Source organism: Pempheris klunzingeri, chromosome 20 (genome assembly GCF_042242105.1).
Source record: "Pempheris klunzingeri isolate RE-2024b chromosome 20, fPemKlu1.hap1, whole genome shotgun sequence".
Classification (NCBI taxonomy): Eukaryota; Metazoa; Chordata; class Actinopteri; order Acropomatiformes; family Pempheridae; genus Pempheris; species Pempheris klunzingeri.
The window spans coordinates 3,858,073-3,977,050 of record NC_092031.1 but is presented as its reverse complement, the minus strand read 5'-3'; the positions used below and the strand labels follow the sequence as shown (position 1 = coordinate 3,977,050).

At 42.2% G+C, this 118,978-nt stretch overlaps 1 protein-coding gene and 1 long non-coding RNA gene across 2 annotated transcripts; both read right to left on the bottom strand.

Moving 5' to 3' along the window:
• Positions 1 to 20,247: 20,247 nt before the first annotated feature.
• On the bottom strand, positions 20,248 to 48,002 carry LOC139219902 (thyroid hormone receptor alpha-B). Its single transcript, XM_070851910.1, has 8 exons — positions 47,874 to 48,002; positions 36,325 to 36,386; positions 33,188 to 33,288; positions 32,129 to 32,276; positions 30,727 to 30,932; positions 24,120 to 24,266; positions 22,316 to 22,574; positions 20,248 to 21,122 (listed from the first exon to the last, which is right to left on the bottom strand). The coding sequence occupies exons 1-8, from the start codon at positions 47,927 to 47,929 to the stop codon at positions 20,872 to 20,874; spliced, it is 1,230 nt and encodes a 409-aa protein (XP_070708011.1). The 5' UTR covers positions 47,930 to 48,002; the 3' UTR covers positions 20,248 to 20,871.
• Positions 48,003 to 48,099: 97 nt separating this feature from the next.
• On the bottom strand, positions 48,100 to 114,905 carry LOC139220409 (uncharacterized). The gene is made up of 3 exons (XR_011585768.1): positions 114,822 to 114,905; positions 85,576 to 85,654; positions 48,100 to 48,290 (listed from the first exon to the last, which is right to left on the bottom strand). It is a non-coding gene; the product is annotated as an uncharacterized lncRNA (long non-coding RNA).
• Positions 114,906 to 118,978: the final 4,073 nt, after the last annotated feature.

Here is a 118,978-nt window from a genome sequence, read left to right as displayed (position 1 = left end):
TATATGATTGTGTGCAACATCTTCTACAATTGTGTGCAAAAACATGCACATTATAATTCATTCAATGGTTTATGTTCTATAGGCATACAGATCTAGGGCGTGTACCAAGAGAGACACTATATATAGCAAAGCATTTCTGCAAAAAAAATGTTACAATGCAAATAATTTATAAACGCTGATGGATTTGAGATATTTAGATGCAGAAAAATCATGTTGCTCAACACATTTTGTTGAGCCAAGTGAACCTCACTCACTGTAAGGCCATCATCAGTGTCTTATTTCATGTTGTGCAGGGTGGTTATTGCAATGGGAATAAATGATTTTTTATAGATGTTTTTGGGGGCCAGTGGGACTTTGTAACGTCTGCCTGATGGAAGTAGCTGGAAGGAGTGATGGAGGGGGTGAGAGGGGAGGGGTCCTCTGTGATCAGGGTGGCTTTCCATGGTTTGGGCAAGTTCCAATTGAGCAAAATCTTAATGCTACAGCATACAATTTATATTTCAAACAATAGAGGGCCTCCACTTTTTTAGGGAGACCCTTTCCTCTCTCAACATGACAACCACAAAACAAAATAAAGACGTGGTTTTCCCAGTTTGACTGGCCAAACAAAAAGAATGAGATGTTCAACAATCGCATATGGATGTAATTTGCAGGAGTCTACATACTTGTCATGTAGTATATATCAAATTCTTACCAGGAGTGAACAGAAACAAAATGTTGAGCAAAATAGATCATTTCAATAATGACACATGACATATGAGCTCTTGCTTTTACTATGCACAGTTTATAGCAACGACTCACCCCATTCACTTAGCTGAGGCTTTCACTGCGACTTTATCTCTGTTTTTATCTTGGCCAGTACACAAAGTGTCATTACGTACAGTCATGATTCATGGTTTTGTACTCAGTAGCAGGTTTTTGACTCATGGAGTCTTGGAAGTGTTTTACTGAGGGAGAAGTGTGAACTAGTAAATCAAGCCTACACATGTTATCACTTTGTATGTGCTGTCAGGGTCACCATAATGTATTATATAAAGTGTATGGTGTTGATGGCGGGAATATATGCTCGTATATGTAAGACATTAGCGGTATCCTTCCTCTTACGTCCCGGGATAACCTTCTATATATGCTACCTCCCAGCACATCCTCAACACACACACACACACACACACACACTGCCCTCTGTCTGTTTACTCCATGTGTTTCCCTCTGTTAGTGCCTAGTTGGCTGTCTCCTCTCGGACCCCCTACCTCTAATCTCCTTATTAAATTTAATCCCCATTACCCGTCCATAAACATACCCCCTATTTAACAGACTGCTGCCTAATTCCTGATCAAGAAATCTTACGTAAGTTCTTTCATCATTCTCATGGTCACACAACCGAGAGGGAGGTAGTCCATGAGATTATGTCTGCATGTATCTTGCTACAGTATGTTACACTGGATGAGCACAGATCCCCTGTAATCTTTGGTAATTATTTTTGCTTCACTTGCCATTTCTCATATTCCCACTCTCGCTTCTTTAAAAGCATTACATTTCATATTTTCACGTCTTCCTATGTTGACTTAGGCAGTAATGGATTCTCTTGTAGAGGCGTCCGTCCCAGGAGGTCGCTTTGTTCGAAAATTCCACCTGATCTTTTCCAAGTCAATACATTTTTATGTTCAAAGTATTTATTCCCCCTGTACTGTTAAACATACAGTGTGGAATTTAATGTCTTAGTAAATAAAAATGGGTTTTTACTATAATTTATGAAGCAACTCTCGCACTAATAAACATATCAACACAATCCTTTTGCAGCTAAGATTAATATAAAAGTACAGAGCCTATACACTACATGGGCAAAAGTGTGTAGCCACTTAAACGTTACATCCACATGTGATTGTTGAACATCTTGTTGAGAGACCATTAGCATTAACATGCTGCCAAAGCAGTCTCTATTCTCTATTCTTTCCACCGGCATCAGTGAGATAACCCACTGTGTCAACTATAAATCCAGCTTCAGAGGTGCAACACAGTAGATATATTTTTGAAAAAGCAGAGTCAAACTGTTTCCCGCTGCTCTCTCGCTTTATGCTAAACTAAGCCGATCCTTAGCACTAGCCTCATGTGTATTTCATAGTCCACATACTATTGGCCATGAAGTGTATTTTAAAGAAAACAAAACGCTTCTTTAAAACAACGCTGGGTAATCAACACCAGCAGAAACACCATACTGAAAGAGGGAGCACCATGCTGCTACTGCTACATTCATACAGGATCTATTTCTTTTCTCTCTCTGTCCAGGTACACACATTGCTCTGGATCCAGCCAATCTTGTTCTTCAACAACCCCTTTAACTTTCCTTTTGCTTCCTGTGTGGTGTAGGCTTACGATATCAGTTATACGTTTTCAATGCAGCTCTCTCACTCCGCCGTCCTCACCTGACCTGATTTGAGAGGAAGCAGGGAGATGAATGTGCAACGGGGAGGGGAGGAGGGGTTGGCTCACACTTACATAAGAGGCCTGCAATGTATACAGAACACATACTACATGTACATAGCCGTCCTTGATGTTCTCAAGGGTTAATAAATGATTTCTATGGCGAGTTGTGATGGTGCGAAGGAGGGAGCGACCGTGAGGATGTGACGGACTAAGAGATAGAGACAAGGAGAGAAAAAAGAGAGCTACTGTTGGAGCTTATCCATGAAAGATTCTTTAGAAGGAGAGAATGTGTAGAGAGTGTAGAGAGTAAAAGAGACAGAGAGGGAATGGGGGAGAGGTATTAGTAGGCCATCCTGTCTCTCCTGGGTCCCAATACTTGGATTTGAATTCTTCTGCTCCACTGTCCTGGTAAAGACCCCATGTGTGCAGTTTTGCTGCTGGCTAACATGCATGGACCATGCTCAGTACACCATGTACTTTGTGTAGCTGTGGGTTTCTGCATGTGTGTAGTTATGCACACGAGGAAAAGCCCAGAAAAACCAGGTTGGAAGAAAAATGGTGTCTGCAAACAGTCTTTGAGATCCAACCATATAGTGCAATTGACAGCGCAGCTGGCTGCAATGTTCCTCTGCTGCTGAGTGGAAAATTCCTGCTATGACGGAGCATGAAGTGTGTGCATGTGAGACAGAGTGAGAGGGTGTGTGTGCATGAAGCACACACATGAGGGAGAGGGAGGGAGAGAGAGGAAAGGAGGAGGGCGATCAGTGGGGGCTGGGCTATCGTCTAAACAGCTAGAGAGGGATTGGTTGGCGGAAAAGCTGCCTTTGTGAGATCACAGCCCCCACAACAGCTTCCACCCACATGGCGGACTTCATGTGAAAAGATCCACTCTGCCCACTCCAAATTCATCCAAAACAAAAAAGCAAACAAAAAAAACCTGGTGTTCTTAAGGAAGTGCAAACTTCTTATCATTCACATGACCTGCTACACACTAACAGACTCAGTGACACACTTCTCTGGGTGAGTCAGGATTGAGCTGGTATGGACCTATTGAACTACAGCAAATCTCCTGTCGCATTAATCACTGATTTCCTTTACGTGCAGTTACTTCCACTAAAAGTGAAGAACGCAATGACAAATTTCCATTGATTTGCAGCTCATCTGTAACACGAAGGGAATCACAAGAGTGGAAGAAGAACGGAATCACACGGCTTTTATCCTGAAACCTCAAAATGGAGCAGAAAAGTTAAACAAAAATCCTAAACGCTCACATTTTCATCTGTGAACTATTTGAACATATCTGAACTAATCAATATTTCCATGTCAACAATGGTTCAAAAGACAACATACTATGAGAAAAGGGTCACTCGTAACGACAAACCCACAGATAATTATATAGCAATGCCCTGCTGGTGCGTTTTAGCATCTTTTAGCTCATTGTTTTTGTTTTGTGCTCCACCACTTAGCTAATATGATTCTCTCTCAGCGCTCTCATCAACCTCAGGGGCCCTCTGAGCCCTTGGCCCCTGGGCCTGAGGGCCAGTAGGTCTGTTCAGTCATCTTCCTATGACCATGTATCCTCCCCAACAGGTTGGGGATGAGGTCATCTTTTATTGTATTTACTTAAATTACACCCATCATGCATGTTTCTACACTGTTGCCCATAAAGTTGGAATAATTGTTCAATACCCCCAATTTTGCTGAAGCCTGGATACACAGTTTGCAAAGGTTCATTGTGGTTTAAGTTTCACTGTGATATGTTTGGAAGAGTTTGATCAATAAAGTTGAGAAGATATAAACTTTATTTATCGAGAATAAATCACATTGTCACAATCATTTCATAAGAAGAGGTAAAAAACATTTTATTCCAACTTTATGGGCAACAGTGTGTTAGTATTTTGCACATGCAGTTTGTTCAGGTATTTCTTAATGTTCTTATGCTCTTTATCATTTGACCACCAGATGGTGATACACTGTCTGAGTGGATATGTCACCCTCAAGTGACCCCTCACAAGCTGGCCTGTCACTTAACCTTAACTCACATCATCATATATGTTTTCCTACTGTCACAGCTCTGACTCCAACCTGGATCCAGGATCCTGGATTAGAAACCAACACCTGATCAACCATAAATCCCAAATTTATATGGTAGACTTTTAATTCACAAAGTTTTTGGAGGGACATATCGCTCCATATTTGTACTGAATGGGTGAAAGTTATCACAAGGGACCTGATGACAGGCTTTCCACAATTTGCTGAGCTGCTGGGCTGCAAACTCTAATCCAAGTTCTCCCAACTTGCAGTAAAAGCATGTATCATAAAGTCATGACATGGGGATTTACAAGGTAGATGTCATAATGTGGATGTTTTTCAGCGTTTTACTTGAACAGAACAGGCTGGAGCTCTCTGAGGGGCAATAACACTTCATCATCAGAGATCCACTGCTTTTTTGACTACGCGTGCCGCCCTCCAGCCTTTCCATCTGTGACGACGACTCACCCTGGGTTTAAGAATTAGCAGTCATAGCCGTGTGACCAGCTGTCTCTCACTGGGAAACCTCACAGCACTCTGAGAGACATCTGATTTGATCTGTCAATAAGTCAGAAGGATGTGCTGTGACGTGCTAATGAACTGAGCAGTGCTGCCAGCGTCCGTCTCTCCACTCAGACACTGATTTGACCAGACAAACCTTGTTTACTCCTCATTTAGCCATTACTTCAGCCCACCGACTTTACAGCCTTTTGGTGCATGCAGCCGTTAAGAACATTGTTTTTCAATTATGCAAATATTTTTTCACAAAGGGGAGGTGCTTGCACACTGCTAGCAAACATAGCCGCCCTTAATCTACACTGGAGTGAGTGCTCATCTTGGATTATGGTACCCAGGGACTGAAATCTCCATCAAGACTGCAGAGGATGTTTGAGTGAAGTTTTTAAGTGTTGATGCAACGATAATGTACTTTTCATCTCTTATATTGGCCAAGTTATCCCATATGTAAAGTCAGTAAACATCTCTATGATGTCAGGAGCCAGGATTATACACTGAGAATATATCCAGCTATAATCTTCAGTTTCACCACTCTGGATTGCAGAACATGATACAATCATAATAGAGGAATGACACTTTTAATTTATTCTCATGTACAGTGACTTGATCGGTCAACAAACAGTCTACACACAACTGCATATAAAGAGACAATGAGATGATAACAAGAAAAGGTTTTTGTGGGTTTAATTTATTAGTCCATTAATGAAAACACCCCAGCACATGACGGAGCTGGCTGGAGAACTGAGAGCCAAAAAGAGCCAGTGAGATGTAAATTTAGTCACATATTTATTACATAAATATATAGTAAAATAGACCAGCGACAATTACCATAAAAATATCTTCCTTTAAAACCCTGACCATAAACAAAGATTTGAAAATTACACATTGACATTTACAAACACGCTGATTGTCTGGACCTGTCATAAGCAGCCCACCACAAAAACCTGACATCACACCACCCACTGGACTCTAGTTGGGAGGAGGAGAGGGAGGTAAAAAGGGGGGGGGTGGTGGGTGCTCAGGAACAACAGGGGATTGGGTGATCGTGGGGAGGACAGGTCCAGGTGAGAGGGGGTTCGGTGTGATGAAGGAGTGGGTGGTGTGATAGGAGATCACAGTAGATATTCGGAGGTTTCCTGCGCATGTGTGTGTTTGCGTTTATTGAGAGACAAGACAGTGTGTGTTTATTTAGCCCATAGTGTCGCCTAAAGTCTAACTGTATGTCTTCACATGTTTGTTTACCCCTGTGCTTCATGAAAATGGATCCTAAATATTGTTCCTTTGCTTTGCATGCCTGTGACAGTGGCGTCATCTGAGGGTTAAACCATAATGATGATTACAATATAATAAAAATATAATAATAATATATTTTCAGATACTTTTTATTGTCTGGTTCAAACGGCACCAGATACCAGAAGGCTGTGGCTTGTAGTATCAGGGTGATTTACATCGTATCCTGTAAGTTGTCTAAGTAAACTGAATAAACTTTTAAATACTGTTTACTACTCTTATTATAACCTTGAAAAAATATGACTATCTGGCACCTTGGGATAGAGACATAAGGAGAGCTCTACTCTACGTACAGTGAATGGCCATATCTTTCCCTGTGCACTCTGTCCTCTGTCCACTGACTCTGTTAAAACCCTGCAAGTGCAATGATTGACTTTCCCACTTTTTTATGGATTCTTATGCTCTGCAGAAATGTCTCTTTAGCTGGTCCTGATCCAGCCGTGATTCACATAAACCTGGACATTTCAGTCACTCGACGTCTCACAAAATTTAGCACAGGAAGCATGTGTGAGATACAAACTCTCTGGATGGGAAGCAAACTTCTTAATGACTTATAACAAGGTATGAAAAGTCTTAGTCAAGTACAAAGCTATGTTTCTTTTTTAAATTCTTATAGACCTGTTTCATTGCAGTACTGCAAAGTGGCTACAAAGCCGAGTGGCAGCTCTGTATCCAGCTCTCTAAATGCATCCATGGTTAATATAAAGCACATAAAATGAGATATGGAAGCGTGCTGCCACGGATGGCTAGAAGAAATACAATAGTACTGAATAAATCCATAGTCTTCTGCCACCAGTGGTCGCACTGAGCTTATTGCTGCTCAACAGCACTCAGGATAGTGAGTGAGGAAGAAATCTTGTACCATCACTGATTTTATTTGGCGTGTACTGACTTTAGAGACCCTTCATGGTCATTCTGTTGTTACTTGGCACTTGCCAAACACAACATCACATTGCATTTATTGATTTCAATGGAGGAGACATTTCTCAAAGAAATTCTTGATTTTTTTTTTTTTACTTTAACATAATTTTGTTTCCCATCATCAACATTCTTCCCATACTGAATTTCATGAGCCAATAAATTGCTAAAATGTCCAAGTTTCAGGAGATGCCAGTCAAAGACCATACGACGACTATATCATGACAGTCCTGGCTTCAGGCTCTTGCACTTTGTTGTTCCCACTTATCTCTGGAGATCATATGACTTGCCTGGATTATAGTTTGCACGATTAGCTGTGGCAACAGGTTGCCACACTTTCAACAGAGCTGACAAACACACCTCGCATCCCGTCTTTGGCACCTACAGACTAACCCTGATCCTGACCGGACAGGTCGTGACCCCTGAGTGTCTGCAGAACACATCATAGTTTTCCCAGCAGCTTCTCAGTCACAGTGAAGCAAGGAACTCTTGAAGGAGTGATACAAAAATAAGAAAAGTAGTTGTATTAGCTGTTGTAGGGAAGGTTTTTATAGCTCATTTGCATGTTTAGTTTTTGTCTGTTTTGTAAAACATCTACTGCTGGTTTGAAGTCATTGAATTATAGTATTATAGTGTTTCCATAGTCACAAATATACTGAGTGGGAGAAAGAATAAAAGACAACAGAAATAAGATTTAAAAAAAACAAGACATCAAAACTTAACCCAGAGAGATCTCCAACTCTGCAGATTTTGAGGTTGCTTCTATTGGTTGAATTTGCTGAAATATCACACAAATAATATACAAGGTTTGAAATAAGGTATTGTGTTTAAATGCACTGTCCAGACCTTGAAACTGGCATCTTTATTTTAAATCAAGACAAAGTAAACTCCTGCACACTGTAAAAGCTTACGGCCCACTCATTTAGATCTACATAAAGCTCTCTTGACCATCATTGTTTACTTTTTCTTGATTTATGATATGACCTCTGACGGATCTGTTTTTTTCTATACAGGTGTGTAAAAAAATCGTTCTCATTTTGAGTCTCTGGTGTCCAACAGGACAGTAGATTGTAAAATACAGACACTTAGACAGTTCATAGACATTTATATAACATAAACCCATTGAGAAATAAAGTCGGACATGGAAACATCCACCAGCACCAACTACTGCATACAAGATGTAGAACTTGCTGCGTCCACCAGGTTTCAGCTTTTTAGTGAAACATTGGTTCTGCTCTTGAAGATACCACTTTGATAGCGTCGTGTGTTTTTGCTAGAAGTTTCAAAGAACATACTATAAGCATGCTAAGCTTCCTGTACATGCAACACTGAGTCCTTTCTGTTGTAAACACTGTGAGCAAAAAGATGGTACAGCAAAGAAAACGTTACCAGTGGACACGAAGCCTTAAAGAGGTGGTTGTTGGTGATTTGCTGGTGCTGTATAAAGTGGCTTGGACCTGCTACAGAGTGGAAAATGGTTTCTTTAGGTTTTCAACCTAAGAGAGCAGAGAGCTTTTCCTCTGGTTTTGCATACAACAGTGGACATGTGTAGTGTATGTGCCGAGAGAGCCGATAGTGTATATGCTCCGAGGATGTTTGACAGAACAGAGGACAAGGGAGACACGTTGGACCAAGAGCACAGGGAGGAGAGAGGACGGAAAGCACCCTTTGAGGCCGGTTTATCAAACCTGAGCAGTTCTGAACCAATTCAAAACCTCAAAACGTTCAACCTGACAAACATTGCATATTTTTCTCATAAGTACAGATCTTCCCAAACTACAATACAGTTCACATAATTTATCTAATCTCTGATCTCTATCTATTATAATCTCTGATCTGATTGATATACTATTAATAGATGAGCTAATTTGTGTACATTCTTAGCTGTCTAGGCATGTGGTTTCCCACCCGTTTAAAAAAATAGCCCCATGACTATAAATCTCCTTGCAGATAGTCCAATCAGCTGACGCCACTATACCGCCTATAAGTGCTCTTTGTTCAGTCTTGGGTTTTGGTGTACTAGGCAAAACAGGTCAACAACAATATCCACTCAAAGTTATTCGTAATGTCTAATGGCCAGATCATAGTGCTGAGCAGTGGATGGAGCACCGTGTGCCATTGGACGAGGGAAAAGGTCGGGGTGGTGTATGTTATCTCATGATCAAGGAATTTCTCTATTTACATAACCACTCTTTCTCAACCATTAACACACAAGTAGTTGCTGCCAAACAGTGTATGAACAGTCACAATTAAGAAATTAAACTGAACCCATGACGTAATCTTTCAAAAAATTTGATGAAAACGGTGTTGATGCTTCCAATAAGCAGATTTGGCACTTTATCTAAAATATTACTCCACTGATGTTTTGTTGTGCTAATGTGTCTTGATTTAGATGCAGTCAATGAAAACTACGTGTGCTGCCCCATAACCTAAAAATCACTCCTGGGAGTCCTAAACTGCTACCCCCCAGCACACTAATTCACCCTTTACCAGAGATTCAACTACAGAGAATGCAAGTGCAAGCCCTCATAATAAATCCTCTAGTGCCCTATGAAACACGCTGTAAGACAATACCACAGAAGAGGAGGGATACAAAAGCAATCAATAAGGCCATTATTTGGAAAGAGAAACAAAACTGCAAAGCCTTGAACTGCAGGCAGCAGTAATCTACTCTCCTCTGCAAGCAACAGTCTGGCTTTTGTTAATGGGAATACTTGCAGCTTTTCTTTTGAAATATTACCCACTCTTGCAATTCAGTTTTAATCTCCTACCACCCCTCCACCTTCACAAGAAGTGGCTCCCAAGATCCCCTGCTTTCTTACGCTCTGTTAGCATGCTGAACACATTATTAGTTACATTCTTCAAAGGAAAAAATACAAGTCTACGACAGGACTCTGTTTTACAGACTTCTGTCATGTACCGTGGCCTAAAAAGGTGCTTCAGGGGGTTCGGGAGGGAAAGGGAACAGCGGCGCCAGAATGAATTTTGAAGTGGGGAGGTGTCCGATTTTGGATGACGTAATGAACTCTTTGATGTTGACTTCCTTTCAGTCTCAGCCTATCATTTTTGTACAAGTGAAATATGGTAAGAAATGCATTCCCTCTACTTCCAGATCAAAATGGCAGCTTTTTTCTTTTTTCTTTGCACAGTGGTCTGTCAACAAGCAGTGAGTGTGCAAGGCCTTCTGAGAAGAGCTTCTGCTGTTAGAAGTTAAGGACAAGTGGTTGCCGACTCGAAAGGAGCATCCTGGCTTCTATTGATAGACTAATATGTTTTGATTTGTTGCTCTTTACCCAATCAACCCACTAAGAAGTCAATATGTTCTTTTTTTTTAAACAAGATGTTAAAGAGAATCAAAATTCATGGCCTATTAAAATGGAGCCTTTACATCCAATATGCTTCTAACATGCAAATTGTCTAATAAATGAAAGAAACAGAGAAATAGGAGTGTAAAAATGTGGCTGCTTCTTTCAGAATTATTTTGGGACGCATTTCATAATCAGATTTTACTGGATGTCTGGTCACTTTGAATTACACAGTGGTTGATCATGATTAGATTTAAAGATCATGCCGATAGGTTAACACACCATCACCACTGTTCTCTGACCGCAGTTACCTGGCTTAGACATTATTACCACTTAATTACCACATCAACTGGAAGTGGGGGGACAAAATGTCTCACTATCCCCCTATTCTGGCGCCAGGGTGAGAGAAACGGGTCGATATGATAGCGGCACCACAGACGTTCATAGCAAAGCGTTCGCACACTTACACACCCAAAACACAGTTCCCTCACATGAACATGGACGCAGACACTGGCATGCACACACCTATATACATGCACAGCCTCGATTTGAGCGACTTTTCAGTACATCACAAAGTTAAACAGTAAGTACACTGAAATAGAACAGGACTGTGGACGGAGGAAGCAGCTCCTCTGCCCCCCCACCCCCCCCTAAAGGGTGGATGGAGCCCGGCTTGGATGGGAGCCATGTACTGCTGTATCTACACCATTAGCCAACTGGGTGAGGGAGAGTTGGATATTGCTGCTGGCACTTTGCCCGTAAAGGGAGAAAGTGTAAGGACTAGACTATTACTGACAGTCAGGGTATCATTTGCGTTTGCACACCGACACAAATTTATGACAAAAGTCAAAATGTGATTTATTTAGGATCACATGATCAAGCTGGACTTTTGAAATAAAAGTGGCCTGGCCCATATAAAAAAAGACAAATAAATCTTGTGTATATTCACTGTCCTATGGAAGCCAATTTTCGCCAGGAAAAAAAGACCAAACATAAATATTTATAATAATAATCAAACACTTATACACAATAAATCATAATTACATCATTAAATGTAATTCATGATTTAGAAATGTCAAAAAAAACAGTATGTGATAGCATGTAATGATTTTAAGATAGTAAGCCCTAATTGTGAGGTAATAACTTTAAATTTTAACTTGATGAGTCAAATTGTGAGCTTCTAAGTTCAAATTCTGCCTTCAGTATCTCATTATTTTGATAAACCAGGAGTCATTTGTTCTCAACAGCGCTTGCCATGATGCATAGTGTGATTTGTGTGAGATTGACAATGACGGTCTACTCTTTCTCCTTCCTCTGTTTTAATGTCTTCACTCCTCTACTCTGTCACTCTCTTTGTACATGTCCATGTCATATTAACAACCAACAGCTTACGCAGCCTCGTTTAATGTGCAACACTCACCAATCATTCCGCCTTGTGGTACTCCATGGACCACCTGGCGCTTATTCACAATTTCTAGAAGAATTTGGAGACTTTATCTCTGACCTTGTTACTCAGTCCGATGAGATTTCACTTATTGGTGATTTTAATAAACACTTGATTAAGGCCATACTTTTGGTTTCACTCAGTTTGAGCATGAACCTACTCGGTACAGTGGCAACACCCTTGACTCGATTCTATCATGTGGAAAAGAGGTTTCTGTCCAGACTGATTTCAGATCCCTTTTTTTTTATTAAACTTGAACCAACACTAGCTTGTCCTTTTACGGATGGTGACGTATTTACCGCTCACCACCTTTGTTCATCAAATCTAACTGCACTTGATGATTAATCGTCTATGCTCCTGACTCCTTTCGTCTCTCATTCTCTTGGATCAGGGCTTTAAGTGCTTCTCATGAATTATTGCAAGTGGGCACATCCCTTCATACCTTAAACTCGACTTAAACTTTGCACTCCACCCCATGCTCTCCAGTATTTCCTTTCCCCTGTCTGTGTGTGAAGAATGTGTTTAAGTTTGCGTCTGGTGTGCCATCTGATCCACATTCTTCGTATATGCTTACAACCTATCAAGAATTCTGTCAACCTGATTGTCCATACTGTAATATACTATGTGGGTGTCCTGGAAAAGGGATTCCTGCACTGTTGTTCTTCCTGAGGTTCTTCCTTTCCTGTTAAACTGAGTTTTTTTCATATCCAAAATGAGGGTCTAAAGACAGAGGATGTACCAATTGTAAAGCCCCTTGAGGCAAATTTGACATTTGTGATATTGGACAACATAAATAAAATCTACTTGACTTTCTTCTCCTGGCGGGAATGGGCTTCCATACCAAACAAATCAACCAAACAAAACCAACACTCTCCCATCTCCACACATGAAGAAATATGTTTTCATTTAGGGTCAAGAAAGCAATGAGGGCATGATGATTCTTTGTGGCTGAGGTAGACTCAGGATCCAAATCCTTGAAACCTTGACGTCTACACCTTTTCAATTTGACATTTGTCCAGGACCGAACACAGAACAGAAAAAAGGTACATTGCTGACTATGAATTGAGAAGACAAAAAAGATGAGCTAACAATGGTTTTTCATCTAAGATTCATCATCATTTATTAGAAAACGTTCTTTTACCTGAGAGAATCCTTCAATAGCTTCCTTTACCCATTCACAAAAAGTGGTCTGTGTTTTTGTGTGTACGTGTGTGTGTATGTGTGTGTGTGTGTGTGTGTGTGTGTGTGTGTGTGTGTATGTTTGTTTGTGTGTGTGTGTGTGTCTGGAGCGGGCCTCGCTGATGCTCTCATGGGTGGGTGCATTTTAAAAGCAATCAAGAGATTATTATTACTTCCCCACAACTATATAAATAAGATCTGATGAGATGAGAAATACGCCAAAAGGCTTACTCACTCATTTATTGCACTTCATTAAAATATAATTGTAAACTTTATAATTAGTCATTAACTGGCTTTGCCTAAAGGCTGCAGCTGTTTATTTTCGGGTAAAACTAATTTAAAAAACATTACATGGTGGAAAAAAGGCAATTGGCTTGGGTGCAATATTTTATTTTTTTTTTTTTATTTAGTCACAATTATTACCACCAAAGATTCTTCTACTAATCATGGGGTTGGTTTGGGCCATTCAAAGTGCATTTTAGTTAAGTGCTTAAATACAGCTGATAAACAGCAGAGTGTAGATGTTCATGTCAGTGGGGTGATGAAGACACGTCTCAAGCAGAGGTAATGGGGTAAGTGAACTCGCTTGAGCTACGTACATCCCACTGATGGACATCAACTAAACAGAATACTCTAACATTACATTAACTTGGTCGCAAGATAGAAAAAGTAAAGCTTCACACATATATTGCAAGAGGATTGAATTTAGGGGCTTGTCTAAATCTTGGAATTTGAGGCTCTGTGGCCGTATTGATCAACCCACCAAATGATGAGAGCATCGCACCAAGTACACATTGGTAGTACCCAAACATCCAAAGAACACACATATACACACACACACACACACACACACACTCACACATACACACACACACACACACACACACACCACTTTCGGAGCAGTTTACAAAAAACAGCACATCTTGTAGAACCCTTTTTCTCCACAACATCCCCATTGCCCCTCCCACTTGTTGTCTGAGACCCGGACTACCATGAGTTACTGACCCCGAGGACCAGCCAGTCAGCCGGGATAAAGGCCAGCTCACCTGGGCAGTCCTGACCCGTGCCTTTATAAAGCAGCAAGGGTCTTCAGGTCACAGAATTCAAGCCAGGCCAAATTTGATTTCATAAACAAGACTGGCTCGTTGTTACATTGAGCTCGTCTTTCCAAGGGAGCTGGAGGGAAATTGCATAGACATCTAGCTACTTGCATGTCTTCACAAACTTTACATTTGGCATAGGGGGGGACCAAACACAACCACAAAACCAAAAAACATCACAGACAATCTCCACCCTTGTCCAATGTGTCAACATGTGAGAATAAACCTGGGTCATATCTATTGAGGGATGAAGCTCCTTTAAGCCAGCCTGCAAACCCTGACTTTGCTTGTTATTGTTAGAGTTATCACCATAGACCATATTACTTTCTAAACAAAAAACAATTGTGGTACTCATCTGTCATCATCATCATCTAAGGCTCCATTTACACTTCACCTCACGTGTCTTGGTTAGATCGGATACTGGATCTCACACAAGCCAAGCAATGGATTGAAATCTGATCGCTCAAACCAACTCAGGAGCTAGTTTGAGAAGCATTCCACTGAAAAGATGTAAGCGTATGCATAATCGTTAATCTCCCAAAGTGTAACAGAGCCTCTACGGCTTCTGTCTCCCGTGATAATGGTGGATACAGTCATGCTGAAATTAACAAATTAGCCATTGGTCCATTTCAAGACTGGAGGCTCATCCATGTGAACGTGCCAGTTTATGAATAATTGTCAGCAAGTTATTGGTAACCGCTAATTATTGTTGTAACCAAACTGCTAGAATGCACAAGTTATTCTTCTTCTGGTGTTTTTGGCAGCCAACAAACACCTTCAGGGACAATACCATTACTCTGTTGACTGGAGTGGGGCGGACTCTGATTCGCATGTAGCCCAGAAAAAGAGATCAGTCAATCAGTTTTGTTACCTGGCCAGTGGAGACACATATACGTGACTTAGTGTAAACAAATGTCTTAAATTACATGTAGATTTTACCAGGATACAAGACGCTGACACGTGACAAGTGTAAATGGGGCCTCTACTGGTCGCTGCTGAAACTCTGTCAAATTTATGCTCAGTGGTTTTTCTGAACAACTACTTGCTGAGCTAACAAGGTTTTCAGGCTGGCTTATGTGAAGCAATGGGGTGGTGAACAAATGGGGGAATCCATTTTGGACTTTTCCAACTATGATGTGGGTGTATTGCAGCCAGCTTAGCTGACACTCCCGCCAAATAATAACTTGCTCATGTTCTATTCATATCTCCTTCACCCGCCTCCCGCCTCATTACAAGTCCACCTCCTAACCTTTGGTCACTGTGGCTGCTGGCAACGCTCACATCAATAGTTTGGAAGGAGTCAATCTGATTCCATAGATGAACACATACACAACTATAGGCATTCATGTGTAGCGCGTGTAGCAATGCTGTAGTGAGAATATGAGGGGTATGAATCTATCTCTTTGCAAACAAGAAGAGGCACAGGGTTTATGATTAATGTCACGGGGCACTTCTGAATATGGATCAGCATGCACATGTGAGAGAGTGCACACATACAAATGTATGAAGCATTACACATTACTTTGCTTTTTTTTCCTCGTACATGACCGTGGGATGGAGCACTTAAATTTACTCTGTTGCAATAAATCTTGAGTGTTGTTTGTTTTTTGTATTTACATCCTTGGTTATGGCCAAAATAAAATGTAAATGAAACAAAAATAAAATCAAAACAGAAAACATACAAAAATACATAACATAGTATTGCACCTTGCAGATGGGCAATATATATTCTCAGTTTTGTTGGTTGTTTGTAACGTCTATGTGACACCACTATCCTTTCTGCTGGTGTGTGGAAGTTAGGTTGTGGGTGCCGGGCTCAGGTCCAGCCCCCTCCTGTCAGCTACATTCAATACCATATAACACTCAGCCATTACAAAAGTCATAATCCCTCAGTCTCTGGGCCATTCACATTTTGAGTTTACTGTCTATTGACTGTGCCTTTAAGTTGGAGAAGTGCTCACATTAGCCGATGATCTCTAATGTCTCACAACATGTTCTCATGTGTTGCATCTCCCATCATCCGAGAGCCAAATCAATAAGATAGAGAGCACAAAAGCTTGAGGGAAGAGTCCTTTTGTAACTTCTACTGATGCGTACACACAAGCACATATTATCTTAACATATACATTTGTTTTAAATCTATATATGCATCTGAACTTTCACATGTGCCTGCAAAATATGACTCCTCCCTAGTTCCTTTGAGTTTTGTGTTGTGTGAGGTATGACAAGATTGTTTCAGTTTTTTTTTTTTCTTTTTTTTCAGTTTCTGTTGCATTATTTTTCCTGTGTAGGTTTTTTTTTTCTCCAAAGTCGTATTTCATAAAAAAGAAACAAAATATAAAAAAGAAATTCCTGTTTTGTTGGTTGTAAATTCCTCCTGATAAAAGGGGACGGACAGCTGGACAGACACACAAGACAAACAGATCAGTTGGCTTATCAACAAAAACTATAGATGTGAAAAAGAAGTGAAATATTTTCTGTTACACTGCACGCATGGTCAAAAAGTGACTACAGCTGTTTTTTTTTTCTTTTTTACACAGAGCAGTTTAAGCGTCAAAAAACTAACAGAAAAATATGAAAACAATGATAAAATGAAAAAAAAAAAAATCTCCAATAATTTTGTTCAGGAGTCTTTTTTTTTTTTTTTTAAAGTCACCTCTTTTCATCTTGTTTTATGGATTCATAATCAATTCATATATCATTTTTTCTTAATCTAAATCAGACTCAGAAGGTAAAGCAGCATTATAACCCCTTCTGTCACACACACATACCCAGTCAGCTCACGAGAACAAAGGACATCAATAAGTTTTTTTTCACTTTTTCAGTTCTTTTACAAAGATGTGTTGGAATTCCAAACCTTAGTCTCTTTAATGTGGGATCTCTTTCTGATCCTCAACATATGAAAGTTGGAGGTTATCCTTTTGGAGGGAGCTGAGGGGGGATATTTGGGGTTGTCAGCTGGCACAGGAGCGGGGGCTCATATGGGATTGCTGTGGGAACTGAAGGGGAGACCGAACATACTTATACATCGCCATCTCCCCTTCCTCAGAGTGTTTGTTAACATCGTCTCTACAACCGGCCACATCACCCTCTCTCACCCGTGTCAGTGATGGCAGTGAGGGCTGAGGCCCTCTGCGTTTGATTTCCTGTCCCGTGCTTTCTTCTTCTCTCACATCCTCACATTCTCGCGCTCAAGTCTCTCGTTCCCATTGCTGCTGCCGTGCACATTCATCTGGTGATGCCACTCTGAAGGGCAGTTATGGCCAGCCTTGTCTGACAAGGGAGAGGCCTGGATCCTGTTTGATGCCAATAATTCTGGGCCAAAGCGGGGGCATCCCACTCAGCGGCGGGTGGGTACGATAGCGAGGGTGCTTAGGGAAGAGGAGAGGGGGAGGGAGGGTGATGGTGGGAGCAGGGGCTCTGAATGTGAAATGTCACTGGGCTGATGATGGGAAAGTGGGTACTACAGGGAGAATGAGTAAGTGCTATACAGCCGTCCTACCCTCCTATGCAGGGATCTCTCTTCAACCCTGGCTGGGTTGGTTTTGGGTTGAGGGTTACGTGCTGTTGGTCTAATACTGACAACAGGACAGGTTTGGGACTGAGCCCACTGCAACTGTCAGCCTCTGTTACACAGAGCAGCCAAAACTCCCAAACGGCTCTGTTTTACACTGAGCAGCAGAGAAACTAATGGGTAAGCCAACAAAGGGTGTTGGTTGAACGTTAATGATTAGGGGGCTGAAGAGAGGACTGCTGCGGTAGTGCAAAAACTCCCACCAGCCCGGCGGTGGGAGTTATAATATGAGGGCTGTTATAAGGGTGATGGGGTGCAATTCAGTCAGAGCTAGGCTCCAGAAAGGGCATTGTCATGGACTAGAGTGGGGTAGGGCAGGGCAAGTGATGATGATAGCGGGGGTGGGGTTCTTCTGGGAGTCGGACCAGACTCCGCCATTGGGCCCAAGGTGGCATTCCAGTTCCTCTCTCCTCCCTCCGCCCAGCATTGCTCCAGACGTTGAAGCGGTGAGGCTTGGCCATCTGTGTGACGACTTCTCATGATCCCTGCCACACTTAGGTACTGGTGCAGATTACCCTTCCTGTACAAGTGCCCAGTATGAACTACTGCTTGGCAACGAATATAAAATAAAATTTCTTAGTCTCTCTTTTCTTCCATTCTCTTCTTGTAAGAGTGGTAAACCCAGTTAGATTCGGCTTGGCCCCAGAATTGGAATGAACAGAGTGGGCTGTTTTAATCAAATTGACATTCTTGGATGGTTATTTGGCTAGTACACTCCATCTGCCGTGGATATTTGCAGTGAGATATTACTGGTATAGTGGTGAGCATTGGTAAAGTGCATGAGACTAAAAGAGCTTTTGAGTCGCCTCTGAAGAGGCTTCATTTCTGTTGAGAACATTCCACCTTTTTATGTCTAATGCACTGTCCATGCATGAAAGAAAGCTTATTTTCATGAAAATATTTATCCAATAGCAGTCATCATATGTGAACTGTGGAAGATGGCCATGAAGCAGAAGAGACTACCCATTCTGTGCATGCTAATTCAATGGACGTGGCCACCACGGGTTTCCAGTTACTCAGTTATCTATCCTCTTGCTGCTTTCTTAGATGGGTGTCAGCTGGGCTGCACATCCACACTGTCCTTCCTCGCTTCTGTGAGTCGATTTCTGTTTTGACAGAAACAGGTAAATCCAAATTTCAAAAGATGACACTTGGTCCCATATAACAAAAAGAGATAACCCGAATGTGATGGGTACCATTCCCTGGAGTTGGTAAAACCTTCCAGGGGGATGGCTGGCCCTCCTGTCTTCAGTGGTATTTCATTTCAACCAAGTGATAGCACTGAGGGTGTGTGTGTGCATGCCGTGAGTGTTTTGTCTTTCCATGACTACAAGTGTGCACCTACACAAAAATTATGCACATTTGTGAGTTTATCTAAACATGCGCCAACTTGAATGGTGTATGTCTGTGTGTAGGCTGTGGGCAGCTGCCCTGTGTCCACAGAGGTGAGGTAGTGCCTGACACCACAGGGGCAGTATTGCTGCCCCAGCCTGGGGGTGTGTCCACTTTGAGGTAAATGGTAGCCTTCTTGGCATTTGCCTGCTCTCAGTGACGCCCATGGTAAAAAAAAGGCAAATGTGTATGGAAGCCTGGAGGGGCCACACTGAGCTGAGTCCATGAGGAGAGGACTCTCTACAAGCCCTGCAGGTTAGGGCTGTATATCAACACTGCTGCACAGTGCATACAGTAAAATGAGGCATTCACGTTACTCTGAGGTGATGTGTGTTTCCATGTGTATGTGTTTCTGTGTGTGTGTGTGTGTGTGTGAATGTCAGAGACACAGAGAGAGAAAGAGAGAGAGACAGAAAGAGTGAAAGTGTGTATATGTGTATATGTGTGTGAGCTTTGCTGTCTTGCTGGTGGTTGCTGCTATTCAAAACCTCCTTGGAGGCTGCGAGTTGGAGATTTACGTCTGACCCCTGGCTCTGAATCTACAGTCCACCCATTAAATCTTGTTTCCTCCCTCTATCTCTGCTCCTCCCTTCTCCCTCCTTCCAAGGATCTCCTTTCCTCCTCTCCTCCCTTCATTCTTTCCTTCAATGCAGTAGCTCCTTGGAGAGAGAGGGACTTAATTGTCATTCATAAGACGGTAGGCTGCTGGCACAGGCAGCATGGGCAATGACAAGGCAAATCTACTCATGTGTGTGTGTGTGTGTGTGTGTGTGTGTGTGCACCGTATGTCACAGGAGCCGGTCCAGTGACACAAATGAAGGTAGATATGGAGCCATGGTCTGCACGTTTTTCAAAGGTAGACAACGCAATTTCATAAAACTGGAGTAGCTTTATATAAATATAGCACCGGTTTAACTGGGATCTAAGAAGAAGAAGCTCCAAAAACAGCTGTAACGGCTCAGATTGAATTAAGGAATCGATAATGTAGGTCTGGTAGCTCTGTTTTACTACAACCATTATACAACCGATTAATGCTTAAAGCATCTGCTGAAATTCGTGTGCAGTGTTTGCTGATTGTGTGTGCCTGCATAACTGTGAGCAATAATATGTCACTGATGTCCATATTTTCTGAATTACTGCCTTAACACTTATTCAGAAGTAATACTGACAGGTGCTGGCCAGCATGAACGCTGGAAACATGGGCCTCAAAACGTGTAAATCTGTGACCGCTAAAAAAGAACCAGAGAAGGGGAACGGACCCCTGCGAAGAGCGCTGCTCTGAAGAACTGAGGTGGAACAGGCTGTGGCTGTGTGTGTGTGTGTGTGTGTGTGTGTGTGTGTTGTGTGTGTCTGTGTACGTGTCTTGGCAAATGGCTACAACTCTCACTAGATAAGACATCATGCTCAGACAGAAGGGCCCCCACACGGATTTTAAAACAGGGGTAAGTAAAAGGAGGAGAAAGAGGTGGAGGAGAGGGTGTTCAAAAAACAAAATCCTCTGTTTGCTTGACTCTCCTGTTGCTGGTGTGTTGTTTCTGTTAATGTTGGTTCCAGTTCTTAAACCACATACTGTAAATGCGCTGTCAGAGAAATGCAAATTCCTGCCGAGAGGACTCTCCCTCCATCCTTCCCCTATAAACACGATGGCCCTTCCCATCTGCCCCAGCTTCCTCTTCCCTTTGCACGGTGGCAGCTGTTTCACACCTCCTGGTCCTCGAAGACCTCCAGGAAGAGCGGGGGGAAGAGTTCGTTCGGACACTCCACCTTCATGTGAAGGAAGCGGCTGGCGTGGCATGCCCCGATCATCCGCAGGTCTGTCACCTTCATCAGGAGCTTCGGCCAGAAGTGGGCAATGTTGTGCTTGCGGTAGTTGATGTAGTGCTCAAACGCCAGCAGGAAGGTCTCCTGGCACTTCTCAATCTTGTCCATGCAGGTCAGGCCAGAACGGTCTGGTGACAGGCAGAGTCAGTGTGGAGGGAGGGAAGGAAGGAGGCAGAGAGGAAAGACAGGAAAGGATAAGTGGGACATTTAGAGAGGAGGAGGAGGGATGGACCGGAAAAAAAGGACAGAAGGAAAGGTGGCAGAGGAAAGGAAGGAGAAAAAGCATTTGAAAATGAGTGAATAACCAATCATGAACTCACCAAATTAAAATTCTGGCAGCAAAATTGAACTGTCAGTCAGCTCAGTAAACACTTTCATGTGTTATTATGAACAGTTACTATTGGGAAATACTGTGTGTATTGTCATGACTAGGGCTGGGGCTGGGTAGCCAAATACACTATCAAATTCATTTATCAAGGGTGAAGTCTTTTGAATCTGTTATCAAATGTATTTACCTTTCATCATTTCTAATTAACAAATGTAACACATGCTATAAATAACTTACTACAGAGCTAAAACTGGAGGGTTTAATAGAGATCTGAGAGCAGTTTTTGGCAGCTGACAGGACAGAAACACTTCTGACTGGTAACCTAATTAGTTTTCACAGCGATAACTTGAAAATGAGATCTGAGCAGTAATAAAGGCCTGATCACAATGGAAAGTGGCACAGTGAAATCCAAATGCTGATGTGACCAGGCCTAAACAGATCTTTATTCGCTTTTCATAATTCATTTAATAGTTTGTCTTACTTTTTAATAACCCGTTGATACCATGGGGATTTTACATTGCTTCTTTTGCAAGAGGCCAGGCTCATATACATCCTGTCTTCATTTGCATGCTATAATTTCAAAACCCTGGGTGTATTATGTGACATGGGTCCTAAAAACCAAACCATGTTGGAGGTTCTGCAAAGAACAAACCAAGAGTGAAGGCTTTGTGATCACATTTGAGATGAGTTTTAGATTTCCTCCTTTCAACACTGAATATGTATGCAGACTTTTACCTTCAGGCCACAATTACATTTTGAGTCACAGTGGGCTACAACATATACTGTGTAAGGCGGCAGGTAATGACTAGGCATAGTGAGTGTCGTGGAACTGTGTCTCTAAGGGCGCTGAAGAGAGAAGATTTACATTTACATCACATTAAGCTCAAACGTCTTGACTGCCAGTGTTGTGTAGCCAGTTGCACGGAGTAGAAGAGCTTTAATATGCAGCTTTAAGCTTTAAAAAACATCAGAAGTTCTTAAGTCAACAACAACCTGAGCTCATGAGCAGCACGGCCTGCAGCAGCGCCACCTCTGTGTCGTCCAGGTTGAACTGCGCCAGGCTCTTTCCAAGATCGAAGATGGCGTCCGACACCACGCCAAGCCCGCCATTCTTCAGCTGCTCCCGCTTCACAGCCATCTCCCCGCTCAGCGTCAGCGTCTCGCTCTCCGGGTCGTAGCGCATGGCAGCTCGCAGTGACATGATCTCCATGCAGCAGCCCTTCAACAGGATGATCTGGTCTTCACAAGGTAGCTGGGGAGAAAAAATGTTTTTTTTGATGTTTGATATCTCTACACAATTTGCATATTGAACATAATTTCACAGAATGATTTTTAAGAAGTTAGGAAATTATCGTGGATAAGTTCCCCAAAACTTCAGTTTTAGTTGTGTTGTCATATTCTCAGATCTAAAAGAGTTTGGAAAGGAGGGAACAGACGTGGCAGAGAGGAAGGGACGGGAGAGGAAGAAATATGAAGATGGGCTGAAAAGACACGTTTTTTTTTCCCACTGATGAACACAGATTATGACTAATACACACTGATTTACATGGATATTAGAATCTCTTTGTTGAAACCCATTTGATTAAATCTACTCTCTGGTGTGCTGAATTAAATCTCACCTAAACGTAAGCTTGGTTCTTATGTCACCGCGCAAGACTGCTAAGTAGATTAATTGGCATTATTTGGCTTGATTTGTCTGGTAAATCTGTACCTGGAGGGCATGCTTGATCTTTAAGGGCTCAGTGAGTGCTGGCTTTGTTTCTCTGCACTCTTATTACTCATTCACTGCAATGGCACAAACAGATCTTAAGTAGGCTAAACAGGTTCTCTCCCTCCGCCTCTTTCATCAGATTAAAAAGGCTTTTTTCACAATATAATCTATTATATTGTGAATAACAGATAAAACATGAAACATGACTGATTGTCTGCATCATTGTCTGGAACACTAAACACTCTGCATCCTTATCTGCTACTACTTAGTTTCTTCATCTCTAAAATTAATAGAATATCCAGCAGCAGGAATTTATTCGCACTCATTTGAATAGTAGTATCCATCAAAACAGTAGCACTTGTATAATAATAGAACAATCTGTATGCATTTTACTTTCAAATATGCTGATTAAAAAAGTGGCGACCTCTACTTTCAAAAGTATCTGTGATTTATGTTTTCAAAAGTGGTAATGGATTACAATTACAACTTCTGTAATCTATTACACCCCAGACTCCCACTCACACAACTATTCCTTCAGTAACAACAATTCCAACAATAACTCAGCTACCCATATAATTATCCAATCACACAAGGTCTCATTACAAGCAGCAGGGACAAGAAAGATGATTACATGTTGTTAATTAAGGGGTGGAAAACATGAGCAGAAGTACTTCTCTGATCGTCACCAGCAGCTGATGATCAAAAAGGCTGAATCTGGGTTTATTTTTCAGGCTAAGCATATATTGTGAGTGCTACAGCCAAGTGTAACTGTTCAGCATTAAAGCCCTTGTAATGAATTTTAACTGTATGAAATAGTTTTGACACCATTTCCACTATATATTTATCTTTTTCCACAGTATACTGTCAAATTCTAAATACATAACTCTTGTACTACATGTTGCCACACTCCTCCTCAAATACAGGAACTGCTAATTCCGCTCAACAAATTGACCTCCTAAATCACGTATTTCCTAAACTAACACACACTCGGAGGATGACCGAAGCCTGGCCGTGTCTGCTGTGTGTTAGTTCTGTCAGACTCCCCCACTCGCCCTGTGCTCCTCAAGAACATTAACCAGCGCTCACCTCAGAGAACATGGGCAGTTTTTTGGCAAAGTCGACGACACGCGTGATGGCAGGAGTGATGATCTTGGTGAACTCGCTGAAGGCCTCCAGGTCCACCTTGTCTCCATCTGATGTGGGCGCAACCGGGGACTGGCCGATTTTGTCTGGCTACATAGGAAAAACAAATGTGGGTGGCTGATTAGAGCACTGTGGAGAATGATATTAGACTTGAGCAAAGGACTCAGACTTGATAATAGGATTAGAAAGTGTATAAAAACTGTATTTTTTTCCAAACAAATCCCAAGAAAAGTCCAAAACCAACAATGACTTGACCAAACTAATGAACATTGTATGTGTAATGAAAGCCTGATGTATCATAACCATTAGAAGTATGTATTGCTTTTTAATTTACTGAATAAAAAATCTAAAAACTATGGAAAACACATCAATGAGCCACACTGGGTGACATGCTTCCTCATCCCGACGGCCAAGGGCACTGCAGTTTATTTGACTTAAAGCATCAAATGTGTATTAATCCACAGCTGAAAATAGTCCCCAACAAATAATGTTTGCTAAAGGAATGTACAGCTGTTTTAGCCAATTACTGAGCCTCATCTTTTATATGACACTATACATTTGAGACCTGTTTTTAAAGATTTTCAATTTGAAAGTTTTCAATAGAACGGAACATGAAAGTGAATATAAAACAAGAGGAGAGGAGAGGAAAGGAAAGCGTGTTTGAGCCGGGTGAAATAAAGATAAGAACAAAGTGCACGGGACAAGAAGTACGAGAGCACTGTGATATGATGAATAGAGTACATTAAAAGAAGTTACAGCGGAGAGTACGGGTGTGTTCTTGGAACTGAGGAGTATAAAAGAATAAAATAAGATTATAGACGAATCAATAAGAGCGGTGTGGGGCTGCGAGTAAAATACAGCAGAGGAAACAACAGTTTTAAACAGTTTTATAGCCTTTTTGGTTTTTTCTACAAAGTGCTCACTTGCCTTGGGAGACAAATTAAAACCAATCTATCAGATAAGGACAGCAGACTGTGCTCTGTGAAAGGAACGGGACATGATACCAGACAGATAGCGCTTACTTAGAGGAGGGCTGCAGCGGGGAACCACTAATACATATGTTTACAGAGTTGTGAGAAACGAGGCTGTGACTATGAAAAATACTGTTTCATGCTCCACTGAATAAAGCATGTGTCAAGGCTGAGTCATTTATTCAGGCTGGGCTTCAACAATAAATGGGATGAGATAAAAGTATAAGAATAATCACCTCACACAAGGAACAATCAATCATAATCCAGAGGAAGAAGGATTGCGTAAATGAGTGCAAACTTAGCCAACACTCTGCTGTGCAGCTAAGCAATTATAGAAAATTCAAATTATCACGATAATAATTTTGATGGACTGTGACTCTTGTCATACGAGCGCCAAAACAAAGCATTGGCTTCTCTGGTGGAGGTCAGTGGTATTTTTCATTTCAGTGCTGAGAAAATAGCTCTCCAGAGAGACGCAGAGGGAGCAGCTGAGGTTCAGGACTGCTGAACGCATACCACACTCTGAAGCAGAGAAGCCTGGAAACAAACCGCAAGACAAAGTCAGCGTCGGGTCAGCTGCGTGTCACGAGTCAAAGCTGACACAGATGACAGAAAAGCACGAGCAGCCTTGAACTTAAATTGGTATTATTTTAAGGGTTGTTTAAAACAATTTTGGAGGACCACATTTTCTCACTAACCTCCAGTGGCATCGAGCCATGAAGACAGTTCTGGACTTGTTTGTCCAGGTTTTGACATATCTGAGATTGCTGCAACGATCCCAAAGCAACGGAGGCGTTTAGAAAACTGAAAGATGGCGTTTCAGCAGCAATCATCTTTCCAGAAGATCTTGACGATCCACAGACCGCATTGTCAACACATTTTTATAGGAACTATTTCTTCACCAGGAAGCTCTTAATAGACACAGATTCTGGAAACAGATGTTTGTGTTGAAATTCTTTAATTTAAATTTCTCAATACAAACAAAGTTTCACCTTTCGCCTCCATAGCATCGATGTAACAGTAGGAATCTCACACATATCTCAAAATCTATTTGCATGGCTAGATACCAAGAAAGGGTTTTTTGTAATTTGGGTGAAATGACACTTTAAATTCAAGATTGCGATTTCATAAGAAACTTGAACTCAAAACTACAAGTGTTGCTGGAGCTCTGCTGCTCCCACAGATCAGTTAATGCACAAGCGATTACAAAAATGTGATCATGCTGTCGATTAGTATTGTGTTTGTGAATGTTTTCCACTTCTCAGGCCTGTAGGGGCTTCAAACGTAAACTTTCTTATGCACTAATGTGATTTACCTGCAGCTGCTAATGTTTGTTTATTAAGTGCACGGCTATCGGGATGGCATCAGGGAAAACATTTGGTTATGCCCGCAGTGCTGGAGGGAAATGTCTTTTCTGCTATACAGGCTGTTTGATCAGGGAGCTTAAACACTGTGGGGAGACTGCCTGAAGCCTAATGTGGCTTAAGCTCTTCTAAAGAAACTATTTTCTGTAACTTATATAAAAAAGAAACTGCTTGCAATGTGTCCCAAAAGAGGCACAAGATATCTTGACTTTTACTCGAACCCCGCAACGCACTGGAAATCGGCAATTGCAAAACTAGGAGGAGAAAAGGGGGGAAACTTTTTCACTGCAGTCTCATCAGTTATGTGGTGAGACTCAACTCTTGACCTTTTATCAGATGGATTAGTCCTGGAAAGTTTGTTACAGAGGAGCAGGAGTAGAGAAATGGTCCAACACATTTCAATCTGGCCGATCAAAACGAATGGTTTCACCACTGTGGAAGGACCTGAACGCTCCTCCATGTGACGGAGACACTTTTTAATTTGATCAATACTAATACCTAAAGGGCTACTGCAAGGTTTGGCTTCCAAACTTAACACAAAAACTTCCCTCAGACATTCAAGACACTCCGATACTAATCACATATAGACTTATGGATATATATACGTTTATATATATATGTTTATCAATCATCTGGTAATAATATGCTCTGGTAATAATGTGCTCAAATGCTCAGAGCAGTGCACTCCATGACATGGTAATAAGATCACCTCATGACTGCAACGCGGTAAGAATGTGGTTCAAAAATGCTGATGTTTTTGAACGTCTAACTCTGAGTGTCTGCGTTCAACCAAAACCATATGTATGTACGCACTGACTTCAGCTGTAGATAAAATTAATGCGTTCACAACCTTGTGAAAACAGGAGATTTGTGTGACCTGAGAAGATGCCAGGAGGGTTCACTTGGCCTGGAAAACTTGATAAAGGACCTAGAACATAAAGTGTGGAGTAACCTTTACTAATGGGTCCTGCTTATTAGTAAATATGAGTGAATTAACTATTTTGAAACTTTCTTTTCCTGAGTAACTGGACTGTGGATCTCGGCTACACTCACCTGACACCACCTCTCACCTGGATTCAAGAACACAAACTCTTGTGCAATTGTTTGGATGTTTTACATTTTCCTGTTTTGGATTCTTGTTGGCGCTGCCTTTTATGTCAGCTGTCAGTGTCCTCAGAGGGTTACTGTGTCGAGGGCATGCTAATCACAGAGAATTACAACATGTGTTTTGATATGAATACTATCAGGTAATCAGGACGAGTTCTTGACAGACGTGTGGACCTTCACGTACACAACAACACCGAGCTGTAGGAACTGAAGCTCTTGTAAAAGCTGTTTCCAGATGCCTGACCACGGAGCGTGAGAGAGAACACTGTGTAACTATAACTCAGATCAGTGTGTGTGTGTGTGTGTGTTTACAGATCTGGATTCTTGGTTGCATTCAGCCAAATAATACAATAGGCAAAACACATGAGTGAGGCAGGTTCCAATGTTTTGTTGCTGTTTGGTTTTAGCAGCTGTGAAAAGTCTAAACCACTGGACCCGTCAGTGTCAACAAATGGAAACGATTGCTGATCAGGTGCTTCCATAAGCAGCCAGTTAACAGCTTTCAGAGAGAGACTCCAGTTATTAGGTACAAATAAACACAAAGAGAAATGTCCTGCCAATATCTAAGTCTAGCCAGAGGGAAGGGGGCTTATGGTGGGAAATGTTCGCAATATCATGATATGATAAAATCTATCAGCTGATATTTTACAGTCAGGTGAACAAGAAGTCGAGCCTGATACACATACAGCAGTACGCCAAATGTTCAATATATCCAATTTAACAAATTTAGGGAATTTTCCCGCATTTCTTTACCTCTACTTCCTTCTTCCTTCTTCCCTTCACCAAAACACTTCAGTCTTTTGCTTGACTTGTTTCAGAGCGCACTGTAATCAGTGCATCGTTCAACAAAACCCTCCTTGAGGGATTAGGCCTTGGCGAGCTAAAGAACAGTATGAGGAGTGGTGTCACTGCTGCTGTTTCATAGCTGCACTCCCCATAGGACTGAAAAGGCTCATCCTGGTCGGCTTAGCATCAAATTTAGATATTCAGGGTTCAGCGGCTACAGCCTCCAGAGCCCTGTTAGAGGGTGAAGCCAGTGTGAAATAGAACTGTTTATCCTTTTTGATGAACCAAGCTCAGGGCTAAGATATAAAGTATTTGACAATGGAATGGGTGACTGTTCCAATCAGCCTTTCAAATCACATGCACAACCAGCTCTGGAGACAGGCTTTCTGCAACTTATCGAAGTTTAATAAAAACATGTGTCTTAATCTAAATGCTAACCTCAAACGACTCACTGTAGCCTTAATTCTGGTCTTGATTCATGAACAAGCGATGATCTCAGTCCACACAAAGACAAAAACAAACACGTAACATCAAACTTTTCTGTTTTTTTTTTAGTCTACCTTATTTTATTCTTCACACTTGTTCTCTGTTTGAAGCTCCATACCTCCTCACCTACATTTTCCCCATATGGCCTCCTTCCCATCATCCCACATCCTTCTTGTTGCCTAGCAACTCCCACCAGCAATACTTTCCAGTACACCACAAGTGTTTTCGACCCCTCTCCACATGAAACCCCATTTATTCCATCAAACACTAACCTACATTCTCTCAGGTCTCTGGCAAAGATTTAAAAAAAATAATAAAGCCCCTTGATTTGCCTATGAGCTCTGCTCCAGTGCTGCTGTGAAACTGTTGACGACAGCGCTTAAACCTGGGTAAGGACATCAAATAATCCTGGGAGAAAGCATGAGGTCAGCGTCTGTGTTTCTGGGAGACAGGGGAAGACTAGAACCAAGCAGGGACACCAGGGCAGGGCCGTCCAGGATAAATCAAAGCAGCAAGAACTCTGACTGCCAGCGTCGCCTTCAACTAGCAGATGAGCGCTCATGACTGAGTATTTACGCTGGTCGAGATGAGGGAGCTCATAGAAGACAGACAGGAAAGAACTGAGGGGAAAGTAAGGGTAGACGCCAAGGGACAGCGAGGGAGGAAACAAAGAATTAAAGACGAGAGAGAGATTAAAGTGAAAAAAAGAGTCGAGGTGTGAATGAAAACTATGAAGGGAATTAGGTCTGGTTAAGAGCCCAGGAGGATTAGGATGAATAAACCCCCCAAATGCTGGAAAGAACTGAGAAATACAGACAGAGGGAGAGACAGAAACAGACAGCAGGGGATACAGAGTGATAAAGTCAGAAAGAGCTACTGTGACAGACAGGCATGTCAGGAGAGAGCCCCAGCTCCCTCAGATAAAATGAAGCCCTATCATTTCTGATTTTAGCATGCGTGTTTAGTGTGAGCACATAATCCATTTCCTGTTGTTGCAGTCTGGTGGGGTTAAAAGCAGAAAAACTGAAGCACTTACACTAAAGCAGCTAAATCACAGTTGAAAGTGTAAAAACATCCCTGTGGCACATGTTTGTTGAGCGTTTTTACACTCTTGAAAAAAGGTTAATGCAAAGTCAACCCATCCTTAGTGCTGCTGCTCCATGACACAGGCGATGTAGATAACAGTAATAACTTTAATGGACTGCAACTTTAAACATAAAGGCGTGAATTCATTTTCTGTCCTCTGACGTGTGTGTTGCCTGTCCAGAGTGAGAAGAGTCATTCAGGTTTGTTACACTTCGGATCTTATTTTCTTAGCCGGTGTTTCTGTTGATACGACAACACTGTATTGACCACATTAGTGGCTGAGATCTGTCGGTGTTGACGTCAATAAAAAGGAGTCAGACAGGATAAGAACACAAAGGCTTGTGGTGAGGCAATGAGACACTTACTTGGAAGTGAAGATGAAAGCAAACAGTAAAATCATGTGTGTTTTCCCATGCAGCAAGGGACTATCACAAAATGTCATTTCACAATTTCAGTTTTTGTTTTGGGTTTTACCGCCGTAAAAGTGGCTGGCTTGTTAACAACCTGTCTGATCGTTTGACCGCTATTTTGCTCCATCGGACTTTGCTGGTAATGATGTTGTTGTGCTCCCAGATCTCAGCAATTACCTTAATAAGTACAAGGTTATCATACCCAATAGAAATGATGTTGGTAGATAATGAAATTTATCCTTGCAGCCCTGCAGGTGCAGAAAGTATAACTTGGGCAGTAGAAATGATGCAGTCTCTATTAATATTAATAGACTAATACTATTACTCTGTGTTTTCTTACCAGGAATTTGCGCTTCTGTTTCCACTGGGCGCCCTGAGCATTGGTGTGTCGGTGGGCCTCTGTCACCAGGCGGATAAGCTCCCACTCGGACCCGTTGGGCTCTGGACGGTTCTGGAGAGTTTTTACCATTTCCTCCTTCTTGCGTCGCTCCCTGTTCTCCTCAATCAGGCGCCGTTTAGCCACCCGCTTTGAGTCATCCAGCACCACTGGGAGGACATGGGCAAAGAAAAGAAAGCAAAAAAGAGGCAAGCGATAAGTTTGTGTCTGGCCAAACGTTTGCACATCATCCACAGTTGGAGCTTCTGTGTGAAAGTTCTACAAAGCCTTCTACATAAAGTCCTCACATTGTTTATCTCCCGTTACTGGTGCATCACAACTTCTTAATACTTTGTTGATGAGCACAACAGTTTGTAAATTCAACTGTAAAATGTGTTTACTGTAGAAAATGCAGTCTAAATGCAGTAAATGCAGAGATGCACTGCGTGAAATCTTTCGGTATTCGGTCGTTGTACTAGTAGTACTAGTAGTAGTAGTAGTAGTAGCAGTAAGAGCAGCAGTGGTAGTGGGGCAATAATAATAATAATAATAATAATAATAATTTGTATGGCACTTTTCAAGCTGGGAACACAAAGTGTTTTCCACAGACAGCATAAAATAAATCACAAATATGACATGAAAAACACAAGAACAGCGAAATAGTAGTCGTTGCTGTTGCAGTTGTATACATACTAGTAGTAGTAGGAGTAATAGTAGTTGAGGTACTACTAGTAGTAAAGGCTGTACTAGAGGTAGTAGCACTTCTGGCAGTGGTAGTAGTAGTAGTAGTAGCAGTAGTAGTAAACCCTGTAGTAGTTGTGGTAGTAGAGTAGTAGTTGTGGTGGTAGTACCAGTAGTGGCACTAATAGTAGTAAAGGCTGCAGTACTAGCAGTAGTAGTAAACCCTGTAGTAGTAGTAGTAGTAGTAGTAGTAGTAGCAGTAGTAGTAGTAGCAGTAAACCCTGTAGTAGTAGTAGTAGGCAGGGTAGGGATTTGAATTGGAAACCTTGCGGTCAATTCGCTTCAATTAATTTCTACAGTAAAACTTTAAATTGCTTCATATTGTAAGAAATTGTTGTAAGTCTTGTTAAAAAAGTAGGAAACCACAGTCTTTAAAGAGCTGAACATATGCAGGACCAGAAAATGTAAGGAAGTTGAATAATACAGATTACAACATGTGTAATTCAAAATTAATCAACAGCTTCTCTCCAGTGTGACCTTCAAACATGAAAAGAGGCAACAAGCAAAAAACTACCACAGGTACAACTGAAAGTGCATCAATGTACATTCGCTTTCATCTTCTATATTTTCATGTGTGGGCTCATTCGTCTGTGTGTGTGTTTAAGTACGGAGGTGCAACACTCACAGTCCATGGCCATGCCCACTGCAATACACTTCTTGAAGCGGCAGAGCTGACACTGGTTGCGGGTAATCTTGTCGATGATGCAGCAGCCATCGTACTTACAGGAGTAGGAGGGGTGAAGGTTCTTTTGAATGGTCCTACGGAAGAAACCCTAGAGACAGACGGCAAGGGAGAGATGGATGGAGTGAGAGAAGCACTTGCAAAGAGAGGGACAGGAATTTCTATCAATTTATTAAGCCTCAATTTTACGGCTGGACTGTATTTTTAGATTAAAAGCATTTTGCTGAGTGAAGATATTCCTGCATTACTGACTGCACATAGATCCACGAGTGATGAGAAGTAATTCGCATGAATCTGATGTCTTTAATTGGTGGCCCAGTCAGTCATACGTCAAATACATCACTGCACACAAAGCTTAATCACAGTCCCTTCAGTGGTGCTTGGATATCATATGTCACTGACGAACAAAAGCAAACAGAAGGAACAGAAGCACCAGACTGACAGCAAGGAACAAATGATACAAGACTGATGGCTGCCGTGACAGACTGACAGGGTTACAAAAACATGTTTATACATCCTAAAAAATATGACAAGGTAGCACATCTTGAATTTTAAAAGTCAAGGAGGACAAACTTCTCTCATTTCACTCTCTTATTTGGCTCAAGTCACAATAGGAAAACACATCCTGTGTGTTCGAATGCTTGGGGGTACTTTGTCTTCATTGATTTGGAAATTTAAGATGTGCTCCCTTTTTCGGAGTCTTTTTGGAATGTGCTCCCTGGATATTGGGTTTAGGACTCCACTCAGAGTCCTGCTGTCAGAGTACAATCTCCTTTTCCAACTCATGTCGGTATATTCCCGGTGTGGCCGTACATAATGCGTCTATGACCTTGGTATGTGTTTGTGAGACTCAGTTTTAAGTAACAGACCCTGTGTGTGCAGGAGTGTGTGTCAGAGGGCTCATATCAGCTTTTCTGGCAGATATTATATGTTTTATGAAGCAGGTGTGACTAAAATGCTGGGGTTGTGTGTGAGTGAGTGTGTGTGTGTGTGTGTGTGTACCTTGCAGCCCTCGCAGGTAATGCAGCGGTAGTGGTAACCCGTGGCCTTGTCACCACACACCACACATGGCTCATCCTTTTCGAGGTAGCTGGGGATGTACCCTGAGAGAGAAGACAAAGTAAGAACAATGCTATGTATTTTCTTTATTCTACACAAACCTCCTGTCCCAAAAAATGTCCTTACTCGGCACCATAAACACATCGAAAGCTAGAATCACGACCTTCCTAAGTAATGAATATGAAGACTCTCTAGTCATTGTCAGATGTCCTATGTGACTGTAAGTACTTTCTTGGCCAAAGGACAAACCTGCAATATGTGAATGTTGTGCAGTCAGAGAAGTAAAAGCACATATAGTGAGACAGGAGCAGCGGTGTTGCCATCGTGTTCTGTTATGGTAACAAAATCTTGACATCAACATACACCAGCGAGAGCCATTTCTCTACAGCTGCCTGGTGACAATACAGCCCCGTCTGACCGGCAGGGCAACACAGCTAGTACTTCTCTAACAGCACACACACACACACCCACAGAGCCCCTGGCAGATCTCTGCACTCTGTGCACACAGTACGTATGTGTGACCTTCTCATGACATGTGTGTATACCAAGGCGTGGCGAGGGCTGTGACTGGCAGTGTCAGTTGGGCTCTGCCTTTTGGCTTTGTTACAGATTTTAGAGGAGGAAGGGGGAGGGAAAGAAGAGGACGGCGGGAAAGAGACAGGAAAGGGGAGGAGGGGGACAAGGACGAGTACAAAAGGGGTACAAGTGACATTTTTGTCCAAATTGATTTACAACTAAAGAGCATTTGCGCTCCTTCTGTCGATAAGAAAAATCCATTAGGAATCAAAATACAAATTTAGATAAGAAAGAGAGAATTAAGCAACAAGCTCAAGTGAAAACTTAAGTTAAATATAAAGAAGAAAGTGCACAAGTGTATTTGCTACTAAAAAGTAGTTGAGAAGAATGAAACTCAGTCGTTGAGAGCAGGACGAAGAGGCCACAAAACAAGAAAATAATACAAAACTAAGTGGTGCAGAGAGAGGAGAGGGAGAAGAGGTGGAGGGGGTGAGGGAGGAGAAGAGAAACAGGCCAAAGGAAAGATAACAAGGACATCAGAGACTGATCATATGGGAAAAATGTCAGCTCCAGCATGTTGGCAGGGCACTCAGCAGCAGCCGGATCTGCTGTGGCGGTGTTTGGAAGCCAAGCCCAAAATCAATACTGCTGCAGCTCTCTGGTTCTGGCTACCAGCCCCTCCCATAACAGGCCCTGCAACACCACCACCAACAAAACCCAGGAAAGGGAAGGAGGTTTTTCTAGTGTGGCTGAGTCAAGATAAATATTTTGTCTTCGACAGTTTCCCAACATAACGTCTGCCATTCCGTTTTATCACAGTGTGTGGATCAGGACGGCATGAATCAGGTCCCTGAAGGAGTCTCAGGATTGTTTCTCTGAGGTCCTTACATGACAACAGCACAGCGAGGTGACATTTGAGACTGCAAACATTGAGAACATCACGACACAGGAAACTATACACTGATGTTAGACTTGAACAGCTGTTACACATCTAATGTGCCCACTGCTGCTGTGTTTATTGTCCCTTTGCCCATCTATTACAATAAAATGGGTTAAAATACAGTTTTAACATGCAACTATTTATGATTATTGTATATTTTGAATCAACCTATGTTTTGATGAATCAGTTAACTTTTAAGAACACATACTGTCATGTACAAGTTACTGACATGCTAGTTATTGTTTGGTGCTGGGCAGATAACATACAATGAGTTTACCAGAACTTTTTTGCTGAAAACAACGAGCTAAAAGACATTTCTCATGAGAAGAACGGCAGAGTTAGAATTCTCTGTGGCTTTCTGACTACAAGTGACTCCTTCCACATTACACATAATCATTGGATCCATTCTTGATTAAAAAAATGGATAGGTGCAGCTTTGAAATGGTCAGATAATCTTCTTTCTGTCCACTAATCAATGCACTTATTATTTAAACACTAGAATTGATCCAGACTTTTTAATTTACGTTTAATATATCGTATATCTGTAGTGATTTGAAATAATATCTAATATCAAATCATAGCGGAGTGGACTAAATATTGTATTAATCTACTTTAAGAAAGGTTATTTCAATGGGAACAGTGAGTGTGCTGCCTTATGTCTATCACAAATGCTCCACATCTGGCTGTGTGTGTTCTACAGGCCGGCCTGAAACACTAACCATTATTAATGCATATGTTAGATGAGTAGTCTTCACTGTCCCAAAAGCCTGTTGAAGCATCCAAAGTCTGGTTGGGGGTCCACCCTCCCACAGGAAAAGACTGACATCATTACAGTGTATGTAATTCAATCTCAGACAACCATGCGGCCTCAGGCAGACATATTGTCATACTTTCCAAGTTCAAATGGACCATGGCAGGTAGAAAATGGTACAAGATTCCAGCAGTGATGCAGAGAGGCAGGCAACAAGCCAGCTGGGAGGAAAACATGTGAAGAGGACTGGCCTGTGAAGATAAATTTCATAAACGCCAAATCAACTATTGTGCAGACTCAGATGCTGGTGTTCCTCCCATCCTATCTGTTTCAATATCTCCCTCTTCCCTCCTTTACTTCTTCTTCTTCTTTCAGCTCGGGGGATTTGGAGTTGTCACTCAGATAACGTGCTGCGTCCGACAAGAAAGCAGTAGTAGAAGGCTTTTGCTTATTGATGACACATGCCAAGACGTTTCATTTTTTTCTCTTTGGGGGTGACAAATGGAAAGCGTAATGTACACAAGGCAGCAATGAATCATGTACCAACAGCTTCAGTGCAGTCAGTCAACTGCCTGCATTCACTGTGGTGAGACTGACAGCTACAATCTTCCTTTTGTATTCAAAAAAAAAAAAAAACATATCAAGCAGAGAGAAGCAGAAAGCTGGAAAAGCTATTTTCAAAATGACTGAAAAATGACTCCCTGCATTTGAGAGCTTTTATTCTCTACAGCAGAGGTGTATTTGTGAGGAGACTTAAAAATTCAGACTTCATTCACACTTCAGCAACGATGGCGGAGTTTGTTTCTTAGCTGCCACTTCAGAGCCGCTTTAAAGAGTCTCTCTCCTACAAAACGTCACCCATCAGCTACTCACCAGTCATACTCTTCACCGAACATTGGCTGTTCTTCCTCTTCCTTTTCGGGCCATTGAGCCACCTGAGAGAGAAGCGGAGGGACAAGGAGAGAAGAGAGAAAAGAAACAGCAATAAGTAAAAGTGATGAATGTAAATAAATTACACCTTTATCTATCATGATTAAAAAAAAAACACATCATTGTCTGCAAAACGCTGGATCAGCCAGATCACATCTGGAATTGTTCTGACTTGCGATGTGATCCAGTCTCAGCCTGGTGTGGAAGTGTACAGTTTGGCCACATCTGGAAGAAAGACCTTTGCTCAACAAGTTGAAAGGTCATCCTGCTATCTGCTCAGTAAAAGGCTGCAGAAAAATACTTCCTCAAAGAACTAATAAGTAGACGCCTCTCTTGGAGGGGACATCAGCTCCAAAATCACACTAATGAGAATATTAATACCTGCAATTAGAAGCCTTTTTCCAGGTAACAATGACATGTTAACAGAAGTTATAAATGGGAGCTGTAATGATTAGTCAATTAGGTGTCAATTATTCAATTAGTAGCCAACTATTCTTAAAATGGAGGAATCATTTTGAGGAAGTTTTAAAGAAATACAGTCAAAGTTCTGTTATTTCAGCTTATTGAATGTGAACATTGTCTGGTTTGACAGACATTTGGAGACGTCACCTCGGCTACAACGACCAGCATTTCTCACCATTTTTGCACGTTTTATGGGAAATTATCCATCTATAACAGTAAGTTATTGCTACGAGCAGACGCACACACAGGAGGATGGACTCAAAGGCTCAACACAAGGCAAAACAGACTGGAAAAGGTTTAATGTTGCACAGGATACAGCAAGGACGAGGCTCCAAAAACAAACTATCAAAAAAATACTTGCTAACAGAAACTGACCTGACTAGACTCAAAAACACTCACTACACTGACTGAAGACGCTGGAACGCTCGACACAAAGGTACAAGACGATCTGGCACAGGAGAGGGGAAAACACAGACAGTATATACACCAGGGATGGGAGCACAGGTGGAAACAATCAGGGCGGGGCAGACAATCACAGGAGCGGGAAACACACAAGGGCAGAAAGTCAAGGGGCCTGAAACGAGAAGGGAAAAGTCGAACGGCACAATAAAACAGGAAGTAACCGAAAAACACGTGAACTAAACTTAAACTTCACGAGACATCCCAGGTATTTTCTGTAATTGTCTAAAAGTTTCTGGCATTCCCTTTATCATTCAGTAGCCCAGCACCACCTAACCAGCTACTTCCATCAGGCACACGTTACAAAGTCCCACTGGCCCGCAAAAACATCTATAAAAGAATCCTTTATTCCCATTGAAATAACCACCCTGAACAACATGAAATAAGACACTGAACAGTCCATATATTTGGCTGCTGTTTGCTTTTAACATTTCACTTGTCATCTGTGTGTGTGATATGTGTTGTATTTTATTGTTGGAGCCTTGTCAAAGGAGAATTTCTGTCACCGTCTGGGGCAGACAATAAAGTCTATCTATTCTATTCTATTCTATCTGGTACTCAAATTAGGTTAAAAAACAAGAGCATGGTTTGCTGCCACTTTCATTTCTACCAGAGTAAAGCAGCTGTCTAGGTTTCCTCATAAGCACTATATCAAAGGAGAGGGGAGTAATTGTGACAGCAAATGACTGTATTTGGCTAAAGAATAACAAACTAAATCCAAGCAGCAGGAAAATGACTTTGTGGGGAACACAATTAATCCCCCAGAACAACTCTAATTATTAAGGTGCACATATAAAAGGGCCCACAATAAAAGACTGCATCACTCATATGTATCAGGCATTCACAAAGAAACATACATGCTCACCAGGCATTTGCACTGAGAAGCACACCTGCAACCACACTGACACATGTGAAAGGCACGTAAAGCCCAGATGCTCTGAAGGGAATTATGAAAGTGCAGAGATGGAGGGGGGAGAGAGAGCTGAGTAGAGAGGAGGAAAAGTGCTTCTGAAAAGAGCATATGAGAGAGAGTCAGCCAGCGCTTCTCGTCAGCGCTGGATGTGTTTAGAATCCCGAGAGTCGAGCTCTCTGCTCTCAGACACTCCCGATAGCCTCCAGCCTTCCTCCCACACCAGGGCCCTTTAACACCAGCTCCAGGAGAGAGAGCAGGACTTCATTAGCACCATAAATAAAACAAGGTCCCACTCACACTATTAAAATGCAATACACCGGCCTACAGGTTACATTTGCTCTGTGGTCCCTCCTCTGTTGGTCCTTCTGTACCTTTTGTCCCATTAAAGGGTTTGTGGAGATCTTCGAAATCAGAGTTAAAGGTCTTAGGATAGAGGGCGTCATATGTTGTACAGATTAGATAAATAAACATGTGATTTGGGGCTGTGCATGTGGATACATATGTGCCTGACTGGACGCCCTCACAGACAGCAGCATTGTGACTTTCAGTAATTGTGACTTTGTGAAAATTCAGTAAATTATATCTCCCCTTCAAACTCACACTCTAAGGTCCCTGTCTTCAACAATGAATGAAAAAAATGTTAATTTGAGTGCAAAAGTATATAAATACAAACAACATTTAACGTAAATGTAAAAACCAAAGACAAAGTACGAGTTAAGTCTCTCTTCTGTTCACACTTTAATTAAATAGCTCCCATTTCTGCTGTACTTTGCATTTAGAATACACAATGACATCTCATAAAAAATGTAGTATGGAAACGTGATGCAGAGACGGGTTTTTTGATTATTTTTTTCAATCCTGAGATGAAAAATAGATATTTCTATAGTTTTGTGATGAGGAGTTCTTCACCTCCACCTTGTTTATTACTTTCCTGTACCAGTGTTCCTCTCTGCCTATTTATTATTCTGCTATGCTTACATGTGCAGACGTGACCTGACAAAGACCTTTACCAGGGACTCCCTGCATGAAAACATATTTCATGTTCCCATGCTTTATAATGCAAACATTTTATGCAAAGCGACTGTTCCCCCCCCTCATCTGATCAAAAGGTCTTACAGACAACACGGCACATTTTGTCTGAATGCTGAGTCAGAGAGATATCTAACGAGTCTTATCGGCCAGCATGTTTTTTTTATATTTCACACCAGCAACCAATGTTTGCCCTTCAGAAACATAACAATATAATTGCCCGATAAGTTCAGGAGTTGCTGTAATTAAGCCGAAATGCCAGTTCAAGCTGCCCTTCACATTTTACCTTGGTTTCAATTATAGCACTGTCTTGTTCTCAGTTATGGTTCCCTTTGCCCTTTACAGAATACATCAGATGGCTTAACAGGGTATTAAATTAAGCTCTTAAATAGCCTACTGAGTTAAAGCTTGATTTATCGTGATTGTTGTGCATGTCGTGTCTTATTAGAAATTCATCTGTGGTCCAACTAAAGGATATAATGTTCCTGTCATGGCGGGATGTAGGATGAGAATGGAGGACATCTGACATGACAAGTGTCACCAGTGCGGCGGCATTCCTTGGCAAACAACAACAGCAAATGTTGGAAGGTGCATGTGTGCAATGTAGCAAGTCGGGAAAGAAGACTTTGAACGTGGCCGGTAAAGAATCAAAGCTGTGACAGCAGCATAAAATCAAGTTAGGGTATTTGCTGACTGCCACTCACAGGTAAATGTCTCTCTCTCTGCTAGTTGGCTTCCACATGACTCCATACAGCTGCTGGAGGCGACAACCATCAAACTGTCAGCTATGCGACAGTTCGCTCCTCCCATGTGGCAGCAGGTTGTTTAATGATGGAAATATAGGCAAACCGTTTGAAAACAGATACTCTTTTATCACCTTTCTGTCACTCCAACTGTAACTATGCCTTCTCTGCAAGTCTGTACTGAGATCTTGCATCCAACAACAGGTCCCTCATAGCCCACGATGCCACAACCTGCCCCACGCTCAGCTTTGTTTACCCTCAGCTGAGCCGTGCAGCGTTTCGTTTTAGGGCACACATTTGACATATAATGGCACAACAGCCAGATAATTGGCACAGTCGTGATAAAATAATGAAAGGATAATACAAATCATGGCTCTCTGAATTAGCTCCAACTCTAACCAGCTATTAAGATCTGATCACTCCCAAAATAGCCCTAATGAAAATATTTGCACCCTTGCAGCTAAAAAAAAAAGGAGCTTAGCGCTCTTGGCAGAGAGTCAGAAGTGCTTTTCGCTGCTTAAGAGAAGAGCTCTCAGTGGAAAGAGTAAAAGAGACACCGTGTCAAGTGGCACTAAGGAGCAAGAAAACAAAAACATAACGTCTTAACGTCATTCTGTCTGTGATGATCTACTGCAGGTGGCAGCATCTTAAACAATAATTAACTTCTCGTCTAGCATGCTGGTTTGAAGCACTACTCTACAAAAATGTAAACAAACAAGCAAATGGAACATTTGATTTGCGTGCTTATGCAAAAAAGCAGGCAGCCTGACAGGATTTTCACTTGTGTCACACAGCCGGTGAATGTGCGACTTTGTGCAAATATGCCTGCTCTCGAACAAAAACGTTCATGCACGATTGAATATTTTTTGATGGCATGTTAGTTTCTGCAGGTTGGGGCACGACAGCGTGCGCTGCACAGACAGAACACAAAGTGCTTTTCAATTCCAAACTCTTAAGCTCTGATGGGATACGGATTGCAACACACCTCTAAGTACGCAACGTCCCTCACACTGTGCCTCTGAGCAACCTGAGCCAACCCCGCAGAAACATGCACATAACTGTACTCTCTCTAAAGCCTCTCTGGCACACACAGTACGAAACGCAAGTTCACATGGAAGAACCACAGTTAAATGGTTCTTCATGATGGCCCATTGTGTTGCACAACTAAATGCACACTCAGCTCAGAACAAACAGGGAACAGGAGAATTGACAACACAAGCAAAAAAAAAAGACATGATAAATACTTACAATGCTGACCTGATGATGCAGTGAGACTGTAAAATATGCATGGTAGAGGTACTTCTAGTTGAAGTCCAGCAGACAATCTGTGTTTCTCACTCTCTTACACCCTGATGTCTCTACCAGTTGTGCTATGTTTAGCCTGCTGACCCACTCAAATACGCTCTGCCTCTCCCTCCCTCTTCCTCCGGTCTGTTGCACTTTCTTGCTCTGCCTGTGGTGCCACCCAGCCTTCCCTGATTGGAGGAAAGCCAGCTTCTCCACCTGCGACTTTGAACGTGACTGTGGGTTGCGTCGAACAGGTAACTGCTGGGCTGACAGGTAACTGAGCGCTCTCATGAAACTTGACTATTTCAGGACAGTTTCAAAGCAGCGTGCAAGACTACAAAACATACCAAGGAGCACAGCAGAACAGCAGAGGCATGTCCTTACAGAGGAGTCCCCTTAAGTTGGCACACTTAAGACCAAAGTTTTAAAAGTTTTGTATTAAAAAATGGTATTTTTATTGTCAGCTGCTGATTAGTACACATTTGGTGCAATAATGAGTGTCTATGGCAGTAGGATGGCGTATGTGAAATTGAGTCAAAATAGAGTACAATGGCCATGTTCATGGTATTGAAGGCACTGTACATGTCACCAAGTGCAACAGAGTGGCTCATTGAAGTGTTTTATAGTTTCTGGGCAACAATGGAGCTCTATGGCACAGAAGAATAGAACACATCAGGCTTTGGATGTATAAACACAATACATATGATCAAGGATTGTATTGTTGACAATGAGAAATATACAAAATATTGCTCGCCTTATCCTTTAAAAAGGTAAGTTGCCAAAAAGCAGAGAGCACCAAAATCACAACACAGCGTCGAGCTCTGCACATGCTGTCGCTTTGGTTTTATATTTTGTGGTTCTCAGATTTCTATCTCACTGCTTATGCAATGGAAGTAAATTGAATTTCACTTGTGTTGCTCAAAATGAAATTAAATAAAAATTGAAGAGTAATGTGTCCTTCCAGAAACAGTGAAAGTAGTCCATGTAAACCTCCAGCAAACTCTGTCTGACAATGCTTCTGGATTGCTTAAATGCTTTTTAATGTTATTTTCATTGCTGTGAGCACCACAAATGAAATTACAATCACCTCCATTGATTGAGGTGGCAGAAATCTCGCAGACAAATATTTCAAACTCGTCTGCATGGCTACATACTACTACAGGCAAGATAAGATAAGATAAGATAAGGTATTCCTTTATTTAGCTCCATGGCGGGGGAATTGAGTGTTACAGCAGCAAGTAAGCAAAAGTAAAGAAACAGCAGAAACAGAACTTCAATAAAGCAATAAATAATAAACTAGTGGACAGAGATGTACCCAAAAAAAGTCTGTACAATTTTAACACACAGAGGAGAATATATAAAAAAATGGGGGAGTATAAAAAGTATTTCCATCTATAAATATATGCACAGAATGAGGTTGTTCTGAATAAATATATTGCACAGTTGGTGAACATTAAGATTATAGTGGTGTTTTTGTCAGAATTGGTGCAGTGTGGTCTACTGGGAGCAGCGCTGCTTGTAAAGTCTGACAGCTGCTGGAAGGGAGGACCTGCGATGTCGCTCTTCACACACTGAGGGTGGAGGAGTCTGTGGCTGAAGGAGCTCTCCAGTGCTGTCAGCGTGTCCCTTCATGGGGTGGGAGTCGTTCCATCTTATGGATGATAGCTTTGCCATCTTATCCTCCTCTCTCCCACCACCTTCACTGGGTCAAGGGGGCGACCCAGACAGAGCTGGCCTTCTTGATGAGTTTATCCAGTTTCTTCCTGTCCACGTGTGATGCTGCTCTCCCAGCAGACCACTCTATATAAGATGGCTGATGCCACAACAGAGTGCCCCCTGCACTCCAAAAGACCTGAGCCTCCTGATCTCCGCAATCCCTGTCATCTCCATCGGTGATGAGACCAACGATGGCAGAATCATCAGAGAGCTTTTACAGGTGGCAGGTGTGCGAGTTGTAGGAGAAGTCTGCAGTGTAGAGGGTGAAGAGGAACGGAGCCAGGACAGTTCCCTGTCGGACACAAAGTCCCGTGTCCTCACATACTGTGGACGGTTGGTGAGGTAGTCCAGAATCCAGGATGCGAGGTGATGGTCCACACCGGTGTTCTGTCAGAAGCGCTGGCTATATCGTGTTGAAGGCACTGATCCTCACCAGGTGAGAGAGAGCTCGGTGTAAGAGGAAGATGACAGTGTCTGCTTGGTATGCAAACTGAAGTGGGACCAGCGGTCGGAGATGAGCAAGGACCAAGCCCTCCAGGTAAGCGAGAACATACATTTACTCTTTGGATGAACTTGAAGCACCTGCATTGAAGCCGAGGCTCTTTAAGCAGACAGAACAATACAAAGACCCTCAGAGTAGTCCAGAGAACTATATCCATAAAAGTGTCTGAATGAGGGCCCCTGTCCTGTGTTTAAATGACCACAGTAGCCTATTGTTCAGCTTGCATGCTACAGGCGTACAGCTGGATCGGTCCTGTCCTATACATCCAGCGCTAATGGACACTTTGTTCCCTCATGTGTCCCGCCGCTGTCTAAATTACAGGCAGAGCTAGAGGGGGATATAACATGCCACTGAGTGAAAGCAAGACAACTCCCTCTGTCCAAATACAGACGTGTTCAGCAACCCACACATAACCAATAATAAACATGGAGCAAGATCTTCAAAAACATACAGCTCTGTACATCCTGCACTATAGACTTTTAAATAAAGACCTTACAGACATTGTGGCTACATTTAGCCTGCATTCAGCCTCATTTATTTCACATCCTGAATGAGAGTTTTGTGTATATTTTGCGTCTCAATAAATTATTCTGTACTTTTCTAAAATAATTCCAATGATCATGAGTTTTTACTGTGAAAAAAGGAAAAACATACATTTTAATCAACATATTTGTCATTTTTACAATGTAAATGACACGAATCATTTATAGCTCGCAAATATATGAAATGGTGACCTTTTTAGTCAATTTTAATTTTAATTTTGATTTGATAGAAATAAAAAAATAAAGACTTGGGATACTTTGCTTTGCTGCTTGGTGTTGTGAGGTAAACCAACGCTGTGTAGATTAACTACCAAGTGCCTCTGAATCTATTTCAGCGTATTTGCACAATGTGATTTCTAGGCATTGCATTTGCTCGTTCATCAGCAAGCATCGCCAGTCAAATCACAACCAAAACACGGATCACGTCTCACTGTTGAACTGTTGATATATTTCCCGTTTGTACGTGTAATTGAACGTTTGCACACCAGCAACATTAATGCAGCTATACACACCTTCCTCCTTTTCAACAGGCAGTCATCATTTGTTCTTTCGGTTTTTACCATCTCACCCAATTGTTTTCAGTAAATATTGTCACAGCTGTTAAGATGACTCTTGAGATTCCTGGAGGAGAACTTCTCTTGTACAGACTGCGGAACAATAATTGACTGAGGAAATTGACAACGTTTTGGTCAATTACTCTGATTAGCAGAGGTGCATGCTGACTGACTCGCTGACAGACACACACACACACACACACACACACAGCAAATGGCTGCCTCTCTCTCATATTAGTGAAAATTGCGATTTCGAGGTTTTAACACTTCAACCTTTTTAGTTAGCTGAGGTTGTAGTGATCTGAGGAAAGTGTTATCTTTTAGGAACAGTTCCATCTCAGATCCGTAGACACCGTAGACTCAGAAATGATCAGATTTAAATCAACAAGACTTTCTGAAGTGTAGGTATTCGTGTTACTGTGTCCCTCCAAGTAGATTTATGAACATACTTCACACATACTGCATGGACACACCCATATACTGCATAAAGAACATAGTGAGCAAACACCGGTATGTACAGTAACTCCCATCATACTCAACCTGATGGCATTCATTCGGAGTTTCAAAGCCCAAATACAAAAGTATTTTAATCTCTAATGGACAAAGAACCAGTGATGTAACAAGCCCTAAAATCCATCAACAATGCCTTTAGCCAGGACATGACAGGACGCACTCATGTCCAGGGGAAGGAAGAGCCGCAACCTTGTTTACATGTTCAGTTGCACCACAGAGACATTGTGCTGTAGCAAGACAGGGGAAAGAATCTGATCAACACAGATACTGTAGGTCTGAGTGTGTTCCCTGACATGAATACTGTGTTATTCTAACACATCTCATGCTATTTACAGTTGAGTGGAACAGTTCATGCATGAGGTGAATGTGAAATTCTGATGAACAGTGAACACCTGTCTAACACATCTGATTCACCTCAGCAACACGTAACTAAACACTTAGAATCCCTCACTGACTTTACTTTTATAGCACCAACAGGACTCTTGCTCGAGAAAAACTGACCCGACTATTCAGTGAGTACTGTGATCTGGTGTCACACGTTTGACTGGAGGCTGTAAGATAAGTGCAGTGCATGAAAACAGGCCTCTTAAAGGACATAAACAACAAAGATTCCTGGATACAGAAAACCACAAACACCCCTATGGTGCAAGCCTTTGCCACTGTTAACGCAACACAGTGCAAGCAGCCTTGCATCAGCTGCGACAACATGCAAGAAGAAGTGATGCATGCTGCAACTACATATCCACGTTTGAATTAAATCAAGCATGATATAAAGTGTACAACAACTTATGCATCTTAATGAGCCATCAAGCCAAAATATGAGCTGTTTTGTGAAGCAAGCTGGAGCAGAATCACAACAAACTTTCTGGCAGCTCAGAAATCAGAAAAAAAGAGATTTCCAGTATGTTAAACATGACATTATTAGAATGTTTTATTATCTGAGGATCTTTCTTATTTGAGTAAAACCAGAGGTTAGTATGTGTTGAGCATATATCAGCCAATCTTCAGTCCATAGGTACAGATGTTCTATTTTCTGTCTGCATGCCGGTAACCATAGCATCACTTCAAAGAGCCGGGCCAGTTCAAAACAACAGGCTGACAACACGCAGATGGGAGGGGCACAGATTTAATAGAATCCACTGTCATGCCGAACACACTGCTGATATCTGCTCTAAGTAGCAACTGCTCCGGTTTGAAGCCCCGACGGCTTAATTCTTCGTGCTTTTAAGAGGTGCAAAGCGCTGCAGACGGCACTTGGTACAGGTGTAAGCAGAGATACATAGAATCCTTACACCTGAACATGTCAAATGAAGCAGAAAGGCCCGTGCGCGGGCTCCTACATCCATGACCACACCAACTGTCGCTGTCCCCCAGCCTCAGAGCTGTTAATCTCCTGACAGGTGTCCATGTTAGCTGAGGAATCTATCCAGGCTCCGCCGGATTGACTTTCTTAACACAAGCTTGTAATACAGCACATGGAGACACAGTGGAGGGGAATCTGATGCTGCATTCTTGGCAACCAGCTAAACCCTCCACATGGTAATAATAACATCAACTCGTACTGTTAATGTTATTATTATGTACATTTAAGGTTAACTGCAGACACAGAAAAGATTTTAGAGTTAAAAAGTTCAGGAGTCACATTCAAACATATGATATTTGTCATGTGCTCCTTCTCTCCTTTTATTTTGTCGTTTGAGAGGAATAAATACTGCGCCTCAAAAACAGAAGAACTTTTTTTAAATAAATAAATACACCTGCTAAAATTAGCCTTTTTTGATTGCAAGACCGGCTACAATGAATGCACTTAATGTTCTAATTATTCTATCAGCAAAAAGGATATTTGTTAAAGCAACGTAAATAAGCTGTTGGCAAAACGCTGCTTGCTGTGTTTACATCCTCAACAACTTATTAGTGCGATGAATAAAGATTAAACAAAGTGGAAACACGATCTGATTAAACAGAGGCTTCCACTCCTGACCCATATTTATGCTTCCAAGCACACTTGTGGAAGTGACAAGTCATCTGCACTTAAACTTTAGACATCCCCAGACAGAGAGATTCATTACATAATTCATATCATTTCCCTTAAAATGATCAGAGAATTGAGTAAACTAACTGAAGTCCCCTCTCAAAGCCACAGCAGTTTGATACTGACTGATGAACCCTTCCTTTACCCAGAGGCCTCTTCCTCTCCTCTATCAACAGTACTACGAGAGAGGCTCCATTCCACTAATATTATGTTTTCATTAATGAGAAGGGGCTTAAACGGTGCTGTGTTTGTTTGTGTTCAGGCCGTTCTGACTGGCCCTACTTCTCAAGAAATGGAGAATGAGGGGGGGAGGAGCGCGGAGGCCAGTTATAGCTATAGGCCTGGTTCTCTGTAAACAATTCAGATGAGAGGAAGAGAGCGGTGGGGAGGAGAAAGAGGCTGCAATGTTGATTAGCTTGTCTGGAAAAATAGTCCAGAGACGTAAAAACAGTGGGGGTCGTGTGAAAGATTTAAACGATAAAAGAGAGGCTGAAAAATATAGATTCCATTTTAGATGTCCTCAGAAAACCTCCTCCGTACATAACACCGTAACACAGAGAGCCATTCACTTCACGGATATGTTTTCATCAGGGCTAACAAGGAGTTCACTAAAAGGCAGAGGGTTCTCGAGGGAAAGGTTTGCAGTGACTTATGACACCTTTATTTTCAGCATCATTTAGACCAATATGAACATGTGTCTCCCACAACAACGTTCAAAAATGGTGAAACGCCAAACTCACCGTTTCTCTTCTCCCTCTGATGGGCTAGGGTCCTGCTCCTCGGGAACGTGTTCCATTCACCTTAATTCCATCCAGCAGCCAATCATGAGAGACTGAGGCAAGCCCCACCCTCGGATGCACACTTGTCATTCGCCGGTCGGGAGGGGTCAGTCAGTGAAACATGACGGGGTCCCGTTCCTGGGGTTTTGGGAGGAAGGGGCAGGGGGAGGGGAAGGAGGGAGGGAGGGAAGGGAAGGGAAGGGGGGGTCTCCAGAAGGAGTCGGCCCCCTGTGAGGTTGCTGCGGTGTGGCTCGGTGAGATGCAGCAAGGTAGGAGAGATGTTGGCGGCCCTGTCCGGGTAAATGTGCAGGCCCTGGGGCCGGAGGGCTGGAGGTGGATGTTAGTCTCAGGGATACGGAGGGTGGAGTGGGATCCAGTCTGGAAGAGAACCAAGGACACAGTTTTGTTTTTAAAGCAAAAGCACCAATGTGCAAATAACACAAGACCAATAAGACATTCCTGCTTTAGCACTACAATATATACATTTAGGTTATCTTGCTTTTAGCTTTGACTTGTGGATTCTCTTAAGGGCTCTTGGTGACAGGTCTGCCAAAACAAAAGACCCTTTACTGACCATTAGCTCAATGAGCAAATCTCTCTTTTGATACACTCTGTCTCAGTCTCATCATCTATTTACACCAGATTACATGCATGGACCCAGACAACTAGTACTGGAAGAGAGCAACAGAGAAATTCCTCCTCTCATACATGAATACTGGATATGGTGGCATAGAGGTCATAGGGTAAACTCTGTCACCTTCAGTTGGATAGTTCCTGGAAAACTGTTTATGGAATGTCACCTCTCACCCGGGGTTAAGTAGCTTTAAGAAGAGCTGCTGAATCTATGTGAAAGAGTATGTGTGGGAGTGCATGTGTAAGTGCTCAGAGGGTCTTGATCCATTAGCCCCTGCCTCCCTCCTCTGTTGTCCAAAGAAGGCTTTATTCTTTCCTCCGCTAATCCCTGGCTTAATGGCTTTCTAATCCCGAACAGTGGGATACAGGGCATGAGAATGTCCTTAGACATGACTGATATTATTATTGCTTTTACCGCTGCTAGTGAGATTATAGGTCACATCCACAACAACCATTCCCCGCAGGCATAGAGCTCGTAGCTTTTATGAAGCTTTTTGTCACCTACATATATTTTATTCATGTTATTGCAGAAGGCGGCTGATTCTCATCCTTTCTGCGGGATGCTGATGGCGCCGCAGAAAACGGCAATAAAAATAAAATACAAAGAAATAAACGGAAAGAAAAAGGAATATAATTTCAAGATTGTCAGGGTCTGGTGATGATTTTAAATTTGATGTTTCACCTCATATTAATTTTGAAACAATTACTCAATCCATGAAAAAGTTTTAATTTTAAATTTAAATTTAATTCTAATCATTATAGACTGAATGTCTTTGGGCTCTGAACGGTTGGTCGGACAAAACCAGCTGATACAAGATGTCAACTTGGGCTCTGGCATGTTTTTATTCATTTATTTATTCATTTTATAGATTGAACAATGAATCATACAACAATCAACGGATTATTTAATAATTACAATGATTGCACAGTTGAGAAGTGCACATATATCTGAGAAGGTAACTGAAGCAGTGATTCATCAGTGGCTTTCACTGCAGTATTACTAAAGTATGAAGATTCCCTGATATGGTACAAACAGGTGTAAGATTTATGAAGTGCTGCAACCTTTACAATATTAATTTAAGCTTTTAATAGGCTTACAATGGGCAGAGCACATTTATTTATGACTCATCAAGAGGCTGAGAGATGAAGCTCTGCCGGCAGGAGGGACACCAGGGATGTGGCTTAAGTTTTATGACATGATATGAGGGCGTGTTGGGGAGATAATCTCTCTCAGATCATTGTTAAAGACCTTTTAATTGGTGAGATAAATTATATTATGCGAGAAAAATACTGGATGATTTGTTCTGCTGCGTGTCGTAACCTTCGCATCAGATAATTACCATCACAAACGTAACACGTCAGCCACCTCTGCACCTTCATTATGTTTCTATTGATCAGGAGCCTCATGCACCGTAAACAAACACCATTTCTCAAGCGTGGACTCAAACACACTCGCACATACAGTACACTCCAAAGCCGTGATCCACACTGACACTCCATTCATTGTTACATAAAAAAGCTGGAGCAGAGTTGACTGCAACTCTGACCCTAGCAGCACCAACAACCCCAGAGGCCTACCACTAATGGAGTGTGCTTTATCAAAGGCCTTCTCTCTATCACATCGACTGTTGCTACAAGTGGCACTAGCCTCAGTGCTGTTGTTTGTGTTTGTTGCACAAACAGTTCGTTGTTTACCACCGTGGGGCAGAGAGGGCGGATGAGAAAAGGGGGCCTTTGTTTGATTAGCAACTGAAATTAATTCCAAGTACCAGCAAATAAATGAACAAATGTCCCAGCTCATCTGGAGAAACATGTAACCATTAGTGAGAAAAACATCTCTTCCTCTTCATTATTCTCTTTAAGCAACAAATAGCCGGACGGTGCGGTCACAATCAGTTCGGTGAGAAAAATAAAACACAACAAAACTGAAACTGTCGAGCAAATGTTTCCGTTTTTTTTAAAGGTCATTTTTTGGACATGTGTCTCAAGCCTCTGGGTGGGTTGTTTCCCATGGCTTCAATATAGTTGTTTTGAGACATTATATGAGCTCACACGGTGTTGGTTGTGAACTGTTTCTTTACAGCGTTCAACAGTACAGTTGGTATTCCATTTACAGAAGGGGAAGCTAGTCAGCCTAGCCAGTTAACAGCCACACCGACTCCCTCTAGACATTATTTCCCGCTCAAGTTATTTTTAACACCTGCTGAGTCATTAGCAGCTCTCGCACACTCACGGTTGCGCCCGTCTAGCGAGCGTTAACTGGGTCAAGTTGACGGTGATGGCAAATAATGATACTGTCAAAACCCATAGCACCTGACCCACTCATCAAACACATGACGCTGCATCAAGGTACTTCTAGATAAAGAGCAAGTAGTCTTATAAATCTTTGCAAAAAAAAAAAAAACCTCCCCCCCCTCTCTGCAGGACATATAGCTGCCCTCCTAAGCACTTTGCCCTCGTATGCACACATTCGTCCTTGCTTCCACTCAGGAAGTTATGCTTATATTAATATCCCTTATATCCAAGGTCAGGGCATGAAAACACTTGTCTGGGGTATCTGAGCACGTAGCATACTTTGAGCTGAGGAGATTGAGACAATGTGTGCAGTGCTTTGTGGAGAGTGACACGGAGGCAAAGTTGATGAAAGGTAAGAAAGGGCTTAATTTAGGTCAGTGTTGGAAAGGAGACAAAATAAACCCACTTATCAGAGCAAATAGACGAATAACAGGAAGAGAACAGGGCGTGTCAAAAGGCCGTTTTAGGGCGTTCAGTCTGGGCTTGTACATGAAAAATATCAATGAGAGATTTCTTACACAGCCACGAACGGTCCGGGTACATCAGTGAGATAAAATATGAATATCTGGCTCACTGGATGTGGATCAAGCTGAGATTGTATCAGGAGACAAATCAGCAGAAAAATGGAGCACAGGTGGAATTAATAACATTAATGATGGCTGCATTCCATTTCGGTGAGCCAGTTCCAGTTGTATCGTTCATGCTCATTCGCTGACGTAGCTCTCCGGGACGCCTGACGGGGTAAAGGGTCTATCCCAGGAGTGCAGTTATATCGCATGAGCCTCGAGCCACTCGGCCACCGGGAAGCCCCCAAAATCCATCTTTTGAGTATGAAACATTAGTTCACGCTTGAAAGGGGCCCTAAAAAGTTTTCAGCTACCTTATTGGCAGAAAACAGCAGCTGTGGCCTGTTTGCCTTGGGGTTCAGATGCAGACCTTGAACCACAACGTCTACAGTTTTGCGTCCATCCTGGTACTTTTGTTGGCTGTGCCTGTCGCCTGTCTAATTAAGGCATACGCTGCCAAACCACCTCTCCGCTCCTTTTGGGGTGCTCTGGATTAGAGGCCCGCATTGGGAGTGTGACCCGATGTAAATCTCATTCGGGATGGGGGTGAACTAAAGCTCTCTGCCGTTGCCATGCATACACATACAGGGTACCGAGGTGACATAATCTACAAAAAAGTGTTTTGTTTAAATGCGAAGAGGAAGAACATTATTTCACCATATTATTCCCGATAGGTATGAATCTCCTTGCTAATACTACACTGTAAAATATAAAATGAATGGAAGTCCATTGTGGACAGTAACAGTCAGAGATCCAGCTAGAGTGAGAGGCTGGAGTGAGATCCCATGGTCGGTCCCATGCAGGGCTCTACTTTGAAGCTCCAGGCACTGCAACAGGACCAAACAGATTTCTTTAGCAATAGCTTTTGATGCAACTAGGAGACACTGGCTGCCATAAGGCTACAACAGCATTGCTATGATATCACTAGCATCCACAAACAGTGTGGTACACAGTCCATGTGCATATATACAGGGACTAGTAAAGGGCATGTTTAAGTAAAGCACCTCAGAACTTGTTTTCAGTTTATATCAACTTGAACAAAAACACACAGATTTTAGATTTTGATGCAAATGGTCAACATTTATAACAGAGCACAGATTCAGCATTTCGCAAAGTCACAATGACTCACTCAAGAAGTTGCACTGAGCATGAATCAAATTAGTGGCCTGCAGCCCAACGTTGACTTAAGAAGTGTGATATTTTCAATGAAAATATATTCAAACATGTAAGTTCTCAGATTTTCTATAATAATATCTCCTTTTTAGCACGTGCACACACACACACACACACACACACACACACTGCAGCTCACATGGCTCAGCCTCATGCACCTTGATTCTCCACGCTTCTAAGACAGCTTCCAAATTTTAATTGGGCCTGCAAAAACCAGCATTCTCCCCTCAAGCAGGGATCACCTTTAGTTGCCTGCTCTGAAATACAGCCTTAAAATGCATCAAAAGAATAACTAGTGAATGCATGTTGATGCCTGGAGAAGCTCAGAATTAATTAAACATGACCTGCTCTCTTTCCCCCCTATTCCAGGCCAACATGATCGATGTCCCTCAGTTCTTCTGAAAATGAGCGGAAAAAACAGGTGGATGAATTCTTCAGTCCAAAGCGGGTCAGTGAGAAATGTAGTTCTACATCGGGAAGAAATCATTAGGTTTAACAATGTTTTTGTTGAGCTTTAATAGAGAGAAATCAATTGAAAGTATTATTTAAGAAATGGGGCACTGAAACAATATTCAGGAACTGTTCATGGGCCTGAGCTCTATATTTAGTAAGTCATGAGAGCTGAGACACTTTTGCTTGTATAAATAAATAAAAAGAACTTCTTTCAAGGATGTAACATAGTTACATATTTGTAGCCTCATAGATGATTCAAGGTCTGCAATAATGACTTCCAAAAACCGTTAAAGAATCAAACTTATTCCAGAGTCTTGAGCGAGACTCAAGGATTACAGCTGGGAAACTTTGTCTGAAGCGTTTGATTTTACACTCACTAATGCAGAAGTGCCCAAACCAAACAAACATGGATGCCTCAGGTCAGCTGAGGTCTAATGTTCAAGTTAAGATAATCAAGACTAAATCAAATGAACATAGTGCGACATTAGCAAAGCAGAGTATTTTTAACCCTCTCACAACAAACAGTGCAGTCATACAACCATAATGAGAACGGACCACACTTTGTGTCGTTGGCTTCCCTAAACACCTAAAATGTGAGACTGAACTGTAACTGCTAATTGTGCCAGCGCAGTGAGAGAACCAGGAAAGCACTCAGCAGATCCTCAGTCATTTGGATATTCCCCCTCTGCACATTTCTGTCCCATCAAAGGTCACAGTCACACACCAATTTGGAAAGTCTTACACCTTGCCTGCAAATCTTGATCAAGGCCAATTATTTGAATCATCAAAGTGGGGCAGCCCCGTCCCCAAGCTGAGCCTAACTCTTATGGCTGCTACATGCTTCTTGCAGCTGCTGGCGTGTTCTGGCGTGCAGCAGATCACATGTCAGCTCAGATGTGTAAATTTCTTCATAGATTCCAACAGACTTTTATGTTCAAACGTTCACCTCTTTTCATTCAGAATACAGCAGGAAGTAACCTAGGATTAGAGCACGCTTACAATATGACCTCAGTGTTGGTGCTGCAGAAGACAATGGCACAAACATGCTGGGATATGGGAGCAGATTTCAGCCCTTAAGCTCCTGAGGAGAACCCTTGTTAGAATTCACACCATGACAGCAGACGCAGGGTCAGTGCTCCCGACTCCCAAGGGTGGCCTGGGCAATTAGTGGTTAAGTAATGGAGCAGGGTCAGGCCAAGTTGTTGATGTGGTGCATGCAGTCTGATGGTGGAAGAAATGGCGGTTGAAAAAGGGGGGAGCTGGGTGTTAGTACCCCCAGGGTTGGAAGTAGTCAAAGGCAAAGAGATCATGTTTCATGCTATGTCTCGGCTCGCTCTCTCGCCTGGCTAATTACTGTCAGGGGATTATTAATAGGTGCTAATAGGTCACAGTGAAGTGACTAAACACAGTCTGTACGGCCACTTTTGTAAATGTGACCTTGTGGCTTTGAGTACGCACGAACACAAATATCTGCGTGCACAAAGATGTTAATGCTCAACTTACATGTGCATACACAAGTGGTGATTTGGAGTTTCAGACTTATCAGGTAGAGGACACAAACTACAAAACTACAGAAACACAAACCACTCAGACACCATCCATGTATTTACTATGGTGGGAGCAAAAACCTGGAGCTTGAGCTTTGGCCTGCTTTGACCCTGCTTTCGAGCAATGTCCAGCAGCCGTGTGTTTGTCATGTGCCAAATATATTTGTCGAACAAGCACACAGCAGTTGCTTAACATTTTAACACATTCTTTTGCTTGGTATGGAAAAGTGGAGGGATTTTTTTTTTTACAGAGCCCCCCTTAAACTGAGTGTATCTATAAGTCTTAATATACTACACACACTAAATCTCTCAGTCTTACCTTACTGCAAATGGGAACACAGTGTCCTGCCCTGCCTCTGCTGGTAACAGTATGTTTCCTTTTCTGCTTGCATGTACAGTGTGAGTGTTTGGGTGTCCATATAGATACCAGCCAAGGACACATGGGACTATCTGGGTAGACAGGCCCACATGGCAGGATACTGTAAAACTTGTATGTTTTTGTCGCCATTGTGTCTCTTATTCTCACCAACAATCACTGTTTTTTTTGTCTCTCTTCTCCTTTACCTTATCTTTATCCTTTCAACTCTGATTATGCTTTTGGTCTACAGATTTTACATCATCACTTCTCTGGCTGTCTTCACCTCACTCTTTGGCTCTTATAAACTCTCGCTGTCTTTGTGTCACCATCAAAACTAATGATGATAATGACAACGATAAGGCTCGTAAAACAAACCCCTGGGAAAGCCGAACCTCTGTGACATCTGTCCTCGATTAATGTCGTGCCAAAATTGCTTGTGCTGCATCAACATTGCAACTAGTGGAGAGCCCCTGAAGTGACAATCAATCAAATCACTACAAAGAGACGCAAGGTGACCACAAATAGTCACAAAATGACAACAAAAAGATGCCAAACAACCACAAAGAGACATAAAATAACTACAGGGAATAAAAAACAACTTCAGATCTTTAGTGTTGGTGTCTTACGTCTTACTACATGTTTGTGCCCAGAGGCCCATTATCTCAAAATCCATCCATGATTGCAACAAAGCCCTCGAGGAAGACAGAGACACAGACACTGACATGTGAAGATGAGCTGCTTCACATACAAACATCCACACTGGAGCTCTTCTGAAACCTTCGTTCATCCAGAAGTGGCTGTTTGAATGGCAATCGCACCCAGTAGTTACCCAATAACACCACAGTTGTCCTCCAGACACCTCGCACCACAGTGGCACCTCAACTGTGATCACTAGTAGCTGTTTAAGGGGCAGGCCAGTGGCACAGCTAGGCAGAGCTGGCTGCGCCTGGCACTGGCACCGATGAGCAGTCGAAGACATAAATTTACACGACATCTGCATAGTTGCAGAACACAGCTAACACACTGCCAGCCTTCCGTCTTCTCTCCCAGCATTACAAAGTCCCTCATTCTTAACTTTTATTGTCCCATTACAGCAGACAACACGTAAAAATTGACGAGTAGCAGCGTGACAGGCTGATGTAAAACAGCAGATGTTCTGTGGGTTTTTTTTTTCTGTTTTATATTGATTTAATCTTCCTTTGTGCAACCTTTAACGTCATGTAGACAGAACAAAGGATGAAACCAATGATTGTACTCACTGTCAATTAATACGTTCATTCAAAGTTCGCAGAGCTTACGGCCACATCTTCAAATGGCTTGTTTTCTCCAAAACCCAACTGTATTCTGTTTGCAATGATACGAAGCAGAAAAAAGGACATCTTTACATCTGAGAGGCTGAAACCAGCAAACGTTTGGCATTTTTAATTGACAGGAACTATTTATCAGTTATGAAAAGTGATGTCTGTTTCCTGTCAGTCAGCTAAATATTATTCAGCTAATTGCTTCGGTACCAGACAATATTTCATGAATATTTAGAAGGAAACTCTTTTCTGTGACAAAGCAATGTATTTTGTACAGCATGCTATTGTATAGTAATGACATTTAAGGATTTTAAACAATTACACAATAACAATGCAAACAGTAGCAGCAACTGGAAACAGAGAGAAATAAAACTATGCTGCATTTATTTCTAAAAGACAAACTGGTCTGACTGCAGCACCGTGACTGGTCTGTGTAACAGTGAAGACTACACGGGGGCTAAATCAGGCAATGTATGCTTTTTAAGACCTACGTACATGGAAAAAGAAAGAGGCCAAAGATTGAAGTACAACTGTAGATAACGTTCATGTAATCTTAACTTTTAATGCGCTGTGCAGTGAACAAAAAGGGAAAAAAAAGAAAAACAATCTGCTCTTTCTCTCTCCCACGTCCACTCTCTCCCCTCTCTCTACCTCTCTCATCCCTGCTCTTCCCACCCTCCTTTGGCAAGGACAAGCTAAGGTGCTGCCAAGAATGTGACTGCGTTTGGAAAACAAATCCAGCTCACTTCTCTTTTTTTCCCTTCCCTCTGGCAGTTTTGCTTTTTTCGCTTTCTTAAGGTGGGTCCACGAATGCTGCGGGGCTTGAAAACTCCAAAGGCTGAAGTTGAGTCTTTTTTTTTTTTAGATGGATCCGACTATCTGCAGAGCGGTGCATTGTGTTCAGCTCAGTATGTATTTTTTTCAGCCTCAGTGAACCTTGCACTCTTCCCACCCAGCCTTCCTACCTTCAGCTGTTTACCCTGCCTGCATTTCCTCGTCAGCCCACCTTAAGAAAAACTGCACTGTGTGTGAAACTGTTGGACGCTGGATGTATGTGTGCTTTCCCCCCGATTGTTTTCCTGGAGATGTCCGCCTCCCCACACTTGTTCACTTCCTCACAACTAATGGAAGTGTCTAATTGTAAGGAGACAACACGGGTGAAGAGAGATTTCAAGATTGTTGGGACAAAACAAATTTACATGACATTTAAGGGTCTTTAAAGAGGGGCTTTAACAGTTTCAGTAAGTAGACAGCTGCTGGCATTCTGTCTGTTTGCACAAACTGTCATTACATTACATCAGCCTCTTTTAACAATGCCGGCTATTTAAAAGATAAAGCGGAAGCTAGCCCTAATGGTAACGCATGCATGGTCCAAGTGAGAGTGATGATTTAATCTGAAGATTTAAAAGGGTTTAAAGGTCAGAGGGGAGTTTCTTTAGGTGCAAAGCACCAATTATGCAAGCTACGTTAGGTGCTGGTCAAAAATCTTTGGAGGCAGTAGTCATGTCAAATTTCATTTTGACAAAGAAAGAGACGTGTGAGTGTGTGTGGTGTACGTGTGTGTCAGTGTGCGCAGGTGGCATAATTAGATGGGTTAGCAGAGTAGGGAATTCCACTGTGTGTGTGTGTGTGTGTGTCCAACATTAGGCAGATTGAGCTGGCAATGCTAACACAGCAAACAAGAGGAGAGATTGTGTGTGTGTGTGTGTGTGTGTGTGTGTGTGTGTGTGTGTGTGTCTGGGCCCTGAGCCTAACCTGCCACCACTGCGTGTGTGTTTGCATACACACACACACACACACACACACACACACATATACACACACACGGGATGTGACTGCATGGGTAACTTTGTCCAACTGTGCCTGCAATCTGGGCAATCACTCTCTTCTCTCTCCTGTTTCCTCACTTCTTCTCTCTGCTGCACCCGTACAGTTACTGTTGCCATGCCAACAGCCTGGGGAGAGGTCTCCCATTCCCAGATTGGAGATTGGAGCAAGAGGGAAATCCCCAAACAGCCACAGCAAGGACAGGCTTATCGAAAACATCAAAAACTTTCAACACACACGCAGCATTTCCAGCAGAATTACTGTATTCATTATAGAAACTGAACAATTCCATCAACTTACTAGCTATTACAGTATATTACTACACATGAGCATTGATTTTAAATTAGCTGAAAGAAGTTTGTTTTCCATTAAAGCACATTCAGACACAGATTCACATCACCCAAAGTGGTTGTGAAGCAGCATCATTGTTTGCACGTGTGTGCATGGGCAGGCAGTGTTGCACTACACAGTCCTGGCAGATGATACTGTCTGTGTTTCAGTGTGTGTGTGTGTGTGTGTGTGTGTGTGTTGTGCACTCTGTTTCTTTGAGTTTACAAACAGGGCTGGGATCCAGGCACCAGCCTCAGCTCAAATAAAACAAACCAGACTCGCGTCAGGCGTATAAACAAGGGCACAAATAAAATGATATAAATAAATATGTGCAAATTTATCAAGCAAAATAGCAAAGCCTCAACAAATTGGGACGGGTTTATGTTTGAGGGAGAGCCAGTCTGAGCTCCGTGGGGAGAGTAAGCTGCAGCCCACAGCTCGACTGGTTTCTGTACTGAAGCAGGTCTGTGTGTTTCTGTCTCAAGGTCTATATTAGCTCTTGACGGTAGACTTCAGCCAGGAAAAACTGTGAAATTGTGGACATGGCAGACGCTGTGGCTTCAGCTCTGGCAGGCCTCAAACAGGTGGGTCCTGTGGAGGCAGGCCTGATGATGAGGCCAGTAAGCATGTACTGATTCTTGGCGTACAGGCACAAATATAACCTCTGGCAAGAGAAGACCAGCAAGTGACCTTTCTATTTCATGCTATCAGTATGGGACGGCAGCACCAGCTCTCTGGCCTACATACAGTGGATCTGCAAGATACTATACATGTCCAAGCAGCAGGACTTGGACAAGCTCCAGCCACATGCATGCATGATGCTAACTGGCCTCCTTTCGCTGTGTATGAGATGACACCCAGTCACAACACTGAGGCCATTCTGACCATATTTGAGATCTCAGCCGCAGCACAGACGGGTGAGCTGTGTCAGTCAGTTATTCAGGTCATGTGCATGCGAGCCTCTTCAGTTAGACGGACGGACGGACAGACAGACAGACGTACACCAGGCTGGTCTGTTCACTGAACACGATTCACCACAGTGAACTCATTCATTTTTTCCACATTATGGCAGAAGACGGCCAGCGGTATGTTTTTAAAGATTGCAGTTACAAATATAAATCACCATCCTCTCATGTATTATATATATTTATGTATATCAATATTTTGCTTTGTCAATATTTGACTTAACTGCCTGCTTTGTTTCATATTTTCATACTGTATAAAATCTTCCTGTCTTACTACAAAGTACACTGCAGAAAGAGCCTGAAAATGTCTAAAAGCTGTGCTCCAGTTCTTTACCTGATTCATTTCTGATTTAAAACATATCCACCTCCATAGCAAAACAGTAAGCAGCGCAGCCTGAGAGTGTTTTGTCGTCGTTCTGATGTGAATCAACTTCTTTTTCGCATGAGTACCATGGAGTACTGAACTGTTCCTTTAAAGGCACGAGCACCGTACTGTACTTGAATGTAGATGTAGATATTTTTAAGACACATATGTGCACAAACCCGCACACACAAACCCGCACGCTACAAACCCCATGTCTCCTTTCTCCACCCCCTCAAGCCTTTCCATTCATCTCCACATCTCAGCCACCTCTGTAATGAGCAATAAAACACATACTGTAAAGAGACCACAGACACACACACACACACACACACACACACTCACAAAGGACCAATATGGTCACTTCTTACATGTCCTCCCCACCGATCCCTCCCACCCAGGGGTGTAATGAAGCCTACGAGGCCTGGTGAGGCCCCTGGGAACTCCTGAGCCATAACTACACCCCACTCACAGTATAATCTCAATGTTTTCCTGACTGAATAGAGCAGAATCTATGAAAGAGGAGAGGGGCGAGCTTGGCGGGGCGCAAAAGATGGAGCCAACAGGCTGGAAGGTGATTTTCTTGGCAGAGAGTCTGGTTGGGGTACTGAGGGCCGCGGGCCCCGATTCCCACCGGCTCCTACCCGAGTGCCTGTGTGGTCCTGGATCTGATTAGGGCCAAACCCTCATTGTACGCTACAGACACACACAAGGTACAGCTGCACACATGCGAAAGGCAACTAACACATACTTACGTTTACCACACGCACACATTCCCAACGAGGACTGTACATGTGCTGTACACGTGCAGCATGTCCATAAGTGCAAACACCCTCCTCGCTGTTCAGAGATTCACTTGTTATCTGCAGAATGTCAAAATAGATCTACAGGACAGGCACTTCACAGTTTTTCAACTTATAAATGCAAGTCGGTGATAAGAAACAGAACGTAATGGCAGAGTGGGGAAAGAAAAAAGGAACGGACACAAAGGAGCAGGCGAGAGACCGCGGCGAGAGCCAAAAGCTGTCAAAACCCAAAGTTTGGAGATTTCATTGCAAACATCCTTGAGCAATAAAATTAAATAGTTTCTCAATCATTTCATCTTTTCCATGCTTACACACACACACACACACACACACACAAAGACTACGTACAGAGTCAGTCCTGAGGCAACAGACACAGTGCTGTATGTGCGTGAGAAAGATGTTTTTCTGTAGTGTGGATGAGTTCATCCACAGTTTGCCGCCAGTGCATATTTGCCTAAAGAATTTCAGGGAAATTGTGTCCATGTGGCAGTCTATACGTAACATGTCCAGGTTGTGCATGTGAACGACGATGTGTGTTAGTGATTAAAACAGAAAAAAAAGCAGATAGAAATGTGTTTGAGGTTGGATGTCAGGATGAATTTTCTGCTACCTAAACATGCCTTTGAATCTTAGCAAGTCTGTCAGTACAGTTTAGAGTAATTGTGGAGGGGCAAGAGAGTGACGGGAGCAGGGTGTGTGTCTCCAAGGATGTGTGTTCACACAAGCTCCACCTGTATAACAAACACCTCGGGAGGACGTCTGTGTGTGATTTGACAGCAACAAACTAACTACTGTGCATGATGGCCTGATTCATTATTTCGTACGTGTTTTCCACATTTAGGGAGAAAAATCCAAGAGTCACTTTCACTTGTTTGACTCAACTACAAAAGCACTATTTAACACAATTCATTCTTGCACCCATTATTGCACTGACTGAGATTGCAGCTGCACGCCTCCACTGACAAAATGAAAAAAGAAAGTGCACATAGCAAACGTTGAGTTGCACTGCATCCTTAGAAAGAGGGAAGGGGGAGGGCAAAGGGCAGGGCAAGCTGTCAGCGGGCCGTCACCGCCACCTCCGCTTTGTCTCTCTGCCTTGGTGGGTTGGAATCTGCGTAATGATCGGGTAGGCTCTATAAAATAAGTTTGGGGCTACATGGCGGGATATCTGTGGTCGGTGCAGTGCTTGTGTGATTGCTCTATATATATATATATATATATATATATATATATATATGTGTGTGAAAAAAATGTGAAAACTGTAAATCTCAAGTTTTTCCTTTAATTAGCAAAAAGACTTTGTTGGACAAAAGGAGCATTACGTGTGCTCAATTAGCTCTTAGTTCGTAGGGGGGGAGGGGGGAAGCCAGTGCTGCATATGTGCTGCTCTTTGGGGGACAAGAATGAGGATGTCCTACGGCGGGACAGTCCTGTTCTACCAGATACAGAACAGCCGTTGTGGAACACAGATGGCGACGAGGCTCCTTCACAGTTCACAGATTCTGTGTTCAAAATAGCACGACGTACACAAACATACCTTCAAACGTTCATATCATACATACATAAAATTGTGCAGGCGCCAACACACGCATTAAGCGCAGACAAGCATGTGTGCAGAAACACGCCCACTCGTACTGTATGGTCATATGGACATGAGAAGGTCAGAGGGGTTCAGTGCGCTTAAGTTCACTGCTCCACCGCAGGCTGTTTAAGACCCCTGAAGAATCATATGCACCTGACACACACACACACACACACACACACTTTTGCCCTCACAGGAAAAAAACTATTCAGTACTGTGTCGATTTGGCCCGCTGACCTCTGCATGCTACTACCCACAGGCACCACCGAATCAAAGAGAGCATAGAGTCAACAGAGGATGGCTAAGTAAGGAACAGAGAAGGCAGGAGTCAAAGAAGACAAAGATAGTAGAAAGGCAGCACGGTTGAATTCACACTATGATCTGTATACGTTTGATTTACAGTGTACGTGGGTGCATGTGGGCGTGCATACACATGTGGACAATAGGGGAAGGAATGCTGTCTGTCACAGTTTTCTCTAAAAACACAACTGTCTGGACGAGCAGGTGCAAATAATAATTCATTCCCACGTGTTCATTTTATCTTTCTTTTTTTGGCCATCTTTTTCTTCTCGTAAATGTGTTTTCCTACACCTTTTGTTAAATAAATGAGCTTTAATGTTCATTTTTCACTGGAACCAACAGCTACTTTTACCGTACCTCAAAGGGAAAGTTGTTAAAGCTTGTGAAAAAACCCAACATTCAACATTACCAGTTCATATGAACACCTATCCTTTAATACCCCTGAAACTGGAGCTTGTAAACTGAATGTGTTTGGGTTTGGACTGTTGGTCAGACGAGACATTTTCTTGGTCGTAATAATTAGAGTCCAAGGAGAAAACCATTAGTTGCAGTTAATAATTGCTGACCAACAAATGTATACTGTATAATGTATAATGTAAACGGAGGTAATCTTCAAAAGCAGGCAACAGCAGGCACTTTTCACAATTCTATGACTATTATTATTATAATTTTGTCTTAAAATGTGCAAAAATGCATCAAAAATGTGCTTCCAAATGTACAGTCTCATTCTCTTGTTTGCTCCATGAACACTGTTTCCCTGCTGAGCTACAGTGGAGGCAACAAAAAGGGCATTTTGCACTGGAAGAACAACCTCAGAATAACTTCACATATATATATAAAGGACATTACATTTTATTCCCCATCACTTACATTGGAAGCACATTATAAAGAGATCTTTAAATATTGATTACAGCAAGCACAGCTGCTTCAGTGGTCCACTGGGCATATGAGAAATCCTTTAATCTAACTATATTTGACTTATTAAACTAGGATGGCCTGTTGAAATCAGGCCAAAATGCCACCATCATTATGTTTCACAACACAGACAAAGCCGACTAAGCAAACAAGGAAAAAACATTTGAACACATTCAAAACGTGCTGCGCATTACAAACATACCGAAAGCTGCTTCCCAAGCATGTTTTACCCAAAGATAGCAATGTAGAACGTAGATCATGCAGGGCGAGAGGAATTCTGCTCTTATATGCTCTGCTACTGTTGAAGTACTTATCTGTTTGACCCGACCAAGACATCAGAGACAAACAAGCTGTTGTAACTCAAAGACAATCAATTAACTTCTGTAACTGGCTATTTTAGGCCCCACAGTGTGTAATGGCAGATCCAGTATCTAGTGCACAGCCGCTCCCACAGCTCTCATTAGTCAAGTGGGACTGGGCCAGCAGCATCGGGCCCGACGTAAAGACTTAAAAACCTGAGATCAAAAGTGGCCGTTGTTTCACTGAAATGGATAACTCACATCTGTGGGAATAAAGTTCAGAAGTGGGCTATTATTCTTCACTGCGTTACAGGAGAAGCCAAGTGACATAAATAGTGAATGAGCTCTGCCTAGCCCCATTAAGCCCAGTGGTGGAACGGAGGGCTGCTGGGATCTTTGGTCTAGATTTTACTGTAGCGTTAGCAAAGCATCATGGGCAGAGATATAATGTGAAATGATGATATTGTGCCATGGGACACTAAGCTACAGCAGCGCATGCAGGATTTGTTCTACTTAAGCTGAGCAAAGGGTTGTGTTAGATGGGAGATTTGCCTGCAATGATCTCTGAAAGTGAGCCTATTGCTGGTAAAAGGAGGACATGAGTGGGACTAACACAGATAGCAGACAGGGTTCAGAGCACAGCGGTGGGGAGCTACTGTATATGTCTGTCTGTCTGTCTGTCTGTCTGTATTACTTCCTGAGAAAGTGTTATGCACACTATAACACTTTTGCACACGTCCAAAAAGGCATGTATTTTCTATTTTAGCATTTCTGAATGCTTGTAGCATTTCTTTACTTTTAGAAACACACAGGCCTGAACAGCTCTGAACATGTTAAGATGTGTCCGACTGCGCCAAGAAGATTAGCTATTTGTGTACACGGTGCCTACAGCCAAATTAAACATTTAGCAAACTGAACAGTATGTTTAACTTTGACAATGGTCGGACATTCAAGAAGCACTGATACTCCTCACTCTGACTTGGATTGCAAGTTTTTATCTCCTAAAAAATAAATGATTCATGTTTAAAATAACTTACTCAATACCAATTTGACAGGCAGCATCACCCTAAAGTCCGTCCGAGCAATGCTGCTGCAGCCCATATAGACAGTACAGCATCCATCATGTCAAGTGACAGAGATAAAGGATAGAAAGGGGAAGCTGGCAAAGCAGGGAGAAGAAGATTAGCAGAGAGATTGTGAAAGGAGGACATATACTGCGAGAACATCTTGTACGGCTAAGAACACAGCAGTGGATGTATGTGTACGTGTCTTCATGTTCACACTGCATCAGAGAACATGACGACCTGTTTGACAGACCTGGAACAGCAAGACATACTGGGTCATCCAGTCTGAAACACACACACACACACACACACACACAGAGAGACCCGGAGTGTGTTTCATGTATGTATAGTATGTGTAAAGAGGGATAAGCATACATGCGCTGCCCAGATGGTGGTTATCAGAGAACAGGTAGCCTAGTTTAAGGCAGGTGTCACGTATTCAGTGTGACGTTATGTACATTCCCTTGTTTCTACAGGCAACTATCAAGTTATAGGCAGAACTGCAATGAAATGACCTCAAAAGAAGTTAATCATTTAATCTGTATGATTGTGTATATTTTAAGAAGACTTCCTTGGGCCTGCCTTTTATTAGCTGACAGCTGAGGGACGGCAGGCAATCATAGCTGGTGTCCTAACCCTTCTGCTACCCTGACTTTTCACGTTTAATTACATTTCTGAAATGACTAATTAAGATTTTCAGTCAACCAGGAAGTAGGATATTATAATAACTATTAAGTCAAAGGCAACTGGATTTACTTTTTTATTCTTTGTATTATCTAATCCAGTTGCACACTTATTTCCGTTAGTAAATTTATGTCAATAATTAACTGATTTTATATAATTTAATTATATTTTAATTTGATTTATTTTTGAATTTTGCCCCATTACATACCTTTGCCTTATGTGAAGCACTCTAAATTGCCTGCATGTTTAACAATGGTGTGAAAACAACCTTGCCTTGCCTTCATTTTCATTCTGATCACTGTCTGCATCACCATGTAGAAGCACTTATTACAAATGCTGTCAAATTAGAAATATCAAATTAGATATTAAAACTACTATAAGTGTACTACCATGTCTGTTCAGATGTAAACTTAATAAAAAAGTAGAAAAAGAGCCGATTCTGCCGCAGCCACAGTCGTCCTCCAGCAGCTGCACCCACCCAGCAGCCCATACCAGCTGCCTGGAGCTCATGTGACCTATCATTAGACTAATGGGCCGTCGATTAATGTTAACATGCCAGCAGAGCTCATATCGGTGAGATCTACAGGTCGGTGCAGAGCCATCAGTAACATAATCGACCGGCGTGCTTTCTCTGCCCGTGGCCTTCTACGTTTCAGTTCTGATCTTTTCTTGATTACACGCTGATATTCCTTCCTTTTCGTATGTCACATTACACTTCAGAGGTGCAAGCATTTTTTTTTTTTTTTTATTTACAGAGCATCTTAAATTTCTTTTTTACTACGATGCCCCTTCCTGATGCTGGAGAAATGAAATGTTGCTGGAGGACAAATCATAACATAATCTATAACACACCCTCAATTTATTCCACATGATTTAATCTTGTCTCCGTGAGGTTACAAAGAGACACTGTGCAGAACAAATCAGACTCAAATATGTTCCTGTTGTCTCTGCACAGAGGATTACTCTGTATAAAGGATTGGTACCGCGAGAGGATATTAGCTAAAAATATGCATAATGTATGAAGTGACTCCATTGAATCTTTGTGAATGTTGGTATTTTAACTGAGGGAGCAGACTGTGGTGCAACAAAACTAATGACATTAGCATCAGCCTCGGCTGTACTTTGCAAAAGTTAGCATGCTAACACGCTTAACAAGCCAGATAGGCTATTTAATCCTTACGACATGTTCTGGATCTGTCTCAGTCAGGCCTGCCTGGAAAACCTTCGGTAGGAGGCATCCAGAAGTCATTCCTAAGAGGTCTCCTGTCAGTGCCAAGGAGCACCGAGTGACTCAGCACCTCACCTTAGCCTAAAGCGTGAGACAATCCGCCCTCAAGACCACAGGTGAGGGCTGCAGCCGAGGCTAACCAGCCAACAAAGGCTTCCAGAACCTCTTTCCGCCTTCCAACTGTATACCGAAATCTGGACACGCTGCACCGGTTCCATTGTCCGTGGTGGGGATGTTTTTATAAAGATGCAAGAGCTACCTACTGTGGCAATATCCCCGCTTAAGAGGATTGGGAATTCCAACCAGGCACTTTGTGCTGAATAAAATATCACAGCTAGAGGCAACCTATGCTGGTTGAATGCTCACTTATGCGGTGGCATCTATAATTCTTTCATCCTGATTGACCACAATGTAATTTTTACTATGCTGTTATTTTTTCTACACACATCTGTTTTGTTTCTTGTTTGTTTTGAGAGGTGTCCATATCAAGGGTCTAAGGATAGAGGGTGTCATGCACCTGTTATATTTCTTCACAGGGGATGAGCGTAAGCATTGATATTTAATCCTTGACAAGAGTTATGACAGCAACACCTCAGACAAAATCTAGTTTACCACAGCGGGGTGACAAGCCACACAGGGCGCTCTTTTTATGTTTTAGCAGGCTGGCGACGTTTGGGGAAAGCATGAGGTGTGATTCCAACTGATGAGACATCTGATCTGATCCGCTAGTTTGCTAGGGTGTGACACCCTTTCACCCGAGAGGAAGTGGTTCTGACTTCCAGTCAAGTACATGCAAAGCACCAAATCAGAAAATACTCCTGGAGCAGTGAGCAGAAGCAGTTGTATTAATCATGTAGGTTATTTCAAAGCAGGGTCAAGTCAACATTTAGTCTACGAGAATCACAGGAGACAAAGCTCACTTCATTTATTGTATTTGGGCTTCGCTGTCTGTGCCAACTCAAACTGGCACAGATGGCGTGGGTACATTTTAATGTCAACAAACACACGGCAGCAAGCAGTGTTTAGTGTTACTGTATTTCCTTACTGACTATTAGAAATAACCCACTCCTTTGTGTATTCATGAAAACAGGCACATGAATCAGCGGGTATCCTGGACGACCCTCAGCAGGCCAATATTCCCACACATTACACAACCATTTATTTTTGGAATACTGTGGTCATTTATAGTTCTGCTTCTGTCTACATCAGCTTTCCCCTGTGAGTTTTATTAGAACATTAACTGATTTATATAAACAGTCACTTTAAATTATTCCTTCAGTTTCACTTCTAGCTTGAAGTTTTCCTCTGTTCTGGCTCGTAACGATGCTCTAAAAGTCACAATGTCACGGCAAAAGAGTTTTAGTGGAAACTTCTTCTTGTGGAATGCATCTTCAGTTTGGATACGAAAGCATCCAAGATTGTTTCTAGTAAATCTGAATCTGAATCTGAACCAGAAACTAATAAAGACCAAATTACAGCTGCATGTCCAAGGTGATGATTTATCCAGCATGGGCAATTTCCAAACCTGTCTGTTTTATAGAACACTATAAAACAGACAATCCTGATTATTGACTTTAAAAACAAAAAAAGCAAACTAAGTATTGAGCAACAGATCAGGAAGAAACTAAGAAAACTTTTAGTTGACTCAGTCCTAACAGTGGATTGCCTAAAGCAAATATGTATAACTAAATATTGTTTGAGCAAGTAAATGAAGTGGCCCCTTTGTCAAACTGAACTTTTTTTTTTCTAAAACATTCTCTTTTATGTTTGCACAATTCTTATTTTGCATCCCAAGACTTCTGTGAAGGAGTAAAATATTAAAGTCTCCAAGGACGTGCAGTGCCAGAGTGAATAAATGATAGGGAAAGAGTGTGTTGAATAATTATGAATGCATTGCCGGGAGCAGCATGACATATTTAGCTTATTTCCCTTTTAGATTAAAATCCAGCACCTGCATTGGCAGCCTGCACAGAATCCTTTAAAAGAAAACGGCTAAGTGATCGATTGATCGAGTGGACGTCCAATTATAAGTCAGCACAATCCACAATAGTTCTGTTGCCTGCCATAAAAATATTTTTTTATTGCAGGTTTTTTTACGTTTGCTGTGTAATTGGGCTATAATGCAAACGTTTGATCTTTGATCCCACTGAAGTTTCAGTTGGCGTTTTCACTGCAGCACCCCCATGGGGAGGTTATTTACTGAGCGTTTGAACATCTATGCATTATTTGTGAAGCTGATATAATGATGGCAGTGCGCTCTTGGTGCCTCTATTGGCTAAGCAATGAACCATAACCCATTACCAGCATTAATCCAGGGATTTAAAGGAGAAGTCAATAAACTGCACTACAGCTGCGACTGTTCAACTGCAATATATTTATGAAGCCCAAATCCTGTAGACACTCTAATCCCCCCAACAAAGAACATTTAGGACACATGACAACATACAAAGATTCCACATTAGGCGCATTCTCCACGGCTGCCATGATGCATCTGCGTTAAAACCCTCTGACTGACCAACGTAAAAATATTAATATTACTGTAGAAAACATTAACACAAACAAGTAACAAAAAAGTAGCAATTATTAATTATTTATTTGAGCACTATAAAGCCCAGAAATCAAGGAGAGGATTCAGACCCAGACGTGGTGACTCATATTCCCGGCCCTCAAGGCTTCTCCGCGACTAAACAAGCAGTCCAACCTAGACAGCACACTGCATCTCCTCATCTTGTCACGCTCAAATACACATCGTACACGATCAAGCGAGGTAACACAGGAGACAGGCTGGCTACGCTAGCTACTCTGTGTCGTTCACTAACAGAGCCAGGCATGCATAGCCAATGTCAGATGGGAAACATTAAAATAACATGGGACCTTAGGGGACCGGGAAAGAGGATTGGAGCCATCCTGCTTCCCTTCGCTAACGGTCCCTCAGCACGGGTGAAAGGAACACGTGTGTGTGTCTGTCCCCTCAGTGACCTCTGTATGCTGCAGCTAATCACATTGTATGTGGCTATATAATTACCTCGCTCATTAGTCAAAACCCCGGGGTTATCTTTATTAACTGCCATGCAGGATGTGTTTGAGTATGGGCACATGTCATTGTTGTGTCTATGTTTAATTAATTGCACTTGAAATGGTGCCATCAAAAGCTGTTCATTGCATGTCAACATCGCAGTCCGTCACCCAATATCTGCGTGGGATAATTAATATATAGGGTCGTTTACGGTGTCCAATGTTGTTTTTGTACATCATAAACGCCACAACAAAATCACTTGTTTATTACGGTGAAGTGAAGCGTTAGCCCCAGCTAACATGCTCGCATGGTTGTGTGACCTGCAGGATGATCAAAAATTAACTACACAAACACAATCATGGCACGTTGGATCACATGTTCAGCCGATAAGTATTCTACATTTCTGTGTACACTTGATCTCACGTGCATGCACGCAAGCAAAACATTGGTACAAACTGAAAAGAAAAAAATCCTCTGTGCACTGTCTATAATAAATATATGATAAATAACACCCATGTTAAATGACACATTTTTACATTATATGTCACATTTCTGTAGTTTCAGCTTCTAAAATGTGAATATTTACTTTTGAGTTTGAGTTTCTACATGTCATTTGCTACTACTACTATTATCTGGCATATTATATAACAATTAATTGTTTAAATGAGACAATAATCTGTAGATTTATCTGTAATAACAGTAATCATTAGTTGCAGCCCTATGACAATGCACAGAGGTTTCTGTTTCCTGGTCACTCACTGTGTATTTATTTGCATTTTGTGATATATTTTGTCCTTGCAAGGCCCCTGACCTGAGGGCTGACTCCCTCCTGTTATGTATCTATACAGAGCTTTAACAGCGCTGAAAGAGGCTCCCATAAAACTGAATGCTCACATACACATTCCTCACATGCTGTCGATACACACCCTCTCATATGCAGTACAAGGGCCGCAACTTAAACAACTGCTGGGTGTGTCCAGATAAAGATCTTGAAAACGTCCAAACTGCCAAACTGCACTCCTTCGTCTCGGTTACATCGTTGTTTACCTTTTCATACACCGATATCCTTCAATCTAAAAGGAAAAAATATTATTCATAGATTGTCTTTTAGAACATAATTTCAATAGCAAATAACTGGCTAAAATGTCAAATAGAAGGAGATTTATTCTGAGATTTATGAGCACTGCATCAACATACAATGCACATACAGCATGCATGACATTTAAGGTTGGATGCTGAAAGTGTTTATAGTTAATGTTTCTTGGTAGGGTTTGTGTTTAGGGGTAGTACTTTTGATTGGATTCTCTTTATCATATAAGGAAGAGTTTTCTGATCTCTGGTTCAAATCTTAAGTATTGAAGGAGGATTTTCCTAAAAACAACATATAGATTCATCCAAACATCGTCTCTCTCTATCATCCTGCCACAGAACAAAGAAGAATCCAGGATGGAGTTTCGCTTCGGCTACATTCACACAAAATCCGGCAATTTGACACCTTCGCTCAGGAAGGAGTGGACGTGTTTATTTGTGTTTCAAAATGTAACCGCCGTGAAAACAATCAAAAAGTAATGTTTTATTTCCTGCTTTGTCATAGCTGACGCTGCTCCCTCTCATCATTCACCATCACTCTCTCCCTGAGCCGGGGAGGTGGGGGTGGGGGGGCAGCTACAAACAGCAACCAACAAATCTTACTGCTTTTAAAGTTCAGAATAAAAGCCATAGTGTTGTTCATTTTGAGAACTCAGCTCATCTAGTTCATCAGGACTGTGTTGGTGTATCTTGATCAGATCTGATCAACAGTGCTGGAAACAGCAAATAACCACAAACTATGATTACATTTTCATAAACCCTGATAAACCCTGTGCACGGATATATAACCATTTTCCACTTTATTTCAAATCATAGTAATCATTTGTTTTCAGGACCTTTTAACCCCGAAGGTCTAGATAGGGAGAGATCGGTTAGTTTACCTTATAAACAAACAGGGTATCTTATCTTTCGTCATACCTTTGACATTGTGCCTGCTGCTACAGCTCCTCAAGTTCTTTTGTGTAAATCTGAAGAAATCCACCATTTTTTTTTTAATAGCACCAATATTTTTTCTGGAGTTCATCCTAAGGATTTTCTCCCGAGGCAGTTGGATCACTCAGGATCAGCGGGGCGTCCACCCTCTCACAGCACCTGAACGTAAAGATGGGGATCATAGCAAACCCCACTGGGACTATAATCACTGGCTTTGCTGCTATGCATCGCCATGAAGTGTTGAATACAAATACCTGAGGCTGGACATCTGTATTAATGCCGTTTAGCAACATGGTGAGCAGAGACAACTCGGTTCTGTTTGTGTCTACCAGCTCTTGTTAATTGAACGCCTTGCTGGGCCTGAGGCTGTGTGCGCTGGTTGACCGATGCTATTGATCCCAGGTCTGTCTCTCTATTAAACCCAGGCCTGCCTGTTATACCGTCTACAGCAGCGTTTTGATGAAGCCTCCACACATACTCACACACAAGCATAACAACACAATTCTTTTACAATGTGTGCTGCAGGGAAAATATAGGAAATTAGGTGCTAACACAAAAAGGATGAGATGGTGAGAGCAGACAAAATCCAAAGAAACTAAACAAAAGAGAACAAAAAAGTATACACATTGGTTGGAGCATTTTGAGCCATTAAACCAGAGCCATTAAATCAATTTCCTCTAATCTGGACAGGGCCATCCCAGAGCAGGAAATGCCAGCCAGTGAGCTCCTCGAGGGAAAAGCAGCTATTGTGTCTGCACATACAGCACAATCAGATTTAATAAAATGCCTTTTTTCTCTGCTGGGGAAGGCGCCTGATCTCCTCTTTCATTCTTTTGTTCACTAATTCTATCTATCTCTCCTTTTGTTCACCAACACTTGTCAGTGCATGACTCTACAGCAAATCACACACCTCATTACTGAGAATAAGGTGTACCTGATTAATACAGTAACCAAATTAATACAGTCCTGACAAGTCTGACGCGTAGGGGAATTGGCAGCATGATTTATCGCACATGTATATCATGCTAATGTATGGAGTTTTAGCGTTTTAATGTGGACAAAAAGTCGATGCGCTCTGAATAGTAAGAAGAATGTTGGGCAACTATATTCACGGTTTTCACAGCAGTTCTTAAAAGGCAAAACGACTACACTCACTACACTGTTACTAAACATTGGGCAAAGAGAGGAAGAGCAGATGTAAAGCTTCATTTTAGAGCATGCTCACTTGCCACATGGGAACAATGTAATGTTTGATGAAATGCTAGTCTAAGATGCCAGCGGCCTGGGAAACAACAGGAGAATTTTACACCAGCTATACATCACCACGTTGTTTAGCGTCAGGGTAACTGGCAGAAAATCAGACGCCTGTTTGATACTGAGCCGTTGTTTTGATCTGATTTGAGAGGCTGACAGAGTGTCTGGTGGCAGAAAAGACAAAGGGGATTTATTTGCTATTTTTTTTTATACTCCAGAAGCTGGTGTTAATGTCAGAGGTGTCCGTTTCTCCCTCAAGGCAGCAGGATGCCTTTCACTAATTTTGAAATTTCTCATTCCCATGACCTGTACATCATGTACCCTCACGACAATGTGAAGGCTACCTCTCTCTTGCAGTAGTGTTGTGATGCTTTTGCACTTACTGCTAATTCACCATACAAATGCATTAGTTTGCACCATCTGCAGTAATAGTGTGATGCTGTTTGAGTAGGATGATAATGGCTTATGTTATTCAATCTCCTTTAGGGACAACTGAGTACGTTGGGTGGCTAGTGATGCCTTTTGTGTGTTTGGATGTGTGTGTGTGTGTGTGTGTCTCTGGAGGGAATATGCCTTTATCCTGTGCCGGTCCATTAGCTGACAATGGAAGAATGTGAGGAGAACATTACTAGAGAGACATTTGTTCAGTGTGTGACAATGCTCTGCTGTGAAAGGTGAGACTAAATCTCTCACCACCCGCCCACGCAGAAACGTTGCCTTGCCTTTTTCCTTTCCTTCCCGTCTATCTGTGCGTGCATCCATGTGCATTTTTGTGTGCGAGCATTTCCAAAGAAAGTCCACATTATCTTGCACCCATTCCATTATTACAAGCTTGTGTAAAAGCATCGGCCTCATGCTTTATTATTGTATCTGTAAATAAAAGATGAGCTGCAGAGGTTGCACACCGGCAGTAAAAAACCTCCTTCTCCGCCCCGTTCGTTATCCTTTCAGTTCCCTTGTTGCCGCAACAACACGTGTTCCAAGCCACAACTTCCTGAAAAAGCTGCAAGCCGATTGGCTAAAAGTGGTACATACCCCCGACACACCCACTCTGAAATGCTTACTGAGGTTCCTGGCACCAGTTCCTGGCCTTTCTGCCCGGGCAATTAGTGGTTTGCATCTCTGTTATGCGACTGTACACACACACACCTACACGCGCGCACACACACACACACACACAGACAAACATCCCCCCAAAGACATTAAAAATACACACATCCAGACACACAGAGTCAGCACATTAGCAAACGTCAGACCTGGGCTGTGCTGAGGAAGACAGCTGCAAAGAGTGACTGCCTGTGTCAAAACACATCTCTTACACCTACACACTGTTTTTATTCCACTGCTATTTCATTGATAGGCTCTCAGTGAAACACGTCAGGGGGTGAGGTGTTAAACGCAGAGACGATGTGCAGCAACTCCAGCAAAAAAGAGCAGGAAATTAAAATCCTGAGTAGATTCCTATGGGTCACAGACATTTTTGTAGTCCTGAACTTGCAGTATTTTTCATACTTCCTGTGGCTTTTCCAAGAGCCTGCCCTTTAAACTACCCCATCCTATAGTGGGAACTTCATCACAGACCACCTGTAAGAGCTTTCCATCTACATATATAACCTTTATTTGAACAGGGAAGGGCATTGAGAGCACACTCTCTTTTACAAGGACGCCCTGAATATAGTGCATATACAAAAAAAATCAGAAAGTTACAGTATAAACATGCCGCTTAGCCACTGTGGGTGTCAGAGCGAGAGACGGTCAAATCTTTTGGACGAAGAAAGAGGGACAGATTGTAAACCAAATATTTCCTAATGATCTGCTAAAATTAGAAAACTAACAGTGTGGTTTGGAGATTTGATCCTGCTCGCTCTGCTTCGCTGCGTTTTATACTGGCTTAAATTAAATTAAGGAAATGTAAAACTGCAGTTTTATATGGTGAGGAAGCACAAGGCTGCAGCAGCACATGGCTCAAATAGGGGGAATTCCAGCTCTGCCCTTCTGGCTGTCTACCCTTAAGCACCATGCAACATAAACCTTGGGGCTAAATCCAAAGAAAATAGATGAACTGTATATAAAATAAATGAACCTGCCAAAAGAATATCGATCATAACAGATCATAAAAAGGTATTAAACATATATCCTGGCACTGGGAGCCTTTAGTATTGCTTTCTCACTCCCTACGGTAAGAAATACAATAGCCAGAGATGCTGCTAATGGCTCAGTTTGTTTGTTTTCTTTTGCGTTTTAGAGTTATTTGACACAGGAGGTTAAAGTTTAAGGTTATAATGCACAGAGTGGAGCTCAGGGCCCAGCTGCCAGGTAATGAGCCTAATCTTTCCAAGCAGGAACTGCTCCGGAGGTGGTAATGCATTTCCCCTGAGAGCACATAGGTGGTTGTACAGCAGAGAGCAGCAGTACGGGCAACAGAGTGGCAGGGCCATCATCGATTATGGTAATTAACAGAGAGGATACGTGCCTCATTATTTCTGCAGCGGCTCAGAGGAGAAATGAAGGAGAGATGCCAGGAAAAAGGAGGGGGCAGATATAACGGGAAAGCATCAAAATGTAAATGAAAAGAACGGATAGAAGTCGGTGAGATGATGAGATGGTAGTTAAAATAAGATGGAGAGGAGGGTAGGCGGGATAGGAAAGCTGAGATGTCCAAATTGTCACTTATTACACATTTTTGTGTGCTCTGTGGAGAAGTGAGTGGTGCTCTCAGCTCCATGTTTCCAGGAAGGTCTCAGCTTTGCAGGTGTTTGGTCATGAACCAACATATTTGCCAAATTAAAAACCAAATTGATAAATGGATAACCAAAGCTACTGAAATTAATCCTGATGGGCACATGGAGTTTAATAGAGAGCCATCCAATAGCTGAGATATTCTAGCAAAAAAATGGTGGTGTAAGAGATAAGCTTGTATCATTAGGACACATCGTCTGGAGACCATGAATGTCTGCGCAAAGAGAAGCTGTTTCAGGGAACCAGTACAAATGTTAACTTAAAGGAAACGCCAGAGATAAACTCAAGGGATCACTGAAGTTTTAAGGGGTTTCCTCTGTGGAAATTAAATATCTGCACAATTTTTTTTATGGCAAACAATCCACATGTTGTTGACCAGAGAGGTGCACCGACCAACGGACAGACGACTGCTTCCCTTACAGCCAAAGTGTGCTTATAAAATTATATCGCAGGGCTGTAATTGCTGAGTCATAGCTCAGTTGTTTAAATTCAGAGGGTGGTAGCAGTGCAGCAGGATCAAGGCCAAGGCATAAATACTATGAGACTCAGCAAAATAAAGCATGCTATAGTTTTCTGCCCATTCAAACCCTTTGATTTCACATTTCACCTCATCATGAAATATATACTGCAGCTTAGTGCCGGCACCCTGCAATCTTTTGGAATGCCAGACTGATATAAATTTAACTCAAGTCTCAAGGCCACTTATCCAGTTTCTTTTTAGTTTCTAGACCTTGTTTTATTTCATAACTCACAAGGTGCCAAGGCTGCTTTGAGTTGTGGAATAAAGAAAAGAAGAGAAATAGTGGAAGGAGGTCTGAGAGTATTAGAGAAGAGGGAGAGAGGGAGAGAGGGAGAGAGGGAGAGAGGGAGGGAGGGAGAGAGGGAGGGAGGGGGGAGACAAAGCCCAGCGGCTCACTGCATAAAACCAGTCTCCTGGGTGGTGTGTGGTGTGTGAGAGAGAGCGTGTGCGTGCGCGTAATGGTGGTAATTAGCTGATCAAACAGATAGACAGTGGACCAGACTCATGCTGCGGGTGGGCTCTTCTAATCCACATGATTAGGTATGAGTGTATGTGGTTTATATGTGGCTTGTATGAATGTGTCTGTGCAGAGCTCGTCTGGAATCCGAGCTTGTCGATGCAACAGCTACAGCAACGTGCTAATCTGTCTCTGACTATGACAAGTTTGTTATTCTTTTTAAAAAAAAAAAGTCTCAGAACTATTTCTACAGATGTCAATGGCTTCCGTGTTTGCATCGAAAATGTGAGAAAGTGGAAATGTGTGAGGTCTGTGGGAAAAAGAAGTTTATGGTATAATAAAGACAGGTGGAGACACATCTTTCAAACACACCCTCTGTTTCTTGTGTAGACAAAGTATTTCTGGGATGCTGCCTTCCTCTGTTACCTACACTGCACCAGTAAAGAAATAAAGAGCACACCTGTCGATCTTTCAACATCCACTTACTCCTTTTTATCTTCTTTTTATTTCCCCTTTAGCAGCTCTTAGGTGAGAAAAATGATGTTATTCCACAGTGTGACAGTAGACTATTTACTGTTCCTTGTCCCAAGATGTCATTGGGTTCGAATGAAAGAAACATTCAAACCCAAAACTCCATGTTTTTTATGGCTGGACCATTCCATCAAATGGAACCATTCAAGATGTCTCATGCGGCTTTTAACACACATTTCCCAAATATTGAAGCCGGCATATTTGGTTTCTTTAAAAACTTTCAGTGGAGAACAAAGTTCTGCAGGTCTGCACAGTCTTTGTAATGACTGACCCAATGACCGCAACACAAATGCAATAAGGAACAACAATGAACTGCTGTGATGTATCAAACTTATTGGTGCTTCATTAATTTCTTCTCTAAATCATATATATCACACCGCATTTTATTCTGGCCAAATTTCAGCCATCACAGTTTTGAGAGTTGACTGAAAAAGCACTTCGTTTCGTTCACAAACAATAAGTGTTACAGCTTCACAGTGCCAAAAGTAACATGAAATTTCTAAGCGTGCAATCCAAGTTCACACTCGTCATGTGTGGACTGACCAAACCCAGGCCTGCAAATCAAATTAGGCCCCAACTGCTAGTTAAAGAAACCAGGCTTTAACTTAAAGAGCTGGCCCAGACCAGAAGTAAAGTTCTACCTCCCACTGTATCCCACTGTGCAGGATAAAAGTCCTCTCAGCATGTTTCATCTGTCCCATGGCTGCCACGTCCCACATCCTCCTGATGACATTTACGAGCTGATTGATGGGACAATGGCCAGGCTGCCGTTTGTGTTCATGCGTGGTCGTTTGATCAGCAAAGACCCACCCTGTACACACTCTGATGTCATCAGTGGTGGCCGAGGCCAGATGAAATACTGTATACACAGGGGGAAAATACATGCTGACATGTCTGAAAAACTCCTCACCCTCTGGTCTAATAGAAGGAGAAAGAACTGCAATGCGATTTGGCAGCGCAACAGGGATTTCTTTATGCCGTTATACCTCAAATGTATGTTTTTAAACACATAATATTTGTTCCTGACGATGAAGATGCCATTTTTGGGATAAAATACAACGTGTGAATATTTACATTCTGTCATACCTGAAGTCCTGGGGGATTGTAAATTTGGAGAGGAAACACACACACACACAAGCAACATGCTAGAAACACTTTTAAGCACATTTAGAAGGCTGCAAACACAAACACACACAACACCCCCCCCCCCCACACACACACACACACAATGCAAACAGTTACTTTTTTGTATCCTGGTGCTCGTAATAAGCAGCAGGTCTTGCTGAACAGCGTCAGTGTGTTTCTGTCTGTGAAGTGAGACGATGCTGGGCATGTGAGGAGCAGCAACACGAGCAAAGAGATAAGCAGGGAGAGGATGCAGACGAGTCATTACCCTCAACAGTGCCACAGCGGGAGAGAGAGAGGGAGGGAGGCTTATTTGTTCCAGTTCATTATCTGATGTGATTGCGCTCAGAGAGCGAAATTTCATATGACAGGCTGAGCCTCTAACCTCAAAGGGATTTTGTATGGAAAAGCAAAATAAAACAAAGAATAATTACTGCGCCATAAATTATCAGGGAGGATTCGGGCAGATAGAGACAGGGATTCCTCTGCTTGCTCTTTGGGCATGTTGAGTTCAATATTCCATATGTTTCTGATCTCATGAAAAGACCAAAACCAACAATGAATTGATGCTGACAGGTATTGTGTCTGTGTGTCCATGCCATAGAGATCCATTGTTGTCCAAAAGCTGTTCAAAAACACATCAATGAGTCGCACTATTGCACTGCGTGACATGTTCCTTCACTACCATCAGCACACACACTGTAGTTTATTTTCAGTAATACAGCATACACTGTAAATACTCAGTGGCAGACTTGCGTATTAATCTGTGGCTGAAAATAGCCCCCAATAAAAGCACCATTTACTATTTAAAGGTAGTTAAACTAAATATATTAGTTAAAGCATAAATATCTGGACCCATTTAGAGATTACAGAGATTTACGTCTTCAGTAGGAATCAATGGGGTTATGGCTGAGTGCCACAGACGGGGCAGAGAAGTTAGAGAGTATTGAGAGATGGACTTGGTTTGTTAGTGTTGGTTCTTTCATGGGATATGATGGTAAACAATGTTGAATAACACCAGCCTTATCCTTTAATGCTCAATTAAATAGTTATCTGTCAAAGCCTTCTGTGCAAAAGTCCTGCTTGATGCTGCTTATGTCCAGATTTCTTTTTGCACATGTATAGCTTGTACACAGCAGTAGTGCGGCGATAAAATCACATACAATGTAGAACCTTGAGCCTGGCTTCATTTATATATGTTGACATGATGCCGGAGAAATGAGTGATGCGACCGAGGCACCGCTGTTGGTGGCTAACATAACAGTTCGTTAACGCTAACCAGGTCTGTGAATAGAGGGCGAAAAGACCCAAAAAAAGCGTCTGAAAGTCGGGGCGGTGTTCTGGGAGCTGACATCCACAAATACAAATCAAAACGCCACACGAGAAATGAATGAGTCTGGTCTTCAACCACCACAAAATAGGGCTTCACTTGTGTATGACAGCTGCAAATAACCACACTCGCTCCAAAACATCAGCGGCAGCAGTGAAGTGCGGTGGTCAGCTGCAGGGTCGGCACTGTGTACTTTCTCTGCTAATGTATTCCATCTCTCGTTAAGCTCACGCCTGTCAGAGAGGGGGGAAAAAAACTGCTCACTTCAGTCACTGTGAGCATGCCACACAGAACACACTCTTTCCCTGACCGGACCCACTCTGTTTGCCAGGAAACCATTCCCTCTGAGCTGCGAGCAAATAGCCCCTGAGCAGTGGGGGAGCCAGTGATCAATGAGCTGTGGACAGGGTGGCAGCAGACAGCTAGTTAGTTCAGCTGATAATGTTCTGACAGAGAGCAGCAAAGCCACTCTCAGGCTGATGAAGCCAAGAGCCCCCGTGTACGTCTGTATCTCTCTGTGTGCTTGTTACAGGCTGAAGGAGTGACAGTTCAAAGAAACGGTGCACACTGTGCTGCTGCCGTGGGCAACGAGCCCCCCCCCCCACGCCTGCCTGTGCATGTGGGCGTGCGACCACCGACCTGTGTGAGTGTAAGTGAGGAGACTTTCTGTAACTCATTGTTCATTTTTGTCAAGGCTTTAGGCTACGTTTTATCCTTAGCCCTTTATATGTGTTCATTTACAGTCTTCAGTGACACATTTTTCACTGTTTCAACTGTTTTTGGCCTTAAAATGAATGTCATTAATGTGGATATACTAAAAATCATACATGTTTAATAAAGGATGGGATTTTTATTTCATTCGAAAGCACCACAAAGTTGATAATATCAAGTGATTACGTTGGTATTAATTAAACAAAATTACCATTTCTCATGTGAATGTTTATAGTTGGCATGTCTGTGGGGGGGGGAGAGGGTGTGATACCCAGTGACTCGCTGGCTTTTGCCTGCTGTTCCCTTCGCAAGCCTTCACAGGCATGTGTGTGTTCTGCACAGTCATGTGAAAGAGAGGACATAGAGGAGAGTGGCAGTCACACTGTGTGCTGTCCTCTCAACACCTCTGTGGTGAGCCGGAGTGACAAGAGAAGTAAGTGAGCGCTAATGCTTTACCCAGCTCTGGCATTACGTTTCCCAAAAGAGCCCATTCATGCTCACCTCTTAAAAATATAGGGAACAACTATAGTTATATATATACAGTTATACATATAGAACATCTATAGTCACCTGCAGAAACAATGGTGGGTTTTAGTGAATAACCAGCTTCTCTGTCAGAGGTGAACTGGTTGAGTTTAATTAGCAGAATATTAGTCTGTTCCCATGATGCATCAGGTGGAATTGAGCTTACCTGTCACACTGAACCTGACCCTGTAGTCATTACAGTCAAGTGAAGAGTGTCAGCATGCGTGCTGAGTGGGCACATCAGTCATGACTAATTATCCTGCATTAAAAATACAGAGCAAGTGCACAGTGTGGCCAATTTTAAAGAGTTTTAAAGAGTTTTTTTTTTTTAACTTTTCCTAAACTGCTATGTAAGCATTACTGCACTGCGTTAAAAAAAAGTGTTACCTTTGAATCCTCCACTGTCTTTTAAGGACACTTGCAGGTACACTGTACAAAGAACATGAGGTCACACACAGCGTGTATGTGTACACAACATGTGCATTAAGCCACCTGTGGAGCTGCCAACAGATGATGGCACTTCATTCAATGGGACTCTGGCTATACGGCACTTCTTCTTACACAGCAGTTCACGGAGCGCAGCACAAATAACAAACCTAGTGCCCTCGTGTGACACACCAGTAATTGTCGTCTGCTATATATATGCATCATTGTCAGCTATAGTACAGCCAGATAAGAAAATAAGAAGGTACAATACAGATTAAGTGTTATTTCCCACTAGAGAAGAGGTCTTTTTTTTTTAACTCAAGTGGAAAAAGTGTGTTGTTTCACTACTGTACCGAGCCTCTGAGTTGTATCATGGAAAGAAAAACAAAACAGGTCACAGCAAAAAAAGTGAATGTGGATTATTTTATTTAATGATTAAAAAACATCCAAATCACAGTGATTCTAAACTGGACAACCACTGAGAATAAAACAATAACGCTAAAGGCTAGAGGCACATTCTCATCACTGTCCATCAAATTAAACCAGCGGTAAACTTCACACTATTTTTGGATCCACCACCAGCTGCCTCACAGTCACAAGAATGTGAGTTGACAGACTGTCTCAAACATGATTAAAATCTAGTGAAATTATTTAGAAAAAGCCTGACAAAGGGGCTACAATTTAGTGTGGAGCATTACTGTGTGTTAAGACTTCAGACTGGGTCAGGACAGTGACTGACACCCAATGCTACCAAAAAGAACCTCAGCGACGAGCAGAAAAAAAGTCACCGGATTGTGATGAGGAGCAGGACAAATCAGAGGAGGGATTAGTCTTACTTGGGGTACTGTGCTGCAGAATTAATTCAGTGGGTTAGATTCAGTGGATCGGCAATGCTGCCAAGATTAACTTTACTTTGTTCTTATGTATGTCACAAGAGTAGACAGATGAAATGTGATGGATTATACAGACAGCTTATACATCACTTTCTTTTTCCAATTTCACTGCTGCTGTTGACAAGACTGACTCACAGGCTTCTACTTTATTGTGTGTGCGCAATAAAGCATACTATATATACACATGGCTGCATACAACACACACCCACTAAAAATGTGCATGCTACACAGTTTTTGCACGTGTGTACGAGGTGTGTGCATGTGTGTGTGTGTGTGTGTGTGTGTGTGCACCGCCACAGCTATGTCAGCAGCGGTCCTGCAGCACCAGGTGAGATTTATGAGGTGTTAAGAATGCTTGCCTCTAGCCCACTGATGGGAGACTGATCCCACCTCCTCGTCTGCCTGTGCCCCCGCCTAACACCCCGCCTGGCCCCTACTTAAAGACACACTGAAGCACTAACAGACACACAATCACACGAACACACACGGCTCCATATACATGTACGATACACCTCCTGCGCACACACAAAGGTGCACATCAACCCCTGAACCCCAAAGTGTGAGTCTAATTTCTGAACCACCCCCCATCCCCACTCTGAAAGACTCACTTCCTGAGGCCAAGCACACCTTCTAAAATATCCTCCTTACCCAGTTCCACTGACTCCACTGATTTTCTTTCCTCGTGTGGAAAAATCACACTTATTCTGGCCTTTGTATAACGAGAGGGCGCTGAGATAGAGAGGTCCAGCGGGGACCACTCTGAGAGAACAGCTCGGTTTGAACGTGGCCTGAAAGGTCACTGCTGGAACCTGTGACAAGGGAGCACGTTTCACAGCTTTTACAAGCATCATGAATCACCAAGACTTCTCACTTTAATGGGTGACATTGAAGATGCCCTCTTTCCTGACATAAAGTATAGAGTTGCATTTTCTCTCGCCATTGCTAAATATTCTATAGGTCAAGCAAGCGAGCAAACACATGGCGTATATTTTGGACATAGTATCTGTACCTAGGGAAGTGATCAAGTGATCACTGTGACTCCTTAAATTGGCGTGACAGCTGCTGTGACACACACGCTCCACAGTGCACTGCGGTCGTAAAGTAGCGTTGCAGAGTGAAGATTCTTCCCTCACAGACAATCTCTGCTGGGTGCACACACCAGTTTGCAGAGAGCACAAAGAAGTATTAAGAGTTATAATAGTTCTAACTTCTTCACACTCCTCCTCCCCCACTGCAGGAGAATGGGACCAAACAAAGAAACCTGACTGCACATGTTGCACTGATCATTATGGCAACACACATTAACCCTTTATCGGGCAAGGGACCATATTTGGAAACTTAAGTGGGAGTTCAAAATGCCGCCCCTTGCCTCACCATGAGGCAGTAGAGCTACCAGATTTCTCCAAGCCAATCAGCGACAATCAGGCTACATGACAGACCTTCAAGAAACCATATATGGTAACTTCATTGACCTTGATTTTCACCATATTATTAAATGTTTTTTGAAAAACTCATTGTAATGACCACCAGTAATGGTCTAGGGTTGAAAATTTGAATTTCTAAGTATTTCAATGAGTGCCCTATAAAGGGTTAAAGGGTTGCAAGAAAAATAACAGCTCATTTTGCAAATGGAATAAGACAACAATTATAATAACAATAATAATAATAATAATAACTGGGAGGCACAGTGGTGCAGAGGACAGACACATAAAGACACATAAATCATTACTATGTTGTAGACACAGTACAACATGGTATTGCTAATCAAACTGTATATCGAGCTAGTATATTTTTTAGTTAAATTAGACCGCTCCAGTTTCCCTGTGTTCATTTTACTTACCACAGTCAGTAACAAAGGTAGCTTTCCTACTTCCACTGATATAGAAAATGTATATTAACATCAATGGCAAAGTGTTAGTAAATCTCCAAGACATCCAAAGAGATCATGAGGTTCTATGCTGCACTTCACTGATACACTGATCAACATCTTCACTGTGTTTCTACCCTGGAATTATCACATGTGGCCACAGCGGCAGTTACATAGGTTCACTTATCACCTGTGTCCAGTTCCCCCAAGTGGCACTTCAACCAGTGACTGACACCAGAGCCTTTTGGTTCAATACGAGCTCTGTACCATTAAAGCCTTTCTCACCAATCATCTGTCCAAACAACTCTGGGGGCGATTCCATCCCTCTCTGCCCAACCTGCTATGCATCATCTCCCTCTGCTGCTTCCCTAATGCTGCAGGGACTTAGAGCAGGATTAAACCACATTTCTGCACCTCCCCATTCGTTCCCGCTGGGAGAGGAGAGGAGACGACTGAACTATGGGCGGCATCATTCAAAAATCTATTGCTGAAAATGCTTTGTTCAGCCATACAAACAGAATTTGAATAGTGTAATTCTGTGAATCCAAGATCAGCATATGGGGCTCCATCACATGGTAATCTCCATTTCCTGTTTAGCAGATTTCCACTGAGAAAAGCCTCTTACTTATAACCAGTTTTGTTATTAACAGCCATTAAAACCCTACAAATGAAAAAAAAAAGTGAGATAACTTGAATGCGCTGCATGCACTTCCTTATTCAGAAGTCAAAAGGAAGCCAACATGTCTGCCAAAGTGATCCATTACCTACATATAGTCTATCTGATAAGAGAGCCGAGACTGAAACAAGACATCTTTGCCCACAAAAGGAAACAAATTGAAAATCAAGTCTGAAATATAGATAGATATGGATATATGATTCATATTTAACTGAGAAATAATTTCCCAAATTGTTATTTGTAAATCAGGACATAATTACAGTATTTAAAAACATACACAGGAGCTCTCAGTGGCTTTTCAGCTGTGACTAGTGTCTGTAAATGTTTCCCTCAGGCTCTGTGTGGCCTCGACAACCTCCAATCTGACGGTGGGGGGGGATTGACAAAGCACTTGTAGCTGCTCAAAAAGATTCATACACCTGTAAACAACTCAAGGTTCAAGGTGACCTACATAACATGTCAACATTTTTATTAACTTTCTGAGTTGTGACAGCTGGACTGTAGTCAACAATGTTTACAGTATCAGTAAATCAGAATCTTTACAGGTTTCAAAACAGGATTAGGGAAAGTGAAGGGGAGAACATGCCACACCCAGATCCAGTGGAAATGACACCCTTGAAACACCTGTAGCGATGCATCAGTCTGAGTCACTGAGGCTTCCTGGTGATATTCTAGAGAACTGTGAGCGCTAGAGGCGACACTGCAGAGAGAGTGAGCAATCACTGAGCACAATTAGAGAATGAAGAGAGCAGAAGAGATAAAAAAAAAGATCATTTTCCAGACAGCAGTGACTAACCAGCTGCTTGCTGAGTCTGTGTTGTGTACACACACATGATAAATATATGGGCAGAAACACACGAGGAGATGGGCAGAACGTAACCTACCAGTCATATTGTGTATGTTTGTGTGCGGTTAATGATTTCCACGGGCCTCCTGCGCTGTGTGGTCCGCCTTGTCTCCGCCCTGGAAGATATAAAAAGAGGATTGTTAGGGCGGGTGAGCAGCTGAGAAAGAGAGGAGGGAGGGAGGGAGGGAGGGAGGGATATAGCATATAGAAAACAAACAAGGCCATACAGTACAAAGGCCAGCAAGGACACCCACCCCTCCTGCCAGATATCCTACTGTTCCTCTCTGCTCCTCCTCTGCTGACTTCTTTTTCCTTCCTGCTCCATTTCACTTAGTTGTTTTTGTCCCTTTTCCTTAACTGTTCATATTTCCCTTCTTCTTTCTCTCCATTTTTTCCTTTCCTGTCTGTCTCCCTATATCTTTATTGCTCTTCCTCTCCGTCTATTAGTTCCCTCGCCTCTCTCTCCATCCCCTCCTCCTGTGAAAATTTAACTCCGGCCTCAGAAGCATCGGCCTGTTTACTTCACAGTCAGACATGAAAGCCAAACATTTATCTATGGGCCTGCATCACAGTCATGCTATAATTAGTGTGGAGACATCCTCCTACAGCTAGCATTACTGGTTTTAATATCAGTATTGGAACTAGAGACTTTGATGGAGTGACATCTGGAAGACGTTAGCAGGACTTCTGCTACCTGTAGGGTCAGATGGTCTGATGTTCACTAACTTTACCAGAAAGTGCACTTGTTTGCTTTATTTCTGAGTGTGAAATGAGAAAAATTATATTAATATCATGTCATATGGTGCGTTACGTAGGGAGCTGAGGTCATGACATGCTTAACATTAAGACTCTATGCAATGGGAAAACAGCTAGCACCTCCTAAACTGTACCAAATAAAAATGTATCTTGTTTGTTTATCCCGTATGTGATAATGATAATTTGTAGTTTTAGTTATGCAATAGACTTCATTCATCCACCCAGCACTTCTGTACACATGCTATAAATTACCACACACTCAGTTTGCAGTTTTATCAGTATACATTTGCCCATTTTCACACACAGGATGACAGGAATATTAAAGAAAATGTGTGTTAACTTGTGAATTAAGTGGATCTTGTTATTACTGGACAGAGCCAGGCTAGTTGTTTTATGAGAAAGGCATCGATCTAACTCTCTCTCTCTCATCTGACTCTTGTCAAGAAAGTAAATAAGCATATTTCCCCAAAAAAAGCTCTATGTCATCATATAACAACCAGCAACATATAACACATGATTACTGCCAGACTGATTTGGCAATAGGAGAAAATTCAGCTTTATGCAAAACAGCAGTGACTTAGAGAAATGATGGCAAACAGATCTGTCACCATATGTGGTTCTGCTTCAATACGCCTTTTGACTCATGGTCCTATCTGTCAGTTTCTATTAATGGCAAAATAAAAAGCTCATTGTACAGTAACCATACAAGCTCACAACATGTCTATTATCTGGTGAGGCTGCTTCATAAACTCATATCGGCAAACAACACAGTAATGACAAAATGTGTCTAAGCTTTTATAGGCAATTCATCCCTGCTACAATTCATTATGGTTTGTGCCTCAATGAAAAATTACACATGAGCGATAGTGCCCACAAGCATCAGTATGCAGGCTGGCCAGAGAGAGGAGACAGAATAAATAAGAGAAAATATTCAAAAGCTATGAGAAAATCTGTGAAAGTGAGAAATCTGAAGGTAGGAAACCACCTAAACTGGGGAGTGCCTTCACACAGGAAGGAAAAGAGGAAGCTGTTAATGTATTTACAGTCCCATCGGACAGGAAGTGCTGTAAGTAAAGTGTGTGTGCATGTGTGTGTCCGACTTTCAATACATGGATGTGTGTAGGTTGGGAAATCAGGACATCTGCGTGTCTCGTGCTGTGTAATTTGTGTGATCTGGTACGGGTTCATCTCTTTGTCTCACTGACACAAAAACATCCTAGAATGAAGGTCCATTTACTAGCTTTTACAGCAAACCTCATCTGGACCACGAGATGCAGTTGAAAGCTTTGAGAAAAGCTGTAATTGAATTTTCAGGCATATTATTCACTAGATGTTCCAAAAGCCTGCCTGCTTATTTTATCCATAAACAGCTAAACTTTACATTAACATCCACACTCAAGGTCCACTTTTTACTGAAAAAACCACATCTGCTGACAAATACAGACAGATTTACCAAAATGTGTCTGTCCAAGAATAAACTTTCTCAGTCAAGGTACTCAAATCATCCACCACTCTGTGTAAAATTACGTATCCATCCAAACAGTCATATACATATCCATGTCCATATTGCCCATCCCTAGTGTACATTTGATGACATGTGTGGAAAAGGCGACAAGCACAAGGGCGGTTTGCATTTTACTGCCACATGAGGGGATTTCCCCTGTTTGCTGTGTGGAGGACAGGATGGCGAGATGAATGGGTAAGTGGATTGCTAGCTTGATGGATGGAAGTGCAAGAGCCTCTAAACATGACTAATTTTGCAAATAGATGAGGCCAGAGGTCATGCACTGCGTTCACACGCGGGATCACTGAGCTTGCGGATGCAGTTGGACGGTGGATTAACAGTGGGGCAGTGAAAAGGACTGTGCTGTGCAGTGTGTGGCTGTTTGAAATAAAAAGTGCATTGAGGGAATATGGGTCAGATAAACCAGAGACACCAGATCAGCTCACTCAAGACGAGATGCTACAATCGGAGGTCAACTATTTAGCCCCTGTGCTGACAGTCTGTGACAGGGGCCACCTCAGATCTACCCTCCCACACTGCGGCGCAACATAAGACGATGGATGGCAAAACAGGCACAAAGAGAGCAGGGGGCACTGACGGCTGAGGAGCAATGCATTGAGTTGAGGGCTTGGGTGTCTTTGGAGGAAGACGAGCTTCAAAATAAAGTCCCTTCATCTTGCTAACTCCTCCGAGCAATGCTATTGCTGCTGCCAGTGCAGCCTTTTCACCATCCTGCCAACATGAATAGCTCCCTTTGTCGCAATAAAATTCCACTGGCAAGTCTCTAATTAGCTGGAGGGCTCTTCCCCTGCAGACTTGCACGGGCAAAAAAGACGCGGCACAAGAAGAGAGGTAGCTCACTGTGAGGGGAACTGGGCAAACAATAAGAGCCTGAATGGAGGAGCACTCATATGATGCCCTCCTGCTAGAGATAAAACTAACTAATCATATAATTTGAGTGTTCTGAAAAGAGGGGAGGATGAGTGTGCGTGGGAGAATGATTTTCTCAGTGTCCATGCTGTGTTGATGTTCAAGGCAGGAATCTGACAGGTGGTTAACCAGCATTGGGTTGTCAAGAACCAGTAGGATTTATATTGATTTGTTGGGGAGTGGCTGACCTATGAAAATGTAACAACTTTTCCTCTTGTGAACAGCTGAGGATGTGCCAAATGTCTAATTAATGCCCATAACTAATGTGACCTGTCTCGCTTCTTCAGGTAGAATTTAATGGTTATTATTCAGTCTGATGTCCTCTGTGCCTATAGAGGAAGAACACATCTGTTATCTTGATTTAGGCTGCAGAAAACCTGCGCTACAAACTAGAGGCATGAGTTTGAAAGATGAAGGCGTTTAACAGGCAGAAGTCATCGAATGAAAGATGCCACTGAGTTTCATCAAGGGAAATGTACTAAGTGCTCTTAAAGCTGACTCATGCTAAGAACTAATGCCAGGATATGTCAGCCTCTGCTGTTTCGATTTTGGAACTCTTTTTTTTAAGCTGTCTTGCGTAAGCGCCCTGAAATGTATGGCTATCCACTTTAAATTCCACAATTTGTATCAAAAATCCAACGTTTGCATTATTTTTTTATAAGACACCTTGGGGTATGTCCTACATGTATAATGCATTAGCCTTGTAGAATATATGTTTATCTAAAATCCTCTAATATGTGTGTGTGTTCTAGTATGTAGAACACAACATTGGATCCTGTGTAATGTTGGATTTCAGTAGCGTTAGAGCGGCATGTGATCACAGCGGATAGCTATCTTATGTAGTGTAATCAAACTGATCCTGGTGCCATGTCAGATAACACTGTGCAGTATATTTTTTCTTGACATTGAACAGGATTTTGTATTTTGTATGCTACTCTCAAGCCTACAACAATATCTGAACAACAAACAAACCATCATGTAAAAGATGCCAATCTGCTGATACTGACATCTGAAGCAGATTGGAGAGGCAGCTATATCAGACGCATCGATAACGAAGTCATGGCAGGGCAACTTCCTATTTCCTGTTAACAAAGCGACCGCAGGCGCTACAAGTCAACAATACGAGGTTGTGAGGTCATTATCAGCAAAGTGCAAGACTCTGAGGTGCTGTAGAGGTCTCATTTGACAAGAGAATAATGAGCTGTGTGTTAAGATGTAGAAGAGCATTCGCTGCAGTCTTGGTTAAGGATGAATTGATAGCATTCAAAATGAAAAGAAAGTATGCCAGTGAGACATACCACAGATGCCAATCTAGCTACTAAGATGCTGAAAGCTGCAGAAGGTGTTTTAGGGGTCTGGTGCCGTTGAAATGCATTTCAAGTCGTTGTTTGACCGACAGGCACAAGGTCATAATGAATCTTCTTAACAGGAATATCTGTTTATCTGAAAGCTCCAAATTAGCCTTACTAGCCTGGAAGTGTTCCCGAGAAAAAAAACAGGAAGTGGCGTTGATAAGATCCATTAAAGGCTGAGTCTCGTGCTCACCATAACTGATTGATGGCTATCTGACCATGCTTGCCCTCCAAGTCCTAAAATCACCACCACATCTTTCCATTTCCAAAGACAGACTGTAAAATGTTCCTTGTAAATGAAGTTTTGTGATGTTTTAACAATCTGAGACTCTCTCATTGAAGGCAGGAAGTTATGGGGTGCCATTTAAGTATTTCAGAGACTGTTATGGAACAAGAGTATTTGCCATACTATTACTCAGTACTACATTGAGGACAACCATTAGGCCAAATCAAAAGGCAGTGCTGTTTCTTTACACTGCAACAAAGGGATCACAGTTATAAGCTTTGTGGCAACTTAGAAGTTCTACATTTCCAACTTGAAAGTTCTACAGTACATTTGTCCACACTGCAAGAGAGGGTTGTTTTGAAGGCTATTTGCTTTCGTTGCTTCCTGTCCAAGTGAGAGCACCGCCAGTATGATCTCACCAGATAAAACACCCACAGTGGACTTGAGGAAGTCTAAAACAGAAGCAGAAAAAAGTCCTCCCACTTCAGAGGACATTCAAGTGAAAACATCTTGAGGGTAAATTCTGTCAGTGGGCCCCCAGTTCACCACTACACCCCCTCTCTCTGGTGGCAAATGTAAGGCTTTGAACTACAGGCTGGGAGGGGTGTGGGGAATTCACTGGCCTGTCAGGGCTATGAATGATGGTGGATAGAAAAAAATCAGATCCTGCCTCCCTGTTCTGCCTTCAGGGAGATGGTCCTTTGACAGTGAAGACCTTGGCAAGTCATAAAGAGCTCTAGCTCTGGGGGCGCAAGGTGTCATCTTAACATACAAAGGCGCCAATTACACCTGCAGTTTCAGCAAAGGACATCATAATCAACCGTAAGATTGGCAGGCAGTTTAAGGAGCATCGGTTGCCTCTAGAAATACTTTGAGGTGCTCTTTTAACAACGCAATGTTTTAAATTTGGGTAGTCTTGTGAAGTCAGAAATGAAGCGATTATGAGTGAAGTATACACTGCAATGGTTTTGATCAACTGGTTATCTAGGTTGGATGGAGGAAACTCATGTTATTTCAGTAAATGGCAGCTAAGATGCATATTGCATCATGGATATTCTTGTGGTCTGTCAGCGGGAAAGAGCTCAAAAACAATCTGTAGTAGCTTGGTATAAAGCAGATCCCCTCTCAATGGCTTTGTAGACTTGAAATGAAAACAGGATGCCTTAGTGGCACTTGATTTCCTAAGCCTACTCGTCACCACCACCATCACACCAACGCCTCCTTCCATTTCACCTTGTCAAAATACAAGTAAATCAAATCTTACATTCAAAGCTCCTTTTGGTATTTGGAAGAAAACAGAACAACCTGCACCAACCGATGATACGATGAGAAACTGCTGTGAAACAATTGCAGCAGTGTATGAGCATCAGTGCCAACAGCCTGAGGGATCACAAACTTGTCTGGCAAGAGAGCAGAAACAAAACATCAAGAGAGAAGAGCACTCACTCTAGCCAAGTAGTTCACTGTATCTCACATGGATTTCTGGCTAGGAGAGAGTGGTGCACAGTCTGTGTCGTGTGTTTGCACTTGTGCACATGCATGAGGGTATTATGTGTTGCATAAATTTTACATTAAACATTTATTCATCATTAATGTGCAGGACGATTGGTGTGGTGTCAGTCACATCAGCGCCATGTCAAGGCAGAAAAGGGGCATTCATTGTTCACCCAAGTGTCAATCCAGTCGTGGAACTGAGACAAAACACTGAGATTGTACTGCCACAATCCCCGATCCAATAAAATTCAAGCTTTGGTTTTCAGTTTTACCAATTTTTACTTTAAAATTCTCACTTTTTTTTTTTTTTTTTGAAAATTGCTGACTGGTTTAAATGGACTTCCTTAGCTGATGCTTAAATCTTAGCCACGTAATTGCTCGCAGTTCACTCCAACTTTATGTGCGTTACTGCTCCAAAAGTGTCTTTTTAGGTAGCAAGTCCCTGACTCTATTTCTATTTTGTTCTGGGCCTTAAGCTCTGCCAAAAAAGCCCAGCATACCCCGCAGCAGTAGAGCGGCGTAACGCTTCCAGTGTTGGCACAGCCAGAAGACTGAAGCTGCTGTTGCTAGGCAGCCAGTGTGGAAGATATACGCATAAAGAAAATATAGTATAATCCGATTTTTGATTTCACCAATTTGAAATTTACAATAACAATAAATTTTCAGTTTTTAACACCTGAAACTATTGAGATCACAGCTACAGTTTTTTGTTACTGAAAAGGTGATAATAATTATGCGTACATGTTACATCATACTTAACACCATTTCAAAGAATGGATGACTGAGCCTACTATGAACCCTCTTCTTGTGAATGATCATCTAATTTCTAAAAATGGCCTCTAGGGGACTTTTTGTGCAAGATTAACATTTCTTTATATCAGGATGTACTTTCAGTGATGGTCAAACTCAATCTTGTTGCCGTTTCACCAGACTGAGAGACATCTATGTTCAGGCATGGACCCTCTGGAATGAAAGGTCACTCCTGCCATCAGTGACAGCACAATATGTGTCTGTGGTCCACAATGCGAGTCAGTAAAGGCATCATCATCCTAGAACCGCAACATGATGGGCATTGCATGACAACAATACACACACGTAAACACTTCTTTTGGGTAAATCTGTATTGCCCACCTGGAAATGATGTTAGGGACAAAAAAAAAAAAGTTCCTTCATGCTATTTCAACGGTTTCAAGTAGTTCAAAACAAAACATGTTCTGGGTTTGAATGCATTCTTTCAACTGTGCCCATAAAGCTTGAGATGCAGCCTATAACATCAGGAATCAATTCTCAAGCCATGTGGACCGAGTGTAACTGTAGATAAAACCATTTATTCACACATGCATGTATGTGCATGCCCAAACCCTCAGACACACACACACACACACACACACACACACACACACACACACAGACACACATTACAGTAAATGTCCTTCAGGCCATCTGTGTGTCAATCTATTCAGGTTGGGAAAGAAGAAGGGGGGAGGGGAGGGAGGTGACAGCATGTTCATAGTGACACTCCAAGGGCAGCCGTTTTGTCTCGGTGAAAGACTAGATTCACTACACAGGCAGTCATAAAATGCACAGCACTCAGGAGGAAGACGAGCAAAGAGATGAGGAGGAGGATAGCAATAAGAAGAGAGATGACGAAGTTAGAGAGAAAGACTGATGGACACAAGGCCTCGTTGATGAGCGGCTGCCCAGCTGGATGGTTCAAGGAGACGGAGAGGGTGGGGGCATGCTAAACAGGGAGAAGACAATGCAACAAGGCTTGTCAAAATGAAAATTTACTGCTGGTCAAGCTGCAAATAGCTTTGCTCCATGCCCTCAGCATTGTATTTGCCCAAAGTATGTGTTAAGAATGACAGAAAGGGAAACCGAGGGTGAGGAAAGAGCAAGCGAGGTAGAGCCCCTACAAATCCTTCTCTGTACATGGTCAAGAGATACAGACAGACTGGTGTAAAGATATAGTTTGTACCAGAAATATGTTACAATGCTCCACATTCTTTGCTGTGTCCAGTGGAGCCGGATGTATGTAATATTTGTATAATGTTCTATAATTAACCCAAAATACATGTCTGTGCTGTAAATGTGACTTATCTAAGTCTAACTACCTCAGATTTCCAATTGGGTCTTAAAAAGATTAAAGATGTATGGATTTGGGGTTTCTTTATGCAAAAGAGACGAGGCGAGGCCATGCTCTGATGCCTTTTTTTAAAAAAAAAAAAAATAAGGTAGCATGCAGTTACTATACAATTGGCACCCACAGATAATTAGGTCATTATTATGTATGTAGTGCCTCACACACGTTATCTAAAGCACTTTGAATTGTCATTGTATATAAAATGTGTTATATAAATACGCTTGCCCTGCCTGTACATTCTACAGACTCTGTTTATCCTCATCACATACAGTACTGGCTTCAGTGATTTAGCATTTTTGACATGATGTTAATATTAGAGGCACTGTACTGGTTTACATAAGTAGAGAACAAAACATTCTTTGTTGCCATTTTTCCCAGATGGCTCTTCCCCAACTTTTTGATGAAAAAGACAGTTTGGTTGTGTTTCAAATTAGTGCTGTCTTCAAAATCTTCAAAAACTGTATCTCCTTGTATGTTTAGTATTATCCTTTTTTCTATGATCTACCAGCAGTTACACCACAAACTGCTGCAAGACATCAACTGACTTTAAGCAGAAAAACCATAAACCCAACAAGATTCTAGCTGAACATTAAGAGTTTCTTGTTTCTGTTGGATGGTCTAGGTGAAAGTTTAAAGGACAATGCCAGTTTACTATAACCTGAATCTCACAGTACTTTCATAGTTTTGGCCATTATCTCGATTATAAATTCACCAAGTTACAGTTATTGCTGAGATCAAGGAAAACGCAGACATTACCAAAAAGACCATCTAATGACCGGGGTAAGAAACGTGCAGTCAGACGATCGCACTGGCTGAGAATAATGTTATAATAACTAATAAAGAAATGAAAATAAGATCTGAGTTATATGAAACAAGTGGTTTTGGTATTTCTGATCTATATTCCAGGTCCTACAATTTTGTTATTGTTAATTTGTTAATCTTGAGCAAGTAAGTTTAGCAATTAACACAAGGTAACTGTATCACACTGATGCTCACAAAAATGATGCTAAATAGCACTAAAAGTGGTTATTTGGCTCGTTATCATCACTTTTAGTGGTATATAGTACCCATCTTTATGCTACATAGCACCTCTGTCAAATGAAAACCTTTACCCAACTAAACTAAGCTGAAGAACCACTAGAGAACCTCTAAAGAACCATATATAGGCTTAAAAGGTTCTTTGTGTGCAGCGGTGCTACATTGCACCTCAACTACCCAAAGACCTGCTGAAGAACCTCCAATTTGTGTGTGTGTGTGTGTGTGTGTGTGTGTGTGTGTGCTTTACAAACAAAGCTGACTCCACTTATATGTATATTTATGATTCCACAATGAGCTTCCCTTCACTGAATCCAGAGAGGAAAAGGAAGGAAGAAGCTCAACAGGTGCATGACAACAGCTGGGCCCCACCAAAGCTCAAGGTATTAAATCACTCTGGCCTCAGACCCACAGCCCAGCCCCGAGCAGAAGCTATCATCATGGAGGCTAAATGCGATTAGTGTCCAGTGGTAATCTAGGGCCTATTCATTTCTGCTTAGAGTAGGTGACACATTTGATTCAGGGGATTAGTCTACCTCTCCTCACGGTGCAGGGGAGGGGAAATCAAAGGGCCCACATTAGGGGAGTCGTGAAAAAGGAAAGGAACTGTGTGGAAGAAGAGGAAGGAATATCAAAGAAACAGAAAAGGGGAGCAGGAGCCATGAGCCCAACACTCTTCCATAATTAAAGTAGACAGTTCCTTTGTGCAGCCATGTCATTAACATAACCAGCACACTGCAGGGGCCATGGGTGCACCGAGTTCTTCAGCGAGCGCCTTCAGAACATACATGATGAGAGGCTGTGAGACACAAGGAGCCGCCTGATGCTGCAGATTCTGTCACATGATGACTTTAACATTCAAAACTTTATTGCCTTTAATTTCACAAGTCCAATTAACCTTTGAAATGTAGTTTTGCCCACAGCAAACACTGCTTTAAATGCAACTCTACCAGCAATCGCATGCATGTACATCTATGGACACACACTGCTACTGTTCAGTCCATTTATCAACACCCCATTATAACTGTGGTGTTTTATGACACAGTAACAGACATTTGGGAGTTAGTGGCTGATATCACCCACACTGGCTGCCACACAAAACACAGAGAAACCATGTGACCCACCACATGATGTCACATGTGGCTATGGGTATGTTATCTACAGCTCTGTATCTGTCTCTGGACCATCTGCAACCACTTTTACTGCCCAATCTCTGCTTTTATTTTCAATTGAACCTTTCCTCTTTTCTGCAGCACAAATAAACAAAGAGGTACACACACACACACACACACACACACACAGAACTGACATCGAGAGCTATAACGTAGCTCATTAGAGCAGAAGTTGTGTGTGTGTGTTCAGGCATGCAAACAACTGCTAAGGCTAGGAATCAAAGTGTTAACTCATTCTGCAGCACAGGTTTTGTTCATGATGGTATCACATCACAGCTCATTCAATTATGATATTCCGCAGGCCAGTTATCTGCCATGTGTGTGCAGCTGAAGATGAGATAAACATTATAATTCTAAAAGCAAGAACCAATTACACTGTATATTGCTTTAATTTACTGCAGAGCTTTGTGTTCAACAGAAGTTCATGGATAGCAAAGATGAAACAGTCGAAATGAAACAATGATCCAAAATACACAGACTCAGCCTTAAAACACACAAATCAGTATGAGCACATCTGTGCCATCATTTAAATGTCAAGCAGCTATTATACTGTTAAATGTTTATCTGCAAGAAAAAGAACAGTTAAGAGTTCAAATGTCTGTAAAAACAAAAAAGAACAAAAAAAAAAAACACCTCAGCCTCATTCAGTGTATTCAGTGCAAGAGAATATATGTTGTTCCTCCCCACTCAGATCCAGAAACAAACACACAAGGAGTTGCAACACAAGAGGAGGAGGGCAGCTCACAGATTCCCAGTATTTCAGACCCACTGTTACTGGCCAGAACGTGTTGGAAATAGTGGTAACAGTTAGTCTAAAAGCCGATTCTTCACCAAAAAGAAGTGTCATCTCCCTGTCATGATGGCACTGAATGTCACATTAAACATTTAAGGCTTCTTTTATTCAAATTAAACCTGTTTAATTCTTTTGTAAGGTGTGGGAAACATTTTTTATTTCTTCAGACATATAAATAAAAAGGAAAGTCAGTCAATTTAGAGATGACCTTCAATGCACAAAGCCTTTATTTCACAGAATATAAGTGTGTTTCGCAGTAGGTTGATATAGATATCACTTTGTCACAGGTACCACACACGCATATACACAAAGAGATGGCAAAGCTCTTTGAAGCCCCCCCCCCAACTACTACAGACTGCGTGCCTCTGTTTCTTTATGTGTATTTCTGGGCTTTCCTCTGTGGATTTTCCATTTTCGCAGCATGAAAGTGCACAGCGGGGGCACATAATGTAAGCCCTGTGAGGTTTCTCCCTCTGTCAGGTTTTGCATGTGCCTGCTTTGTGATATGGTCTCCACAGATACAACAACACAGAGGCGGAGACGGGAGTGAGGGAGACTGACTTCAGACTGTCAAAGAGCAACAGCGTGGCAGAGTGAGTGAGTCAAGTGTGAGTAAGAGAGGACGATGGAGGGAGACGGGGAGAGAGAGCGAAGTGAGAAAGAAATGTGAAAGCCAGAGAAGAGTGAGAGTCATGGGCGTCACTTCCTGGCCTGCCGCTGTCCCACTACAAGATTACTTCATGTATCTTTCCTTTTCAACGAATGTCTGCTGGTTGCCTGGAAACCTCACAGTCACAGTCGTGCTGCTTTTACAGCTCAAACAAACACGATATAAGATGGAAGTTAATTACTCAGCTTGCCAGGTGATGGTGTTTTTTCTACCTCTGGACAGAGACAGGTACATGTTTTCCTGTTTCCAGTCTTCATCCTAAACTAAATGCTTCCAGGCTGTACAGGCTGTCAGACAGATATGAGAGTGGTATTGATTTAATTTATATACTCTGATGTTCCAATTTCATCCCCACTCTCTACAGGCACAGAGAGAAGCTGAATTAATTTTCTAAATTGAGTGTCTGGCATTGCTATGGCTGCTAACGTATGCTTCCTCACCTGCTCTCTCCTCTCCATCATGGAGCATTTCCCCTCTGCTCCTTCATCCTCGCATCTCTCTTTCACATCCTCTCTTGGAGGAGCTAAGGCCAAGGAAAGGATGCGAGTGAGGGAAACGAGGAGACACACTGGCATAATGAAAAGCATCCTATGTCACTGGCACCTGCAGCTTACTCTCACAGTAACTGACAAACAGACACAGAGCTGAGACAACAGTCGTACACAGACAGTCTGCAATGGAAACATTGTGCCAGGAAACACAAAGGAGCCTCCATGAACCACTGTTGTGTCTGCACAGCCTTTATGTGTAGCCTGTAGGAAAGACATTTGGCCATTGGGGTTAGATTATTTTAACTTGTTGCCAATACAAATACATTTTGCTTCAGAAGTTTGCTGCAATCTGCTACAACTGGTCTGGATTTGAGACAACGATAATCACAGTAAATTCTCAAAGCAACTGCCAAAAAGGTGAGATAAGACTAATGTTGCATCCTTTTCATGTTGAAAACACATCTATAAGGCTTGTTCAGAAGGACATTTTTACACCGAAGTCCTCTTAGTTGATCACAAAAGTCCTCAATTCTGATTAGCAGTAAATTGCATCATTTCTAAAACAAACATTTGCTCCTTCCAGCTCCTCAAATAAGAAAATGTTGCTCTTCTTTCTTTTACATTATTTTAACTGAATAGCTGTGGGTTTGGACAAAAAAAAAAAATCTGAAGACGTCACCTTGGGTTATGGGAAAAGTGCAAAAAACCCTATAAAAACAAGCTGTGAACCAGTAAAGGGAGTGAGAGACTGACTGAAAAACCATTGAGCAGTCAGCAGCACTGCTGCTAGGCAGTCATTCCACCTTTAAGAATCTTGTTGAAAACCTGCCTTAAACCGTAGATAACATCTTCCCCAGTACACCCCTGCTGTATGTTGGAATAACACGGACTGCTTTGCTCCATGATAAGCCCTTTCACTTCAGACTCATGTCATAAAGGCTGAATTCTGTAGCAGGACTTAGCACAGACACACCCTTATTTGTCTTAGCTTGGCTCCAGCTTTTAATGCTACCCTGCTGTGCACAGTCCGGCATATGTAGCGCACAGTACATTATGTACTTAACCATGCCATTGCCCTGTGCTACAGTCCCATGCTTAGTAATCCTCTCCTCCCTCTCTCTCTCAGACTCAGGCCATAGATAAGAAAGGTGTCTATGTCACTGCCTATTCATCTGTGAACTCCGCTGTGAGGGTGCATTGTCCCTGCTGGAGAGGCGACACCAGCGGATCCATACCATGAACACAGGGAGATCTTCATCAGGTGGACACACAAACATTGGTCTATGCTGAGGCTGATGACGTTACAGCCTGCTGTGGCCCTTTAGTGTGTCTAACAATATTATAAAGGTGGTGGCAGGAGATAATTGAATGGAAGGCGAAAGCGAGCGATTCCCCTGCGTGCACATAAAATCAGTAACAGGCCATGAAAACACTGTGGATATCTGAGGGAGGAGGAGGCAGTTGTTGCTCTCACTACTGGAATAGTAGCAGGAAAGCTTTCCAGAGGCTCCGCACAGGGGAGCAACTGAAAGAAAACGTCATTCTGAGCCATTTTTAGACACTTTAAGGAATAGTTCAACATTTTGGGAAAGGCACTTATTTGTTTTCTTTTTTCCAAGAGGGGAAAAATAACAAATACGAGTATCTTCTGTTGACATAGGGATTTTTCTGACAAAATACAACATGTTAGTTGCAGTTTTAGACGTTTTTTGCAAGAATGCTTGTTTTATTTTGGAGGGAGTGAGACTAGCTGTTTGCCACTTTGATCAGATTATTGCTAAATTAAATCATAATTCTGTCCATGTTTTATTTAGGCTAACATCTTGTTTGGCTGCTGGAATGAATTTCGAGCCAGAACTGCACAAAATTAAGTTTAAGTATTGTTAAAAATGGATAGAGGCATGTGAATGGTTGTTGACAACGGGAAACAATCAGATTCTGAGGGATTTCCTCTTAAATTTTCAACAGCAGTATTTGAATTTGTTTTAAATAATCTCTAATGCTCCCAGTGCTGGGAGCAATCAAAATAAACATTAGTACAGTAAATAAGCACACAGCAGTATTTGCTCCCAGTTTCCCCGTGGCTATAGCTGCTGAAAGACATTCAGGATTTTAGTTGCAGCTGATCTGGACTAACAGACTTTGTCATGAGTTCAGGCCAATTCCCACCTTCTTCCCCTCCTTTCTCCTCGCCAGATAAGCGACAGTGGATGGGGGAGCACACGGGCGACTGACAGGCAGCGAGAAAAAAAACATCAGTAGTGGCAGCATCACACTATGACTGATTGTGTACATGTGCCGCTGTTTCCAGGGCAATAAGCAGCACAGATACTGTACTGTGTCATGCATGTTAAAAGGTAGAACAGTGGCTAACCAACAACTTCCTGTACAGTTGCAGAACTGTATACATCTGCACTCCTTAACCTGCAGGAGCCTTAGCAGAGAAAACTCGTTTTCTCATGAGCCAATGGATTAGTGTAGTCATCCTGTTACCTTGGGAAAAGGTTCTTACTTACGCTAGAGGTAGAAGTGTCCCTACGGACTTGGCATTCTTAGTAAGAGCACAGTAAATGACTCATAATGTTTTACAGTTGTGCTCTGCAGAGCCAATGGATCACACATGACATATGAAGAGCAACTTTTGCTGCTGGCCTCTGCAAACTATCCCGCGTCATTCATGGTGAACTATCAGAGCCAAAGTTAAGATATAAAAAGCTCTACTTCCACTGTGGACCTCCCTCTTGACAGAAAACGTGATGTCAGTGACACTGTACATAATTGATGGCTCAACATATGAGCTACGATGTTCTGGCTGGATAAGGTATCCCCAACAGGAAGGACTTCCCTGACCAGTAATTGTATGCTTTCCTTTTGTACCTGCAGAACTGGAGATGTGACAGCTATATGCTCCTTGATTAAATCTGTGATAACACTTTTGCCACAACACCTGCAGGCTCTGACATCTGATTAAAGGTTCTATAGGAACAACAAATAGCTGATCTACTATGTATTCATCTGAGAATATTAAGTAATTATATGGTTACCAGCCGAACAATGTTAAAGTGAGTCAGGCCTGTAATGTCTTCCAGAGAATGTGAGATGGTAAAAAACGGGCTGTTCCTCAAAGACATAAGTCAACAACCACAACAGCCCTGGAGGACATTCTGTGGTAGTTGGCATGAATACATTACTGCTAAAATGCAACATCGCAGAGCAGCTAAAAGCTTTCTTACTGCCTGATGCAACCACTTCCACTGTATTGTAAGAGGCCTTTCTGTTGCCTGATGATAAGAGGGAACTGCCATTTTGTGTTGCACTTTATTCAGTCACTCTGACATTTTGTTCATGTTAGCTAACGTCTGCTAAAAAGGTGGGTCACGTTTGTTCTGTTTTGCCCCAACCAATCAGCTGCAAGCAACATATCAATTACAAGAACCGTCAGTCCACGTGGAAACCATTAACGTAACGCTTCCGTGATGATCGAAGATGGATGCCAGTGTGAGATTTATCGGTGTGACTCCAAATACTGTACGGCTGTGTCAGTCTCATGGACACTTGGCGCCATTTTGTGGTCACTATGTTTTAAAGGTATAGACTAATCACACCTGTGTCCATTATCAAATCGACATGGGTATTATAAATTCTGCTTTGACCAGGCACCAAAATAAGACATTTTGCTTCACTTATTTTTGCCCAAAAGCAGCTTCGCTGTAAACTATGTAGTCAGATGATGTCCCCATTCTTAAAACCGCCTGCAATGCTGTGATTTGTCAGCTCTTTCTCTAACTGGGGGAAACATCAGTGAGCACAACACCAAACCCATTTGAATAACTGAATAAATTGGAGACGCGGGCGGTGGTTCAGAGGTCTGGAAACAGACTAGCTTTGTGTGTAAAGACCAGAACAAACACACTGCTATAAGCAGCTCTATAGGGCAACTGAACTCTAGACAGCAGATCAAACAGGACAACCTCTACTGTAATGGTGATGGAAAAAAGGTGATTCCTAAACAAAAAAATGTCTCTTACCCATGTGTGGCTTTCAAGATAGATCAAAATGGGCTTAGACTGAGTAAACACACTAGCTTTTAGGCTGCATTCACTGGAAATTGACTGGGAACAGAGGGGGCTGATGGATGGATTAGGACAGCTTTAGCAGCTGAAAACAGAAACCAGGATCACTTCACTGTAACAAAGGCTGTGCCTTGCAAAAAACTTGTGATGTCCAAAGCCTTGAAGCCACACACACTCTTCCAAAACACTTTTCAATCCTTTGCACTATATATTATATGTTTGATGCCTTTGTGAAACGTTAAATTAATGCAGACATAAAAAGCCATGTGTGTTACCAGGACTAAGTCCCATTGGAAATATGGTAATCACAAGCTCCATGTTTTTTGTCTTTTTTGACTTCATTTTGGCATCTGGGGATTAATTCTGACATTATTTTTAAATGTGGATGAGAACAGTAATAACTAGACTGTACTATAAGTGTTTACAGGTACATAACACAAAAGGCACAAAAAATATTAGGCTTTAGTTTTCAGCTTGACAATGAGAGCTGGCGAGCTGTGAGGGAGCTCTGCTGTGAGCATGCAAGACAACACATCCGCTCTGCACATGTGTTCCCCTCCTCCAGAGGAGCCACCATACTAAGAATCTGAACCAGACCAAATACAATGTACAAGCAAAGACGCTCACAGTAGATGGATGAACGAGCGAGGGAACCGAGGCAGGAGGGGGTGAGGTTGGCGCCGCAGCCAAACTCACTAAATCACTGGACTAATGTGCAGCAGACTTGTCATCTGCGCATTTCACACATGCAAAAAAACACTTGAGCAGCTCTATACACGCTAAGTCTTGTATGTATATGAACCCACATAAAAGCAGAACAGATGGACCCCTGTGTTGACAGAGCTTTGCAGATCTTAGCACTACACCACGCCAGTGCAGTGAATCAATTAAAGGCAGTTTGTTAATCAGCATGTACAGCACAAACCAGATGGAGATGATGTATTGGAGAGAAAAACAGACACAGAGTAGATGAACAAATGAAAGAGGGTCATGCAGAGGTAGGGGGAAGGCAGTTGAGCCATGGGGGAACTCAGAAGAAGAGAGGAAGGGGAGGGAGAGAACACAATCCTCAATTCGACTATGCATTGGGCTCCAGGATAGACAACATCTGTAGAACAAATTTCTTTCCACTCTACTTTTTTCCTCAGAAAAAGGCAAAGGCAGAGCAGGGATTAACTCTGGAAGTAAAAGAAACAGCTAGAAAAGAGTCAAACTAGAGTGAGGCTAACAAATAATATGTGATGTGCATGTAAACATGAATACGAAACAAAACTTGTGCGGCTCTTTCTGACTGACTTACAGTACCGGGGCATCTGAGAGTGCTTTGATTATACTTTATAAGGGAACAGGAGGACTCTAATATAAGTCAGTTGGCTATTGCTGTAACTTCTGTTTATATTCTTTCCTTTCCTTATCCAGAGGGGTAAGGAGAACCTTTAATGTAATTGTTCTGCTATGATCAACACACACACACACACACTTAACTTGTAAGCATATGTCTCCGGTATACAGACGCATGTAGTAGTAGTGGTAGTAAAAGATAAAGAGAATTTAACCGGATAGACTGAGATTGATGTGGGTCACAAAGGTTAGTTAAACTGTGTTGGACAATTTATCAGGTAGTGACAAAAAAGAAGACAAAGTGGAAGTAATAGAGTGAGAACATGACAGACGTGGAGGAGGATACAGACGGGGGGCAAAAGCTATCCAACAGTCAGCCAACCCCTCATGGGACAGGTTGTCACTGGCCTGACTGTCAGCCCCCTTTTGCACATACACAAACACTCCCTGGGGTCAACATGTGGGGTGACAGACGCGGAGCGAGGGGGCCCAGGGTGCCGTGGCAGCCTGCAGTTGATTTAGGATTTTTGAACGAGGGCCAAAATTCCTGAAGGAACACAGTAAGCGAAGGGGGGTGCAGCCATAAAAACCAGCCCAGAACTGGGCTATAAAAAAAAAAGAGGGAAGAAATGGAATGTGGTGAATATGAAATAGCTGTGTGTGTGTGTGTGTGTGTGTGTGTGTGTGTGTGTGTGTGTGTGTGTGTGTGTGTGTGTGTGTGTGAGAGTGCAGACATGCTGGTGTTGCTATGGTCAAACAAGATTCTGGGAATGGGGGAACAGGAGAATTTCAAATGGGAACTGTGGGCGTGCAGTGTGTGCAAGGAGCCAAACGGATATCCAACGGTTCACATGTGCATATGTGTGTGTGTGTGTGTGTGAATCACTGTGTGCTAGCATGTAGGCATAAAGCATATTCAAAGGAGTGTTATGGAGGTGCTGCATAAACAAAAGATAAAATAAAGGGAAACAGGAGAGACGATGGTGTAGGATGAGTGTTGGAGCGAAAGATAGAAGAGATCCAAAAAAAAAAAGAAGAAAAACAAGGTCATAAAATAGGCTGAAGTGCCATCTGAGAGGGCCGAGTGTCAGCTGAAGATTTAGCTTCTTCAAGCCTTGAATGTACAGGCGATTGGAAAAGAAAGTGCACATGTATGATGCCTCCATCTCCGTTTCTTGGAGAAGGCTGTTGCAGAGAAGTGCACTGTTTGACGTGCAGATAATTGGCAACAGATTCAGCTTCTCTTTGTGACACACTTAACTGAAGACCTACAATCTTCCTGTGCATTTTCGTGCTGTAACAACAGGATGCTGGCAGGGAGAGCTACAGTTCTCTTCTCCCATCCATATGGATTTCACCTTTATCTATGGCTAGGCAAACACTGTTCCCTGCCTTCATCCATCCATGTAAGCCGTATTATAACCTGTCGGATCAGAGAGCAAACAATTTGTGTGAGAGCCTACAAAACTCCTCTTCCTGTGAATGAGTCACCCACCACAGGGTTAAGGCTCCTCTCATTTCTCTTGCTCAGCCACCAGAAAACTTGCCTTTGCAAAAGATTCACCAGGCAGCCTCCTCCAATCCCTCTGCAGCTATAGAGGCTGCATTTTAAAAACACGTATTGTGCAAAACTGCTGCTGCACTGATTCTATTTGTGATTATCTTTTTTACATACCAATCCTGATGTACAAGATCTCAAACTGTTTAAAATCATGTTCTTGGGAGGATCTAAGGATAAAAAGGGTGCAGCATATTTTAAGTGGATGTAAAGGACTTGTAAAATGGCATGGATTGCTGTTCTTTTACACCACTGCTGTTTCCTAGTTGATAGATCAAGTCTATTTCAAACCAGCTATGACTGTCCTCGGATCACTCCTCGTTTTTAAAGACTACTGTTTTCACGTTGAGTTCAGGTAGGTGCTCCAAGGCTCTGGTCCCAAAAGATCTCTGAGGAGTCGAGTCTTGGATTTTACACTGTTTCACAGCCACCTGCATTTGGAAACTTCATCAAATCCATCCTTTACAAGTGTTAACACAAAATAAATTCAGACCAACATTATTTGACAAGTGTCTCTGTTTTTCTAGCCACTGATAAACATTAGTTCTATTTGTAGGCAGACAATTCTCTGGTGGACCTCCATGATGGTGTCAGATGTGGTTGCAGTGCAGCACACTTAACATATATGGCTGTATGTTACCTTCCTAATGAGAATCATAAATCCATCAAGTCTTGAAACCCAACCTAACCCTTAATATAAACACATAAATATAAAGCAAATCTGAGAATACTGATGCTGATTCTTTGGCCCCTGGCTGAGTGCTCGAACAGGAACCGACTTGGTGAGTCTGTTTCACACTGAGCCCCCTTTTTTTTTTCTTCCTCTTTATCAGCACCTTCTATTTATAGCACCTTTACTGCAGCGGCGCAGCTTAGTACAGTATGTTCCATAAAACACAGGCCTCGCCTGACCACATCCCCAGGCATTCCTCTGCAGTCGTCTCCTACTGCTGTATGCATGAGCGTACGGAGTGTTGGAATTATCCAGACAGGAGACACACACACACACACACACACACACACACACACACTAATGGGGTCACACAGCCTTGTGCACACGCATATACAAAGACACAGGGACACACGGGACACATTCAGAGACTCCACACAAGGACACACATGCACATTTAGGGACACAAACAGACAAGGACACACATACAGAGTCAAATATAGCAAGTGATACACACACAGATACACACACTGGATCATAAACACACACACACACACACACACACAGTGATAAAAAGGGATACACAAAGAAGATTTACACAAAGACTGGATGCACTGGACAGATGTTGGAGAGTTGTCAGTATCTACTAACAAACAACTGTCTTCATATAACAGCAAAGCATCCAGACTTGATGTCATCCAGAGCCACTTCTTGGTGTATTGACGACATTATCAGAGCTCAAACTATTACTCCAATAAGACAAAAACTGTTTACAATTTTTGAAGCCAAACAGCTATGAATTGAAATGGATGCATCCTGTCAAAGGGAAATATTTGATAGTTTCTCAGCCCTCCATGATAGAAAACTGGATCTCTTTAATTGCTGGATTGTTAGTTGGACAAAACAAGCATCATCTTGGGCTTTTGAACCTATGATGGACATTTTGCACATTTTATGGAGTAAATGATTCATCGCTTGGAATTAGAGGGCGACTGATTCTGCCACCTGAGCTACTGACTCTGTGGGCTCGTACTTTTTATTTGAGATATTACAGATCAGTTTTAGTTCAATCTGGGGCTCACAGCTGTTCAACAGAAAGCGTCTCTTCAGTGAAATCACCACGGGGGCTGTCAAAGTAAAGAGCTCACTTCAGCAGGATTTCTCTCTAGATGACATCCTCTCTGCTGTTCAGCTTCAAGACAAGCTTGTTCAAATTCAGAACTGAGCTTTCCCATGCTAAAGGAATACAGAAATGTCAATTATATCTGCAAGAACCATACAGGCAATAAACTGTCAAGGAGAGGATAAGGTCACAGGAACATTACAAACATGGCGTGTGATTGAGATGCCCTAAGCAGCCTTGCTCAGACTGAGGCAGTGTGTAGAGAGATCAAAGATCAAGGCTGAGCCTGCATGTTTCTGAAACCATTATAGTGTACACTGACCCTCGATTTCCAGCAAAGAAGATTAAGTAAAGCAACACAAGCCTTTCTAAAGCAAACAAAAACACACATTTAATTCATCTACATCCAGTAATTTAATTGAGATGGATGAAATTTACCAACACAAAGCCGCTTACAAGAATACAAAGATAGGGGGAAAAATTTGTGTCTTGCAGGCCAAACTGACAAAATACTGAACAAACTTCCTCACACACAGACACACAGACACACACACACAGGTGTCTCAAACCACACTGGCAAATATTCAGCTAAACTAACCTTGACAGACTTGGCTGAGGTTCCACACACGAGGTGCTTTGCCAAAAGGCATGGGGGCAATTTCTGCAATAGAGATAACGACTCAGGTGGCAGCGTGGAGTAAAATCGAACAAAGCAAAAAACGAAAATAAAATAAACTAACATCACAATGCCTGCGAGAAGAAGCAGATGAAGAAGAAAAGAAGCAGACAGACTCATTAAAATGAGGAAAACAACACAGAGAACGAGACCTCCCCAGTCATTTGGGATTAATATGCATCATAATATGAGTCATTTCTTTGACTCCTGTATCACTCTGATATTACTGATGACATCACTCATGCTGGCAAAGACTACAGCCTCCAGTTAATGTTTGACCAACCATCAAGCTTAATAAAAAGAGGTGTGGTTTTGTTCAAACTTTACGACACAATTTAGAAAAGTCGGCTAGACCTCTGCCCACAGTGGTGGAGGGGATGGATTTAACTACTCATGGCATGCTGAAACCAGCCCAAGAGGTTACAGAGCTGCGTCTTTAATGAGAAGGTGCAGAGCACGGTTCACTGGTCTGGAACTCATCCAAATACAGTACAAAGGGTAGGTATGCATTCCTGTGCCCATCCCCTCCGTACCTGCTGCAACGAGAACGAGAAAAAAAACCATTTATATTTATATATACACTGCCCAAGTGTGCATGTGTTCCCCTGCATGCACGGGGAGGTGGATTTTGTGTAAACATTTCTATGTGAATCACGGTTTAATAAATCCACTCCGTTAAATGCCTGATTGTTCACTCATCTGTCTCTAAGCACGTGCATGTAAAGAGACTGAACGCCAGCAAAACTCTTCCATGCGCCCGTGTAAGACTCAAGCTAGACTGTGCCAAGTGTCGTAGTAGAACTAAGAGTTCAGACCAAGTGGAGTGCTGCACGAGTGTCCACTGTGTGTACCGAGCCAGCGTTCCTGACCCCAGGCGTTTAATACTCTTCCCTCTCCTCCGCCTTCATTGGAGTCCTCCAAAGTTCACTACATTTGTGTGGCAAAGGAGTAGGAGCGAGCCGGGAAGGCTGGAATATTTGTGGTCCGACAACAAAAGAGCTGGAATGCCCTTCTCTAAACTGGTCAATGCTGCTACCCACCACTCTCAAGCCATTTCTGCCCTCTTCTCCCTCAAGCCTCGCTCAATTCTTTATGTTCTTTGTGTTTGTTTTTTTTTCCTCTTTCTATTTCTCTCTGTGTCTTAGCGCCTCTAGGAATAGCGGTCTGGTCTCGATTATGGAAATGTTCACTGTATCCAGATCTTTGTAACCATGTTTACAGCAATTTGGACATAATAAACATGCTGACTGCAGATATACTGCCTTTTGTTCGGAGTCTCAGAGAAGAACCCATGGTCGCAATGAGAACATTTCTTGAGCAGAAGGGAGCTTTGAAATTAACACCAACTCTTTACATCAGCACCTCTGGGTTGACATTATCGCTTGCCACAGTACACACTCAGATCCTCCTTAACGTGGATACATGCGCACTACTATATGCAGTCATAAACACCATATGAGTCGGCATGTTCTTACATGTAATCCCTCATGGTATGCGCAACAAAATGGCCCACTTTCTCTCCGACCAAAATATACAGCCCTGCTTATCCGCACTGATGTGTTACTCATTAAACTTGTAACCCAGCAGACGCTCGGCTTTTTTTTTCCTGTCCTCAGTCAAGACGCTGTGAGGTCTTCGCCATACATGGTATCTTTATCTATGATCTTACTGTATACAGATGAACCCTGACAGAGCGAGAGTGAGAGCAAACACAGGACGGGCGGCGTTAAACGAGAAAGGCGCCTGGCGTGGCCGAGTACTTTGAACCCGTTTTCTCTGGCGGCGCAGGGGCACAGTGGACTGTATATTACAGACAGTATATAATGTGGCGGGGAGCAACTGTTTGAGCAGGAACTTGTGTTCAGATCACTCTCTGCTGCACCTGTTCTGCGCCTCAACTGACACCGTCTTGAGGAAAGATTAAGGGTGGGGGGGGGGCATATGAGAGAGAGAGAGAAAGGGGGACAAAATGTAATACAAGAATGTGGCCCTTGGACTATTACAACTTATACACGTTGAGCACAGCTGTCATAAACGTACTCAGAACTGCTTTGGATTTCTTGTTGTTGCCAACAGCAGATCAGTCCCATCAGCGTGACTTACTTAAGTGTGACCGGATTTAAGCATTTAGCATCAAATCTCTCCAAAAGAAAGGGGGATTCATCAGGGCTGTTCACATGACCAGCCACAGAGAGGCCTCACTATAGCACACACTGTATTGCAGGACAGTTGAGGTTGTGCAGCGACTGTAGTTGTACGCAAAGTTCAATGCCCTGTTTGTTTTGAATTTATTTTCAAATTAATGTTTAATAATCCAGTGTATGAAGATGTGTCAGAAATAATGTGTCAAAAGATTTTGGTGACAGCTGGATGAAAGCACAGGCCCACTTCAGTCCGTTACTATATGGTAATCACACTCTGAACAAAGGCAGGCTGTCCTCACCCAGAAGTTTGGTCAAATACTTCAAACAACAAACCATCTGGAGAGGACAGCGGGGACGCTATTTGCATGCTGTCTAAAGCCAACAGCCAACAGCAGTTTTTTTTTTTTTACTGTTGACCACTGAGTCTTTAAAGGGAGAGAAATTGTGACTTTGTTTAAAAGAAAACATGAAAAACTGACCATGATCTTGTCCCGTCTTACCCATGATGCTCATATAGACAAAGTCTATATTACCATAGATAGTCATAAGCATACGTTATATACAGTAAAGCTTTAAATGGACCACCCCGACTGCCTCTAACAGTTTACCTTCATGTTATTACCACAGAGGACAAGCAGCGGTTTAATTCATAACCCCTTAACCAAGTTTCATTACAATCTATAGCAGATGTCCCATCATGCCCTGTAATTACACATTGGTATGTTACAAAGTCCCTTATGACGTCACAGACGTCAGAGGTTCAAAGTATATTAGGTGTTTTGTCTGTATACAGAACTACAAAGCTAAAGGGCTTCAGAAGATATGTATAATATATTATATTCATATGTAATGTATGTATGTTATTGCAGGAAAGTGGAGCTCCCAGTAAAACTTATGAACTTAGAACGATGTGTTCAGTCTGGTTTGCTAAAAGAAGTCAGTCATTGTTAGTTTGAAACTGGATAGCACGTAATACAATCATATCTGTTTCACACCATGATATCCAGGTGGCTGTCAGACAGGAGCTGTTACAGGGGCCGGCCACTGACAGAGAGCCTGGTGGGGAACTCTGCGATATGCAACATGAATGAAACTTGTCTCAACTGTGATCATGGGTTATCCAGCAGAGTCAAAGGTTCGAGCCACTCAGACAGCAAATAGCTTCTTTTTCCTGACAATTTTCTTGCAGACATTCCAGCTTTCAAGACGACTCTCTGTAATCAATATGTCAAGCTTGCCTTCGACATCCTCCCTTCTGTCATGGCGTGAAATCTGTCACTTCCATCTATCCACAAAATTCTCCCACAGCACAGGAACTATAAGGAGAAAGTCAGTCCTATAGACAAGCAGTAACGCTGGGGAGTTGCAGAAGATTTAAAACGACTGTCAGTGTTGAAAGGAAATCCTGCCCCTGTCTCAGTGCACAACAAAAATAAGAGGTCATGTTTCCTAATTGCTTGTTAGAAGGTTGAACACATCAATCTTTTAGACTGACTTAAAGGTTCTGTGTGGAGTTTTTGAGCAAGACTGCCACGGCGACATGGCTGGCATTATCAACCGATTGTAGTTACAACAGATATATCGCATTGATGGGTTGCGTTGACTGATAGGTAACACATATTATGGTATTTTTCAACTGTAAACTGGCACTATAGCAGAATATATCCGAATAAACATGATTCTAAGGGATCGCTTGAATATGTTATGTGTTTAAGTTCAATGTTAATATTTTTACTTCTCAAATACTGATATGGTATCAGCCTAGATGAGCATTTCCTTGCACGTACTTTAGTCTATGAATCAATGAGTTAATAGAAACTAAATCAACAACCATTTGGATAATTGTTTGTTCTCTTGCCTTTAATAAGCAAGAGTGTTTAATACGTGCTGGTTCACAAATGCTGCAATAGCCTAAAATTACTTTGGATGTGGATAATTGGCAGCACAAACAAGGTACCAAGGGGTCGTGCAGATGTAATTTAAAAATAATGCAATTAACAGACAATATAAAGAGGTCCTGGGGGCAAAACAGATCTAGACTTTGGAAGCAAGACATTAGCTTTATTTTTGCGCGCTGTAGCTCCAATAAACTCCTGTCAAAATACAAATTAAGCTGTGAGAGGTAAACAATAATACCAGGGGCAAAATGATCTAATATTAGACCACACTTTCTACTCTCTGCCAACTGTGGTTTGGACTTTCCACTTGAGCCCTAGTTGTGACCTCAAACAGAGCCTGCTTTTCTTACACATGTTGATCTGATCACATAATGAACAAGCGGATTAACAGAGAGCTGCAAAAGAGGAACTTTTCTGTGTTTTGCTGAGGTGACAAAAACCACTTCCTTTCAGTGAATGAGAGAGCTGTCCAAGAAACCGCACAGTTTCATAAAATACCACCCACTCCATTTCTACGATGCGGAAAACCAAACAGCACCGCGGCACCTTGTTTATCCGGCACTGCGATTAAACCACATGGTGGGAAACAGAGAGCGCTCGACCTTCACAACAAAAAGCCCAATGAGTTCCAGTGTCGCGCCTCCACCGCTGCACTGCGACCCAGCCAAGCCTCCTGGCTCCAACGCAGGTGAAGCCACCAATCACGGTAATGAGACAACCACAAATTAAGCTACACAAAGAGAAACTAATTCAACCTGGCCTTAGCCAGCATCATTATTCAGTTATTGTTTCCTCAGTTCCTGGAAATGTAATTTAGCAGCATGCTAATTAATCCCTGGCTTCTTTGCAGAGTAAAACAAAATTGGAGACGGTCTATTCTGTCTAGACATCCGAGAGCCTAAAAGCAGGTTATTAAGTTTGTTTATTGATTACAAAGAAAAAATGCTTACTCAAATGTCACAAATAGAAAAGGACAAAGCAGTAATATAGTGACAGCTTGCACACACATCCATCTGACTGTAATGGTTTCATTTTAAATGTCATTGTGTCTGTCTTCTGCCCAGCATTAACGGTCATAGTGCGTACTTGTTCCGTTTAGTGCCAGGCAGGGCCTGAATGGCCATCTGAGAAATTCAATTCACTCAAATTGAAATTGAGGTTTAGTAAGTGAGCTGTCCAAAGGCGTGCGCTGGGATTACCCAGCCAGGTGGTGAGTCAAACTGATGGAGAATAAAAGTAATTCAACCGCTGGCGCTGAGCCCGCTCACAGTTTGCCCGTCCAGCGGTAAAGGCCCTAGCACTCCCTGGTTGGAGATAAATGTTAGCAGAGCTCGGAGATTATCTGTGTATGAATTCACATGTGTGTTTGTCTGTGACTGTATGTGTGCATGTGGATGTTTGTACATATTTGCCCGTTTGATTATGTGTGTGCATGTTTGTATTTGCGTCTGTGAATGTGTGCCCAGGCGGGGGCGTGTGTTTGTGTGTGTGTGTGTGTGTGTGCCAGAGCGGGGAGAGCGATTCCCCTGATGGGCATGACAGATGTGCAGGGAGTGGCTCAGCTCGTTCTCTCTGCCACCAGAGAGGCACGAGGGCAGGATGTGGGTGTCAGTGCAGCGTCCATGTTCACCTCTCTCTCGCTGACAGCAGCCACTTTGTTTTGAATCATATACTCGCCCCTTAAAGAGCTAGGCAGATTGCTGATTTTAAGATGCTCTGCTCACCACAAAAAGAAAAGCGAGTCTTCTATGAGTAATAAACTATTTATCAGGAAAGACCAATGAACAAACCTCAGGCAGCAGGCTTCTCATTTATTGTCTGCACCATTACTTTCACTGGGTAAACTTTCTAATGGCAGCAGATGATATCAGCTGAGGGTGTATTTAATGTTAAAGCTATGAGGCTGCAAATGTAGCTCTGGGAACATACAGGTGAACTTCTACGCACAAGAGTGTGTGAGGGGTCACATGTCACAAACAGCCACGAGAAATTGAATATTCATGTCCTATCAATCATTTAAGCTTTTCAACTTAAGGTTCTTAATTGGGACCTCCAGCATTTAAAGTAGCACTCGGAGATAAAGTATGAAGAAGTCATTAGGCTTCACCTGTTAACATCAGTGTGTTTACAGCTGTTGTGCCGATGCATCAGATGCATATTTAATCAGCATTTTATATGCTGCTCTTCCCACTAACAGGCTGTTGATACAGGGTGTGTAGATTAATTAGGCTGCCACTCAGAGCTGCTTCTGCCTTCTCAGACAACAAAAGGTGATTACAGATCTAAATTAAATCCCATATAACTTTTACTTTTTCAATAACTGGGTTCAATACTGCGTTCAGAGTGAATGAAATGCCATTAAGCCCAAACCCCAAACAATAACTGATGTACCCTGCTGCACATATGTTGAGTGAGTGCACATACAAAACAGGAAAATGCAACATGAAAAAAACTCAAAGTCAAAATGAGCTCTGCTGTGTTTGCCAATGGATGGCGGCGATGACAAAAGGAAAGTCCTCCACATGAGGCCCAGGGATGTGGACATGTTTATCCCTACCGCACAAAGGTGAAGGAGAACGTAGTATTTTACAGAATATTCAATGTGTGATTTGTTTGATAAGCCTTGATGAACATTATGTGTACGTAGGGTGTGATTGTGCCCAGGAATGAGTAGGAGGAAATGCAAAGCTTTCTGAGATGCCATTTGATTTGTAAATGAAGGCTGGTGCAGCACATAAACTTGATGTCTATATATATTCCACCCTCATGCTGTGCTTATGTATCGTGTCTGGACAGAAGAATAAAGGCTCTCAGGAGAGAAAGCTGCAACTTCTTGGTATTTTGATATTGCACAAACCCATATTGCATTTCATGGCCAGTCTTGACAGGCAGTGAGGTGTGGGAAACTGATAAACATGTCAGTGAGCTGTGCATGTGTGTTGTATAGCTGAGATGTACTGTACATACAGGATCCCCCCCCCTGAAACCAAATTTGATATCTGCACCTGTGGAAATGAGACACTGTGTTCCAGCATGGAAAAATAAAACCAACCGCACTTCCCCACCGGTCTTTTGACTTTGTGACACTATCGATGTATCACTGTAACTATACACTCACAGATCCCATTGATGCAGGTTCACAGTTAATTAAGTATGTGCAGAAACAGGAATATTGAGTGACTGGACAACAAATATGTTACCCACAGTGCTCAAAACTATGAAGAAGTTTCTCACCTTGGTGCTTAGTTGTCTTCACTTCAGTTTTGTTTCTTTACATTTGATCCCAGCTTTTGTCCCAGTGTGGGTCTCAGGGAACTCTGTAATCAGAACAGACAATCTGTGACTCCTTCATACCTTTGCCAACAACAGAATAAACATCCACCAGGCCAAACACTCCTGTGAGACAGGAGTTAGCCAAATCCCACAGATAGCCACAGCCCTGCACAAGGAAATCCACATGGCCACTGATGCATGCATGTACTGCCAAGTCAGGGACGGCATGGGAGGAGTCTCAGAGTTCAAGAGAGGAAAATCCCTGAAGGAGCTGCAAGGTTTCCTTGTCTATGCAAACCAATGTTAGATTTTCATGTGACCAGCTTACCACTAAAAGGCTTAGTAGTCTAATCCTTTAGCCAAATGAAGTGTCTAACTTAAGTCTTAGGCTAGCCAGAGGAATCAAAGGGAGTTTATATTATGACCCTTGCTAGACATTCATGAGGCCAACAGTGCACTATCTTTTCAGGAATGCATTGATGGGAAGGGATTTCTGCTCTACATGGTACAGGTATTCCTTTAATCATCTCTTTAGCTACTTTACTCTTCAAGTAATGTGAGGCCAGATTTTTTTACACCTGAGGTACTACAATAAAAGAAACGCTTCAGGCAATATTAAACAACACTTGGCTACGTTGGATACTATTATCTCATAATTCAGCTTAAGATGTCACAATCCTGGCAGCCAAAAGGAATAATTAGCAGTCATGCCTCAACAAATATTATTAGGCAAAGATGAGCTGTTGTAAACCTGTGAAACTGCATAACTGCAGTGAATGTTAAGTAGATTGTTGCTGAGAAAAAGCAGGCACGCTCAACATAACTGTGCAGAAACCTTCACATAAAAAAGTCAACCTTTTTCTTTTTCAAAGGCTATGAACATATCAGCCCTGCCCTTGATGTATGACTATTGAAGCAAATTATATTACCTTGTACATCACATTCAATTGTCTTATACTGAGCAGGACCAAAATCTGCCTCTTTGCAATGGATCAAATAAAGTGACTGGCAGAGGCAAATTCAATAAAGCTTCACATCTGCAGCTTTTCATGCACAAACACATGCACAAAGTCGGATAAACACACCAATACAGTACACAGACACGCTGTATACATCAAGACATGTCCAACAAACAACATAATTCACAAATAAAAAAACATTGAGATTAAGGCTGCAACTAAAGTCGCTTTCATTCTGTACATGTTTCAGGTTAGATTACCCCATAGAGGGGAAAGAAAATAAGGCAGTGGCACTTTAAACATCACAGCAGATATGAGAAGGCAACGTGTTAGCTGACAGTAAAGTAATCGAGGGGAAAAGTCAACACAAGGAGAACAGCATGAGTCTGAAGCATGTTCCTCTGACTAGTAGGGATGAGCTACCGTTTCCCATGAAGAATATTTAATTCAGTATGTGAAACAGAAATTAAGGAAATGACAAAATATCAAATCCTCGCTCTAATCATACCTGCATATCATACTGATATCACACAATATTATGACGTAGAAATCAATTGTGTCTTACTAGATACAATTTTTTTTTGATGACATTCTCACTTTTCCACCTGACTTGACAGGCGGCACGCATGAGTCGACTCCTATCTCTCACTGAGAAGATAATGAACGAATCAATGACTTCTTGTTGGGGGGGCGTTATCAAAACGAAACATGGAGCACAATCGGTGGCCTTTTGGAATCAGATTTCTCCTCACAACTGCTGCCGTCTCACACATCCAAGCCAGTAGACAGAAGCTGTTTGGGTGATGCATGTTCTGTTCTTCACACTGAATTTCTGTTCGTGATCCTACTTTGTAATTTTCTCTGATGAAAAATACCGTAAAATGCAGAAATCCATTAAGATTTTTTACCGGTATGCTGGATGAGCTTATGGTATGCTTCTATTGCATCTAAACAGACTCCCAGTGACTTTACAGAAAGACCCTTTTGATGAGTTTTTGAGACTTTGAAACGCAGTAAGGAGCTGCCATTCAACAGCACAGATTAGAACACATTGTACATTACACTCATATTGACAGAAGTGGTAGATGTGGCCAACTCATATCTTTTCCCATTTCCTTTAGGTACAGCCTCCTTAAGTGCAAATAATATAGGTATATATTGAAATACTGCAAATATTCTACACCTCATCTCTACAGTAACCTTTTAATTGTGATAATTTCCAAAGTATATGCTAACTTACATTTCCAATTATGGGCCTTTACTTTCTAACAGAATGCGCTGAAGAGGTCAAACTGTTTTAACATTCAATTACAAAGTGATTTCTTTCATTTTAAATCCACTCCACTAATGGGATGTGTATGATTTGTCAAAGGATGGTTGCATATTTGAGCATTATTGCCAAGAGACTGAGGCACCACTCTACAGCTGACCTGTTCCGCAAGTCAGGTCTAAGGTGAAGTACTCAGGTCAGCAACATCACTAGCTTGTTTTCATTACCAGCTATGGCGATTTAGTGTGGCCATGAATCTGATTCCCCAGGCTAATCCATATGGTAAGCCAGCTCTCAGCCACTCGGGGAGGGATAAATATGCATCTGCACAGGCGGGACAGATAAAAGGGCCAGCTGCTTGGAAGCAGGGTTCAACCTGACAGCACTCAAGCCCATCTACAGTATACGCTCTGTTTTTGTTTAACCAGACAGAGTGAGATACAGGTTAGCATTGCAAATAGGAAACCTATAGGTATGACTCTGTTTTAGACTATTTTGTTCAGGCAAACTTCTTGTCATGCTGCTTGCATTTAGACAACATTTAAGATAAAATAACTCTAAGAAAGCCCCATGTTTTTTACTTTGCAACATAACCCAGTATTTTTTGGTGTAGGTACCATCATTTGCATTGCACATATATTGCAGCACATTTGTCGAGGTGACACTGATGTTTGAGTGTTTTAATAAAGTTCCTGTTATTTGTTTGAGCAAATGTAAGATAAGATGGGAACACAACATTACACGTGACAGAAAATCGTCCATTTCATCAACATTCCTGCCTTTGAATGATGATAATGTGTGAACACTGACAGACGCTGAGAGAAGAATGTACAGGCGGAGAACACAGAAGGACAGAAGAGGGAGCAGAAAACCGTAAATACATTGCTCTTCCTCAAATTTGCGCTCTGATTGAATTATTTTGTGTACATCAGCGTAACATTCCCGCTCATGAGCTCTGGTCTTGTGACATGTTTTAGTGCAAAACAACACACCAATAGGTCGAAGCATGATGTTGAGGTTCAGCAGATGGCCGTGACAGATTAGAGCATGGGCCCTACAGTCAGGTTTTAAAAGCATTAAAGAATATTAGTTGTTTCTTGAAGCTCATTAAAACTGTGGCCTGTGACCACATCCTGAAGGGCAGAGCATGAACTCATAAGAACAGATTTCTGCTAATCATGTTACATGTTGAGGCAGTTACTTAAAGGGATAGTTTAAAATTTGGAAAACATACTTATTCACCTTCATATACCTAAGATCTGTCTGTCCGTCTGTCTACTAAACACATTGTTAGCAATGTTTCTGCTGAAAGACGGTCCACATTTTTTAAAATGCGCTTATTTGCTTTCTTTCCAGGTGCAAGATCATAACATTGATACCAATCTCATGTGTGTACAGCTGAGTCTGGACATAGTTAACATAGTTAGCCTAGCTTAGTATAAAAACTGTAAACAGGCAGAGAAGAAGAAGTGTTTCATCGAATGTATTTTTGTATCATTCATACAAACAAAGAGAAGAGATTCTGTGTACCAAACAGAGCTACTAGCTGTAAATCAGCAGCCCCCAGGCAGGCCGACACCAGCACTATAAATAACAGTTATTAGGGGAGATATATTGTTTTAATTCATATGTTTTAAATTATACTTGCACTGAGAAAATGTTTTCCCTGCTTCTAATCTTTATGCTAAGCAAGGCTAACCATATCCTGAACACAGCTCCATATTTAACATACAGAAGAGATTATCATCAACCTCTTCACTTCTCAGACACAATTAAGAGAATGTGAATGAAGGAATGCCTACAGTATTAGCACACACACACACACACACACACACACACACACACACAAAAGGTGAGATTTATGCTCTATTGGAAGTGACCATACGTTT

Bases quoted from the DNA above. Each gene is read 5' to 3' on its own strand.
- LOC139219902 (XM_070851910.1), bottom strand. From the start codon at position 47,929: ATGGAACACGTTCCCGAGGAGCAGGACCCTAGCCCATCAGAGGGAGAA. The intron at 22,575-24,119 runs GTGAGCGCTGGT...TTTTCTCCCCAG, and splicing joins AACTGCCCATGTTCTCTGAG to CTACCTTGTGAAGACCAGAT. The intron at 21,123-22,315 runs GTTGTTGTTGAC...GCCTGTCACCAG, and splicing joins CGTGCTGCTCATGAGCTCAG to ACCGTTCTGGCCTGACCTGC.